Raw genomic sequence first — 136,847 nt, 5'->3', positions numbered from 1 at the left:
CTTCAACCAGGATGGCACGTAGAAAATAATATCCTATGAATTTCTTTGCTATGAAATGTGCAACTAACACACGCACATATATGTTATATAAAAATGTTTGTTGTTTTATAGTGATAGTTATAAAATAGAAGTAAATAAAAAATAATAATAGTTATAAAATAAATTTAAGTTTTAAATGTCATTTTGATTGGATCATAAACTTTTATTTTTACTAATACTGGTTTCTAAGCTTTCAACTATGACTTATAAATTTCTTTATAATTTTTGTTGGGTTTCTTTCCGTCGTTAAGTGAGCATAGCGATAGTTGGCATATATCTCTAATTAAAAGATTGTGAGTCCGATCTTCCACCCGTTATACTATAAGAAAAAAAAGGAAAAAAAAAAGAGTCAAATCAAGTCGGAATGTTGGTTCACGCATGTGTTTTAATGTTGTTTTAGTTTTCGTTTTTATTGTATCATTAAATTAACCAAAAAAAAACCTTTAGACTTAAAAGTATTTTGTTTTACATCCTTTGATATTTACATTTGATATTTACATGTAAGTAAGCATTTGATATTTACATTCTCTTCAAAAATGAAAATTTACAAGTAAGTTTGAAGCTATCGCCAGTGTTATCATCTTTTAATAAACAACAAAACTACATGTTCAACCATAAAATCAAGCAACGATTGATTTATGATGAAATCCAATACGATCATATTCAACTTCCTTTTGCAAAAGAAAATTTCACTAGATTTTGCAATGGACAAATTTGGATCTATCTTTAGATAGAATTACAAGAAAGCCACCACCTATTGTTTTCCTTCTTTCACTCTCAATCCAAGCTCCACAAGCAATGTCAAAATTGCCTCGCACATCTCAGAAGCATCAGGATCACCTGAATTCTTCCTCCGGGAAGAGTAAACCATCCACGCGTGATCGAGCTTCTGTTTCGGTCTCACGACGACTGAGCCAGGAACTTCAGCATCCCGGCATGTCACCAGACCATCGCTCTTCTCTCCATACCGAAGCTGCAAATGCAGAGCACACAATGCCATGACAGCAGAAATGGGAATCACCACTGGAACATGCCGCCCACCCTCCACCACCGTATCGGATTCTGTCCAAGATCTTGGAAGAGGTAGCCATGGTAGCTCGGCGTGAGCTATTTGAGTCATTGTAGCAAGAACTCCCGGTGCCACTCGTACTTCCGAGTGGAAGGAGAGTATTGGTATGTTCTCTGGGAGCTTGTGACTCGTAACGAACTCCTTTCGCTTCTCATACGTCAGATCCTCCAATGCCCGAATGTCACCCTACAGAAGATAAATCAGAATCCATAGAAAAAACAACACTGCATTTCTGAAGCTGCAAATAAGTTCATATCTATCACAAGTTTCAAACATGTATAGCCAAGTAAAAAAGTACCCAAACTCCTCTGCCATGCTATTCTCTGTCTCATCGTTATCCCGAATACAGAAACAATGGAAACGGACCGATATAGTTATCCCGAATAAAGAAACAATGGAAACAGACCGATATAGTTATCCCGAATAAAGAAACAATGGAAAATGTCAGGAAAAAATAATATATGTCGCAACCTTGATAATCTTGCACATTACGAGCTCCATGATCCTCCTCATCTCTTTGTCAGCAACCTGCCCGTTGCGAAGGATATCTGAAGCCAAAGGGGTTCCGCCGTAAGGACTTTGTACCAGAGCCAAGCCAGCAACTTTGCCTTTCAACTCATTGCAGTAGATTGATAATGCAGCAGCAGCATCAACCCCGCCCTTGCTATGCCCGAGCAGCATCACTCGCTTGCCCGAGCCCCAGTAGAGCTCCTCGACGTATTCTTTTAACTCCCAGGCATTATGTTCTACTGATACCTTCAAGAACGAAAAAGGAGTTCAAACAAAACTATATTTGGAGTAAGAAACTGGTATAACTTTGCTGAGTCCTACCCTCAATCATCCTGGGAAAAGGAACGGGAAAAGACGATGAAAGAGCGAGGATGCGACTGTTTTTCATTGCAGGAGATGATCTATTACCTCACTATGAATTTTTGCAATATGGCAAGTAAGACCCATCTTTGAAAAGAATTTCTTGGTGCCCACAAAATACAAGGGACCATGATTGCTAAAGAGACCTAAGGAAGTCAAAATTTCCATTACAATGTTGTGGCTAAACAATCCCAAGATGAACAGAAAATGGTGAAAGGAATACTTCAAAATGACCAAAACAAATGAGATATTTCCTATACCTGGGACTAATAAATAAACAAATGAGTTGGGTAGTTTGTGCTCTCCGTTCCTGAATTATCGAAATCAGTGGAGTCGGTAGTAAGACACAGATCGATGAAATAAACATTCGAAATTGAAAAATCTTGAAAACGGAAAGAGATCAAACTACGATATGACCATAACTTGTTAATCATTGCTACTAAATATAAACGGCTACAACTTACATGTTTATAACCAATAATCCCAACAACTAACAAGATAATTAGAGAATTTATCAACCAAACTAAGTGGATCATAACCTTATTTCCGAGAGCAATTCCAAGAATCTTGCTGTTCCATCAACCACAGGAGGCATGCCGGGAGTACTTTGCAGCCATCCGATATCGTTCGCTGAACCGAGCAAGGTTTTTATTATTCTAGATATAATACTGTAGCGGATAAAAAATCAGTCAGTTTTTAAAATGGGAAGATCAATGAGAGTACAGAGGCAACCTTTTCTTACTTGTGGAGGCGGAACTCGATGCATTGAATGCAGGAGAAACAATGCCTCAAGGAACATAATGCTAATTCTTGGATAAACTGTAAACTGTATATTGGGAGCATCAACCTACACCAAGAAAAAATAGATAAGAAACAGTGCAGAAAAACGTGGCGGGAAAATAAATATTCTTCATCTCGTGCCAACTAATGCTTTAGAGGATTCGGGTTCGAACATGTCTGAACAAGAAGTTCAAAGAAATGAACAGATATACTAAAGAAGTTGGTTCCACAAAATGACAGGACGCAGAAGAGGACCAATATGATGTCAATCAAGACTTTATAACTTCTAAGATTGAGTTTGACAACAATAGCTAATTAAAACAATAGCTTCACTTCGATTTGGCTTTCGGGACATTCTTGCTCAGTATAACCAATCAAGAACTACAGGAAGAATATGTTAATTACCCTTGAAAAATGGGAGATGCAACCTGGTAACTGTAAATGGTCTCTACATCTGATCTCCTATCTACAAACACACCGTTGTTCGAATCTGAGGCACCGGGGATGTCGGGTATGGACAACGACGAACCTTCCGAAACAGACCTCTGTCCACTTTGACCAGAAGAACTCAAACAAAGTCCCAATGGAATGACCACAGAGTCGATAAGAAATTTGTTGACATCTCTGGCTACGAGATCCTCTGCCACAAGCATCAACCGCAAGCCGCAAACAGTTAGTATATCCTCAATATATGGATATCATATCAGATGATCCAAAAACTTAAATGATAAAAGCATAACATCTGAAATGTAATCCACCTTTACCAAAACGATTATGAGAAGTACGCTAAAAAACCTCACCGATAAATTGGACAAATCCGCGAGTTATGTAACTAGTCAATGCCAAGAGATGGGTAAGAATCTCATCAATTGGTGATATGATACCGAAGATTTGAAGAGTATCATCATGTGCCTGAGATGCATAGCAATATGTGATCTGGAAGGCCAAGCTTCTTCATGGAATTGAGATGCTATAATAATCATTTGCTAATCGAGAAGAATGCGCGTGCTACAAACTCGGAACTGAAATGCAAAATAACACTAACCGTGGAAGCAATCTCATACAATTCGTTCTGGGTTCGTACATTTCCCATCCAATCTTCAGTTTCTGAGGTTATGTACCATAAAGATGAGAGTTAGAATTATATATTTCAGACGTCCATATTTCCATAAAGTGAAGGGTTCTATATCGACACCACGGATTGATCAATAATCAATATATTCATCTCCATTATATCTTAGAAGTATGGATGAACTATAGAACATATCAGCAAGATACCGCTGATGTGAACATAAATGCCAATAATAAGAATTTTTAAGTAGAAGTCTATTGACAACGACATTTTCCATAAATTTGAGAACTCTAAATTTATTTGAACATTGAGACTAAGTAACTGGTGAATAAAGAGACTACCAAATTCATAGAAAAACTTCAGCTCAGACATCAATCCCGTTCTAGAAGGTAAACGTAAACCAAATGGAAAACAATAGCAGGCACAACACTGTCCAGAACTGAAGATCCTTCGTGAAAACAAGAACATCGAAGTGCAAAGAAAAAGTAAAAAATCTGGAAAAAAAAAAACATTCAAAACTCAAAAGCCAACAAAAAATTTCGGGTGCGTACAAACAAACCAATCAAAAGATTCAAAACCTCAGAGCTTCACTTGCGTATTTGAGAATCAGAAACAAAAACACAAGGATTGAGAAGGCCAGCGACTTACATAATAAGCGATTCTGGAGGACGATCAAACAGAGAATGAAATCAGATCATTCTTCGGAAGCGAAACCGATTCCAAGTTCCAACACTTAAAAAGAGAGAGGGAGAGACCTGCATTTCGGCGAATGAACAGAAATCGAAAGCACACGCAAAGGGTAAAGAAAAAAAAGAGCATTGGGACTGAAAAAAGTGAAGAAAATCGAAAACTAACCGATTAGAAATGGAGGAGTCATGTGGAAGTAATGAAGCAATAAGCATTTTGGATGATCTTTATCCGGTAGCTTTAATTTCGAATCATCGTTGGCCCCACAAAACGTCGCATCGAAGGCAAGGCGCGCCAATGGCTCGTGGGCATGTGCAATTCGCATAATTTTCCAAATCTTTTGGACGAAACTGCAAATTACAGAGATGGGTGTGCTTGATTTTCAGTAATTGAAAATCCCAGATTTTTGTTTTGATTGATCCGAACAGAACAGAAATGTTCAAGAATCGAGAGTGGTGCGGTGTCTTGTTGCGGTGCTTCAGTGTGGCGAGCCGTGTGGGGGCTACATGTGGAGATATTCGACTCAGAGAAGATGGCTTATGCAGCTGATTTTGTGGGAGTGTGTAGCATTATCGTATTCATAGCTTCTGGTCAAATCCAAAATCCAACTACTTTGGTTATTCAAAAAACAACAAAATTTAAACGCACATTTTTGGCTTAATTACTTTTTTCTTTTTTGTGTTTTATTTTTATGTACAGTTTTTGCAATAATTCTGTAACTATACTTTAAATATATATATATATATATATATATATATATATATATATAACCCACTCAAAAAAAAAAGTTGTATATATATATAACAATTCTTGAAAAAATAAAAGAGAAATATATAATATTGTAATTATGGAGTGAATATTGGAACATTATACTTATAATTAAGAGGAAAATTTTTGGTTTGTGGTTTTCTAAAATCACTGGCATGTTATTGTAAAATATTAATATTTTAAAATAAAAGTGATTTTTACATTGACAAAAATTGTTTGGATCAATAAAAAAACAGTTTTAAATATATCACAAATCATTTTAGAAAATGAAAATTTTGATTTTGGATGCACCAAAATTAATCCAAATATGATAATAATGGAACATGCATGCTGACGATGCTGACGAATGTTAGTATAATACATCAAACAAATGACATGATAATTAAATAATATGAGAAAATATAGTGGGGCAACTTAGAAGATAGATTTGATGCATTATGATTTTATTATGTTTGTCACACCTACCTAAAATCAATTAATATTTATTTCAAAATTTAAAGATATTTTAAATTGTTTAAATTAAATTTACAATTTAACCTTATAAAATATTCAACTGTGTTGACTATATGTTTGACAATTAAAAAAGATAAATGTAAATCAAATTTCTCCCACATCGAGTCAAACTCGTGATTCTGTTTAATTAATGGAGTTTTATTTTCTAAAAAAATAAAAATAAAGAAAAATGAAAAAATAAATAAGTTTTAAAAGATAATAAGCTATTAAACATTTATTGCATTGATGGTTTTTTTTCCCCCAAAATTTATTAGAACGAGCTCAATTACCAACCTTTGCAAAATAATAATAATAATAATAAATCCAATAACCCCATTCATAATAACATTGAAAATATACTAAAAAAAAACAAACATTGAAAATGGGAGAAGTACGTGGGTTTAGCGACGTCGTTTTAGCTAGCTTGCGTTGATCTCTTGCCGGGAAACGTAGCAGAGCTTCAGCCCCGCGCTCACCTTCACTTCATTTCCAGCTATGGCGCTCAAATTGCCCTTCCCCTTCCCCGTCTTCGCTCCCCAATTCAACCCTAATCCAGCTCCGTCTCACCGTTCCTCTCCTACCGAAATTCGATTTTCCCGCTGGAACAATGCCAACGCCGAGAGATTCGAGCAGCGCCGACGGTCTCAGCAGGAAATCGAGGATCAAATCCGCCGTGAACGCCGCTTCGATTCCGCCACAAGAATCGCCAACCTACACGATTCCGACTCGTCCACCTCCGCAATAGGCGGGACTGAAACGTTCAGGTCAGTCGGCACTCCCTCGTCTCCATCGAGTCCTTCAATTCCTGGTCGGAAATCCAAGTACTCCAAAAACCCTAATTCCAGTTCATCCCCTCCGTTTCGTCAAGTTTCCAAGACCAAAAAGACCTTGAACACCCCCAAAGACAGACCTATAGGCGTAGAAGCCAATGTTAGCGTAAGTGAAGATGGAGTTTCCTACGTAATCGATGGAGCTCCATTCGAGTTCAAGTATAGCTACACAGAAACGCCGAAGTTGAAGCCAATAAAGCTGCGTGAGCCGCCGTATGCGCCATTTGGTCCGACGACGATGCCACGACCGTGGACGGGGCGTGCTCCGTTGCCGCCGAGCAAGAAGAAATTGCCGGAATTCGACTCGTTTCAGCTGCCGCCGAAAAATAAGAAGGGAGTTAAGACAGTGCAGGCGCCTGGACCATTCTTATCAGGATCGGGGCCGAAGTATGTGATGTCGCGGGAAGAAATATTGGGCGAACCGCTGACAGAGGAGGAGATCAAGATGCTGGTCCGTGGGTGCATCAAAACCAACAGGCAATTGAATATTGGTATTATTACTCATGAAAAATCTCTCTTAATTCAACAACAAAGAGATTTCCTGTTTAGTGTGCATTTTCTAGCCATCTTTTGCAGTATTTCAGAAATTTATTTTGGTTATGATTGAAAATTGCCACTATGAAGCATTTAGATTAGTGCAGAAGGAGTTTGTTAAGATCATAGTTTAAATACTGATCTGATCCTTGAATTTTCATTGATCTTTCTTACCTATTTCAAATTGGTTCCTGAACTTTTAATCATTCTAATTTTAGTCCCTATAACTTTACCTAAAAAAACAGTTTAGTGGCCATTAATTCTTTAACCAATTGCTATAGGCATGTATTTTTTACATTTACTTAATCAATAGATATCTACCTGAACAAATTAGGTGTTGAATTTCCTACCAAATTAAAATGTTTTTAGGTAGAGATGGATTAACGCACTGAAACTGTTCCTTTCAAATGATTTTAGGTAGAGATGGATTAACGCACAATATGTTGGATAACATACATGCTCATTGGAAACGGCGTAGAGTGTGCAAGATAAAATGCAAAGGAGTGTGTACAGTTGATATGGACAATGTCAAACAGCAATTGGAGGTTGATTCCTCTTCATACGTTGCGGGACGTATTACTACTTACTGTCATTTCATTACACTACACCAAAAGTTTGAGTACAAATATAAATCAGATTAAGTTATCATTTTTGTTTCTGTGACTTGTGTTTGGTTTAAATTTAGTCCTTATAGTTTGGTTAAATCTCTTATAATGTCTCTGTCATTAGATGTTAGCAATTTTCTTATGTGATACATTATTGGGTGTGTAGAGAGAATTAGTCCTCTCCGTCCTAAAGAATGTTCAGCTACAAGAACTTGATTTTTAATAAAAAATATACCATATTAGAAGATTGTTATCATCTAGTAATGGCAAAGATGTTTACAGAGATCTAACCATCAAATTGAAACTTTTAAAACCATGTTAACCTAAATATAGGGACTAAAATGGTAGCTTAACCTGTAAATTATTAGTACTGTTGTGCTTATGAGTCTTTTAAGCTTCTGGGGTTACAATATCTTTCGTCTTGCTTTTGGCCAATTGCTCATAGTCTCGCTCCTTTTTGAGTTAAAGTTAGAGCCTAATCCTCCTATCTGCTACTGTAAATCCTTGCCTTTGTTCTATTACGATATATGTCTCGTACTTCTTTGTTTTTGTCAAATATGCCATCAGCTTTCAGAAAATTGTGATTGTTGCATCTAGATTGTTGTTCTAGTAACAAAACGATGAGCTATTACTTCTATTGGAAATATATATATGGCATGTGATGAAGGTGTAGCTACCTCGACACAATAGTTCGTATATGGTTTGTCTCATGTTTACTGGATCAGTGAATGTCTTCTCAACTATAATTACTGTATGATCAAATAACTCGTCCCGGATTATTGTTCTTCTAAGTTTCCACATGATTATTGTGATTTCTTGGCAGAAGTTGCTTTCTGAACATTGGATTTTGATTTTTTAATATTTGCATCTTTTGCTTTATATTGAATGTTTTGAAACAATGCATAATTGACCTTGCAGACATGTGCATGCATCACTTTATGCTTCTCATTAGTTATGGACATGAAAATGTAGCATTGCTTTTATGCTTCTAACTTGTTTTCTTGTTACATAATTTCAATAGGAAAGAACTGGAGGGAAAATCATCTATAGTAGAGGTGGGACGTTGTACCTTTATCGAGGTAGAAATTACAACTACAAGACCCGTCCTCGCTTCCCTCTCATGCTATGGAAACCTGCTGCACCTGTGTATCCCAGGCTAATTAAGCAGGCCCCTGATGGCCTAACACTGGAGGAAGCAACCGAAATGCGTAAGAAGGGACGGAAACTAATACCGATATGCAAGCTAGGTACCGAATTTTTCGTTGTTCTTCGATCATCATGTGTAAAAATACATTAGCTCACTGACCTTTCTGTTTCTTTTGTAACATGTTACAGGGAAAAATGGTGTGTACTCTAACCTTGTAAAACACGTCAAAGAGGCGTTCGAGGAGTGCGAACTTGTCAGGATTAATTGTCAAGAGATGAACGGGAGCGACTTCAGAAAAATTGGTGCTAAATTAAAGGTCCTCTTATATTTTCTTCATTTGATCAAAATAACAATAATAATAACTCTCTTCCCCAGTCTACTGAGTCATTCCCTTTTTAACTATAGGATCTTGTCCCTTGTGTTCTTATTTCTTTCGAAAGTGAGCACATTCTTATGTGGAGAGGACGAGATTGGAAATCGTCCCTTCCGTCAATAGGAAGTAATCTGGAGGGAGCGGAGGCACCTAGAGTTGCCCTGTCCGTTGAAGAACAAGAAGCGTCGGTTAAGGATGATGGTCTGAGCCACCTTGATTCAACATCTTGTGGTTCTGCATTCCTCCCAACAGGAGGAAATGAGGAGCTAGATCCTATGCATGCTAAGAAATTGGTTACTTCTGATGTTGATTCATTTACAACGATGATCAGCAAAAATGATTCGATGTCGATAGCCAAAGACTCTGCAGAGGACAATGTGGAAGCTACAGAGGAGGATGATCAAAGACTATCCACAACTAACACATGCGGTGAAGATTTTGAATCTTGGTGCACAACGTCTGGAGGTGAGAGTGAGACTGAATTAGGATACTCGGATTTCGACGAAGCAGAACCGATGGAACAATCAAGAAACGATGCCATATCTGTTGCTGGGAACTCTGAAACTATGGTGTATGCTTCAGAAGCCTCACAAACTCTCAATAAGGAACCAAGTAACGTCACGGATGGAGTTCTTCGATTACTGAAGCAAGCAATAGAAACTGGCAGTGCCATTGTTTTAGACGATCGTTCGTTGGATGCCGATATCGTTTATCATCAGACAATTGCTTTTTCTCAGTCTGCTCCTCCGGCACCCGTGTTTAGGCACCAACCAAGGAAGAAGGTAGCAGTCGATGAGAGGGAGGAGGAGCAAACAAGCAAGGAATTGGTAGTCAAAGAAGAGGCTGCAGTTTCAGTGGAGGGACGAAACGAGAAGAAAAATGATTCTAAAACAAAAAGGAAGAAAAATTTTGGTGAATATAATTTCAGCTCACCACAAGGAAGCTTAGGAGTGGATGAACTTGCGAAATTGTTGGCATGAAATGTACAGGTACACGTGGCACAACTTCATTAGTCAATTAATTAATTTTTCTGAACGTGCTTGGCTTCAATTTCAAATTAGATTTTTTTAATGAAAATGTTTTGGTTTTTAAAACAATTTTATTAAAAACAATAGAATTTTGAATTTTTTTTTGTTTTTATTTTCTACTTAATTAAATATTTTAATTTTTATCTTTATAAAAAATAAAAAAAAAATCACGAAACAACTTATATAATTCAATTTCAACCAACAAAATATTCAATCCAAGTACAATAATATTCAGCTACCGAAATGTACCACAAATAATTTCACTGCTAATTGAAGTTTAAAGTTGAAAGTAATATGCTAAACCAAGTTAGGAAAACGATTTTTTCTATATATTTACCTTGAACAAAAATTTACTAGTAAATAAATTTAGGCTTTATTTGAGGATTTTGTTTTTAGTTTCTATTTCTGAAAATGATGTTTGTTTGCTTATAATTGCTTTAGACTTTTTTTTCCCTCCCTCTTTTCGATAAAGATCATAATTTCCTTAGTTTGTTTTTATAAAAATACACACATTTGCATTTCTAACCAAATTTCAAAAACAAACAAAAACAAGCTTTTGAAAATGATTGTTATTATTATTATTTTAAATTTAGCTTAGATTTTTCCAATAAGTAGATAGCAAACAAAGAAGTGGTCGGGTGAAAGCAGTATTTATACAAATTTATTATTAAAAAACAAAATATAAAAAAGAACTTTTATACACAAAAATTGAAAAGATAATCACATGCATCGCTTATAGTCAACATAAGCATAGCTTAACAATAATTGACACCTACTTTCTTGAGATCGGGGGTTAAATTCTATATCCTCAATTTGGTCCTTAACTCTTAAAAAATGATTCTAAATAGTCTCTAAGCTTATTTTATTATTATTTGACTACCTCACATATATATTTAGGTATATACCATTTAAGTGTCAAACAATAATAGAATTACTCATTTTAATTTTTACTATGCCGCCGTTCTAAACATGGTGAGCATCATAACTTGACCAAAGGTTGAAATCCTTGACTTAGATAACTCTAAAAAATAAATCCATGCATTAAAGGGGAAAACAAAATTTAACAACAATAAATTAAAAAGCTTCCTAAAAGTGGAAAAAAAACAAAACAAATAAAAAGAATCCTTCTGTCTAAATAAGATGAGAAAACAGCGTTGTTCTAAACTTGAACGTCACTCGCCTCCTCCTTGGGCCGCTCTTCTTCTCCATCTTCTCTAACAATATTTTTCCAGAACGGATGATTTTCGAACAGAAAATGGATCTCTTCAATCGGAACTTGCTTCGTCTCCGGCAACAGAAAGTAGATGAAGCAACTCATGATGAAGATCAATCCAGCAAACAGAATGAAGATTCCGTACCGGAGATGGCACATCGATGCAAGAAAACACTGCGCGATCAGAGCTGTGAAGAACATATTCACGCAGACCACGATGCTTTGCCCCGCCGATCTCGTCTCCAATGGAAACAGCTCGCTCGGAACCAGCCATCCCAATGGCCCCCAAGACCTTCCATAAGCCAACACGAACAAGCAAATCATGCACACCAGGAACACGCTCACTCCCTTGGACAGCTCCTTTCCTTGTCCGAAATTGTATTTCAGCGTGATAGCGACTGCGATCTGTGGAATTTCAGAGTGTGTTAAGACGAGATTCGAAGAAAAGAATCGAAATCGGAGAGTGTTGGGAAGGGGATTTAGGAATTTTTACCATGCAGACGAACATTTCGAAGCCGGCTTCGAGGAAGAATTTCCTCCTCCCGAACTTATCGACGAAGAACATTGAAATTAACGCCGCGACAACGAGAGCCGCGCCTGTGAAGGAAGAGGAATAGAGAGACGCCCCCGAACCAAACCCTAAGCTCTGGAGAATGACGGGAGCGTAGAAGAGAATGGAGTTGTTTCCTGTAAGCTGCTGGAACGCCGGGATTCCGAGTGCGCCGATTACAAGCTGCGGACGGTTTTTTCGCCGGAAGAGATTCCTGAAAGGATGTTTCACGGCTCGAGCGGCATTGCTTGCATCGACGAGATCGTCGAATTCGGCTTCGATCTTCGACGTTCCTCTAATCTTCACGAGAACTTCTCTTGCTTCCTCTAATCTGCCCTGCTCGACGAGGCTATTCGGCGTCTCTGGAAGAAACAGGCCGCCGACGAACATTATAGTCGCCGGCGCCATGGCCAATCCCAGAGACAGCCTCCAGCCCCATGGATGAATCTGCTCTGTTCCATAGTTGATGAAATTCGCTATCAGAATCCCTAAGCAAGTGGTCAACTGGAACAATTGGTTGACTCTGCCTCGGATTTTGGCCGGCGCTATTTCAGAAAGGTAGAGCGGCACTGCCTGGTTGCCAAATCCGATGCCGATTCCGAGGAAAATTCGGCCGACGATGAGCATGGGGATGTTGACTGCAAATGCATTGATGAATCCGCCGAAGAAGAAGGAGACGGAGCCGACGAGAATGCTGGCTCTTCTGCCTTTCTTTCTTGTGATAGGAGAAGCGGCGAATGTGGAAAGAAGACCGGCGAAGTAGAGAGAGGAAGTGAAGAGGGTGAGAATCTGGTCGTCGTATTTGCAGTAATCTGTTTCTTTCAGGTGAAGTTGCTTCCTTCTGTAAACTTTTGGGAAGAACTCCTTCAGAAAGTCATCCATGGAAGTTACTCCACCTGGAAATGGAATCAGCCATTCACAGATCAACTTTTAGCTTCAAAATTTCACATCACTTTTGAGGAGGAAAGGAAAAAAAGAAAGAAAATACTTAGTAGATTGATGAGGAACTTAGTAGAAAATGGTTTGACAGATAGACGCTATCTAAGTATTCTTATAATATATTTTAATTGGTTTAAATAATTCCATCAAAGTTCAAACCCTATGAAAGTTTTAAATTTTTTAACGAGTTCAAATCATCCTCCAAAAATCATCTCTAATTCTTACCATTTTGAAAGGATATATATATAAATAAGTAAAATAAATTTAGGGACAAAACTGGATCAAGTCGTAAAAGAATGAGGAGATATCATTTAAGTTCAACTCATATTTAATATTTATAGTAAGTATTTAATTTTGTTTCTTTTACTAATGTATGTCTTTTTTTTTAAAGACTTTATAACATCATCTCCATCATCTCCACAAATTGTTATTACATTAATTGTTTAGTCTAAATTTCTAACCTTTTGACCGACAACATTAATTTTTATAAGTCATCTAAATTTGAGTAGCATAAAATATATATATATATATAACTTAACAAATAATTTTATGCTACTCAAATTTAGATGACTTATAAAAATTAATTATATATATATATATTTTTTAGTTCTAAGTTGGAATGAGGATTTGAAGCTATGCCTTGGACTAGGTTAAGAAAACATTAGTTTCTTACTGCTTTATCTAAAGAAATGTACAATTTAGAATATATAACACTCTTTTTACCAGTTATCTAATGTATGCTACTATTATCAAAGAGGAAAATAAGTATACTGTCTTTTTAAATCTAAAGTCCATAAAAAGTCCATTGATATTTTTAAACTTTGATCTCACCAATTCAGTGGTAGTAAAATAATAAAATTTAAGAAAGAAAGAAATTTTTAGATTTTTCAAATCACATAGAAGTACTGAGAACAAAAATTTGAAAACAGAATATCAAAATATAAGCAAAATCACAACTATATTATTCATAATCATCCTTAAAAAGAGGAAAAAGAGGAAGAAGAACAAAAAAAAGAATGACCTGAAACTCCGAGATCATAGCCAAAGAGAGAGCCTCCAAGTGCAGCAACAATGCAAGCGTTGAAGAAGTACCACGTGAATTCATACTCATAAAGATGAGCCCTCTTCATTGGCCCCCCATCTGTAAATCCTCCTCCTGCCATTCTTCCTCCTCTAATTTCTCTCACTTTTGCCAAAATTCAAATTCAAATTCAAACACAAAAAAAAAAAAAAATATCAAATATAACAATTCTAATTTGTATCATAGTAATATGATCCGACAATTAAATAATGAAATGTGATTTAAAAGAAGTTGGAAAACATATCAAATGAATTATTTTTTCAAAAATAGAAAATAAAAAACGAAATATCATTGACGGTAGATATTTTCAAAATAAGAACGTAATAATCTATGAACAGTACCGAGATTTCTTGTGAAACGCAGGCAGTCACCGGTGCTGAAATTGTTTTCCAAAGAAACGGAGGGACAGAGGAGAGTACATATTGTAGCGTAAAATAGTGAGGAAGAAGTGATGATATATGTGAGAAATTTCCGAATCTATCGGGAAATTATTGGAGTCAAAACAAACTACAATAAGTATTTAGAATTTATATCGGCGTGCAGATTTACGGATCTACATCCAACAGGACAGCCACATTTAGAGGCCTTCTTCAATAATTTGTCCTCGACTCCTCGCTTACTCAAATACTCCCCCTTTATCTCAACTTCCTCTTCTGCTTCTGAAAATAATAATAATAATAATAAAAATCTTCCCAAATTATAGTTTCTTTTTTTTTTTTCTTTCTTCTTTTATCTTTTTATCTTTTGCTTTTATATTGATATGCAAGTCATTACTAGGCTAATATATTAATGATTAAAATACTATATTTTGGATACGTAGTTTCCCTTTTTGTTTAATTTTGGTCCGTTTAAAACGTTCATTTTGATTCATATACTTTGAATCAGGCTTCATTTTATTTAATATACTTTCAAAATATTCGTCGGTCTTTGTACTATTTAAAAATGGTTATTTTAGTTCTTTAATTTTATTGGATCACAATTTCAATCTGATACTAAAGGGTTTTAATTATATCTAAGTTTGGTATTCAAATTTTGCAAATAAGGACCAAAATGCTCATTTAAATTAGAGGGACCAAAACAACATTTTAAAAGTACTAAAATAAGTTAAAGTTGAAAATACAAAGATCCGATCGGGATCAAAATGCTATTTTAACCTATATTAATTGTCCCACAAACTTTCTAATGGTATGAGGAAATGATAATAATATCCTTAGTGTCAAGTCTTGAAACAAGTACAATCGGATATAGATGGTCCATTGACATTTTAAAAAAGCTTAGTATAAAATGACAATAGAAAAACAATATATGAAAAAATTGCAGTCATTTAGTCGCAGTTCTATTTTCGTTACTTTTTCTACGGTTATGGTTATTGAATAAATTATTTAATTTCGTTTGCTAGACGATTTTACTAAAGAGTGTCTTATTTTTAATTATAAAATTATGAATATAGTCATTCAACTTTGATAGATGAATGCAATAAAAAAGAAAAAAAAACTTTGATGGATGAATCAACAACGTGTAACATGTTAAATATGAATCAATTCTAATAAGTGGAAGATTCAATTCTTTATCCCTAATTTTTTACTTAAAAAATGATTAAACTTGTAATGGAACAATAGTGAAATTGCAACAATCACCCTCAAACTTTCAATTTATTCATTCAAACTCTTTAAGCTTACAAATTATTATAATTAAACCCTTCAATATTGTAAAGTGTACAAATCACCCTCAAACCATGAGGACTATTACGATCCTTGTTACCATTTACTCTAAAATTTTATTAAATTCTACAAAAATTTAAAACTTCAACATTAATCTTGTAATATTTTGATTATATTATGAACCAATATTTTAATTAAAAAATAAAATTTAATGTAAAAGTATGGATTTGATTGTAACAGTACTAATAATTTAGGAGTAGATTATGTATCTTGCAATAATTAAATATTTAATTGGAACAATTTAATAAGTTTAGAAGCGATTGATCAGATTGAAACTTGTGATGATTATAACGAGTTCTATAATTCAAGAGTAGTACAGCGTAAGTGATAATATACCTATTTTTAGGTTGATAATTAAATTCCAACCTCTAATTAGTAGAAAAAAAGTATTAAGAAAAGGTATTAAAATATATAATATACTAAAGCATAAACCGGAGAAAAGTTAAGAAAGAGACAAGCAATGGTCACGTGCTGAAAAGAAGGGACCAAACGAAATCAAAGGAGAAAAAAAAAAAACCGAAAAAAAGGAGAGAGAGAAAAAAGGACGAAACGTTTCTCACAGCTGCAGATTGCCGAAATTTCCCACGAGTGCTCCGCTGTGCAAGACGCCATGGCTCAAGCCTTAGGGTTTCCATTTCAGGTTTTCCTCTGGTCTCTGTGTTTTCTTCTAGCGTCAACCTTTTCGGAAGGTGTTTCTGGTTTGGCACTTAGAATTTCACTTGTTCTCTTTAAAGATTTCGTGTATTTTCGTAGTTTATTTCGGTTTAGGTCGTGTTCAGGTCAATGATTTAAACCAGGATCGTGTTTAGATACAATTGAATTCTGCTTGCTATTCTCCTTGTTGTCTGGATTTTTATAATTTTAATCTGTATAGATTCTCCCCCTGTAATATTGGATTTTGATGTATTTTATGAAATTCTGGGTCGTCTTGCTTATCTTGGCGAGGGGAATTGAAGAATTGTTATTATGAGAAAGAACTGCATCAAATTGATGCTTCCATTGAGCATAAAGATATAGGATTTTCTGTTTCAATTTTTCTCTATTTGGATAACTGGGGTATCGTGCCAATCCTTCCTTGCATTATGCTCATGGCATCCTCTACCAATCCCGTGGAAATTTTGCCCATCCTAAGGCCAGCTCTGTTTAGATAACTAGAAATTATGGTATTAAGTTTTTAAACTTGGCCTTCACTTTAGGAATTATTAGGACTTCGGAGGATATCTCCAAACATTTCAAGCTCTTACCGCTGGACAGCCTTGGAAATATGGGAATATTTGTAGGAGAATGTGTCATGAGCTTGATATGACTTTTAGAATGGAAACCAAACATGCTTTTGAAAGTTCTAAAAACGCTTGGAAACATGCTTTTAGAAGAAGCGTTTGGTTAGTGTTTTTCTTCCCAAAAGTTCTTATACAGAAAATATCTCTCTTAAAAGCACCGTTCTCAGAATTCAACTCAAAACTCAATCTAATATTATGATAGTCTAACTTTGTGAGCTGACTTTAGCAGTATCATAAGAGGTACCTTTATTTAGATGTTATATAATAACTATATTATTAAATAATCATGCCCTTGTCTTTGTTTTGTCTACATTTGCCTCAATGAAAAGTTCGGCTTCTTATAAAAATATATATATATATATATATATATATATATTATTAAATAATCAGACATCCGTAGTCCGCTAGTTGGAAGTTCTTTAATCTATAATTTGTTTTCTGTTATTCTTTGGGTTGGCTTTCTTTGGTAATTTTATTTCTGAGGTAGACTTGAATCTCATGAATTTAATTGTTGTTGCTATATGTTGCAGGTAATTGCATGTGATCACCTTCTGTGCTGGCTATCTTGATGGCTCATGAGTGATTTTTTCCATTTTGTTATTTTGTGTATCATTACATGCGATAAGATTTAATTCTCCTTGGTTCGTAGTTCCGTGAGTGTCTAGAGAGCAACACTTGAACAGAAAACCAGGATTGAGAATGTATGTCCTACCCATGTCAACAAAGTTTCAGTGAGAAAGATGGAGAATGAGGATGGGCTTGAGCTTAGCTTGGGTCTGTCCCTCGGTGGAGCGTCCATCAAGTCTAAAGGTAAAATCACTAACTCCTCAGGTACAAATGCTGCGGAAAGCGATAGAGGCAATAAATTGGTTGATGATTTTAAGAATTTTCTTCATGGAGATAATCAGAGGCAAGAATCAGACACTGGATCTTTCCAGAGTAATTCAATTCCATCAAATGATAATTTCTTCAATGACCTGTCCAAGTCCGGTATAGATGGAGACCCTTCTACTGATTTGAAGAGGAAAGGAACCTGGATTGAAAGTAGTAACCAGTATGCAGAAGCTGAGGATGAAAATCTGGCGGAGATTGGCAATAAGCGCAAGTTGTTGTTCGTCGAAATGAACAGTCAAAAGAAGCAGGAGAGGGAATCTCATATTGTTGATTTACATGAAAAGGCAAGGGCATCGCACATTTCCTCTACCGAAGATGGCTCAACTGCCGAAAAGGGAGATGTGGTAGAGTCTGGAGTTGAAGGTCCAACATCAAGGGCAGCATCAAAACATGACGACGGCTCCAAACAATGTATAGGAGATACCAGTTTGCCCAAAGTTTCAAAGGAGGTCTATGGGTTTTCTGATTCAGGTGCTGTAGACTTAAGTAGGCAGAAAAGGTTTAACAGTTCACCAGCTGGTGCTCCAAACTCTGTACAAACCATGAATATGAATAATTTGCCCTTTTCATTATCGGTCAAGGATGCTAACACTTTCGATACACCTAGCACATCTGGCCACTTGCAACTTGGAATCCAGCACATGCTTCCCACTGCAAATGGCGATTGTTCAGGGGCTGAACGTGTACACCCCAGAAACTTGCCTCTCATGGGTGGCGTTTCGCCACTCCACATTTCAGCAACAGACAAGGATAAGGCATGGGGTTTGGTTTCTCATCCCCAAATCATCCATCATCCCTATGTTGGTGGGGGCTCATCGACTAACTCAGGTGGACATTATTTCAGACCTAAATAACTCAGTTTTGTTTGCACATTTTTCTTTCAACCAATTTTATGAACAAGTTACTGCTTTTACAAATATTCCCTGTTGGTATGTCTTTTTCTGAAAAGTATGTTTATTGCTCTTATAAATTTCAGTAGTCCTAAGGGTTTTTCTTAGGTCACCATCATAAATTTTGAGCTAGATTTCTTCACCTACAAAGCTTCTAGACGATTACTTATGCTGTCTGTATGTTTTTACATGTAGCTGCTGTGCAAGCAATTGGACATTTTACATCCGAGGGTTTGTTGTACGCTGGGCAGGCAACTGAACACGCCAAAGGCGACAGCAGACATCCTGCCATGGAAGAGGGCTCCTCTTCTCGAGCAGAACATGTGAAAGGAAGCAGCATCAACAATAACGCAAAAGACGTGTTAGAACGATCGAAAGCAGCAGGCGTCTCCCTTGATTTTCCAGCTATAAAGCCGGGCATTGCTGCAGAAATTGAATTTGGGGGATGTGGTTCATACCCAAATCTTCCTTGGGTTTCCACCACTGGCCCTTCAGGTAAGACAATCTCTGGTGTAACGTATAGATTCAATGCAAACCAGATAAAGATTGTTTGTGCTTGCCATGGTATTCACATGTCTCCTGAAGAGTTCATTCGACATGCCAGTAGCGAGAATTTTAATGCACAGAATGACAATGCCCCCGGGACGATTCCAAATAAAAGTTCTGCTGCCTCAGCACAAAGCTGATCTCGATAGCATCTGTGTGATTTGTTTAGAATGAAAATGTCGGAGTCACGGAGGGGGAAGAGAAGAGACTGGCAGACATGATTTTGCAGGCACCTGTTTCGTTATTTACTTCCTTGTAAGATAAGGTGAGCTGATGGTGTTCAAATATTTCTGATGTATCATAATTCTCATCGTTAAATAGTCTTTATTAAGTTAATTTTCACAATTCTAACGTTCTGGGAGCGTTCTGAAAAATAGTTTTCTGTTTATTTAAATCTGAATTCAAGAAAAATACGTTAAAATAACTGTTTTTTTTTCTTATAAATATCATAGAACGACTATGTACTTGATTTATGAATAGTGATCTCATTCTTTGTAAATTATCCGAGAGTTGCTGTTGAATACAGTTCGAGAATAGTAGCAGAAATTTATTTCTCAGAATAGTTTCTAAACGGTTTAATGATTCAGATTGGTTGAGTTTGTGATGGCTAAAAAGTTGCTTATACTTCCTTTTGATTGGATGAATGAATGGCTGAAAGTTGGAGGCTGATGTGAAAGTATAAAGAGCACAATTACAAAAGCATGCATATGGTGATTTTTCTTTTTCCAACGAAAGTTAAAAGGTAGGTGTTTTAATCAGTTAACTATGTTTAAATTGGTCATACATTAAATAATGGAATCTTGTGTATCGTGAACGATGAGATAAAGAAAATTTGTTATTCATCCGTCACAAAAAATGAAAAGAAAAGAAAATGAATAAATATTTATTGGATCGACTTAAGAAATTGATGTGTGATCATTAGAAATCAAAACTCTTAAAAAAAAAAGATCGAATCGATTGCGAGCAACGAATTTAACAAACAATCGTTCAAAACCAATTGAAATTAGTTAAGTATTTTTACCTCTAAACTAATCTCATAGAATGATCATATGTCTTTATAAACTAAAAGACTATATTATATTGTTATATGATAAAAGCCAATACTTAATTTTGATAAGATTTTTCAAGCTACATACTAACATTTAGATGTTGACTAAATCATTAAAAATTAAAGTTAATGAATTAAATCAAAAAAATACAAATAAGAATAACTAACTAAATTAAAAGTGGCCAACATAAGCTCAGTGGTGATTGACGTTCTCTAATCAAACAATCATAAGTTAGAATTCCCGTCCTCCTTTTTTACTAAAAAAAAAAACTAAATTAAAAAGTTGATATATATTTGTATTGGAAATAAGAAATGAACTATACCGTTTCCTTGTGAATGGGAAAATTAAATCATACACAGCCGGGGCTCCCCATTGGCCATCTGGCAATCTTTATTTTATTATTATTATTTTTTAGAAAAAACATTTTATTTATTTTTGGGTCTCTCTCGCATCGTCTGACATTGGTTATTCTTATTGGCTCACTGGGAACCAGCGGCGCAGATAGAGAACTACGCGGACACAACTGAGAGAGAGAGTGAAGAATGGTGAGGATAACTCCAATGGCGTCCTCCTCTCTTCGTCCTTCTTTGTCGGCGTTTAGGTCCGCCGGATTTTCTCGCTCTGGCCTCTCTCTCTCTTCCTTCAACACTTCTCGCAGGATCGCTTTGTTGCACCTCGGCAGTGGTATGTATTTCTCTGCTTCCTACTCTCTGTTTACGAACCTCGTTTGTGTTCGTTGTTGATTCTTGATTCCTTGATTAGCACTCTTTCTTTGCCGGTTTTCATTTCGATTGAGGTATTTCAGATGCATTTTTTTGTTTGTTTTTTATCCTTCCTGGATATGCTTGTTTGGAGTGTACTTTTGTTCTGCACTGGTCGATGCCGATTCAGTTGAAATCGTACGTTGTTTTGTTCTGTCAGTACCTTATTCGTTGGTAGAAAATGAATTTTGTGGCTCGATGCTTTGGGAAATAAACTATTCGTGCTGTAAATCGAATTTGGACCGTGATTGTAACAGTTTTAATCTCATATTTGTGGTTTCATATGTGGATTTACTGATTCGTTTGCGGAAAATGTTCAATTGAATAATCTTTTTTATTTTATTTCTGTTTCTCCAATTTCCTTGAAGTTTTGATATGACTGTCTCTCCATCAATCTATGTTTTTCTGTTCATGAATGCTCTTAATCAGTTAAGAGGTGCTCCATCATAAGAATAATGTGAATGATATATATTCTACCATCGTTCGCTAACGATTTTATCCATATTTTGATTTCGTCTGTGGATTTCCTGAGTTGTGTTGGAAGTGATATGGTATAACAATTAGATGTATGGGAAAGTTAAAGTGAATAACCTGTTCCATTTTGTATCTATTTTTTCAAGTGGCCTTGATACTTGGATATGAATATTTCTCTACTTTTCCGTCATATATCGGTTCCTGGATTGTGGATTCTATAGTCTGTTCCACTTCCAACCAGTGCTTTGCTACGAGCATAGCGATAATGGTGTTTGTTTGACAAATTCTCCTCCCCCTCCCTCCTCAAAGGATATTGAGAGGGAATTTGCATCTACATCTCATGCTTCAGCGATGGTACTTCCTTTTTTTGTATTCTTTGTAAAGTATTGTGCATGCTATCTTCACGGTGTTTATGCCTTGAACATCTGGTGAAAGTGAAAGTTCAGTCCTCAACGCTGAATATGGATTTTACGCACTAGTGGGTGGAGGAAAAGGATTTATTCATGATAACTGATATCAGTCAACTGGATGATCTCAAATTGTTTTACAGCTGTTCCACAGTTTCAAAACTTTGGTCTGAAAGCTTCTGAACTGTTAAGGGGAGAAGGCATCAATATCGAGATGACTGCAGCTGGAAATGCAGCCCAAGCAAGCACTAGTGCTTCGTCTGAAAATATCTTAGACTGGGTGAAACAGGACAAGAGAAGATTGCTTCATGTTGTCTATCGTGTTGGAGACTTGGACAAGACCATAAAGTATGTTTATTTGAGACATTATTACTTTTCTTCAATTTATAATTGAACTAAGATAAGATCGGGAAGGAAAAAGAAAACGAAATGCAAATGTTGGTTGCTCAGATTCTATACAGAGTGTCTCGGAATGAAGCTGCTGCGAAAACGTGACATACCAGAGGAGAAATACACAAATGCCTTTCTTGGGTTTGGTCCGGAGGATTCACACTTCGTGATCGAACTCACTTATAGTAAGCTATGAGCCAGCTGCTTGTATAATTTCAAAATTTTTAGCTTCTGGATCTGGACCTTGTCCAAAAAGAAAAAAAGATTTCTTCTGGACCTTTCTGAAAAAATAGTATTCCATAGACAATTTTTCTTCAAAGAAATATGGGATGGTGCCATGTATGACATAATTATGCTCTCTAGTACGTCTAACTATTATTTGGTTGGTTATTGTTCCAGATTATGGAGTTGACAAGTATGATATTGGCACTGGGTTTGGCCATTTTGGTATTGCGGTTGAAGATGTAAGAACCTCTTGAAATCTGCATTTCATTAGTATTTGCACGTATCCAGAGTTGTCCTTGCATGCAAACCATTTTTTTATTTTTAATAATCATGCGTTTTTGCATATGCAATATTTTATCATACTAGGTTTAGTAATGATTATATGATCAAGGTAAAACAATATCTTTTTTGTTTTTTATATTCTGATTGTTGTTTCAAAGTCATAAGCATAAAAGAGATTTTCCAGATTTTAGTGGACAAACGAGTTCTCTGCTATTATATCAAATGTCTTACCTATTTGTTTTCTAGTTAACCGTGAATTTTGAAGTGTTTTTCCCCAATTTTGGTGCTGTTTAAATTCTTCACTTGCAAATAATAAGCTATAAATAGTTTCACATATCTCATATCTGATTTTCTAATAAATACTATGACATTATATTGGATTATAAACTTGGGTTTATTTTTAATAATTAAAAAACTTGAATTTGTTTTTTAATTTTAATAACTACTTGTTTTTTTTTTTTAATTTTCACTATTTTGTCTCGGGAAATGCAATTCTTTAGCTATGCCTTAAGCTTGCATGTTTTTTTCATCCGGATGTTCCCGGTGACGAAGTTCTTTTCTTTCTTTTCCTTTACCCTTATTTTCTCACATGGCCCTTTCATATCAGTTTTTGCACTACTGGCCACATATGTAAATGTGTCATGTGGGACACTATTTGATAAAAAAAGGATACTAATGTTTTATTATTTCTTATAAAAAATTGGTTCTTCTCAGGTTTACAAAACCGTAGAACTCATAAAAGCTAAGGGCGGGAAAGTGACCCGAGAAGCTGGCCCTGTGAAAGGGGGCAGTACCGTTATTGCTTTTATTGAAGATCCGGATGGTTATAAGTTTGAACTTATAGAAAGGGGACCTACTCCTGAGCCTTTATGTCAAGTAATGCTTCGTGTGGGTGATCTTGATCGCTCAATCGAGTTCTACAAGAAGGTAAGGTTTTGTAGTTGGCATTGTTCCAATTATAGTTGACAGTGATCTTTTTTTTTTTTTTTCGCTTTTCCTTAACTTTCCTGAATATCAATTTCTTGAGTAGTCTATACTATTATTTTACTATCTTGTTTAAAAAAAATTACTGTTGGCTTTCTCTGTGTTTTCTATATAGGCTTATGGAATGGAGCTTCTACGTACACGAGATAATCCAGATTACAAGGTAGCAATCTTATAATTGATACGTAGTATTTAAAATATACGTATTAAACTTTCTTTGTTCATGATGGCATCGTTAGATTTAGATTGGATCATTTTCACTAAATTGAATATTTTCTTTTTGAAGAAGAATTCAAACTTACAGATTCTTGTAGAGAAGTGAAAGCGACTTTTTCTCAAAGCATCCAGTTAGGTTAATATTTAAGCAGCTCTCAGCAGAAATGGTAGCAAGCAATCATGGGTTCTGAATTATAAAATATTTAATGGCCTAACGCATTGCACAATATTTTGTTCGTATGACTACCATACTGGACATTTTCTACAATGAAGAACAGAGTATATTTTTGCTTAATATTTTTCATGTCTGGTAATTTGTGAGGAGAATGACTGGGTTAATTGGTTATTATTTTGCCATATTGTCTTATTTTAAGCTTGTCTGTTTTTACTGCAGCCTTTGAATGTGGTTAAAACATGTTCCATTCAATGTCATACTTGGTTTATTGTTAGCTTCACGTGCATCCATTAACTTAATGATGTTACGGTTGCTCTTACAGTATACTATAGCAATGATGGGTTATGGTCCAGAAGACAAAAATGCTGTTATGGAGTTGACATATAATTATGGTATCACTGATTACGAAAAAGGGAATGCTTATGCTCAGGTACAATATTTTTCCAATTTGCACCACGTTATTTTTGTTCTCCAATCTACTGGGAAGTTCATCTTGGTTCAGAAACATGAATAGTAATATATTTTAAAATTTCTCAGGCCTGATAATCATTTTTTTAAAATTTTTTTGTTTTATTTTTAAAAATTAAGCTAGTATTTCTGTTTATCTGTTCCTTTGTTATGTTAACAACTTCTTTTAAAATGTTTTCAAAATTAAAGCCTTGAAAAAAAAAAATTAAAGCCTTGAAAAAAAAAAGATAATTTCCAAAAACAAGTTTTTGTTTTTGAAATTTGACTATGAAAGGAGAAAAATAAATTTAGAAATTTCAAGGAAGAAGCCAAACATAAAATTTAAAACGAACTTGTTATCGAACGAGGCCCTAATTAGTTACTGTCATTGTGATTTCATGAAATCAATAAATGATATATCCCTAATCGTCAAAACGAGCATAGCTTAGTGGTAATTGACATATATTTCCAACCAAGGATTCGATCTCCCACCCCATATGTTGTACAAAAAACAAACTATCCCTGATATCTCCTTCTTTCTTTACGAAAAGATTGCTATAGGTACAGATGATGTTTATAGAACTGCAGAAGCAGTGAAACTTAGTGGGGGAAAGATCACCCGAGAACCCGGACCGTTGCCTGGTATTAACACCAAGATTACAGCTTGCTTGGATCCTGATGGCTGGAAGACGGTAAGCTTCTCCTGATATTCTAATTTCTGTGCTTTGCCCTTGCTGACTTCTTTTTTACACCTGATTAAAGACCTGATTAAAGCAAGTAATATTTTTCTATCTGTCATAACTAAAGTTAAAAGTAAACAAAGCTTTAATTGATTAGTGAAAAATTACAATAGTAACGATAACCATCCATAACAAACCAACAAATGACCAACGGACCACCAGCCTAAACCACCTAAACAACCAAACTTCAAATGGATTACAAAGAAAAGAACTCCTATATGACTTATTGGATAATTACGAATGTCCTTAACCATTACCATACCATTGAAGCCCAAAAAAAACATGAAATCTAACAGAGATCAAACCTTATTCCAAGATCTCTCCACCCTCTAAAATTTCCAGTGTTTCTCTCCATCCACAAACTCCATAAAATAGCCATAAAATAGCACTGACCTCACCAAGCCAAAGAAAAAACCCCCCCCTTATCATGAAAGTGCGAAAAAGTGAGCAACTCCTCCAGTAGCGCACTACCATCTCTAGGACGACCGAGGCTGAAACCAAACTCAACGAAATTTTTTTTCCAAATCAAGTAGTCAAAATGACATCTCTGATCGATATCCTCCTCCGCCCCCTACAAAGGATACGACGCTACAGCTCTATTAATGAAGACTGACTCCCTCAAAATCCAATTTTAAGTATTAACTCTACTGTGAAGGACCTGCCACTAAAAAAAAAGGAAAAGGAAAAAAACCTTACTTGAAACTTTAACCTTCCATGCTAGTTAATAGAGTCAAATCTCTCTTTGCAGGTTAAGCCTTTTCCTTAAAAAATGCTTGATTTTATTTCTAGCCAAATGTTCCAAATCAAGGCCTCAACAGAATTTGGGAGGGGGACCGACCCCCTCTTCCCATGCCCTTAGGCTTTTTCTTCCTTGTGTTCTCAATATATTTCTCAAGTTTCTTATCAAAAAAATATATATAAAAAAAAGGGCCTCAACAGAATTTAATCCACAAGGCCTTCACATGCCTATGCACAACTGAATCTCAAAATCCAAAACGTGCATCTCTTCTCTTGAAGCCTATTCGCGGCATTGAACCAAATTAAACCGTACATTTTCACCTTCCACCAAGCTTCACAGACTCTTTTGAACAAAGTAGAAGAACCACACACTTTTCTTAATAAAAGATTGAAGTAAAAAACATCAAGTTTACGTAGATCCCACCTCATATGATCATCCCTGTTAGATAGTCTCAATTCTCCCAATAATTTCAGCAGACTACAGAACTCAGCCACCTCCTATTCCTTCAAATTTCTTCAAGCAGTAACCAATCATGAATTAGAACCCCAAGCCTCCATCATCTTTAAATCTTTTCCAATCTTTAAATCTTTTCCATCCTAATGGTTGATTTTATTCCCACACTTAGCCTTGAAGAGGTCTTGCACTATTGTCAATATTAACCTAAAAACCATTTTTGAATGAGAATTTGAATTTTAAGATAACATTTCACATTTTTTTCCTTCTTTTTCTTTTGTGAACAACCCATCATTCTCCCGCCATACTTCAGCTAATACGCCCCTAATGACATTCCCTGCTAATACTCCACTCCCAATACATAACACAACTTTTTCTTTAAAATGTAGGCTAATTAATAGAGCTCCCCGATTAATATCTTTGCTCATAATTTTTTTTAATAGAAAAAAAAAACAATTCCGTCTAGATAGCCTTCAGCAACGCACCCTTTTCCCCTAGTATCAGCCTCAATCGAGTTCGCTCCCTTTTCCCCTAGTATCAGCCTCAATCGAGTTCGCTATGATTTATTGTGAGCATGGAGTTCAACGATTATTATATACATTCAGTGGCTTGATTATTCGCCGGATGATCATATGTCAGTGAGAATTGTAACAAAAATCAAGCTTCCAACTAATATAGCTCTGTTTAATAACCGTTTTTATTTAAGTTCAAACACTACTATGGTTTTCAGAAACTTTTATAAAAAATTGAAGAGAATTTTATATAAAAATTTTGTTAACAAAAATTTGAAAGCAGTTTCAAAAGGCAAATGTAGAACAAATATAACTTGCATGGGTGAAAGTAGAGTTTATAAGTTTAATCTTCAAAAATATAAAACTAAAAAAATGGTTATTAATTTTCTATTTTTGGTTTTTTGTTTTTAAAAAGTGTACATATAAACTAAAGATGTACATTTTTTATAACTATTGATTCTATATTTTTTACGAAAGTTAGGGAGAGTGAAAAAGGAGAAAAAAAAAAAAGAATTTTAAAGAGGAAAATAGGCTTCAATAGAAGTTATGGAAACAGAAAATATGAAAATTGAATTAGAAAGAAAGATGTTAGGGAGAGAATTTAGAAAGAGAAGTTAGAAATCGGGAAGAAAGAGAAAAGTTAGCAAAGGGTGATGTCAAATAGAAAAAAATATTGTGAAAAATTTTGGAATTCTATTTCTAAGGAAATAGACAAAAGTGACTTTTTGACTGTCATTTAAAAAGAAAAAACATATTATTCGTGTTTTCATGATTATTAGGACAAATTTTGATCAGTGAAAACTTATAGAAAATATTAGGAGGGATAAATTAAAGTGACAGAAAATTTATTTTTAACTGCAACTTAATCATTTCTGTTCTTCATTCTGCAGGTTTTTGTAGACAACATTGATTTTCTCAAGGAGCTGGAATGACCAATGAGACACTCTACTACCAAGCTCGCCCTCGGCGCATCCCAACATGAAAGCCATTTTGACATCAAATTTGTTGGCCCCCTTTTTCTCTTATTTTATATTTTATCATTACTTGAGGAGCTTCTGGAATTTACGTAGAAAGACCTTTCTGCCCCTGAGCAATAATGCACTCAAGGATTTGTAATCATATTACCCTCATAGAAGATCTGATCTGTTTTTCCATATATTACCTGAACCTGTCGCAAAACTGATCCATCCTTCAAAATAAACTGGGGCCTTCGCATTCGTCACAGATAAAATTCACTTCAAGAGTATGGTACCATAATATGACCTTGAAAGATACCACTTCTGTTGGCAAAGGCGGTCTAATGCTTAATAGCTTCCAAGGAAATGCATGCAATTCTCTAAGTAATTGTCGGATTTAACCTTCAATAAAATGGCAGCACAGTTGGATTCTCACCTCAATAACCAGATGTTAGCAACGTCCAAAGGGTTCTTTTGTCTTTGTAATGCCTAAAACGGATTCCACGACAACCTAATTTTCGACAATTCAAATCCATATGATAAAGAAACTAAGCATATAAATTACCAGGTTCACAATTTTCGACAGTAAAATTTTGCAGTCGAACAATAGCATAGATGATCACTTTCTCAACAGAGCTATGGTTGCCGAGATAGATGGTTCAGATCAATCAGATCAATGCTTGCAGCTTTGCTTGCTAGTAAAATGCAGATTTCGAGAGCTGTAAGCCAAAAGTTGCACGAACATTTTGTCCAAAACCTGTCATTCAATAGCTGCCACATACTATCCCTTCCCTGCCATAATCTTCTTATTCGACAAATCTGAAGGGAAAATATCCTGCATATCACATCTATAAACTGATAACAAAGCAGGTTATTTAAAAGAATTTCCAAGTATTATCAATCAAATCTAGCACAAGTGGATGGTCTAAATGGAGATTCATCTTTAAGAAATGATCCCTGTATAAAGAAGCACTTTGTGGCACAGCACATCATTACTCAGATGTAACTCTTGGAAGTCAGAAACAGATTAAACAGCAGGAAGAGTGCATTCAGTGAAAATGTGCTGAATGTAACGGCATGATAGACTGTTTATGAACCGATTAAAGGAAACTAAAACATGTGGCAATATCGGCGGTAAATAAGGTCCTAGTGAAATGGACCAAGCATTGAGTTATATTAGCACCAAAAGTAGAACGGTGGAAGAAAGACAACTGATGAAAGCGGGAAAATAATAAGCAAAAGGTTCAGGTCTTCATTGTAAGTAAAAGGCTTGTTTGAAGAATGGAAAACAAATAGGGAAGAAATCGAAATAAACCAAGGTAAAAGTCCATTTTCGTAGCTGTTCAGATAACTGCTCCAAATCCCCAACTAACATCTTCAGCCCTGCAAAGCAGCAGAAGCAAACATTTTTTCCAAGGTAGTCCTGACACAATGCAACAAACTGCCTGTTTAAAGTACCCACGTCTGTAAGCCCTAAAATTCCCTATTCTTGAATATCTGAACCATGTTCACTAAAGCCAGTCAGTTCAGTAAATTTATATTTTGGCCGAAAAGTTAGTTTATGTGCCACCAGAACCTATAGAGTAATTGTCAAAGCTAATACTTGGATTGTATTTAGAGTTGTTCCAAATATTCAGAACACAATTTAGGATTATTAGAAGAATCAAAAGTACTAGCAGAGAAAGTATTTCATTTAAAAAAATTACTTCATAAAGCACTCCTAACTCAGCCTTATTCAATTTAAAGTCCATTACAAAAGCCACACTAGTATGCTTCATGCGTGTTTAAGATCAAATTAGTTTCATGCTCATGTCTAAAGGATGCAGGATGCAGAAGAGTTTAAGATTGCACTCACAACAATAAAAGAGGTATTATTGGGCAATATGAATAAGTAATATCATCCATATTGCCTTACAAAAGGAATCTTAAAGTATAGTAACAAAAATTGGTTAAAAGCACGACATTCTTTCACACCAGTAATGTTATATAGAACCATAGGTACAAGATTGCTGTGATTCACTTCTATTTACACAGCAGAAGCCATGCTCCAGAAAGTTGGTATTCTATAACCACCAAAGCATTTTAGTCACCTTTGCAAAAAAAAAATAATAATAACGTGAGCTTGCAATAGTTCAGGGACTAACACAGTCATTAAACGGGCAAGCGTGTTGCAGCTTCTGCCAATAAATCACCAGAATCTCTTCGATTACATTGCAGAAAGATAACAACAAATCATCACAATTTGCAGCTTCATATAGATGTAGTTTAAGAATAGTCCTGACTGGATCTGTTTCTAAAGTCACGATGTAGTAAATGGTTAGGGAACAACCAAACACATTAGAGCCAACACAAAAGGAAAATCCAAACAGCACCAAGTAAATGTACTGTGGACTTACCATTTTAATTACTTGGCAGATGAAATTCTCTGCAATGATGAAATCCAGCTACTTGAAGGACCAATCCTGTGACCATTTCCATGAACGGGGTTTGGAGATTCGGTGGACTGCAAAGGTTTAGAAGAATTTCCTCTTGAGCTACCAGCTGGTGTAAATGATGAAGTGGCCATGCGGGCATCATTTAGAATCTACATTATTAATATAGACTGCCAATTAAGCCATGATAACGATAAAATGTACAAGGGCAAATGCAAAACATAGGTAAGGTGTAATCAATGTTATTATTTGAAAACAAGATTGCTTTAAAGAGGCCATAAAGAAGATCACTAACATTCATATCAAGAGCATTATCAGAACTTAAATTCTTTGGAGTTGGTTGTTTAAAATGCAGTCGCACGGCAGGACTTGAAACATTGTCAGATCTAACACGATCTGTAACCTCAGCTGAATAAGAATTAAACGTGCCTGAAAAATAAATAACAGGTCACATCATTTTCATTTACACAGTGCAATAGTAAATTTGACATTGAACACACATCAAAAAGAAACCCAACCTTGACGATTTTCCACTTCTGTAGGCATTTCGTGATTATGTGTACCACCAAGAACCGGCTGAATTAAGAGGCAAAATAACATAATTAGAATCAAAAGTCTGCATTCCAATTTCGACAAATAAAACAATTGCATAACGACACACGCTAACCAGGCCAAGATACTTACAGCTACTCGTGGCTGAGTTCTGTTCTTCTGTGACTGCTGGTACTTAATGATTGTCCAATCAAAAACGTAATCAAACTCATATTCTGCACATAAATAAATAATAAGGCATCATGACAGAACACAGGTCTCACTCAAATAGGAATTCATTGAACAAGTTATACACAGGAACATATGTTATCACTACCTTCACGTGCAAATAAGTCACGGAACAATCGCTTTAAGAACCCATAATCAGGTCGCTGATCAAATGTCAGAGAGTGGCAGTAATGGAAGTATGAAGCAAACTCCACCGGATGAGATTTGCATAAAACCTTCAAGAATGATAATACAAATAGATGTATAAGCTCAAGAATATATATAATTAGTCATGACCAGATTTGGTTATTGCATACCTCAATAGGGGTAGATAACTTCTTTTCGCATATTTTATCATATTTTTGTTTCTTCGTGGCAGCTTTTAATCCTTGCCATGGAAGGCTATAAAGAGAAATTTTAGTCATTAATAGAAAATGGAAAAATTAAAATAACAGGAAGTTCGTTCCCATCCCAATCAACGCATGGGTGAAGATATGCAGATAAGATGTGCTTGAATTGGGATGAATGAATACTGGAATAGAATCCCATATGAATGCCACAACTTTCACCAGAATGAAGATGACACTACTGTGCATAATTAATTAATAGGAATAAAAACAGAGAGGACAATGATGTACCTTCCTCTCAAAAAGTATAGAAGCACATATCCAAGAGACTCCAAATCATCCCGCCGACTTTGCTCTACGAAGAAGACAGCAAGGAGGGTACATGAGGTCCGAGTCAAATTCAATGCGAAATTTGCAAGTAGTAAACTCACGTGTCTAACTTACCGATTCCAAGATGAGTATTGCAACTAGCATAACGAGCTGTCCCTGTTAGGTTTTTGTTTTCCCTGTTAAGGTGAATTATAAACAAATGAAAGTTACATCCCAATATCACATCTGAATTGAATATTTAAAGCACGAGTAAGAAATTGAAAAGTAACTGAAGAGATACCTGTAGGGGATATGTCGGTTGGTGGTTGCATCTCGATATCTTTTGGCCAATCCAAAATCTATAATGTAAACCTGATAAGGCAATGGAGGTAAGAATGTATGCACAACCAAAAAATAAGAATAAACATTTAATTTATTTATTTATTATAAAAGAAGAACTATCACCTGATTTGCTTTACGTCCAAGGCCCATGAGGAAGTTATCAGGTTTTATGTCTCTGTGCAGAAATCCTTTGGAATGCACGTACTCTATTCTTGTGATCTTTAACAGGAAAAGGAAGATGAATGAGACAAGAAACCACTAGTCACGGGAGAGAAGAGATCTCAAAGCATTTAATAATTGCAGAAACAGACATGCAAATCAAAGGCGAGAGAAACCACTGCAGGAAGTGATGTTTACCATTTGATCAGCCAACATCAAGACTGTCTTCAGCGAGAACTTCCTCCCACAATATACAAAGAGATCTTCGAGACTTGGTCCCAGTAAATCAAGGACAAGCACATTCTCCTCCCCGTCTATACCAGACCATTTGGTAGCAGGAATACCGCCTGGATTAAGACGAAAACAATTAACCGACAGCAACTTAAACAATGATAATCATCCACTAAGAGAAGTTCTCTCAGCGCTCAACACAAGCATTTAACTATACACAATATGAAAATTACAACATAATCGCTTACGTACTTCCTCCCTGAAGAATATTATATAATTTTGCCTCATAAAGCAGTTGCGGATGCTTCGTTTTATTGTTTTCCTGCAAAGAAAGCCAAACATATCAGAAAGCCGTCCCAAAACTCGAAGCTCAAGAGCACGACCAAATAATTTCATGCAGCTCTAATTTCCGTTTCACCGACCAAATTTCCACGCACGGAAACTAGAACTAAGATATATCGGAGAAAGTATTCCACAAAACAGAGAAACAATTGAACAAAATAACAAGTAAAAAATCGCCAACCACAGAAAATTACAGAAGTCAATCAGATGATCAGAACTTACAATTTTGACGGCGACGATTTCGAAGGTCTCAATATGAGTAGCTGAAACAATAAACAGAGAAAAAATCACGATAAATCTTAGTCGTAAATCAAAAACTTCATCGGAAACTATAAGCTGAAAATTCAAGCAATACTAGAAGAGCGAAACTCACCGAGGTAGATTTCGCCGAACGATCCGCTGCCGATCTTGCGGCCAAGCTTGTACTTGCCGCCGATTACGCGCTCCATGTCGAAAGATCAAGTGGATCGAATTTGCGGAGATCGGTCAGAGCATGAACAAGCGAGGGTTTCGTTGGAATATTTGGAAGATCAAATCCGGAAACGAAATTCAAAAAAAGGTATACAGAGGAGAATATTTGAGATATTTATAGAGAGAAGAAAATATATACGAAAAAATAACAATCCAGTGTGGAAAGAAAGATGAGAAACGGAAGCCACAAAACGAAGACGAGGACCAGCAAGCGAGCGAGGGACAGCGTTGCGTTTCGTTCTTCTAATTCTACCTTGGACTCCAAGGGATAAACGCGGAACCTGTGGGGGTATTTTTGGAATTTCGTCCTACGTGGATTTGTTGACCTGTTGACTATTTGGTTTTCGGTCACTGATGTTGATTTAGGCGGATAGCTTTCAAGTTATTTATTATTAATTTATTTTGAGGGTTTGGTGGAATTATTGCGACTTGGGCCTGGACCAATCAGGAAGAGGCCCATCTCATCTTCTTTTTTTTCCCTTTCATATCACAATATTTATGTCGTTTTTTTTATAACGCATTCTATTCTGGCTGCGCTGTTCGATTTCCGGCTTGTTTCGTACGTCCCACTCTCATTTGTTTATTACATCGGGCTGAATGTTAAAGTTGCCTTTATTTTATCAACATAGTTTTTTTTTTCTTTTCGTATTTCATAAATTCAAGCTAGAATAAAATATCTATTACCCTCTCCAAATTCCATTATTATTAAACTAAAACACTATATATTTCTAATCTTGCCCTCATTTTGATAGTGTCTATTTAAAAAAAAAAAATCGTGTAGGTTACTTGAGCTTATATTTAGGTTGTGTTTGAGAGTAATTTTCACATCATTATAATAAGCTTTGTTATTATCGAACTCACCTCTTTTTTAAAGGGTAATAAAGGATAACGTTTGTGAAATTAAAAAATTAATTTTAGAAAATTTTAAAATTATTTAAAATTGATATTTCAGCTACTAATTGGGGGTGGTTTTTTTTGTCAAAGATATTTTAAAGGATAAATTTTATTAAAAGAAGATATTTTTAAGTGTTTGTCAATCCTTTAACGGATAAGCAAATACCGGTAGTGAGGGGGCTTAAGACACGAAACCATTGAGCCAAAGAGTTATTAATTAATTATAAAATTCAAAGGGGTTCGAGCCCCCTCGAGCCTGCATTGGATTTGATTTTGTTAAAAGCAGACAAATATAAAGCAATTATAGTAGAAAGGAAGTAATCTCGAAGGTAAGATTATGCTTGAGAGTGGAGTCAAATTCTCACTAAAAAAATTGTGTGGGTGAAACTTGAATTACCTCGATTGGGGCTGCTCTCTCTTTATTATATAGGGAGAGAGTATGAGTTCGTAAGTTTGAGGCGGAAACTAGGGGTAGCATGTCGTGTTTTGCTTGCGGGGACCACCAACATTCTTCTTTCTCCTGTGTGCTGTAGTTAGGGAACGTGGATGAACAATCTTGATCTAAGACATATCACGATTTAGGTATCAAGTATCAACATCCTACCTACTGGTTGCCTTTCATACAGATCGTTTTAGTGCGCTTGGTCCTGGGAGTCGGTATGCTCGAGATTGAGCTTGATGCGCTTGGCCTCTTCCCAATCTCCATTCACCTAGTCCACGTGGTAGAGTGCAGCCACAATGCATGGTATCTTGGATTTGTTCGATAACATTAGATATCTTCCTTGAAGCAAAAAATTCAATTAAAATTGAATAGTTAACAATTTATAAATTAAAACAAAGTAATATTTTATTTGAAAAATATAGGTTAAAATTAATATTCCGAATTTTAACCTTGTACTGAAAAGAAAAAAGTTTCAACCACGCTGAGAGAGAGAGAGAGAGCAAAGGGACAGCCTACAACTAAAAGCAAGAGAGGTCGGTCGCCGTACCGACTTCATCAATGTCTGTTTTTTTCCACCGCCACTAGGATCATCCCATGTCATCACCTGCCCGTGACTTGGAAGACAAACGAATGGTTTACAATTTTCTTAATTTAAGAAATAGCAATGAGTTTTTTATTAGTGGTACCTATTTTTATGATGACTACTAACTAAAAATTGGCTAGCTTTTTAAGCCTTAAAAAAAAAAAAAATATATATATATATATATATATTCAAGTTAAAATCCATTTTTTATCCCTGAAATTAATTATGTTATAATTTTATTTGGTCCCTAGGTTAAAATCTAACATTTTCAAAATATTCATAAATAGTCCTCTCGAAGTTAAATTATTGTTAATTTTTTAATGTAAATTATTAAAATTATATTTTCCCTGCCTTTTTATCTATGGTAGAAAAGTTAATGATGGTTAGTAAAAGATTGATGCTGATCAAGTATTGTTATTTAGAAAAAAAATGTTTAAAAATATTAAAAGAGAGGTTCTCCGAAAGCTATTGTAAAAGAAAAAAAATGAACTTCCCGTCATAAACTATCTCTATTTAGGTCACCATTAACAAATTGACAACTTAAAAATCATTTTCTTCTTTTTAGTTATCCAATATTCAACGGTAATTAAAACAAGATAAATGCCTAGTAAGGGCCACTAATTATTTTCTATTGTAACATCCAAGAGAAACCTTATAAAATTACCTTCCACCCCCTCCCAAAAACGGTATTGCTTGTTTTATTCTTCTTATTATTTTTTGCAGAGTATTTTTAATCAATTTATTAGAACATATATTTTATTGTGGTAAACTTCAAAATTGCACAATTTTCGTTGTCAGGATTTAGGTACCATCAGATAACTACATTTTGAATTATTTTAATCACGTCATAGCTTTATCCTGAAATTTAATTTGTAAAATAAAATAAGTTTTATGAACTAAAAGATTGTTTAGTATTTTTTAATTAAAAAGGTTAGGTTAAGATTCACTGACTGGGTTTAGGATGGCCCAATCAACCAAACGAGTTAGTTTTCACGTAGATCTTGCACACTAGAGCACTTTTATTATTATCAATTAACATACAAAAAAAATCTAAAATTTTCAAAATAAATAAAATTTAAGACTATAGAAGGTTTTAATTATGAGTATTGAAAGAACAATAAACAAAATATGCTCTCTCAATTTGAGTATTTAACCTAAAGAAAAACAAATAAAGATCAATAACCTTTTCAATTAAAAAAATTATTAAAAGCTTTCGTTGTGAGATGTGATAGGATTGTCACTCCCAAACAGTGCATGCATGGTTTATAAATTCTTTAAATCTATCTTAAAAGAAATGGTTTAAACTATATCTTGATAATTTCACTTTCAAAATTATTATATTTTAATCATTTAACTTTTAGTCCATGTAACTTTCAAACCATAATGCTATTTTTTACCTAACACTTTTGAAATAACCCATTTTGGTATTTATTTATACATTACTTTTAACTCATGAACAATATAACTTCAAACTGGTGTGTTAACGTGCTAAGAGAAGACATGTATTGAAGTCATATAAGTTGAAGTACTGAATAATCAACAAAAAGAAACATTTTGGAAGTTGCATAATGATTATTTTTTCCAAAATATAATGGATTTGATAATATTTAGTGTTCGGACTCATTCTTAAGATATAAGGTAGTTATCATCGGGTTTGAACACATAGATATATTTTTTAATTTTTCACATTGACACAAATATCAAATTTATATTATGGATTATTGATTATCGAACAATTTAAAGTTATAATCGGAGGAAAAGAAAAAGAGAGATAGAGATAGTTAATCGGTGATCCACCACCAAACTTTCTTTCTTCAAAATGGAGCCGAATTATAATCTCAGCCGAGAAAAGAAATAAAATAAAATAAAGCAACAATAACAAACAACATTGATTCAAATTTAAATAATAAAATTAAATCACTGAATGGTAACCCAGACTCCGACGCTCGGAACCCCGCGATACACCACGAAGGCAAGGTAGTACCCCGGCGGCGCAATGATTGCAGACGGCGGCGTCGCCACCGTAACTTTGTAAATCCTCGGCCCGGTTGCTTCCAGTCCCTTTATGGCCAAAACCAGAAGCCTCTGGTTCATGGAGTAGCCGTGCGTCGTGAACGGCGGCGGATACATCGTAACCCTAATGTCGTTATCGGGATCCACTCCCTCCCTGACGTTCAAATGGAAAAGGATACTCCAGTCCTTGCCGTAGCCCAGCTTCGTCTCCAATCCATTCAAATTAAACGCCGGACGGAATTCGGTAAGCGCCGGATCCAAGTACGGCGGCCAGAATTTCTCCACCCTCAGCTCCGTCGGGTACTTGACGTTCACAAATAGGTATCCGGAGTTGGTGTTGCTGCCGGCGACGAGGATTGTGCCGTCGGGGAGGACTGCTGACGAGGAGTGGTACATTCTTGGGATGGTGGTGGGGGCTAAGGCTCTGAACCGTGCGCCCGCGGGCTTCTCGGGAGTGTAGAGAAGGGGAGTAAAATTTGGGCCTTCTGCGAAATTCCACGCCGACGTGCCGGAAGTCGCGCCGTTGATCAGCAAAAGATCGCCGGTCGGGAGAATCAACATGTCGCCCATCACTCTTGGCGACGGCATCATTTCTTTCTTCCATACCGCGTTCGGCTTCGTGATCTCGAGACGAGCACAGTCCTGTAATGCCGGCATGAAGTTCCCCTTCTCCGCTGCTCGGTACGCTTCCGGTCTCGCCCCACCGCACACGATCACCTGAATCAAACGTTGAGTCAGACAAAATTTCAAATTCAATAATAATTTAATTCATCAGAAACAGTTTGACTCTACGATATTTAGTTTGGAGAAATATTTAGACGTACTCACCTAGAATTTAATGGTAGTTTAATTTACAGAATGAAATCATTAGGTCATATATTTGAACTCTTATCTTTAGGGTTTAGTGGTAGTTTAACGTATATACCTCGGCCGGAATTTTTTCGGCATTGTCGAGGCAAAGCTTGAGAGGGAGAAGAGCGGACATTCCAGAAGCGGGGTAGTTTCGGGAACCGCCGTCCAAAATGGGATACTCATGGAGGATGGTGTGAGCCTTAGGGTCAAATAGAACGGAGCGGCTGTTGGCGAAGATGAAGACATTGCCGTCGGTGGAAAGATGAACGAAGGGATACAGATTGTTTTCGTCTAAATCAGTGGTCTCATCCAAGAAAGGCATTTTGATAGCCCTAGCATTAGAAGCTCCTTCCGCCGGAACAAATTCAACACTGAAAGATCTCCGCCCGCCGACTAAGAAGAAACCGCCGTCCGGCATCGTGATCTGAGTCGCATACCACCGTGGACGAGCCAGTGCCGTTGGATACTCTTTCCAGTCACAGTTCTCGCATGTACCGATATATCGGACGGCTCTCGTTCCGTCCTTCCATCCGCCGGTGTTAACCACTCTACCGTTTATGTCAAGTCCTCCCGACGAGCACCATGGATCCGAAGACATCTATTAGATATCCAATATATAAATTAAATTTATCCACTTATTACGAATAAATATATATAACTGGATTGAGTGATGTTATTACTGACCGTGAGAGGTCTTAGGTTTCCGGATGCGATATCGTACTCGACGCCATGAGCCCAACAATCTTGGAGTACTGCACCCTGGTCAGTGGTGAAAGGGAAACATTTTCCACCGGGCAACTTGATTTGTGAGATATGAAATGCAGATGCATCAAATATGATCATCTTATTGTTTGGCATCAAAATCATGTGCATAGCCGAGACAAAGGAGTTCTGAACAACCAATTTCCACATCCCTCCATAATTCGTCTTGAAATCCCGCTTGTTCGATTCGTCGACCACCTCCGGGCCGGCTTCGAACGTTATCCCGGGCAGGTTGGTCTCGACCGGTACGGCCGGGTTCGTGTCGGTGGCATCTCGCTTACCAGCGTCGTTCGTCCCGGTCGAAGGATCAGCCAGGATCTCCTTCAAGGTGTTGTCGAGGGGGTTGGAGCCAGTGCCATAGTTCCCGCCGACGGTGTCGAACTGGGCGAGGGCGGAGACGAAGAGGAGAGGGAAGAGGAGGAGGAGAAAGGGAGCTGCCTTGAGAAAGGCCGCCATTGAAGAAATGAAAGGTAGTTCTTCAATGGCAGCAAATTTTGTGTCTATATAAACACTAGGCCTTCTTCCTTTTGTGTGTCCCTCAGCTTTTGTCTCTCCATCTGATCCATTTTTATGGCTCAAAGTTGGCGGTTAAAGGATCCCCAAACTAGGCCACAGTTTGTTCCTTCTTTGAAGGCTAAACCTCAACTTATTTGCTATTTCGAGGCAAGTCAGATTAAAAGTAAATCAATGAGATTATTGGAAGGCCATAAGGAGTTTTCGGGAACGAAAATTAAGAACTAAACTTTTTACCCTCAACTTGGTAAGGAAATCAAATTTCACCCTAAAATTTTCATTTCAACAAAACGCAAATAATTAATCTTTAGATAAGTTATTGCAAATCTTTACCTTAAATTAAATTTACTAAGTAGTGTTCCAATTTTTACATTTTTTTTTTGACATATGTCTGGTACAACATTGAAGGTTGCTACAAATAACAATTCTATTTTATAGCAGTACACTAAAGATTTGAAGAAAAAATACACATACAGGCAGTTAAAGGTAAGAGGTTAATATTTTGAAGGATTGCAGGCTAAAGATTAGAAAGCTAAAAGCTGATTGATTTCCCATTTTTGCACCATCAGGTTTTTTCTGATATTGAAGAATATATCAGATAAGACATTAATATTCCAGCCAAGACTTTCGAAATGCAGTAATTAATTATGAGCATTGAAGTCTCTAAATATTTGTTACAACCAACAACTCCAATTGACTCATGATTTGCAAGCTATTTGTTCTATGGGATCTTCATCTTTGCCTTTCTCTTCTTTACTAACTTTAACAAACTCGCCAAATTAAATTTCGAGTTCTTCAGTTTGTAACGAATGTAATCTGTTGTTTTTTTATGGTGTTTCTATTTTTTGTTTTCAATTTTGATCAAGAAATTTTTTTTGTTTATTTAAATATTTATGTTTCTCCTTTTTCATTTTAGAAATATTATTTTAAAAATTGTATAGAAAGTTTGAGAATAACAAAACTCAAAAGCAAGTGTCAGCCATTTTCAATTTGTTTAAAAAACATATAAATTAAAATATTATTTTATTATTCTTGAATTCATGGTGTTGCGATATGCAATTTTATTTTTCTTTATTAAAAAGATAAATAGAAACAAGAAATGAGTCCTTACTAAATTTTAAATATATAAACAAATATACACTTTTATTCTAAATATTCAGGGATATACTGTTTTTTGGAATATTTTTAATTTGTATATGAATCACGTTAAAATTTCTAAACATACTCTCATAGATATTACATTGACAACATATATATTAGAAATTATTGTCATGCAATTTCTTTGTTATGTTTATTACTTTTATTAATAATACATTTGAGTACTAACTAAATTTTAAATATATAAACAATATTTAAAAAAAAATTCCTTAGATTTTAATTTTTTTTGTAAAATAAATGAAATACAAAGTGAATTAAGATTGAAAATAGAAATTTCAATTGTTATTTCAATTTAATCCATAAAGTTTAGAACGTCCATTTTAATCCTAGCTAAACTTTCAAAAGATAAACATAGTGCTGATCTTCTTGTTATATATTCTGCCATCAATTTCCATTACACTCTAAGTCAAAACTCCTCAATCAAGCTATATGATTCTAATATTTTGCAGCACAAAAATCAGTTAATAAATACATAAAAATAACTCTAGAAACTAACATAATTGCCTTTTAAAAGTAATTTAGGTACTAAAATGGCTAGAATTTAAGAAATATGTATATGTAAAACTCCCCAACCTAATTATTATTGTTGTAATTACGATATACCTTCCATTTCTCTTAACCGAAGTACTTTATCTAACCTCCTTTTATTGTATGTTTCTAACATACTTTAATGGAATAGTTCCGATATCTTTTCGGAAAAAAAAATCTAATTATTATTATTATTTTTTTCATGAAAGATACTGGAACACCTATTGATAAAGATATGTGAGAGACATACGATGAAGGTAAAACAAAATTCTTCCGTTAGGAGAAAGGATGAAGATATATATCATAATTACAAAATAAGCGAAGATGAAGATAAGGATTGGTCCCTCCCTCTAAAAACACAACTTATAAATAGTTGGTCTCTCTCTAGAAGCACACAAATTATAAAATTATATAGTAGGGCTTTTACCTCAATGCCTCCCATAGATGGAGCCTGAAACAAACCTTAATGTCAAATCACTTTCCCCACTAATACAAAAACAGTGGCATATTGGGCAAATGCAAATCACCTTGGTGCATGCACGCCCTTTTTCCAATCACTTGACATGAATTTTTCTATTTCCATACAAAGCATCTTCATAATCACTTCTTTTCACTCTTATTCTCATTTCACTAATATTTCACATTCATTGATACCCTCTTTCTTTTTCTATTATCATCACTTATTCATTAAAAGTCGTGACTAAAGTCTAGTACATATCGATATAAAAGTCGAGAGAAGGTCATAGGTTTACAATGAGAGACTATATCGGTTGGTACAAGACTTTTTCTATAGATTTCAATTGAAAGCAAATATATATAGGCTTAGATCTTAAATCATTCAGTCGACCAAAAAAGTTAGGTTAATAGGTTACGGTAAATTTGTGGGTTTAGAAATTTGCACTTAGACCCAGCAATCGGTAATTACCTCATACAATCAGCATTTCAAACACATGATCTTCTATCCTGGTTCTGTGATAAATCACCAATCAACCTAAACACTTGAGTTGATGAGTTAGGTCAATTTAATCTTTTATGGATACCTTAAAATATTTAAAGATTGGCAATATCATGCCAATGTACAAAAGCATGAAACGTCTCTCTCTTATGTCTACTTTGTTCGTTGTATAAATGGGACATTTTTCGAGACTTTTGCTCGATGTCGGGTGAAAGGATTTTTTCTGTAAATAAAATATTAGGGTTTGCCCTAATTGCTACCCAAGGATGGGGAAAAGCATTAAAAATATGAAAGGCCAACATCAACACACGAGATTCCCTTAAACTAGCAATCAATATGCTTAGTGTGAAACAAACATGGCATGCACAAAAGAAGTCTTTTTTCCCCTCCCTTTTCTTTATTGTCTATTCAACAAAACCATTAATACCCTCTTCCTTCCTAAATATGATATATCTATGCAAAAATAAATAAATAAATAAATTTAAATCGACTACATCTATCAATTTAAATATTTTAATTCAGTAGTGATTATATTCAGAACATGTTACACTACAAGACAAAAGGGCATCAGCAACGAAATTCATTTTCGTCGATTATATTCAAAATATGTTACACTACAAGTAATTACTAGATCAAACGATAATTTACATTTTATCAAAACATAATATTGGTAGCTGGAATAGCTCAGTTGGTTAGAGCGTGTGGCTGTTAACGTCAAGGTTGGAGGTTCAACCCCTCCTTATAGCGCTTTCCTTTTCCTAAAAAATAAAAATAAACGATATTTTTTGACGTGGGATCTATAAAAAGTTTAAACTCCTTAAAGATATATATTGAAAAAAGTTTAAACTCCAAAGAAAAGTATTAAAGATATATATTGAAAAGATTAAATTTAATCTAACCATTTTTTGCTTCCAATCAAACTGTCCATAGAACAAGTGATTAGAACCTAAAACTGATTTTAATATACATCTTTCATTCAATATAACGTTTTAAATCTTGATTTTTCTTTCCTTTTTTCTTTTAATAAAGTTTCAAACTGTTGAACAACAGAGGATCCAAAAAAAAGATTGATCAAAGCCAATGAATCAGATAAAGTTTTTGGTCTTTCTTCTTCTTTCTTTTTCCCCATTAATTTCTCTATCAATTAAGAGAAGGGAAAAAATCAAAACAGTGCTACTGTTTGATTGCTATCTGTGTAGACCTCAAAGGAAGCAATAAATTAGTCTTTTTCTTCACTTTCATAATTTATGAAGAAGAGAAGAAATATATATATATATATTAAACAGTATTTTCTCTAAAAAAACGAAAAGAAAAAAAGAAGAAGAAGAAGAAGAAGCAAAAAGAAAGTCAATCTACCCTTTGATTACAAAATGACAGTACTTTTCAGCTGAACTTAGCTTTCTTTCAATATTGCATCCCCATAATGCAATTTTGGAAATGAACTTGGAAAAGAAATGTATTGGACTTGTGCATGCATGCAATATTTATAATATAGAAATAATTACAAATCACACCCTATAGTTTGCCCATTTTACAAACCACACCCCTATATTTTTCAAAATAGTCTCCAACATCTCAAAAAGATCAAAATTTATATATGATCTAAATGTGGCTTAATAATATTTTCCTAGTGCCACATGTATCAGTTTTATAGGGGCATGGTTCATAAAATAAGGGTAAATTATACGAGTTCAATCTATAATAGAAAATATTTGGCTCATTCCTAATAAGAACTAAATCTTGTACTCACTACCATTAAATGTTTGACAAATTAACAATTTTTGTATTTATTTTTCTGAGTTGTCGAACATTTTTAATGGATGGTTAAAAGACAAGATAAGTCCTCATTGATTGAGAAATCAAGTATTTTCCGTTCATAATTATCACTTCATAGAATGATAGGGAAGTTGATTGATTGGAACCCACTTTGTTAGATTGACAATCTCAGCTCCAAATCTAGCTCTTGAGTGTCACTTGATTCAGAATTTTGACTGCTTGAGCCAATTGAATCGCTCCCATATTTTGAATTTATGTTCTTGTGCATTGAATCCTGCATTTTCCCCACATTTCATGTAAAAATAATAATAATAAAAATCTCACATTTCTATTAATTTAAACTTTTTAATCATATTATAATGATGGATATCGACTAATTAATAATATAAGTCGCGACAAATATATCAAATCAGTATCAGAATCGTATCAAATAAAACTATAAAATTTGCAGTCCTCGAAGAATGTTATTTTTTTGTTTGGTTACATACAAATCATGTAAAATCACATTAAAATTAAGTTAATTAAAGAGAGATTATTAACTAACCTGTACATGGGGATTGAAATGGTTCCCAGTCATATTTGGTTGCCCAAAATGTTGGGTCTCCAGGAATGTGTTATTTGGGTCCCATCTAAAATTAAACAAATCAAAAATTTAAAATTTAACACACCAATTAAAAAATTAAAAAAATATCTGAATTTACTTTTTAATTTTACCTTATAGAAGCTGTTGTTGGCTGAGACTCACCGTATCTGAAACTTCCTCTCTCATATTCTCCCATTCCAGTCTGTAGGATATATCAATTTTAATTTCTTTAAAACAAATTATTGTTAATAGATATAATTCAAAAAAATAAAATAAAATCTCTAATTTATCCTACAAACTATCATCTTTTTTGTGATTAATATTAATGGTGTTTTGAGAAGAAAACTTTGGCTTTTTCCCTTAATTTTGGCACATGTTTCATAACCATTTCATTTTTCGTTTTCTGTTTTATAAAATTTGATATCAAAGAGAATGGAAAGAGACCTGAAAATTTGGGTGGAAGCCATAGTTAGAAGAGGAAGAAGATGAAGATGGAGCTGTGGAGTAATTAGAAAAAGACGAAGCTGCGGCTGTTTGCATTCTCATATCATCGCCCTACACAAAATCAAAATTAAACCAAAATTCATCAACTTCCCATCAAATCCGCCATGAAAATGTATAGCGAAGAAAGATCAAAGGGAGTATGGTAGTGTCTTAAATAAGAAAAAAGTTGTATAAAATGTTCAACATTTTTTAAATTTGTCTCTAATTTGGTCTCCCAAATTTTAGGAAATAAAATGATTATATATATAAAATGTTATAACGTAAAAAGATTCTTTCCCCTGTAAAAGATTTCCCAAATCTATCTAGCGTAAAAGAGATGTAAAAGAAAGGGAAGGAGGACAAATTAAAAATAAAATAAAAAACCAATCTTCATATCATCAAAGGACGAGACGCCAAAAGAGGGAAACGAGAAAAATTGAAAAAATTTATACAAAATGAGTTCAAATCATTCCGATAAAAAAAATCTAGAATCTTTGGTGGAATTGACAAAAATTTTCACTGAAACCTTAAAAAATATATACAAAATGAGTTCAAATCATCCCAGTGGGATATCAAAATAAAATAAATAAAAAAAAGAAAAAAAAAGTCTGGAATCTTTGAAGGAATTGACAAAATTTTACACTGAAGCCTTTTATATATATATATATATATATATAAATATGTGTGTGTAACCTTATGGTTTAGAGAGGAACAAATTAAAGAGAAAATTTGAAGTTTTAATTTCTTTTTTTATAAAATTTTTTTAAAGTAAGGCAGAATTAGGAGGGACAACTTTCCTCCGCCCTGCAAAACCCCATGAAAATCATCAGAGAGAGAGAGAGAGAGAGAGAGAGTTACGGCGGAGAGATTTGGATAGAAGTGGTAAGAAGCGCAGCCCATTTCGCCATGCAATCTGATCTTCTCCAACTGAGCAACCCCCAGCCCTCTCTGCGGCTGCTTCGGCTTCTCTCCGCCGCCCTTCCTCCCTCTCCTCGCCGCCGCCGCCGACCCACCACCACTCCTCCTCTGATCATTCCCCATATTCACCTCCCCAAAATAACCACTCCCCATCTAAATTTTAGTTCTCCCTCTTCCCCCAAACACACGCACAGATCAGAGAGAAAAACCAAAAATAAATTTAAAAAAAGAAACTAGAGAGAGAAAGTGGAGGCAGTCTGAGAAACAAGAGAGATCTCCAAAGCCCTCTTTTTAAGCTCTTTTTCACACTCCCAACAATTATTGCATCGCTGGATCAGATTGTCTCTACGATTTTAATCTTATTTATACTTACATTTTATGCTTTTCTTTCTAACCCTCCTTTTTTTCTTCTCTCTCTCTTCATTTTTTGACAACTTCCATAAACTTTTTTTTTAATTCATTATAATATTAACAATATTTTTCTTTTTTCTCTCTTTTAACCACTCCATTTGATAGTGACTGTCTCTGATTTATAAGTATTTTTTTAGTGATGATCTATTTTATTTTAATGGTGGCACTCCATAAATGTTTATCTTTATTAAATATATAGACTTTTGGGCATTTCGTTTTTGCGTTTTATTCTTGTTGATTATTTATGTCAATATCCTATTATTGTCTCATTTATTAGTAGTGTGTATATATTATTTTTATTTGTCCTTTTTCTGATTGGAATTTGAATAAAATTGTATTGAAAGAGTTGAATTGTTGTTCATAAGAGTTTGTTTGAATCTAATAATGTCACTGAAATATGAGGAGGAAATTATAACTTATAAATTTGTTCAATATTTTGATGCTTAAATACACCTTTTATTTTCATTATTGACGTTGAATAAGAAGATATATGAAAATATCTTTGACTATCAAAGCTTTTTCTTTGAAAAAATTAACTTTCATCCAATTATATTAAATGTAAGAATTTTTTTTAGTATAGGGTACTAAGATTTAATTCATTGAGAAGATTATAAATATGTTCATAAAAATAATTACAAAGGCACATATATTAAGAAAGTAAATCGATTTTTTTTTACCTCTGGGTTCTCTTTCTCTTTATCCCATCTCTTATACCGCGGTAAATTAAATGATCCGATAACTCCTCCTCAGGATCAAAGGTCGAAAATTAGCCTTAATGCACTTTCATAAATGTATAGAAAGAGGGAAGCAAATTTTTTTTTTCTTTTTTACTATTAAATCTTATAAATATAAAATTTTTAACTATAATTTGAAATTATGACCCTTATAGTTAATAAACTAATGGAAGCTTACATTAAGTAAAGTTCCGTTTGCTCTTTCTCTAGAGGTCGAGGGATCCATCCTCCATTTTCATATTTGATGTAAAAAAAACTAATGGAATGATTAATTGATTAACTTGTAAGATGAAAAAAAATGGGGGAATCATCAATTTATTCGAAGCAAACATATTTAATATTGTTTTGTATTAAAAAAAAGGTTAATTAGCTGAAAGGAGATCATCATATCCTTGTATTTGATCATGGATTAGGTCAATCAAATCAGATTTGGGAATTAATCATGCACGTAGGATTGAACCTTCAAGAGTGGGGTCCACCAATTGAATTTTGTTTCCCAATATTAAAAAGTAGTCTTAACCAATAATGCCCGTAATGAAGAAACACCAGCTGTCAAATTCTGTAAGTAATTTACCTAAGAAAAATAAATTTCATTTTTAATGTCAAGAAAAGGTATAGATTTGATTTAATTACATTTAACATTACATGTAGGTTCTAGAAATTCTTTTTTAGTACCATTTTCTAGGGTAATGGGGAGACAATTTATAGGGTTTGTCCAAAAACAATATTTTCATAATTCTTTTTAATTTAAATCATATTTTGTTTCATAAATTTTTATGTTTTTTAATCCTTAAAATTTGTATAAAAAGGTACGTTAATCATTTTTATTACTTTATAGTAAAATAGTAAGTCAAAATACAATAAAAACAATTCGTTTTAAGTATTTAGGTTTTGTAAATTATGAATAAGTAGCTTTTTTTTTTTAATGTGGAAATTGAAAATTACGAAAACAAGTGAATTATGTTTTAAAAAAAAAGAGGCTCCCATATTTTTGGGATTTTAAGGTGGTTTGCTCAAGTAGCTGAGTGAACCACTATGTTCTTCTTATGGCAATATATGAGCGGAAGATTTTACCGTTGTGTGTGTTGCACCAGTTCTAAGACTTCTGTAATGAAGTTGTTGATTTCAGTGATATCTTCGTCTATATTATTGAGGAGTTAGATGACTTTAATGGAGTCTGATTCTAGAAGAGATAAGCGTTGAATTTAATTTGGTAGTAATTCAAGGCTTCCACGATAGCAATAGTTTCTACAAGTTTGGCTTGATTAGCACCAGTCTCCTACGATCATTTGTGTTGTGTTTCTAGCCTTGATAATTTAATTTTGGATAATGAATATGTATCTTTTGTTTGGTTTTAAGTACACCATACTTTTATCGTTGTTGAAAGATTAAGAAAAAAAATCATGTGATCTATTCTTATTTTGATTAGTGGTGAAATTTAGAATGACGAGATAATGTATAGAGAGACCAAGTGTAAAAGTTTTTTTTAGATTGTTACATTTTCAAACGGGGAGGTAAGATATGAATTACTCCCAACAAAATTATTCATGTCTTTTTTTTTTTGTAAAATCTACTAATATCTTTTTTATAAAAAAAAAGACTACTATTTAGAGAATGAGAAACTATAAATATGGCTTTTATTTGAACAAATAAATGATAATAATGGTAAATTTAGAAGGATATATTTAAATTTGTAGGATGTTAAATTAATGAATTGATTAGGGACCAAATCTGATTGAGTTGTTTGGAGCATGATCTGTGGGGGTCATATTATATCAATTAATTTAGAAAAGAGAGAGAAAGTAGAGAGGGTTTAGGAAGGACAAAATCGTCTTATTACTTCAACCAACACGTGAGCTCGTTTACTTTGTTTCCCAAATCCACATTAATCCCTCTCATTAGCTGCTTCTTTCGAGATCTTGAAAATCCTAAAGTATATCTAATAAATTTCGTTTTTTCTTCTTTTTTTTGTTATCCTATGAAATATACATGATTTCGAATCGTAAAAATAAAAAATAAAAAAAAAATCTACATGAAACCGATCCTAATATTTCATGGAATTTTAAGGTAAATTATTGATTTAATAGTATCATATTTTAATTTTCGTCAATAAATTAAAACTAAAAGCATATATTAGTAAATTCATTATTATTTCTTGTTGGGATGTAAAAAAATATAATCATATTTATTTCAAATCTTTATCGTTACATAACAAGATAAATAATTCAATATTGTCTTTTGTATATATTTTTAATACACCAATATGTGAGGTGGGGATTCGAACCTATAGTCAGAATATATATTTCTTAATTATATGCTTATATTAATTTTCTAATTTATCTTAAATCATATATTTTAAAATTATTTATTGTACTCTATAGGTTAATTGTTAAAAGTCTCTCCATGGTTATAAAATTAAAGTTTACTTACAAGCTAATTTAAATTGTGGAGGAAAAGAGATAACTTCAATGCTTTTAAATAATAAATATTTTGAAACCATATAAATAAATTTATGAATAATGTCATTTTATGCCGCCACAACATATTATTAATTAACTATCTATATGTTTTAAGAAATTTTTACATGATCTCTAAGAGACAGATTAACTAAAAAAAGATTAGTTGGTGTAATAAATCTCATTATAAATTCAAATCGTGATACCTTACAAAATAAAAACAAAACAAGTCAATTTTAACCATAAAAATCAATATATGTAAAACACAATCATTTATATATAATTAATTAAGTATGCTTCAGATTATAGATAAATATATATGTTGAGACGTCTCCAAAAAAAAATATATATGTTGAGAAAGCAATTAAAGAAATATTAATTTGAAAAAATCTCCAACTATTTTTTTTAAATAAAATGGTAAAATTCATTATCCATATCAAATAGTATTATTTGACATTTTCAGTCAACTTTCTCTTTTTCACACTTCTTTGTCATGTATAAAGTGAGAAAAACTACAATAAATGTTGGAGAAATTATAACATTTTTAAAATTTTATAAGCTATAACAATTTTTTAAATTTCTAAAATTTTCATGTGTTAATATTGATATCCATTATAGAAATTTTAATTAATAGTTTTTACTTATAAAATAATATAATTTAAAATTTTAATTATTATTTTATATATATATAGCTTCGTGTTTCTTTCTTCTTGCGTGGTTAACTTTCCATCCAAAGTCTGAACTCAACTTTCAACGCAAGAAAAATTACATTAAATAATAATTCAAACAAAATTTTATAACATTAAATCGTGAATCATATGACTTTTCTTAAAAAAATAAATGGAAAATTCAAATAATCTTCGAATATATTATAATATTTAATATTAAACAATATGATTGGCCATGAAGACCAAAGTTTATTCACATGCCACGCGCGCAGCGATTGCGTGTCCAAGTCTCGCTTTGACTTGTGCAAAATTTGGAAATTGCATTTGAATTTTCTATAGCTAGAAACCTAAAATTATGGTTTCTTGGAGTTCTCAATTATGAAATAAATAAATAAAATTGTTAAAAGTATATTATTAGTTTTCTATTTGTGTAACATTCATTTCATAACTTTTTCATTTTTGTTATATTTTTAAAATTATACTTGATTTTTCGTATTATTTTTCTATATTTTTAACCTTTTTGAGAAATACATTTGAATCTTTGGTTGAGTTTCACAGACAAAAATAACATTTTAAAAGCTTTTCTAGTTTTCTAATTTTGGTTTAGAATTTGAAAACATTTTTAAAAAGTAGATGACAAAACAATATTGAAATACAAGGCCAAAGTAGTATTTATAGTCTTAATTTTTAAAAATATAAAATAAAGCTTATCAAATATAGTAATTTTAATTTAGTTATTATACTTTTGAATAATAAAATTCTTAGAGTTAAAATTTTCGTCCAAAATCTAATAAAAAATAATGAAATATGTGGCTAAATTATTTGGAATACAACAAGATTTTAATATCAATAATTTAATTGGCGTTTCAGCAAATAAATTTAATTGGAAAGTTTTTAAAAGTAATTAGACTCCATTAGTTTTTTTTTTTGGCCTAGACAAGATGGAATCATTAGTCATTATAAGAATATGTATATGAATTAAAATATTGTAAGATTACATCGTACATGTACTAAGTTTGTGTTTAAACCATTTATATTACCCATATCTCCTATCTTACATTAAATTTTAGGGAAAAAAATATATATTTAAAACAAACCAAATCATCTTGATTTTTTAACCTCTTGATAACTATTCTCTTTTATATATATAACATCAAATATACATAGTTAAAAAAACTAATTTTTTAAAATCGAAAGGGTTATTATTGGACCCATAATTATTTAATATGAAAGTTTTCAAACCCTTAAACAAAAATCCAAACGATAACAATTAAAATAAACGTTTACCAACTTGATTTATAAGCTTTTTTTTTAAATATAGAATGATGATCTAATTTAAAGATTTGTTTTTCACATTAACAAAAAGAAAAAATAAAAAAAAAGCCAGAAGATATTGTATTTTGACTCAATTGTTTACTCCAACACATCACACTCCAAAGGCATAGAAAAAATGGAAGAAAAAAAAAATTTGTTATTATTTTATAAAAATGAAAGAATAATATACGTCCATGTTTTGCTTTTTCATTAATTTCATACATAAATATACATATATAAAACCCGTCATTAATTAAAATGAAATTGAACTTACGTTTGCTCAAACCCTAATTAAGATTAAGAGTCTATTTTTCTTTTTCTAGATTCAAAAGGAAGAAAAATCGAGACCAAAATTTTCAATGTCGAACCAAAACGTTGTTCAATGAGGAGCAATAGAAAAGAAAAACCCGACAAAATCAACCATAAAACTGATCAAATCCAAATTAATTAAATTACTTTTAATTTTGATATGAAATCGAACCCAACCGAACCGGGATTATAAATGTTTGTAAATTAAAGGAAAAGACAAGGAGAAGTGGAGAGAGATGCAGAGAATATATGAAATATCCACCGTAGATTTGAGAGCACGTGCAAACATATAACACCACACGTTTGGCAAAGTAAAATACTCCGATCCCTTGAAAACCGCTGTGTTTTTGCTTTTCAAAACCAAGAAAATAATAATAATATTAATAATAATAATAATAAAATAAAGTGATTTGCCAAACAGTTCCCAATCCATAAAGATGAAAGATCAAACCCCAATCCCATATAATATAAAGATTCTCTTCCAATTAAAAGTATAGGTGTAGGTTACTTGAACCACAACCTCCTTTTTTGTAATTAATGGTTAATATTGGGAGACATTGGAATTTCCTCTTATTATATGCCAGAAAACTATGAATTATAAAGTATAATTTAATTGTTGGGGTGTTCTTTACAATATTTTAAAGGGAATTAAACAAAGAGAGGATCTCAAGATTCTTGGAGAAGATTGAGTCCAATAATTAAATATATAGTTCACTTGTATTTAATAAGAAATTAAAAACCATGATTTTTATCTTTTCCCCTCTCCATTTCCCTTCTTATCTTTATCGATCGATCGAAAATTTTCGTGAGAAAACGTGTATTTATGATCTGTTTATAATATTATAATACATTGAATGAATCAAATTTCATCAATCAATAATGCTTCTACGTGATCATTGAGATAAGATGACTAGGTTTCGTTTATATAACATATAAAATTAGGTCGATTTAGAATTCTGTTACGAGTCTTTGAATTTTTACACAATTCTATTTTTATGGTTATATTTTCAAATGTTTTATCTTTCTATAACATCATGTTCAAAGGTGTGTATTTAGGTCTATTTTTGAGCTTGAAAAGTAATGGTCTAACATCCACATTAAAATTCAATTTCAAAGATCAAAACAGATCAATTATTTTTAACCAGTTAAATTTTGCTAGCCGACATATATCAATATAACTTATTGGTTAAGGCATCTGCTTGTTCCTTCTATAGAGGTCCAAGGTTCGGAAAAAAAAAAAAAACTGAAAATAATTTATAGGAAATCTTTATAACTAATTCATGTCCAACTTATACAAATTATTTTTTTTTTCTCTCTAATCTATCTTCTTCTTTGCTTCATAACAAATTTATAAGAAAAGATTTTCAGGAAAATTGGAGAAGAAGCATAATATGGAATATAAGTTTCCTCAAAGATAGATACTGCAATTTTGCATTCTTTAATTAATATATGGGTGAGCATGATTAGTGTGGAATGGCAAGCAACTAATTAATTTTATACGTTTTTTCCCCCTTAAAAGGACCATTCTTTTTCATTGTGTTTGTTTGTGGTTTGGTGAATCATGTGGCTATAATGAACTCAACATTTTAATACCAAACCAACATGGATATTTGTCATAATCTCCCTTTCCCTCTCTCTCTCTCTTTTTAATTATTATTAACAATTTATTTCTTCATGTATATATCCACGATAATATAATTTCATACTAGAAAAACTTTATTGATTTGTATATATATATATATATATATATATATATATTTAAAAAATATTTGTAAACATATAATTTTGTAAAAATAATTACAAACATAACAATGTTTTATAAATATAAGCAGTGTACCCCTTGAGTATGGCACAGTGTGGTAAGAGCCTTTAGCCTTATGCTGTCACAGGTCTTAAGTATTTAAGTCATGTATTATTATATGCATGGTTGCTTGTTTTTTGTTTTTTAAAGATTAAACAAAAGAAACATTACTTTCACCTATGTATATTTAATATTGCTTTGTTTTATTATATATAGTTACATTTTTAATAACATATTTTAAATTTAGACTTTATTTTTGTTTTAAAATTTGGCTAAAAACTAACTAATGAAATTGTGCATAAACAAACATAATTTTTAAAAACCACCTCTGAGCTTAATTTATTGTTGGCAATAGTGAAAATGTTATTATTCTTATTTAGAGAGATATAAGATTATATTGATCTTTCCAACTTCTAACCGATACAAGAGTAGGTTCATGTCTAGACTAAAGAGATACCTAGGATCATCTCTAATTTTGGACGTCAAAGACTATTATTTTAGAAAGAGAGAATTAGGATTAGGGTTAGGATTTGGTGTGGGTGTGGGGAATATTTTCTCATATCTTAAAAAAATAATATAAAACTGCAAGAAAGGCTCCCTTATGAGGGAATCAAGTGTTTACAACATTAAAAAAGAATTAATTTTTTTTAAAAAAAATTAGGGTTTTGGTACAACTGTGTAATGGGACCATCTTGGGTGCTTACACATGCCAAATTGCCTATTTCTTCCCCCTTTTTACATATTCAAATGTCTTGGAAGAAACCCTAATTTCTTCAAAATATATATATATATATATATATATATATATATATATAGCCCTCACCAATTTAATGAGTTGGAAAGATGACTTTTACAACTAACATGCTTAAAAAGAAAATAGAGAGATCTTATGGTTTTTTAGTACACATAGAGAGATCTTATGTTTGTATAATAATTTTAGAGCGTGGAGTACCATTTTTGTTTCTTTGGAACATGTTAAAGTAATATCTTGGTAATGTTTCTGTTTTTGTTTTTTGTTTTCAATTTTTTTATAAATATGGGCGTTTTAAACTGGAAATATGTAACTAAACATGTTTCCATTTCATTTTCCAATAAAAAAAACAATTACCAAATTCATTTCTTATTTTTACATTTTGTTTTCTAACTTCTCTAACAAAGAAAAACTTGAAAGATATATTAAATAAGTTTTTATTTCGTTTTGCAAACAATACCTAATGATAGGTGGAACTAATTAAATTTGTCGTTTTCCATCAACTTTACCTAGCCATTAGTGATGGTACTAAAATTTGTCGTATTTCATCAACTTTTCCTAGCCACCATTAGTAGTGGCTCAATAACTCTCATAAATACAAGAACAATACTACTTCGTTGAACACTTTGTTCGGATTACCAACAAAAATTTGACAACTTTTCTATTTAAAAATAAATAAATCCCTTTTCTACAATATTTCTCTCTTACCCATCAAAATTTTTCTAAATATGACTATCATGGTCATTGGACCAAAGGAGTTGGAGTTAATCAAAAGAGAATGAGTTTCTATGTGTTTCTCGCCACCAAATGATGTACGACCCTGATATTCACGGATATAAAAAAATCATTTTTCTAAAAATAATTTATTTGTCATTCTCTCCCTCACCAATCCAATATTCAAGGAGCACAGTGGACCAATTAATATTGCTCATATCAGTTAGGCTCTCACAATTCTCTGTTCAACTCTAAATGCAATGTGGCCCTCTTTTCATAAATTCAAACTCCAAAGTCTATCTTCAAAATTTAGCTATTATTTGATAAAAATAATAATCAGTGGATATGAACTCTCAAACCAACTAAATATTCAATGCATCGGATAAGGGTTTTCTAAATAACGTTCTTCCTGTCTCCTATATGCACTCTCACAATTATCAGTATAATTATTTTCTCCAGAATGATTTTTAAAATAGTGTTTTGGATGAAATACGTTTTCGATTAACACGTATTTTCTTATTAAGAGTGTGACTGAAATTACTTTTGAACCGACAAAAAGTATTTTTAACTGATTAAATATTTTTTATTAATCGAAAAATACCTTTAGTTACGATGCTGAACTAATTAATAATAGCCCTAAAAATCACAAGAAACTTAGAAAGCATTTTTAGTTAGTCAAAAATATGTTTAAAATAATCTAAAGCATGCAAATATTTTCTTCTTACAGTAGTTTAATATTTTTGGCTTACTGATTTGATGCAATCACTAAAAGAGAAACTATCTTTATGGCATTTTTATTTTTGGTATAACAAATAAAAAGACGAGGGATTAAACCTCCGACTTAAAAAAACGAAGTAAATTGCTTTATCTGTTAAGTTAAGCTATGTTGGATAATAATGTATTCATAAAAATACTAAAATATTGTAAATATTATACCAAATTAGATCAAATTCAAGTGTAAAAAAAAATCATAAAGATATGAAAGATAAAAATGAAATAGAAATGGACTCGAAATCGAAACGAACAGAATCTTTTTTTTTCTTTTTGGAATAAACAAGAAAGAAAATAGGATCTGCCTCACTGCCTGTAAAGTCATCTTTCGCACAGCTTTAAAAAGCTAATTTGGTAATGAAACGCAACTGTAAGAGAGAATGACATCACGTTCTTCAATTATGAAATAATTATTTTATAGTTTTCAATCATAATTGAACTCTTAATTTATTGCTTTAAAGTTTGAATGAATCCATTGAACTTTGCTTCTGCCACCCAACAAACTTGAAGTCTTTTTGGAAATTCTAAATTAATTTGTTCATATGTATTTTGTTCTTTTTTTATGATTGTGTTTTTTATATGTTTCTTGGACAATTCAAATGTTGCTTTCTTGTTTTTATTTTCATTTTCCTCTTTTTCTATAATTAAAAAGAGAAATCTTTCTATTAACAAACTAAACTAATGTTTATATTACATTCTTCATCTTTATAAATTTAACTTTGATACAGATTATACCAAAATTTGGTCTTTATACAACGTTCCAATTAAAGGTTACTATTTTTTTTTTTTTGCCACTACTGAGAGTATTCCAGAATCTCTCGCACCAAATTAATTGTAAATGTGACCAATAAATTTTATGGTGGAACATTTTATTTTAATGATCGAGAAGTCTTACAAGTCACCTATTAGTCAACTTGAACCTAGCTCAATTATTTGATGTATATATTTTCAGATAAATCGTCAAAAATTCAAATCCCCAATCAAGTCACCCACTAAAATTAAACATGAACTTAAGTCAAATTTCAGGACATTAATTTAATTGGAGGGAAAAGACCTAGTTGGAGTGCCTAGTAAGACTTATTTTACTTCCTTTTTATTAAAAAGATCAACCACATGACTTCTCCTTGGTTACTCTTCTCCCTTATACCAGGTACCTGTACCCACACCCGCCTCAAGACCCAAACCTAAGAGACGTCAAGAGTTTTTTGTATTAAGTTCATCTCATTGAAAGGTTCAAACTTGAACCCTGTAAGCTAGTACGACAAAGAAATCCTAAGCCCTTGACAACCAAGCTGTCGTCAAGGACATTTTTGACATTTTTTACTAATGACAGGGACTTGGTACTATTTACCTAAAAAAATAGGGACAATAATCGAACTTTCAAATGATGAACGGGTGATAGATGTCAGCTTCTTCACCAAGTTTATTGTTACTGTTCTAATAATTACAACTATAATTCATAAGAAGAGTTACCAAGAAAGTTCTACCTCCATTAACAGAAAGCACTTGAAATACCAGGAAAATTAATAATTAAAAAAAAATAAGTGGAGTGTTGTTTTTTTCACTGAAGCATGAATTTCCAAGAGCTTAGAACTAAATTTCACAACTTTTTAGCAGATTTCTAAGAAATATATGAACATTCTAATACAGAAAAAATACCGTAGGAGTTGTTTGATGCTTCTCACCCCATTGATCGTGACTGCGGTGTGATCAGAGTATACAAGTCTGAGAAAGGACATGAACTTCATGTAGGTCGATTTTCAATGGTATTTTCTCGGTTGCTTCTTGGCACGAAACGCCAAAGATCCACAGCAATGTCAACCTCTTTTCTCTTGTGAAATTTGTAAAGTTGGGGCACGTCATATCGAAGCTAAGAGGAAAAAAAACGGATCAAGGAAACGAACATATGACTTGATTAGAACTAGAGGTTGATTTGTGTTATTACTGAATCATAATAAGAACACGAATAGCCTGCTGCAAAAAGATCGTATTTGAACTTTGGACATCGACATGCATATGCACCTTCAGATGCAGAAAAATGGACATGAAGATGGTAACATGATCATGGTGTAGGCTTCATATAGAGAACAAACAGTTACCCACCTCACATAAAACCTCGGCACTTTGAGCACCGTAATCCCGCAGAGCTGCCCGTTTTATATGCTGTAGAAATGAAATAAAATAGACTTCTAAGAACTACAAAGAGCAGCAATAGATACAGGGGTGGTGTATGTATTTCTACTCTTATTTGGAGACAAGAAAATGCTGCTTTCAAGGGAAAAGACGGTATCATAACTAAGCCACATCTGGCAATCTGTTTACAAATTACAAGTCTACACTTCCTATCCAATTCCTACAGCCTACAAAATAGTAACACGCAAATAGAGAGAGGACTCCAAGAATAGGAGAAATGGAAACATAAGATTTTATATAAAGTGAGCTCTACGACTAGGTTATTTTAAGTTAAAGCAGTGGTTAATAGTCATTTCACTTTATTTATCCAACAACATTAGGAACCATGAAGTGGTTAATAATACAAACTCCAATCAAGTGGCAGTTTACAGAGTTCTTATTTAAATCAGAATCATTAAAGGTGAGGAAAAGAAGTTTGAACTAATGAACTTACATCTCTTGTTGAGGTCTTGTGCAAAGAATAAACTGCTTTGGAAGCATGCTGGAAAGAGGACATGAAGGATACAGAGAACACAAATCAATGGAAAAATGTTGTAAACAGGTAGTTGAGCATCTTAGTCAGATATCAGAACTGTAATTACCTTCAAAGCTACAGAAAGGAATTCCATATCTGCACCCTTTCTTCGTGTTCCAAATGGAGGGTTCATTACAATTGTATCAACGACCTGACCTGACCAAATGGATACAGAAAAGAAGCTCAGATAAATGTCCAGAATTGGAAATAATGTACTTGGATCAAATAAAATAATGCCCGATGAAACTATGTAACAATGAAAACTGAATCTAAACACTCACTTTATCACCATACATCTAAAGACGTAAACATCCGAAGATGCTAATGACTCACGCAAAATAACAGATAAGACTGCAATACCCTGAATTCGGTAAACCTTTAACGTAAATAATACCAATCAATTCTCAAAGTGGCCATGATCTAATAATAAGATCGTGAACTGAAACAGACAACAAACTGTATACTTCTCTCCATTACAATCATGTCTCATTAGTATGAAATAACCACTATCCCATAGTAAAAGTATACTACCACAGAAAAAGTTCATTCAAAGAGAAGTGAAGAATACACAACACACGAGGCACCGATAGCCATCATAAATTTCTCGTGCGAAATAGTGATGCTGTTCAGTTCAATCAAACTAAGCCAAAGCAATTTTCTCACACACACACATTGTTTAACTATTACAGGGACAGGATAAAATTTTCATTGAACCATACTTTTCCAAAAAACTACACACTACATATTCTATTTTAAAGGTTAGGCACATGCACACTGAAAACGAGAAATGTTGAAAGCAGCAAGGTGTTTGTTACCTCTCCATCCCAAGTTCTTCACGTCACACTGAACCAAGTCCATTTCCAACTGCAATTTTCAACAGATCAAATAAAATAACAAATAAAGCATAAGTTGACCCCAAAATAATCTCCCCGCCACCATTTTCAAGTTGGGAGAGATAGAGAGCACGATATAGCTTCTATATAAAGTTTCTATATGATCGACTAATCAAATGCAATGAAGACAATAGATTGTTTTCCAATCCCAATATAAAACCAACATATGGTAGTCAAGTCAAAACACAACCTCAAGATCCTCTGCATTTGAAGATGCTATTTCAAGAGACTCGGGATCAATGTCAATTCCTGTAACATGTCTGGGCAAGAAATTGTAAGACTCAAAGCATTACGTATGTTTAAAATTAAATATATGATGAATAAAAACATTTTATCTGCTTCCCTTATAGTCCAGTAACGGATTGATAACTTTCGATCTTGGAACTTATAATGTGATTAGGGTCAACCATTAGTGAACCAAAAGGAAATGAAGAACGGGAACAGGGAAAAGATGCTACTCACTCTGCACCCAACAGTGCAGCTGCAGCTCCTAATGTACCACAACCACAACCCAAATCCGCCACCACCTTGCCACTCACATCTCCAAATGAATTCTCTGCCTGATAAGGTTTAAAACGAGAAACCAATGTTGCAAATTATGATTACATAAAATTGAATAAATCTAAAACCTAGTTTTATCACTATAACTGACGCAATATGCTTTCAACTCCTCGTAAAGCAGATAGAAGCTCAGAAGTTAAATACGATTAATAGAAAGAAAATCAAAGAAGTCCTGACATCTGAAATCCACAAATGTGTAAGTTAGGACATTAACATGGTTATAATTAATCATCATGAACGACCGATTTTAAATCCGATAACTCAGTAATCGGACCACACAGCACTCTCGATAGACAAAGCAATAGTTCCTTTAAGGAGAAGGTGAAAAATAAAGGGACAAAAACAGAGGTTGAAGCAAAAGGAGAAGGTGAACGAGAGAGAGAGAGATACAGTGTACAACATGCGAGAAGCAATGTGAGGTCCAGTTGGGTATTGCTCCAGCTCCACCTGCAGCAGAAACAGAGTAGTAATTGCTCAGGCAGTTGATTCAACGTAAGCCAAAACTTCGAACGACATGAAGAAACGAGCAATAATTGCAGAAGAAATCATACCTTTGGATTTGAGAACTGTTGAATTTCACCGAGTAGGGATTCTAATTGCTTGAGCTTCATGCTTCTGTGAGAGAATCCTTGAATTCAAACAGAAGATTCAAATGGACTTTGCTGAATCCTTTTTGGTAACCCTAATTTAGCCGATTAACCTTTCAGAATATTCCGTTCCGTGCCAGTCGACGAGTGACGACATGTCATCTTTGATTCTTTGATGGTAAAGAGTGTCGTTCCTTTTCGCCCAATAAAGATAATTGAGAATTTAAAGGTGAAATTCTTCTTTCTTTTCCTTTTTTTTTTTAATAAAAGGTGAAATAATAAAATGATGAATTCAAGTTTACCTTTTTAACTTTTTAATTAGATTTTCCTTTTCTGGTATGAACTCACAACCTCTGGATTCTCCTGCTCACTTTGATAATTTGATTTTTCTTTTATTTAAAAAAAATCATTATTTAAATATAATTATTTCAAAACTAATTTTTTTAATATTTTAATTTTAAAAATTTCAAATATAACATCTCCCACACTAGCAACAAGTAAGACTTTCCCTTCCAAAAAAAAAAAGAAGTAAGACTTTGTTAAACAAATCTAAATCTAATTTAAACTAAATTTATAGACTAATTATTTAATTAATCTATAGATGTTTAAATATTATTTAGTTTAATCCAATTTTAAACTAAATTTAATTAACTAGTTAAAAAATTCAAATCTAATATAAAAATTAGTTTTGAAATAATTACATTTAAATACTTAGTTTTTTCTGCCATATTAAAAAAAAGTCCATTTTTAATTGGTTATAAATAAAACCTTTTGTAACCAAATTTCATTATAATTTGAACTTAGGGTAAAACTAAACAAGTTATGTATGTTAAGGACAAATTTTAGACCAAACAAATTATGCAAAATATGCCAGGCAGATAGTTTCTAGATTTCAATTTTTTTATGAAGTTTTGGAAGTTTAAATTTTACTTCAAAAATTAAAACTTCATTAGGTATTTTATATAAAAATTGCTAACAATATATGTTTTGGAATCAAATTTAAAATATTGTGACCAAAGCTAAAACTTTTGAACATTGGTGGAAAAGTAAAAACAAACTATGATTTAGCCCAATCTAACAGATTAAATATTGGGTTTAAATTCAATTTTAGTTCTAAGTCTTCGTATATTATTTTGTTTTGTTTTACAAGCTTTTGAAAGGTATATATTGGTATTTTACTTTTATAAAACAGAAATTATTCTTACCGAATATTTTGTTGTCAAATATTGTCTATTACAATACCCACTTTAGTTAATTTGTGTGACTCTAATACATGTTTATATAATATGAGTACAACTCAACTAGTTAAAAAGGTGTGGACGTTCAACTCCACATCCCTGCATGTTATACTAAAAAATACAAAATAAATACATGTTCATATCATCATGTTAATCAACGTCACCCATCCCTTAATAGATGATGGCAAAAATAACTATATTGATCAAATGCATATGTATTTTAAAAATTTCATCACTAACCGAAAATATGTTAAAATGTGAGGAACAGACTTATTCATGATAATTTCTATTTTTGATTAATTAATATGTGAAGTATTCACCGCATCCGATTCAAATAAATGTATTTAACGCCCATATCACCACTAAGGAAGACACTGATAACCTATCTAAAAGTTTGAGATTCAAATTCTAATCACTCATTGCATTACCAAAAGAATGAGGTACGTAGGAACATAGTTTGATATATATATTTTTTAGTTTAATATTTGCATAACAAGGATTGAACTTTCAACTTTTATAATAGTATTAAGGTGTTTTATCAACATGCATTGTGTTTGGATGAATCACAGAGGATCATTGAAAACTTATTTTAATGAAACTAAATTTTTAAGATTAAATGTTGTTCATTTAATTATATAACTTCAAAAGAGCGAGATTTTCCTAATTTTTTTAAAAATGTTCTTAATTCTTATATTCAAAATGACGACATAAGATTTAGTCATTTTATGTTGTTTTGTGGTGCTTTTTCAAAAATCATCAATGAACCATGCCCTTAGGAAACTCTTGTTAAATAATTTTTCATATGTCACATCAAATAAAAACAAGATCTGTATTTAAAATGGTTTGTTCATGAATCACCTGGAGCATTTAAAATAAGCTAGACATGTCGGCCAATTTACCCAACGGTCACATTTATTCGAACACTCAAAGGAAGATAATTAATTGACGGTGTCACCAACCTCAAAAAATATTGTCTAATAATCTTAGAAATTCAAACTTTTAATTTTATTATCATGTTGTCAATTTGAATATAAATCAATGTATGAAATATGAATTGATTATTTAAATTGAAATGCTGAATACTCACACCATGATAAAAATAGTAAGAATTCGAATTCACGACTTTTTAATAGGAGATAAATATTTTAGCTAGTTGAGTCATGCTTAGTTTGACAATAAAAAAATTAGATAAGATGGTAAAAATATTACATGATTTCTTTTGATTTTGATATTTTTTTTTAAGATTTGAAAAATTATTATGGTAACATAGAGGACTCATCAAATTGGATTAAAAATAACTAATTGTTGCCATTTTACAACCTTATGCTCTAAAGGAAGTGAAGATAAATTATTAAATGTTTTCTTAGGCAATCTTCCATCCATACCAATGAAGCACAATTATATATTATACAAGCAATTAGCTAGAGAATGCGATTGGAACCTCAAACCCTTCATTGTCTTAACCAATTAAATTATAACGCTATCTTAACCAATTTAGTTATGTTTGAGTTGATAAATAAAGTCGTTTCAAATTAATATACAAACCTTTAATCTTCTTTTGTCTGCCTTATTTCTCTAATTTTTCTTTTGTGATATAAGTGGGTATAAAATTATGTCAAGATGCATGGGTTTAACTAGTAATAATTGATATTTATCTATGACCTTATGATGAAGAGGTCATGAGCGACGTGTTTCTACTCCTCCTTCTAACAACAAAAGCTCGTATTTATCGTAAAAAATGAGAAGTGTAACAACTTATTGGAAAAAAAAACCCCAAATTGCTGGAAAAAAAATCATACTTTAAAGTTTCAAATTATTCGTCTCTTACACATTTTCTTCTTCTAATAGATTATAGATTAAAATCCTTATGTTAACCAAACAACGAAAAAAGGTTCAAATCTTTTTCTAGAAGCAAACTAAAAAGAGCCAACTTTCAGTCCATGCCATAGTCCAGTATATATTTTTGATAAATATGTCAGACGGGTTGGAATATCCACCCTTACATTAAACTAAGGAAAAAGGGAAAGGCGAATCACATGTATAATATAGATTATTTTGAATTTTTGACTTTGGTTTATTTTGATCTCTATATTTTAAATTATTCATTATGGTTCCCGTACTTTAAACTTTCGTTCGTTTTAGTCCCTATACTTTTAAAGAATTGATTTTGGTCCCATACTTTCAAACAGTAATAATTTTAATCATTATTTGTATAATTTTTACGTAAGTTATATACGTATTCGATATGAAGTCATCTTAAGAAATATATTGAATATATTGTTAGGTTGAAATTGTGATAGAAAAATAAAATTAAAAAAATTAGAAAATCAAATAAAAGGGTCGCTTTTTAAAATACAAGAAACAAACCGGTATTTTGAAAACACATACAATAAAAATAAATTGAAAGTGAAAGTGGACTAAAATAAACGGAAAGTGGAACGGACGATACAATAGAGGAAAAAAAAAGGAATTTTAACCTATAATATATATATATATATATATATTTTTTTTGAAACAAACCTATAATATATTATACCAGTATTACCACATACTTTTTTTCAAAATAAAGTTCAAACATTAATATTTTAATAAAAATGTTATGCAATTAGACAATATTTTACAGAGCCCAAGGCCAATGGCACACAGAGGAAGGAGAGTGAGAGTGCAAAGCGATAAAATCTACCATTCAAGAGCTCGAATTGTACGGTTGGAGGCCATTAATGGCAGCAGCGACAGGAACCAGAGGGACCCATCCCAGCCATCTCAGGTACCATTCCAGAGAGAAAAAGGAGAGAGAGAGAGAGAGAGAGAGTCTCGTTTTGTGCATTTCGAAACTTTTGTCTCTGAGATTTGAAAGGTATCGAGAGGGACGAGATGAAGAAAGTTCAGTGAAGAGTAAAAGCCCCTTTTGACTACAAACCAAAAACGTTTTCCATTTCCGCCATTGCTGCTAATTTCCCCTCTTCGATTCCTCTGGCCGCCATTAGGGCATCGAAACGCTGCTTCTGATTCTTCTTCCACGTTTGATTCTCTTTACTTTACCCAATCTGTACTTGTAAAGAGGAATTTGGGGGGTATCCTTTTGGGCATTTTGAGGATGAGCGCTTCGAAGTTCATTAAATGCGTCACTGTTGGAGATGGAGCTGTTGGGAAGACCTGCATGCTCATATGCTACACCAGCAACAAGTTCCCCACTGTGAGTGAGGCCTCTTTCGAAGTTGTTCTTTATGTTTCATTTTGGGTTCTTTCATGGTTAATCTGTCAGACTTTGAGTTTGTTCCCTGGATTCTAAGATTGGTTAATACCCCTTTTCATGGAGTTTTTTCCTTCCATTTTGTTAAAATTCTGACTTTTGAGCTGCAGCCTGCAAATGCATAACACTAAGGTTGAGCAGTTGAAAATGGAGTTCTCTATCTCTCTTAGCATTAGTGTTTCTTTTTCCATCTTGTTTACTTTAAAACATGGGATGGAGTTACGTAAACACTAAGCTTGACAGTTGAAAATGGATCTCTCTCTCTCTCTCTCTCTCTCAAGTCTCAACACTGGTAATTTTCTCCCATTTTCTTTAAATGTGAGCTGCAAGAACTTAAACACACAGCTTGAGAAGTTGAAATTGAAAATAGAGCTCTCTCTCTCTCTCTCTCTCTCTCTCTCTCTCTCTCTCTCTCTCAATATTGGAGATTTTCTCCCATTTTCTCTTATCTTCTTTAAATACGAGTTGGAAGTACATAAACACTAAGTTCTCTCTCTCTAAACAAGTGGTTCTTTCCGATTTTGTTTTCTTTTCTTTGAATATGAGCTACCATAACACAAGCACTAAGCTTGAGCAGGTGAAAATCAAGCTCTTTTTAGATAAAGAAGTGAAAATCAAGCTCTCTCTCTCTATCAACATTATTTATTTTCTCTCAAATTTTCTTTATATATGAGCTGCAATACATAAACACTAAGCTCGAGCAGTTGAAAATGGAGCGCTCTCTCTCTCTCTCTCTTCGCATTAGTTATTTTTGCCCATTTTATGTTTTTTTTTAAATAATTATGAGCTGCAAATACAAAAAACTAAGCTCAAACAGTTGAAAATGGAGATCTCTCTCAACATTGGTGGTTTGTCTGGCAGGATTATGTTCCCACAGTGTTTGACAATTTCAGTGCCAATGTAGCTGTGGATGGGAACATTGTCAATTTGGGATTATGGGACACTGCAGGTATATTTGGTCTCCTTCAATAAGAGGGGCTTTCTTTCTGATTTCATTGATGAATTAGCATCAGAATCAGGCTTTTATCAATCCGACTGAGTTCCATTGATTATTTGTCCTCTGTTTTGCAGGCCAGGAAGATTATAGCAGGCTGAGGCCTTTGAGTTACAGAGGTGCAGATGTCTTTGTACTAGCTTTCTCATTAATTAGTAGAGCCAGCTATGAAAATATCCTTAAGAAGGTACTGATTTGAGAATAAAGTAGGAACCTTCGTATTAGGGTCGGTTTAGCTTAGTTTTTGACCAAATTTAGTGATCTATTGGTTTAAGAAAATTTGAAATCTGACACTAAAACCAACTTGAGAAACAGACCCACCCACAACCCAACTTGAGAAACAAAGAACTGTATTCCTTTGTTTGATTCTAGTGTAATTTTTAACCATACTGCATTCGTTTCACTTCTCAGTGGATGCCCGAACTGCGTAGATTTGCACCCAATGTTCCAATCATTCTAGTTGGAACGAAGCTCGGTAGGTAACTACAGAAGTTTATCAATCATTTGATGTTGCATTTCATTATACTAATGCCCATTTGAGTAAATCAACGAACAATGTGAAGGAAGTTCATCTCCATTTGTTTTAGATCTCCGTGAGGACCGACGATATGCAAATGAACAGATGGGATATGATATCATTACATCTTCTCAGGTTTGCTTCTGCGATCCTTGCATATTCTTTTGCAATGTGAACTGTCTGTGATGTAATGCGCACAAGCAGGGTGAGGAGCTGAGAAAACAAATTGGTGCTTCAGCTTACATTGAGTGCAGTTCTAAGACACAGCAGGTAGCAGAACATCATATAAAGTTGTTTTCAACTTTTTTGGTGATTTTTAGTGCTATTTTGAAGCTAATTTTCAGTGGTTCTCTTGTGGTTGATTTCTCAGAATGTCAAAGCTGTATTTGATACTGCCATTAAGGTTGTTCTGCAACCTCCAAGGAGAAGAGAGGTCACAAGAAAGAAAAGGCGCCGAGGATCTGCCTGCTCGTTTGCGTAAGTAACCCCCTGCTTCCTACTTTACCCCCTGCTTCCTACTCTCACCATTACAAAGTTATATAATCTTGTTACTAATATGTATAAAACTATAGCAGGAGCATCATTTGTGGAGGCTGTGCTGCCTAGCAGTCTAGAACATGTCGCGGTGCAAGCTTGGAGTGAGAGTAATCCGATTTGTGGAGGCTGTGCTCCGTGACGGGTAAAGCTGCTGTCTCCCCAACAGCCAAACACACCTCTCTATGTATGTGTTAATCTGTTTTGTGCCTACATTAGCTTAAATTGTAGTGATAGAGGGAGGAGGGTATCTGAATCTCCACATTTTAACCACAACTTGAAAATTGGAGGGAACTGTTCATTCTCTCGAGAACTGAGGCAGGGTATATATATTGTAGCATTTTGTTATTAAGTTCTCGATCTGTTTTCATTCATTTCTATAATGGCACGTCGATTATGATACGAAAACATCGGTAGTTAAGATGATGAATCTTGTCTGATAGCTCGATCATAAGGCTACGTAATACAGAAACTCAACCTATATGGAGACTGCCATGACTAACATTCAGTGGATGGTTGTTTTTTTTCGTGGTCGAGTTGGTCCTTGATATACCTTCCATGGATTCCTTTGCCATTGGAAGATTTTGCTTTTCTTTTTTACAGTTGGAGGTTAATTACATCAATGAGTGAGCAACTTCAACTCCCAAAATCCAAAAATGGGTCATGTTTGGTTCAACTGGTTTGAATGCAGAGGGTCCCTCTGTTGTACTGTAAAATCATGAAAAGTGGATCTCAACAGTTTGTGCTGCAGGTTTTATCCCATCTTCCTGGTTTCTGATTTCTGATTCCTGTAAGGGTGTGTAAAGGCAGTAGGAACTGTTTGGGAGTCAATGTTTCAACTATGAGTTGTTTTGTAGTTCTCAATTTCACTTTATAAATAACTATTTTGATTATTACTTTTATTTTTCAAATATTCGCTTATTTAATATACACATGATAGTTTATAGGATTCTCATACATGCTCTGCTTGAAGCAACGAAAGCATTTGTTAAAATCAAAACTATATATATATATATATATATTACGTCCATTAACCAAAAATGAATTTTTTTTTTTGAAAATTTGGGAACTGAAATTAATTCAAACTTTTTATGTCTCAATCCCTCGTGGGGAGTAATTTACACTTTAAGTACAACATTACACTATAAATTTTGAATTTTGAGTAAAATACTTTTTTGTCATTAGTTTAGTTTCTATTTGATCCATATTGTACGTTTCAAAATATTAAACTTTCACTCTTGAGTTTTGAGATTAATTTCTATTTTGTCTCTAAGTTTCAAAATGTTTATATTTTTATCTTTGGTTCTTAGAGATAATTGAGTATATGCCAGGTAATTTATATTACTTATGTGTTTATGTAATAAAAATATTATATTTACATGTTACTTTTAAAAGGTAATGTAGCCAAAAAAAAATATTTTAGTCAAAATTTCATTAGTAGGATCAGCTAGAGAGACGGTTTCTTCCCTATCACTTTAAGGATTTTGTAATTTTACATTTCATAAGTAAGAAAGTAGGATTTAAACCTAAATAAAAGATCCTAACTAGATTTGTAATTTTAAATAATTTGTACTGTTAAAAAAAAAAAAAAACTATCAAAGCTTTCAATTTATAAAAATATCCGGAAAATGAATATATTATTCACGGCGCCATTCTGATGCGGCTTGGGTTGTTCACCGGCCGGCGATCCTCCTTTTTCACCTCCGGGCAAAATTAACTGTAACTGTGAGGAATTTTGATAACCCCTATCTACAAAACCCTAGAACACAGACCCCAAATTGTTCGCAAATGGACTCTCCTCCGGCCAAGTGTTGGAGCATCCACACCCGCCCGGAGATCATCCAGAAGTACCAGATCCTCGAGCGGGTCGGATCCGGCGCATATTCGGATGTCCACCGTGCGCGGCGGCTCTCCGACGGGGTCATCGTTGCGTTGAAGGAGATCCACGATTATCAGTCCGCCTTCCGCGAAATTGAGGCGCTACAAATTTTACAAGGTTTGCCGAATATCGTCGTTTTGCATGAGTACTTTTGGCGCGAGGATGAGGACGCCGTGCTTGTTCTCGAGTTTCTGAAAACGGATTTGGCCACGGTTATAGCGGAGGCGAAGAAGCGAGGATCGGGCGGGGTAGATTCCGGGCGTGGGCTCGCGGCTGGGGAGGTGAAGCGTTGGATGATCCAGATTTTAAGTGGTCTTGATGCTTGTCATGGGAATATGTTCGTCCACAGGGATTTGAAGCCTAGCAATTTGTTGATCTCCGACGATGGCGTGCTCAAGCTTGCCGATTTTGGACAGGTGATTCTCTTTTACGTTTCTTTTTGAATAAGATCCGCGAGCAATGAGCTTCGTGCATATAATTACAGTCGTGCATGTTTCATCAATCTGTTTAGATGACGAGAAGTCGGAAGTAATGGGAAGAAAATCGAATGTGGAGTTTCTTGATACTCTGTTCCTCTAATTTAGCTGGTTTTTGTGGGGAACTTCAGAGAACATTCCATAAAACTCATTTGTTGCAGGATGGACCTTTCTAACTTTATGTTTGTCACTTTGTTTGAATGTTCATTACAGAATTTTGAGAGGTAATCTGAAATTTTGATTAAATGTAGCAAGCATCAGTTTTCTTTTCAACATTGGAAAGTTCATGTCGAAGGTTTTTGATAGTACCAAATTATAGCTGAAGGTTTTATTCATGATCCTGAATGGTACTTGACATTGTAGATTTCTGGACATTGACACTTCTCATTTCCTTTATACTTTGATTTCCAAGGAGTTGAGTTTGATATTGGTTTCAGGCAAGAATACTCATGGAGCCTGGATATGTTGAATCCAATGAGATCCCGGAACCATCTGAGGTGAACTCTTCAGATCAAGTACCTGCTTCTCAGCCATCTGCAATTTTTCCCGGAACAGAAATCTCGGTTCGAGGAGATAACAGAACTGGGGAGCAAGAACCAGTTAGCAAAGAGGAGTATTTTAGAGTATTAGACGAGGTGAAAGTGAAAAATTTAGCAAATGAATTTGATAAGGAAACATATACTTATGATGGAGATACATCTTGCTTAGCAACATGCACCACGAGTGACCTAGAAGATGATCCATTTAAAGGTTCATCATATTCTTATGAAATGGATGGGGAAGTTCCAGCTGATGATGGTCAGGGTTCTCTCACGTCTTGTGTTGGGACTCGCTGGTTTAGGGCCCCCGAATTACTCTATGGATCTACGAACTACGGCTTGGAGATTGACTTATGGTCATTGGGCTGCATTTTTGCAGAGCTTCTTACATTGGAACCCCTTTTCCCAGGAACAGCTGACATTGATCAACTAAGCAAAATTTTCAGTGTTCTAGGCAACTTGACTGAAGATTCCTGGCCAGGTTGTTCCGAACTACCTGATTTTCAAATTATATCATTCAACAAAATAGAGCAGCCAATCGGTCTAGAAGCATGTCTTCCCAACTGTTCTCCCGACGAGATTTCTATCGTTAAAAGACTTCTTTGTTACGACCCGGCTAATCGAGCAACTGCTATGGAATTGCTTCAGGACAAGTATTTCACTGAGGAGCCACTTCCTATTCCCTTGTCTGAGCTTCATGTTCCTTCAACCAGAAGTGTACAGGATGAGCATTCTCCTGCGGGATGGTACGACTATGACGAGTCGGATTCTGATATGGATGATCTTGAACCCATGAATGTTACCACCAGCGCCACCGGTTACTCCATACGATTCCATTGAACTATGGGGATTGAGGTACTCTTATATGTTTGAAACTATACTTTGTTTCAATTTAGTCATTACTTATTACTTACAAGGAAAAGTTTCCTTGATACATCTTGAATCCTGATCAGGCCATGTCTTATCCTAGAATACCATTATCACCCCTCATACTTGAAATGCCAAAAGCTTGGAGAATTTAGATGCCGAAACAATCATATATTTCAATACCATTCTTGAAGGACGTCGTGTCTGAATCCTTGTCAGGTTATTTATTGTCCTACGATACTGTTATCGCTGCTTGTACTTAAAACACCAAAAGTTTGGAGAACTCTGATGTCGGAATGATCATTCTACAAAGAATGTTGTGTCTGTTACTGTAATTTATGTAAATTTGCACAATCAAAGATGTGAGTTTCCCTCCCCTTCATCTTTTTTTCCAAGGACCTCAAGTCTTGCTTTTGTGTCTGCCAAATCGGCCATGGCTGTGGTTCCTTGTCTTGCTTTTATGCTTTGATTTTGCTTGGGAGTGGATTTACATTTTCAAGTATATGCTACTACATTGTCAGATTACTTTCTGATGCTGGCAGGGTAAGATATCAGTGTAGTGGGAGCTGCTTAGAAGTTGGAACATTTTCAGTTCCCGTTTCTCATTTTTCGTTTTCAAATTTTTAGAATTGTAAGTGTTTGGTAACCATTTATGTAATATAGAATTACCAAACATACCCTAATTGTCTAAGTATCTCGTATCATTAACTAGGGATTATTTGACTTACATGTTGAACTTGTATAAATTGGGATCGAGAACCGAGCCTATATTTAATGAAATTGGTCAAACTTAGGATTCTATGATATACGTTTTTGTGAAGGAAATAAGTGTATTTTTTTTATACAGAAAATATATGTTATATGCACTCAAAGCGCTAGACTTACTAAAATTGATTTAAAAAATAGTTTTGTGAACTAGTTTTTAAAAATTATTTTTCTATTGTTTCTAATAATAAAGATTGTTTGTAAATGTATTTTTTTTTATTCACATGTAGATAGTTGACCAAAAAATCAAACATATGCAACACTAAAATATTATTTTTGTTTCTCATTTGTTTTGACAGTTATTAAGGAATTTGATTTGATTTTTTGACAAAACAGAGAAATTAATTTTTATTTTTAAACACTACTTTCAAAGAATCCACTTGTTCAATTAATCAATTACTTTCGAAAGTTTTTTTTTTATACAACATGGGGGTGAGGTTCAAACTCATGATCTCTTGGTTAGAGATAGGTGTCTTAACCACTTGAGTTATGCTCGGTTTGGCCATTACTTTCAAAGTTGAACTTTGTTTTTACATTAAATTTGTTTCACTTACCATAAGGTTGAATCAAATAGATTAAGGAGATGATTTATTTAAGTAATCCTAATATATTAAAAATATGAGTAAAAACTAAATGCACAATACGAGTCTTAGTATTTTTCATCAAATTAGTAAAGAAAAATATTTAAAAACAAAATAAAAATTACTTAATCTCATCTTAATATATATATATTTTTTTAGAACAAGTAAAGGTGTGGGATTTGAATTCATAACTTAATTGTCAGGGACAGGTTAAAATTATGTTCGCAATCTCATCTTAATATTTATTCAAAATTCATGTTCAAATATAAGGAAACATATCCTTTACCCACTAAAATGCAATTTTGATGATAAAAATAGCATTTTATGGATTTATTTTGTTTTTTTGTTTTTTTTTGGTAAGGAACCATTTGGTAATTTTATTGTTGAAAATAAAAGATCGTGAATTTATTAATTTTTCTAATTTAACAGATTGGAGATTAAGATTCGATCATTAACCTAACTAATTGAACATATTGAATCATTAAGATGGAAAAAAGTTTAAATTTTGAAATGATTAATTAATAAAATTATTAGAGTGTCCAACAACTTCTGATAGTCTATTTAGCGCCAATTTTGTTTTATTTCATTTCTTTATTGAATGGAATCTTGGACTAATTCCCTCCTTTTTCCACACACTTTCCCACCTGATTTAGCCAATAATTTACGACCACGTGTCTGTCGAGTTCTATCCTGTGGGGTACTTTATACGTGGCGAAATACTATGGGCTCTTGTATTTGGATGTGGAAATACCGGATCCTTGGCCTCGACAATTTTGTTGAAAATCTACAGCCTTCGGAATCCGACGGGCAAAGATCTACACGACACTCGCTTCTATGAATTCTCGCCGTTGGATCATATCGTATTGTTTTCACCGTTAGATTTAACCACAGGCCTTAATCGCACCGTTCAATATTTACAAAATTGAAATTTCAAAATCTCGGAAGAGAGAGGGAGGAAAGAAGAACAACAAAAGGCCTTTTTCGCTCCTATCCTTCCTCTTTCATTCGAAGCTATCTTCAATTCACAGTTCGAAAACCCTAAATAATTTATTTTTTTGCTGTCGTTTTTGCTTCCTCTGTGATTGTTTTAGGCGTGGGCGAATGTCTTTCTGATTTCGGTTTCCGGTTGCTGAGTTTCGGTGTAATATTTGAGCTACAAAAGTATTTTTTTTTAATTTGGTATTGGAATTTTATTTGGCGGTATTTCGATTGATATTTGGATCCGGAAGCTGGACGATTTCAAGTTCGCTTCGAAAATTTCGTTTTCGATAGAGGAGGTGTTTGATTTTTTCTTTTCGGAAAATCTGGAATAGTGGCTAAATTATTGAAATTTGGGATTTGAATTTGATGGGGGAAGAAGATACCGCGGGTGCGCCTCAGAAGAAGGCTCAATCAGATGGTGCGGCGTTGAGTAACTCATCGTCATCGGATATTCCGTCTAAGAAGCTCGCTCGGCAGCTCGATTTCACCGGCTTTGGAGGGGCGTCGCATCCTCAATCTCATACAAACTCGCATTCACAGTCACCGGCTTCATTAGTTGCTCAGAGTCTTCCGCAAGCTCAGCCGAAGCTACAGGCGCAGATGGCGGCGGCGTCGATCGCACCTCTGGCGCCTAATTCGTCAGTAAGAGCTGTGTAAGTCTACGCAATCTTGTTTGCTTAATTTAATGTTCAATCTTACAATAGAATAAGAATCTTTAAGCCATCGGAGCTGTTGCCATGGAAGGTTTGGTCTAAAGAGAACTCATCAAAACACTTTTCGTGTTTTGAGCATCCTGAGATATTGCATAATTCGCTTCAGTCCATGTGAAATCTCTCTACTGGAGGCTTTAGCTTGTGAATTCACTGAAAGATGTACGGTTTTATCTGAGATATTGATTTGAAATGTGAAGTTGTTGTATGTAGAGAGATTTGTGGGTCTTAACGTTGCTGTTCCTCATCTCTTAAATTTTTATACACGCTATTAAAAATTGTTCAGTTGATACTTTCAGCCATCTTGTTGATATTGACGGTACATTTTTCTTAAATAGGAAACCAGAATCACCAATGTCAAGAGCAAGACCTGCTGCCGAAGCTAAAGATAGTACTCCTAAGAAGCAAAAACAGTGTAACTGTAAACATTCGCGATGTCTAAAATTGTAAGTTCACGGTATTTTGAGCTTCTTTGACATTATTTACATTCTTCTGCTCTACTGTGGAATTTATGTGCACATTTTCATGGTAGAAAAAGCTATTAGGTGCTTGAAAACGTTCTCTTTCATTTAGCCATCTTATATCAATTTATTTCTTTAAATAAGTTGGTGTTTTGAATTTTGTTTCTCTGTACTATGATTCTTGGTTTGGTTATAGGTTTCAGTCCTCGACAATACTATTTGTCTTTATATCATATATGCAACTTTTGGAGGTTTCAGGGCAAACTAACTTTCTCAGTTTTGGTCAAGCATACCATTTCGGATATTATAAATTCTCTCCAGCTTCATCCACATGTTCTTTTTGTTCGCGAAGCATCCCCTGGTGTCCTTGTTTATAAATCATTTTGAATCTATTGCTGTCAAATATCTTTATTTAAGTAACTTGCCCACCGCTTTGCAAAAGAAGTTAACTATCCCACCAACTTGAGCAGGTATTGTGAATGCTTTGCTTCTGGAATATACTGTGATGGTTGCAACTGCATAAATTGTTATAACAATGTTGAAAATGATGCTGCTCGAAGAGAAGCAGTTGAAGCCACATTAGAGCGTAATCCAAATGCATTTCGACCAAAAATTGCAAGCAGTCCCCATGGGATGCGGGACAATAGGGTATGACATTCTTTTAAATAACAAGGGTTATACCTTTTGTTCTGGCTTGTATTACAGGTTGCTGTTGATTATTTAATTTTCTGAAGCAGTAATTTTGCCTTTACTTGAGTTGTTAGCTATGAGAATTATTATGCAATCCCATGGGTTTTGACTACTTAATATCTTTTATGCATCCACTATAGGAAAGAAAAAAAACATATATGAGATGGCATGGTATCATTTGCTTGCACAACCCCTGCAGTTTTTACCACTTAAAATCTTTTGTACTTCTGGTTATATACGATAGATTAGATGATGTGGTATTGGATTGAGTATGTACACATGGTTATGGATGAAGATGGCATAACATCAAATATGTATACATATGTGCTGTGGAACTTGTCGATGATATGCTTGATGGATTGTTTTGAGTTCATGTAGGAGGAAGCGGGGGAGTTGCTGATGTTGGGTAAGCACAACAAGGGATGCCACTGCAAGAAATCGGGTTGTCTAAAAAAATATTGTGAGTGTTTCCAGGCCAACATTCTCTGCTCGGAAAATTGTAAATGCATGGACTGCAAGAATTTCGAGGGAAGTGAAGAGAGACAAGCTCTTTTCCATGGAGACCATGGTAACAACATGGCATTCATTCAACAGGCAGCTAATGCTGCCATAACTGGGGCAATTGGGTCCTCTGGCTATGCTTCACCTCCAGTATCCAAAAAAAGAAAAGGTCAAGAACTCTACTTTGGACCGACAGCCAAGGATCTATCCACTCATAGACCAGTGCCATTTCAACAGGTGGACCTGATTCTTTACTATAATATACGATAATTAATTTTATGCAGGAATATGCTAAGAATATAAGGCAAAGAAAAGATAACATTATAATGTTTTTCCTCAATAAACTCTGTGTTAACTGGACTACTCTTGCACTAATCATAATGCTGTAAACTGTACTTAGCAGGCAAATCATATCAGAACCTCTGCTCCTTCGCTATCGTCTTTCCCTGTTCCTGGTGTTGGAACCCCATCATTGTTGGGTCCTTCAAAGTTTACATATAGGTATATCACTTCGATTCAATGTAATGTTGGTCATATGCTTGGACTTGGGACTGATATGTGTGTAATTGTTGAAGGTCTTTAATGGCAGACATCATTCAATCGCAAGATTTGAAGGATCTTTGCTCTGTTTTGGTTGTGCTGTCAAGTGAAGCTGCCAAGACATTTCAAGGTAATATGATTTTATCCTCTAATCTTATTTATTTCTTTTTCACTCAATTCGTAGATCTTTGGTTCGGTCTTTTAAGAAGTTTTGCAGAAGCTTGATAAATGGACCTTTCGAAAACTTTTTTTCCCCCACTATTCAGATCAAAGAAATGCTACAGAAAAGCAAGCTGACTGTCAGACGGAAGCTTCTGTTGCTTCATCCACTCAAGATAGGTTGCAGAAAAAAAATGTATCCGATGAGAAAGCTGCAGCTGATGATCGTTCGAGTGCAAACCAGGCCGATAAAACCACTCCTGATGACTCCAATTCAGATGGTGGAGATGTGTCGAAAGCTGCACCCATGTCTCCTGGAACTTTAGCTTTGATGTGTGACGAGCAAGATACAATATTAATGGCTGCTGCTTCCCCCAATAGATTAATGGGTCCAGGCTGCAGCACTTCTTCACAACTGCCTCACAGACAAGACATGTCAGAGGTCTATGCAGAGCAGGAGAGGATCATCCTTACGAAGTTTCGGGATTGTCTTAATCGACTCATCACTTTGGGAGAAATAAAAGGTAAGTTTGAATGTATGTTTCTCCTTTAATCTTGATAACCAGTAAGCATGGTTAAAGGTTTGAAATTCTCACTGTGGAGAAAACTCCTAGAAAATGAAATATTGAAGAACTACTTGCAATACGTTTTCTGTTTATCTTAACTAAATTCACTAAAATTTATTTGATTTTGCTTCCTGAATAATTGATTCGTCGAGTCTGATGACAATGAACCCCCCAATCTCAAGACAGATAGATTGTCTATAGTCTGATAACAATCACTTTTGGCCTAAGTGATTGTTAGGGAAGCACTTAAAAAGGATCAAACATCAAACTTATTTATCATTATGCATCTTTTACATGTCATGGGTGTAATATGAAGGTTGAATTCGCTATTTTACTCCGTAATCCGCCATGATTTTTCAGATATAGAAGAATAATAACAGTTGCATTGCACTGTAATCAGATCAGATGTTCATTTTCTGGTACAATAGAATGCAAATATTTCCTTGTTTTTTTACCCTTAAAACTGCTGATGCCTGCTATTTCCTTGTGCATGACAGAGACACAGTGTTCATCTTTAGCCAGAAATGAAGTAGGTAATCAAGAACAACAATTCAACAATGGCACTACGGCTTCTAGAACTGAGACTCAAACTCATCTGGGCCAACTCAACAATAAAGTTGCGAAATCTTCGATCCCACCGTCGGTGAAGACATCCCAGGCAATGGTAACTTCAGCAGTCATGACCCTTAGTAACGATCAGCGACAAAAAGTTTTGCCTCTGTCTTGAAACTGGTAACATCAATGAAAGCAAAGACTGACAAAGAGTTGGTAAACGAAAATGTAGCCTTTATGTTATCCATCATGTAATGTTTACTGACCCGACCTGCATTCCGGGTTCTCAACACCGTGCCGATGCTGACCCTTCAGAGTTGGAAGCTATATATTTCGATGAAACCGTTCCACGGATTTCTACGTAATTGATGTAAGTTAATTTTTGATGTTTTCACTTCCATTCTTGGTCACAGAATGCTGTGAGATGCAAAGCCCAGGTTGCCCACATTGTCATTTAGATTTTATATTCAGTTTCCCATCTTAGCTTTGTAATTTTAGTTATTTTATCTCCTCTTTTTGGGAGGTGGAAGGGAGGGATTGTTCTTTTCATATTTCTAGATGAAAAGAAAGATGGAAATCCTTGCATTAATAACTTATTTCTAATGTGCTCAATTTTAGCCAAAATCTATTTTGCCTAGTTTCCCTTTTGGGATTTTGATCATCCTAAAAGTATCATTTTACAGGTATTAAATTTTTCGTTGATACGTCGGTTGTCTAAAAAAAGAAAAAAATTTCATCCATACGTAGGTATTTCAATATATTACATCGATATGAAGAGTGAATCAATATTTTCTCAAAAAAATTTTTTGACGAAATATAAAAAATATCAACATAATATTAATATTAATAATTTTTAACTTATTTAAGAAGTGTGAATTATTTAAATATTTGTTATGAACTTTTTATTTTTATAAACTTTTAGAAATATCGATCGAAATTGATATTTTATTGATATTTTTATTGTCATTTCTATAAAATCGACATCAACATTTAAAACATCGGTTAAGAATATTGAATAACAACATCTTCATACATTTATGTTATGCATATTACATTATCATGTCAAGATTAGAATTTTATTTTGTTGGGTTTCCTGAATTTTGGCTCATATTTTGTTTTGAGTTTCCAAACTTTTTATCATTGTTTGCCTTGATAACCTACTATTTTGAAAATTAAAGGGTTTTTATTTTATTTTAAAGTAAATGAATAAAGGTGGCAAGATTTCAACGATACTAAATTTTAAATCAACTATATTTCGTCAATTGAATAAGAATTGACGATATAAAAAAAAATAATAATAAGAATTGACAAAATACAAAGCCTTTAATGTATCAAGAGATTAAAAAGTATGATATGTAGTATTCTCTCTCTCTCTCTCTTTTTTTTCTTTTTGACATAATGATATGTAGTATTGTTTATTAATCGGTCAACGTTTTTTTTCAACGTTAGAAATTAAGCATTCAATTAACCAAAATCATTTGAACAGTTGAATCTCAACTACCAAGTCAAGATTAAGTAATGATTCTTTAATGTTTACTATAATCATTTTTTATTTTTGATTTTGTTAAATTATATATGTATTTCGCATTTTTTAATATTTTGCTCCATATACTTCTATTTATTTTATTTTTGTCACAATACTTAAATAAAAAACAATAATTTTATCTCACATTAGGAGAACATCTACTTTCAATTACTAATGATTAAATATAAGAACTAAAAATTTTAAGTTGCAAAATTTAAAGAATAAGTTATTAATATAATTAAAAAAGGGTTTAAAAAAATAGAATTAAAAAAATTGTATTTGGTTGGTTTAACTTTAGATACAATAAACTGAAATGTCAACTCATAAATAAATATTTTGGTTTAAATACTAATTTCAACCTTCATTTTGGTCCTACCTTCAATTTGATTTTACTTCCTACAGTTTTAAAATATTCATTTTGATCTTCGTACTTTATTCAAATCACTATTTTTTCTATTTTTCTTTTTATCTAATTTATTTTGATCAAAAACACTTTGCTATAAATTTATATTATTTGTATTAAAATTTTACAAATAAAAGACCAAAATGATTAAGTATAGAGTCCCAAATGATCAAGTACGGAACCTTTTAACATTTTAAAACTAAGGGACTGAATTAGATATTTTAAAAATATAGGAATAAAAATAAACAAATGTACAATAATCAAAATAATATTTAAACCAAATATTTTTGCCTAACAGAACAACTTAATCACTTTTTTAAGTTGGAAGTTCAAATTCAGACTTAGAAGCTGAAGGAAATTTTATGGGACAATGGAAAAGAAATATTATTCCAAACTAAAGTTGAAGGATCATCCATAACTATAAATGGCAGCAGCCTATATCAGCTGCAATTTTTACAGATTGATTCTTCCATTTCTAACCTAAGATTACATTTGGAAACACTAAAGCAAAGCAAACCATTCCAACGCCTTTATTGGTACTCTTGCAAATAGGAGATTTCTGAGGTCTAAGAGAGGGAAGCTGATACTGCCACGCCAATATTTATTTTGCAGAACTATTTGCTTAGAGACGGGATCTCGACGCTGCGTTTTCCGAAACGGGTTTACTCTGCAAGAAAATGAAAATGTTCATGTTTCTATTCATGAGAGAGAGAGAGAGAGAGAGAGAGAGAGAGAGAGAGAGAGAGAGAGAGAGAGAGAGAGAGAGAGAGAGAGAGAGAGAGAGAGAGAGAGAGAGAGAGAGAGAGAGAGAGAGAGAGAGAGAGAGAGAGAGAGAGGGAGAGGGAGAGGGAGAGGGAGAGAGAGAGGGAGAGGGAGAGAGAGAGAGAGAGGCGTCATCCATACACAGCCAATGATGTGAATGAGATTGAGAGAAGAAAATACAAAATATTGATCTTACCAGAGGAATGCCTTTTGCTGCTCTTTCTTGTAAATATTTGGAGGGTTTGAAGAAATCACCATATTGTTCTGACCATTTCTTGAGACTTGCATATACATGTTTAGGCCCAACCAAGTCTGCCCAAAAGAGGAGACCGCCACTGCAAAAGAAATCGGGGCAACAACCGTTAGCATAATAAATATAGTCTATCTTCGTTAACCGCGTAACTCGATTGATTATATATAACTAACTGGTAAGGACTCGGGATATTTGAAAATACCCACCAAAATTATAGTGTCATGCATTATGTAGGTACAGCTTAGGCCCTGTTTGATAACCATTTTATTTTTAGTTTTCTGTTTCTACAAATTAAGCTTGCTCCTTCCAACCGTGTATTCCTTTGTCCTGTAATCAACTTTTTTAAAAACATTTTCAAAATCTAAGCCAAATTTTGAAAAAAAAAATTTAAAAAGCAAGATTTCAGAAACTTAGTCTTTGTTTTTAAAATTTGTCTAAGAATTCACAAATACATTTTTATGAAGAAATGTGAAAAATATACTAAAGAAATAGTGAGAAACAAGCCTAATTTTTAAAAACATAAAACTAAAAATGAAATGGTTATCAAACGGATCTTAAAACTATTGTTTTCTCCCGAAAGTAGCAAAATGGGGGTGGGCATTTCCAGGAAACTATAATTAGTGGCAATAGGAGTTTTTTCCTGTGAAGGTCGTGATATGTGCACAATTCAAGTTGCTCGACTTAAAAAGTGTGTGTATGTACTAAACTCTACTTTCTTCAAGAGAGTGATGAATATGGAAAACCAGTATATTCTCATATTACCGGTAGGAAGGAAAGCTCATTCCAAGAACAGCCGCAACATTGAGGTCTGACGGCCTAATGACGACTCCTTCATCCACCACACGACATCCCTCATTTACCACAGGAAAGAGTACCATTTCCAAAATTTGCTGATCAGTAATCGCTATAGGCTGCCGGAAGCAAACAAGAAGATTTGGTAAACCGCATTGAAAGACAGAAGTGATTAGTCAGATACCATTTCATACAAATAGTTTCTGTTATCGTGTTTACAAGTTACCTTTCCACTCGGAATAAGGTTGACAATGCGCCTAGACTCCTCAACAATCGGTAAAATCGAAGGGTCGGGCTTTGGTCTGCTTCCTTTCTCATAAGTGTAGAAACCACGACCGTTGTTTTTACCTGCACGACAAGCCTTTCACATTTTTAAACATGAATCATTTTAGAGAATCGCACACACACAAGCATACAAGCAAGGTGTTATTCTCAAGAATTTCAGTAAAATGCTTCTGTTACCATCGCGTCCATTTTTCCTAAGTAAGTCAATCAATGGTGAGAGGAAAACTCGATCAGGAAAGGAACTGGAGAATTCTTTCCGTACTGCAGTTGCTACTCCATATCCACTTAAATCCTGAAGCCTGTATGCAGAAGAAGCAATCAAGATGGCGCTGATAGAAGATTTAGCATTAAACAAAGCTTCGGGTAGTAGAGGACTCATGGTCTAATGTGATGTATTACATTATTATAGCTTTTGCATATAAAATATGTGCATCAAGGACTGCCTTAATAATTCTTGATGAAACATGTTTTTTTAGCAAAATTTGCTAACAAGAGATATAACCATCATATCATCAGAATAGAATTGGTAACTTAGTGAATAGTTTCGAGACACAAAATTGACTCATTCTCCAGTATTCGGGCAATAAACTGGCCCCAAAATTTCCCTTCTAAATGTCTAACAAAATTGTATTATCTAATGACAAAACTTGATAAAATAGATTCATTTTACTTGAGAGAGAAAGTAAAGAAGTAGAGAACTACCATTTGATTGTGAAATTAAGATACCACTAAATACTTGCGAAAAAAGAAAGAAAGATACTAGTAAATATGGAGTGAAACCAGATATGGAAAAAGATTTCTCATGTAAAAGATATACGAGCAACATTTAGTCGTTGGTTTCTATTGCAGTTGAAGAAGCACTAGCCAAGCAGGCATAACTCGTTAATAATTAGAGATAACAAGAAAATAAATTCTAGTACTAAGGAATTGACTTACTGGAAAGGGCCCAAGGGGAGGCCAAAACTGGTGATCACCCGGTCAATTCTGAATGGGTCTACACCTAAGTGGACCAAAAGATGTGCAGCCTGAGCATATGGAAAAAATGCACGATTGACTGCAAATCCAGTGCAGTTGCCCACAACAACAGGAACCTTCTTTATGAGTTTTCCAACGGTCATAAGATCAAGAATCACTTGTGGAGAAGTCATTTCCGTCCGTACAATCTCTAGAAGTGGCATTATGTGAGCAGGGCTGTCCATTGTAGAGAGGTGCGAAGAAAAAGTGCTCATAGTTAGTCATTGAATCAAGAGGAAGAAATTATTTAAAAGAGTCTTCAAACTACAAAAGTTTAAGTTAAAGAAATCACACAAACCCATGCCTTGGAAATCTTAATAATGCAGGTATAGAGTCAGAAAAAAGATAACAATTTTTTGAGGTCAAATAAGGTCTCCACTGTTCGTTCTTCAACGAGTGACAGTTATTAAAATGAATCCAATGTTACTCTGTATATCATGCTTATGCTTATCCTCCAAAATATAATATGCATCTCAACTTCTAGAGTGCACTCTGCCAAAAACTCTATTTCTCTATGCGAAATATTTACAGGCTGCTGGTCATGTTAGTTATGCTTCTGCACGACTCCAGGAACAGATAGAAATTGTAAAAGACAACTATCACAATAAAAGCTCCACCATAAACTCAAACGTTGCTTTAGACCCTACAGATTTTATTTTAAGAAGAAAAGAACTATTAGTGCCCCTTCCCCTGTAGATTGAGTACCAAAATGGCTTTACCGTACACATTTCCATCCAAGTTCATGTGCAAAACCTAATCAATAATGATGCTTATTACCTATGGTCATATGTACTCAAAGAAACTGCTATATCCCCTGCACATATTATCCTAGATTCTAGAACATTAGTTAACTAGTGCAAATTATACAGCATCGAGAGGGAAAAAAGAAAAAGAAAAAATTCCCCTCTACTCTATCTTTTTTCTGAGCAGAAACTGGAAAGCAACATGCTTCACATAGTCGTTGATGGAACTTTAGAGATTCAATTCTGGTGGATTTGGACTTGCACAGGGTTTGACAAGAAAGAACATGCACTGAAAAAAAAAAATGGAATATAACCTGAAAAAATGTGCTCCAATGATTCGATCCAGGGAGCTGGTTTTCTCTCCAACTAGATTGAGGTCGATAGTAGAGGTATTTGTGGCTAATATGCAGTGGGGAGGGCATACTTTTTCGAGTTCACTAAATATTTTTTGTTTAAGGGGGACATTCTCAATGACAGCCTGCAAAAATGAGTTTCATCTTTGTCATCAGTACTATATTAAAATTAAAAAGGAAAAATATGAATTTTATTTTGGAAGTGAGAAAAATATTGATGTCAGAACAATTGTCATAAAACAATAGTAATCTGATGCCACCACAACAAAATACATGTCATTGTAATTTTCGTAACATTGATGTGAAAAAAGAAAATTTGTATCGTCACTCCTGAAATCTTGAACCTATTTCTCCTTACTGATCGACTGTAGCAGAGATTAAGAATTCACCTCAATCACCATATCCACATCTTTGAAGTCTGAATAATCCAATGCACCTTTAAGAATCAAAAGAGCTTTGTCTGCCTTATCTTGTGACAGCTTGCCTTTCGCTACTAAGCCTCGAATATTTCCTGTCAAATAAATAGTTGAACTAATTCAAAGGACAATCAAGTTAAATGAAGCATAATAGTAATGCTTCTATTAAAACGTAAAATAAAAATGAGAACAGCTGAAATACATTGTGATTTTGGTTTAAAGTTTTACATAAAATAATTGTCAGCTTACAAGATGGACAATGTGAAACCTCAATCCCAACTTTTGTTTGAATGTCTAGGACTTGCACATTTCAAAACCTTAGTTGCATTATCTATAACTGTCGGTAGCACTACTTTTGCAAGGAACTTTCCTACTGGCATTAGATTGTCAATAAATAGATCTTCTACTGACTGATATTATAAACCACAAATATGTATACATACCTACTTACAAACATACATATATAGTCCTTTAGATAAGAATCATGATTTCGTAAAATAAGGTGCTTACGAGTTAAGAAGGAAAAGACGTCTGACTTAAATGCAAAATAACCAGTTACATACAATGAGAATCCACAGCTTGCAAAGTTAAAACAATGGAATATCTTTGAGAAGTTTGGTCACTGAAGCGGAAGCCAAACTCAAAGCTCAAATGATACTCAAGACCGTAATTATACTTAAAAAGCCAAAACACATTACATAATAATTGGCAAGCATTCCTTTTATAATGTTAGTAAACATGAACTAATATAGTGAAGAAAGTCAATGTATCAAACTGTTATATACCCAACTACTTTGCAATATATAATCAATACCATTAAATAATGTATACAAAAGTTGGACCTAATTCAACTCAATATTTTGTTATGACAAAGAAAGCATTTATAAATGAGATTATAACAACTGAGAGGGAAAGTACTACAGTGATAGTATCTTCTACAAAAACAAAATAATATGCAACAATGCTAATCTCCCAAAAAGTTAAAAAACAATACTATTAACATAAAAAATCCCACCTTCAATCATTTTTATTCCCTTTTGAAGATATTCAGCATTGATTTCTTTGAGAACAACGTCAATGTTGCTTAAAATAAGAGCTGTTGCTATGCCAGAACCCATTAAACCACCCCCGATAACAGCAACTTTCTTCACTTGTCTTGGTTTAAGGCCACGATCTGTTACATTTGGTACCTGAGGAAGTTCAGAGGTACAGTAATCGGAGACACAAAGTCAGCACTGAATCATCTGAAAACCATAATAAAACTAGAGATAGACATGCTATAATGTAGGTAGGTGGTACATATCATGGGAAAGAAATAGTGATTTCCTTTCCTTGGACAGGTCAGGAGAGAGAGGATGTTGAATAATTCCTGGCATAAATGATACCTTTGATATTGCACGCTGGGCAAAAAAGACGTGAACAAGACCCTTTGAAGTGTCCGTTACTACAAGTTCCTTGAATACTTTTGCCTCCTGCAACAATCATTGTTTAAGTTATTGACCTAACCACCAGCAAGTAACAAGCCAGATGTCTCAACTAAAAAATAGGTGCCATGAAAGCAAGTTGATACTTGCACACAGGAATATACACCTTAAGACAACATATGCAGAATCTAATACAAAAGTACCTTTAGAACTCCACTATATCCTCCATTAATTATTCCTTCTTCAATAACATCAATACAAGCAAGGTGCTGTGGCATGTTAGGAGCTATCCTTTTTGCTTGCTGTCTGGCAGATTTTAATACCACCCGAGCTTCAGCCAGGGACCCAATTTTGTCTGTCCTGTGAAGGGAACGGATCCATGGTCTGCGTCTCTCAGCAATTTCTAAAGCCCACTTTCGAGATACTTTCAGCAACTCATTTGGACTAACAATGGCATCAATAAGACCTAGCTTCTTTCCTTCTTCAGATGTGATTGATTTAGATAACTGCATAAAATGCAAAATTAAAGAGATCAATCCCACTGCATGCTGTAACAAGCAGTTGGAAAACAAGTTTAAGCCCAAGTCCTAACAAAGTATAGGGGCCAAAATTGATTTTTCAGATAGAAAAAATAAAAGGTATGGGTATCTTCAATTTAATAGACACATTAAGATAATCAAGACACCAATCATATCATTATATATTTTCTTATTTCCCTTGAAAAGCAGATGTTCAACTTTCCTTCTAATCTTCATCCAAGACTAGATGGCAAACTTGCGTCTGCTAAGAATATAATTTTTTAATGGAAAAATATTATTAGAACCAATCCTAATAAACAGTAGCAATAATCCAAATTCCTCAGCTTGTCTATCTCAACCCACTAAAGAATACCGTGTCATGAAAACCAGGATAAAAAATAAAGTATTTAGCATACCAGCATCATTTCAACAGCTTTTGACAGACCTACAAGTCTGGGAAGTCGTTGAGTGCCTGATAAATCAACCAGTACTCCAGAAACTCAGTCACTATTTAAAAGAAAAACATGGAGTGCTACATTCCCCATAGTTGAGATTTAAGAATGTGTTCAAAAGAAACCTTACCTCCAAACCCTGGAATTACTCCAAGTGTCAACTCAGGTAAACCAAGTTGAGCTTTGGGTGCAGCAATACGTGCATGGCTTCCCTGCATGAAGATTAACGATGTATTGGGAAAAGTCCAAAAAATGAGGGGGGAAATAAAAAGAATGGGACAACGCTGAACTTAAAGCACGAACCAAAGCCAATTCTAACCCTCCCCCCAAAGCAAGTCCTTGGATGGCAGCAACAATTGGCTTCTTGCCATCTGCACTTATGGCAAAATAACACTAAAATAGTATCATTTTTCATCGATAAACAAGTCCAGTTGAAAAATGAAATTAGTTAGACAAGTAGGATAATACTATAAAAATGACATGGGAAGAACCTTCCATTGTGTTGACTACAAGCTCAACAGAGACATCGGGCATGGCAGATAAGTCCCCTGGAATTTTAAACCATTTGAAAAAGTGAGTTGTCAAACAAAATTCTCCAGCTTTAAATGTTCAGCTTGAATTAACATAAACGCACCAGTCTTGTGAATCTTTTCAAAAACGTTGATGTCAAATCCACCGGAGAACCTTCCTCCTTTGCCTTCAGTAAATTAAATTCACGTTTCAAATAAGAATGGAACACAAAAAACCAGGATGTTACTCAAAATTCAGCAATATTTGAATGCAGAACGTATATATAGAAAATACTAGTTGGAAATTTTTCTACAAGAAGTAGTCATAACATTATCATGGAAATTTTTCTTGGATATTTTTTTTATATATTTTTAATTTGACGATGGGGCCATTGCAATATCAAAAATTTATAACTAAATTATCAGTTATTGGGGGCTATGGTCCCACTTCTTTGCGTAACTTTCACGTTTTTTCTTGTCCCGATTATAGAAAGGGTCCAAAGAGAATGTCATTCAAGAAAACTGTGAAATAGAAGATCTTAACACGCAATTCAGGTTTGGCAATGAATTGCTTTTCTGCGTCTCCATCGTTCTGTTTTTTTTTTTTTTTTTTTGGGAATAATCTATGGATTACGTTTTGAATCAAAACTGGATGTAATATGGGAAACGCGATGCTTCATTGCTTCGAGCGTGTTTGTCTGATGTTTGGTTAATTTAACACATCAGCTCATACTTCTATTAGCATAAGCAATTGGAACATAAAGCACTGATTCGTCAGCAGGAAACTACTTGATCGAGTAAAACCAATCGGAAATCACAAAATTCTACAATAAATTTCCAACCAATTCTAATAACCAGCCTACGGTCCGAGCAGTAAGGTGGAGACTGGAACTTACCAGTCAAAACGATAGCTCGCACATCATTTCTCCCCATCGCTTCGTCAAATCTCACCTTCAAGTCGGCAATTACTGCATGTCCAGAAACAAAAATTCAAAATCCAAACATAAAAGAAAAGAAAAATAAAACCCAAAAGGCGAAAGGTATCAGACTCACTGGTAACGGCTAGAGCGTTTACAGGAGGATTCGACATAGTGATCACAGCAACGCCATCATTTCCGACCTCCATGGTGACTGTAGGCTTCGCCATGATCGAGTAGCTTTTGCTAAGCAGACTCGTCTTCCTTCTCTCTCTGGTTATCAGCAAAGAAGCGGAAATCAAAACGAAATTGAAGCGAATGAGGCCGTCTTCTGTTTGAGAGCGATTGAACGGAAGATTTATACGGCCAGTCAGCAATCACGATAGACGATTTCGCGGATATGAACGATGAATTTCCCGGAAAATTTTTCTCTCTTTTTGCAAAAATAATTTAATTTTCCCTCCTTTGCAAAAAAAAAACAAAATAATAACAATACTTTACCCTGTAAATATCTCCGAAATTACGTTTCACGTGTTTTGTTTGTGCAAGTTACTTTCCGATCCCGGCTACGCTTGTTGGCTCTTTCCAGATGGCTCGATCCCATTGGCTGGACTGCTGGCCTAGTCAGACCCACGTGGATGAGTATCTCTATCGTATTTTGTGGGCCGTTGATCGTCTGTTACCGACCACGATCCGGTGCGAGTGGAAGCGGGTGAGTTTTGCTCATTTTGGGAACACATTAAATTGCTTAAGCAAGTACAACGAAATTCAGTTGAATTTGCTTTTTATTTCTTTTGTCTGATATACTGTGTAATAAAGTAGATTGAGTGAAACTAAACATATAAATAATATCTATCATTAAGATAATTTTTTCATTTTCATAAAACTATCAATATAATCGACTTTTTAATTTCTTCATTTCGTTAGACCTCCCTTCTTTTTTCCTATATTTATAAATTAGAAATAGTAGTTGTTATATTTACGATTAACAAATATTTTATGTTTTTTTTTTAACATCGTAAGAATGTAACTTATTTGTTGTTGTTTTTTTAATACAACTGGGAGAAAGGGAATTAGAACACACAACCTCTCAATTGAATATATATGTTTATTACCGTTGAACTATACTTACTTTGGCGTTCGAATTGACAAGTTGTTAACATTTATTAGAGTTAAAATATTCATAATTAAACATTGTTACATAAATATATGTTTAAGGGGGCATGGTCAAGACTCAGGGTACTCTTGCCAAAAAGAAAAAAAAAATTGTTTTAAAAGCAGTCAATCACGCTCTCGTTTTTTATGGAATTTACGGTAAAATGCTAAAATATTTTAGGTTAGATAAAAAAAAACGACATTTGCCATTTATTTTAAAAATATCCAATTACTTCACAATATTTAATGTTTTTTTTTTTGTTTTTTACCTTTTCAACCTGCCATCTAATTTGTTTTAGACAATTTTATAAGATTTTCTTTTTTACAATTAAGATTTGAGATATACGTCAATTATCATTGAGTTGTATTCGATTTAACGACAAATAATTCACGGTTTCTCAATGATAGATATATGTCAATTATTACTGAACTATATTCATTTTGACACAAATTTATACTACATTCATTATCACATTATTCAATGGACTACTTTAAAGTTTTGTCACCTTCTTTAAAATATTAGCGCGGTTTAAAATTATATTGTTTAAATGTTTATAAAAGTTAAAGAATAGTATCAAAACAAATGACAGCTGACGACGTTTATTATTATTATTGTAATTCAGTCAATAATTTATAGTGCAAAATTCACCGATGACAAAACTTTTAAAATTTGATGGACTAACATAAAATATTTCAGAATTTCATAAATAATAATATAATAGCGACGAGTGCCGAGGGATGAAAGTTATATGTAAATATTAAAGTTTACATGGACACACAAGCTCACGAAAATTCTCTACCAGATCAAAACGACGACGTTAAAGAGTCCAATAAAACCCTCCTAAATATTGGAAGCATTTTACAGTTCAAGCTTAGTCGAAGGAAGTCTTCAATGGCGTCCTTAAAGGCAGTCTCCCGGTTATCATCTCGATTGCACTCTCTCGCTCCCAAACTCAAGAAAAAGTTTCCGTCTTCCGAGCCATCTCCATTGAAATCAAGTTGTCAATCTAAGCCCTCCGCAGCTTCTACATCGCGTATTTCTTGTACTTCGCGGTGAGACTCGTTTATTCTCTCCATTTCCATTCCCATTCGTTGTTTCAGCAAATTATCATTAGGTCACATAAAGAAATGTGGTTCAATTCTTCACGGTGGAATAGATTTTTTCATTAGGTTACCACTGGAGTTGAGTAGCCAGGGGTCACTGATGCCGTTGCACAGCGCCATAGCTGCGGCAAGATTGATTTCGAGCCTGACCATTGAATCTCGAGGATGGGGTTTGGTTCCTCAGGGTATGTTTTGCATAAGTTTATGCTTCTTGCACTTGGTTTTTGTGAATGCTGATGATTCTTTATTATTGTATTTGCTCGTGGAATGTTGCTAGCTGAGAATGGAATGGAGGATGAATATCCGTTTGTCTGTTCACAGTTAACAGATATTATTTTTCAAAAAACTGTCAAGAGTTTTTATGACTTTTACAATTTGGTCATAGTTCGGATCAGGCTCTGTACATGTGTTTTACGAAATTCCACTACGATTGAATTGGTCAACATATTGATATTTGGATAGATGGCAATGTTGCTGCTTGCCTGTACTACTAGAACTGCCACCTTTGAATTGTGATCAGAATGATATAGGTGAAAATGATAGAAGAAAGACATCAGTCTGACTGATACACGAAGGAAATAAGCTGAATGATCAACCAACTTAGTATTCGAACTGAAGTTATGAACTGGCCATAATCTGGTTTAGCAGAATTTTAGCATTAATCTAGTTTTTCAACAACATTACTTAACTGCGGTAGCTTATTTTTCCGTATTGACTCTTCTAATTTATCACCAAGCTTCAAAGTTTTCTTAACTGATGCAAGAATATTTTTCTGATTTTGAATTTATATGAAGTGTCAAGAAACCTTCAAAATCATTTATCGATTGTAATGTCATTGCATCATTTTTTTTTTCTATCTATTATCATCACAATGGTTGAACTTTCGAGTACCTTTTCTTCACTTTGCAAGAGGCATTTGATGGAACCATTTTTTTGGTTCCAAGAGTTTCTGTAATTATTATTCTTTTTGTATATAGGTTAACAGGAAAGTTTTAATTTTTCAAACTTTTGGCTAATCGAGAGGATTTCTTCATCCCCTTTTTATGTAAACTTTCTCTTGAATAAATACTTTCTTTTATTTATTTTCTTTAAGGAAAAAAAGAAACGTGGTCACATCTCATAGTGACAAACAATAAAGCTACCTGAAGAAAGTAACCTATCTGATAGATTTTGTTCATTGTAAAAGAGTAGTCATGACTAACTTCTGACGTTTAGAAGTTGGTTGCATCGTTCTTCATTGCCCCTCTTGCACCTGAGCTCTCATAATGTATGTTTTGTTTGGTTGGCTAGGATGATAATGGCCACTCATTCATTCTCTGCTAGTTCACAGGGAAAATCAGGGATTGATGTTCAGTTTTTCTAATTTAAGTTATTTAACTTGGGTAACACTTCCAAAAGCCGAGGGTTTTGTACTTCTGATGCTGCTAGGTTTGAATTTCAGAAACAAGGCTAAATCAATGTGGGCTGATGCTATATTGCCAATCTTTGTAAGGCGGTGTAGAGTGATTACTTTTTCCTCAATGAGATGATTACATGATAAGTAGTTATAAATGTGTTCTGACATTAACTTTTGTTAATTTCATTTATAGGAGAAAAGTTATAAATGGAAGTTGATAGTTATGCACGGCAATCTATTTACTAGAGAATAATCTCTGATGCTGTTTTGTCTATACTGCAGGTATTTCGATGCCTTTATGACGGTTTTGCATTGCAGTAAGTTGTTCTCAACAGTTCTCTGGTTACTGAAAAATTGGGGTTTCCTTTTACTTTTAGCTTCAGACAAGAATATAAACCTCAATTATTGCCTTTAATTTCTTTTGTCCTGAAAGCTGGATTAGGTTTTAAGTTAAATTTCAGCTTGTAACGATAAATGTGTTTTATGATAAACATTTTGCTCCGAAACATTCATTAAGTGAATCCAATAGATATTTTCTGGCATCTTTAACTAACATATATAATAGGTTTGTGTCGCTAGAGATTGACCAACCACTATGATGATTGTTGGAGTTGTTATTGTTTGAAAGGGCATGCTGACATACTGAATTTTATAATTAGATGATTTCCCATGCATGCCTCGAATTTTATAATTCTCCCAGACAAGCTCTATTGAAGTTGTAGCAAACTCTTGAAATAGTGGAAACTAACTTGAGCAAAGCTCAGAGTAAGAATTCAACTGCATAAAAACACCAATGAATTGCAGCAGAAATGCAGTGATATATATGGAGCCAATTTAAGGGTTTTTATCAGGAGTTCATAAAGTGTCAAGTACCAAATCCCTACGAGATTATATCATTATGTTCATTTTTCAATATTTTTTTTATCAAGAGTTTATATATTTTTTTTAATAAGAAACTTGTACATAAGACAAAATAAGGGCTAGGGAAGAGGGAACCCCACCCAAAAGACCTATACAAAGGCTTTCCAGTTGTTCAAAAATATGGAGGGGTTGTAGTTACAAAAGAATTTACTATTGGAATATTGGAAAACAAATTAAGGTGAGAACTGAGAATATACCCGATTGCTAGGAAAAAGGGCCACAGATAAGAAACTGATAGAAATGATGATGTTAGATTAGCTTGGTGTTAATACAGCTATAAAAATGTACATTGCAAATGTTTCAAACCCCAAGGTTGAAAAAACTTCTCTTTCCTTTGCAGGAAGGAAGCCCTACAAAAGAATAGGTTACTCAACAGAATCCTACATGGGTCTGAATATTTACATTGGATGAAAGTTCAAAATCTCACGCTATGTTCCTCTATAGCCTTTCCATTTCCTTCTTACGTTCTTCTTTCTGATCCCCCTATCTCTCTCCTGTAGATACACTACCTTTTGATTAATGGCGAGCTGTGGGACTTCTTAAAGCACTTAAACTCTCAAGCTTCTCTAAGTAAGAAAATCTCTTTGCTGTCACAAAGCTAGCAGGTTTGCTCATAAGTTTGTCGTCTTCTTCTTTATTGTAGTTCTCCTTCGTGACCAATGACCTGATATAGAAACTTCCTCTGTTAATATTCCAACCCATGAAATCCAAGAGTGTCTTTGAAGCTGCAGAGTCATTCTCATTAGAACCTGTTTTATCCACAAAATTCTCATCAGAACTCAATTTGTCTGTATCAGAAAGGTTCTCAAAGGACTCTTCCATCTTTGATTCTCGAACCATGGTGTCTGCATAAAGGACATCCTCAATCCTAGACATCATATTAAAAGCCAAGCTTTCTATTACCCTTGAATAACTCTCTAGGATTGCTTGTCCCACATCCTGTGAACAATTAGAACAGATGAAGATTAATGGATTGCTAATGTATCAGACATTTTAGGTATCTGGATGTTGTCTTGTTATAAAAAGCTAAAACTATTGAGAAATCAGTGCAATTATTTCAATATTTTTAAAATTTTGAATGTAGTAATTAGTCAACTCAATTTTATCTTAACCATCTAGAATGAGTGAATGGTTTGATTAGCTGATACTTGATCCTTTCTCAATCTATGAGGCATAAGATAGCGAAGACAAACTTAGCAAAGTCTTGCTCTTACCTTGTTATGTTGGATTTTGGATACATCAAGAGCAGATTGAGAAATCCCTGGGAAATATTGTTTCAGTAAAAACAAGATGCTCTCTACCCTCTCCTCAAAAAGCTCTCTTTTCTCAAAGCTCACTGCCGAACCCCATGAGGACTTTCCATCCTTTTGATGCATCTTCCTCTTCCATATCACAATTGAGGCCTCAATCCTGTTTTTCAGATCAAGCACTTTGTGCTCTGTGGACAAGTCCATTGATTTTAGGAATTGCTCAGTGTTAAAATAATCATCTGTTATGCTCCTGTAGATTGAATCACCCAAGCTTGTTTTTCCATTCTACAAGAGAGAGATTGAAAATCAGCTCAAGTTTCAACATTCATACAACCAATCATCAGAAGTTTTTCCATACCTTAGGGAGAGATTCAATGTAGCTTTCAGGTACTTCCATTTCTGTCAACACTTGAGCATTTATAGCCATGGCTGCTTTTAAAATTTGGTTCACAGAGTCCCTCTGGAACAGCAGCCATTTTCGAGTACCATCTGATAGCCCATTTGGTGGTACCTTAACTGCTGGTAGCCACCATTTATCACCATTCCTCTGTGTATCGCTTTTAGCTGATTCGTCATCTCGTGATACGTACCAGAATTCAGCTTGTTTACTAAATTGATCCAGGTAGCCCTGTAGTCAGGAACTCAAGGTAAGGATAATAAATCTCTCTCTATGTCCTTGGAAAAATGTGGACCTTCTTGATGTTACAACTGAAAACTGGTGAAGATACTACTTACAATTAACATGGTATCCAGTTTTTTAAGTGCTGGAATGTTCATGAGCAAATCTTTCCTTTGTAAGGTCACCATGATCTGTAGATAGAAAGACAAGCAATTCTTTAGATCACACAGAGAGGGAGGGGGGGGGGGGGGGGGGGGGGGGGGGGGGGAGGTTAGGGAGAGGAGGAGGACCTCCATGTCTATTCCATCCTTTTTCTGTTTTGAAGGGACAAATTCGACAATGTGATCGGTTATGGATAAAAACCATTCTATTTCTCTTCTCCATCTCGTTTTCTTCCCTGCAGACAATGCCTCCAGCTTGTGATCCGCAAAAGTAGAAGCTGCAACGTTTTCTCTGATCAATATGAATCAAAATAGGCATATAAGAGTAGAGATTATCAGGACATGGGAAAAAAGTCACCTGCTAGGTTTGTTATGGCATTGGACAAAGCCAGAGCAGAAGAAACACCCTTTCCACCTCCTGACATATCCTCACCCAAAAGCAATTTAGCGAACTTTGCCTTCATCAATTCCAAATCTGAACACCAGAAACCATATATTTGTCAAGAATCATCGGGATTAAATTCCATCTGGGTAACCCAAAATGGTATGAGAAGATAGGGAAAACTTTTCCTGCCAGCCAATTAGATGAACAAGGCAGAGGAATGTTGTGATTTTACCTGAGTTAGGTTGGCTTCGGGCACCTCTTGCTCGGATTCCAGCTCCATCCAAGCACGAGACGGGACCTTGGTCATCATTCAACGCCCATCCAATTCGTTGGGGTTCCAAAGAATCTGTCGAACCATGCCCATCTTGCCCACTCTCCAAAATCAAACTATGTGTTTGTCTCCCAGGAAGCTCTACCGTCCTTTTGAGCTGGAATGATCTCGACTGCTGCACATTCGGTTGCTGGATAAGTGCTCGAACCATCGTGAATAGAATACAACCTTTGCTTACTGATTATGCTTCTGATAACAACAAGATGTCTTGATGAATTGAAGCAAACCAAGAGATGGAGAGTTATTCCTTTTTTCCTCTGAATTAGAAGGCTATTGTGTTCTGGCTCTGTGATGCTTAATCTGAAGGGAAGAGTGAAAGAGAGAAGCAGAGAGAGAATAAATTTTTGGTTTTGTTTTGTTCCTTCAAAATTTTGTGTTATTTGGTGCAATAGATCATGGGGTGCATGTCTTAGAAAGGAATAGTTTAAAGGTTGGGAGTAGAAAAGTGTATGAAATAAAGGCTGCTAATTTTGTTGAGCTTTTCTTTTTTAATTTAATGGTTGGGAGATCAAAGCTGGAAACAAACCAGGGAGAGACATTCAAGCACAACTACCACATTCCCTTTTTCTCTCTCCTTCTCTCTCTAAAGAACAAAGTATAACTGTTGACCTTCTTTATTTTCAGTGGCTGCTTTTTTCTTGTATATAGAAAAATTTCCTTTTTCCAGTAGTCCCCTTTACTATTTTTGTTATTGATTCTCAAAACAGTCAATTTTTTTTTACCTTGGTTTTCAAAACGGTCAACTTCTTCCCTTCAACAATACCATAAAGCCCACCAAACAACTAAATAAAGTAAATAGAGAGCCTGCATGGTTAAATATTTGTCTCCTGGGTAGGTTTTGGGATTAATATATGTGTATTATTGTCAATAAATGCTTTATTTTCATAGGAATATGTTTTATATGAATTAAGTACATTAACTTCAATCCCTTGACACAACACAAAATAATAAAGGTTATCTATTAATGCGATTATAAACTTACGACAATTATCACTTTTTGAGATAGGTATGGTATATCTCTTGAAGGCTATAAGGTATTATCATATTTTCATTTTTATCGACATTTTTAAGACTTAATTGCTCAATAGAATCAAATCTAGAAAGACTTTATAAAGTCCAAAACAGACTGTTCTTGGCTGACCCAGCTGGCCATGCCCATTCCCAATGAGAGAAGCCATTTATATATATATATATATATTTTACTTTCACTAAAAAAATGATTTAAAATTTCAAGTTATATAGAAGGCAAAACTGCAGCATATGTTGTTTGGAACAGTTATAGGGAGCATGAGAGATTAGGGAATATTTAAGGGATGTTTCAAAGTTGTTTTAAGAAGAAAAAAATCGGTGAATATAGGTTTGGCGAATAACTTAACAAATTATTTTCATTTATATAGTTATGGGAATAACTAAACTTATTCAATTTATTTTGAAAACTATTTTGTAGAATAAGTTGCCAAATAACTTCCAAGTTCCAAGTGTCAAGAGTGAGAATGAATAATAGTATGAAAATATAATGCCTGAAATTTGAACGGCTTGAAATGATAATCGATTTAAGTTGCTTTTAATTAATTGGTTTGTAAGCATGAGATTTGAAATATGTATTTAAAGTTTTTACATTGTTTACAAATAAACAATCATACTAAGTTTAATATGCTAAATGTCTTTTTTTTTTTTTATGAAGTGTATAATCATGCTAGATGTTGAACATGGAAATAAAGTTTTTTTTTTCCTTTCTCCATTTATTACCGTCAACCAAAATCAAACGTGTACTTCCACTCATTTGCACGTCTGTGTTATGTGTAAAAGCAAGACCAAAGAGAACAAGCGTTTATCTCTCATTTGACTAATTTTATAATTCTAAAAAATTAAAGGTAAATTGTAAATATGCTTGTTAAAAAAAATTGTAAATATGCTTATTTAAAAAATAAAAATTAATTTCTTAAAATTACGAAAATAATAAAAACCACTAAAGAATTCTTCATAATTTGTTTAACTGTACTTGATATAATGATTTCAATAATTACTAAATAGAATGAACAATCATTCATGATTCAAATATAGTAATAATATGTAAAGCAAATTAACCACTTATGTTAGATTTAGTGAAATAAATGTTTTTTCTAAAGTATTATTACACGACTTAATTTTTTGGTTTAAAAAAATAAATTTTGGTTTGAATACATTCCCAAACAAGAATATCTTATAAAAAAATCCAGAAGTGCCCTTCCACCTCCATTAATTTGAACTTTCTCAAGATTAAGAAGCCCAAATTCGTACATTCACCTCCATTAATTGGGCCGTATTCTTTGGTCCATCTTTTAAGAAACGGCTTGCCCATTATGAAGCCCAATTTTGTGTATTCCAATACGAGGTAAAAGATGGATCCTAAAAATATCGCCCAAATATGTACATTCAAGCCCGAGGAAATAGATGAAAGAAAAGAATAGTGGCCCAAACTTGGATTATCTTAAAAGAAAAGGCCAGCCCAATTATGAAGCTCAAATTCATACATTCAAGCGCAATGAATGAAGCCCGACTATAAGAAAAGGTTGGCCCAAGTATGGAGCCCAATTTTGAAGGGTCCATCTTATAGGAAAATGTCGGCCCAAGTATGAAGTCCAAATGTGTCCCAAGCTGTTGATGACCAAACCAAATATGAAGCCCAGGCCCAAAGTGAAAGATGAACCGAAAGAATAGGGCCCAAGTTGGGATTATTGTACAGGAAAAGGCATGCCTAAGTATGATACATTCAAGCCCGAAGTGAAAGCTGGACCAAAAAGACGGGGATCAATCTATGGATGATGGGAAAGGTTCGGCCCAATAACGAACCCCAAATTTGTACATTAAATCATGAGGTGGAAGTTGGACGGACAAAATATGGCCCAAGCTGGGATTATCTTATAGGAAAAGGCTGACCCAATTATTAAGCCCAGAATTATACATATTATGGCCCAAATGTGTTCATTCAAACCTGAGGTAAATCCCAGGTTGGGATATTATCTTATAGGAAAAGGCCGGCCCAAGTATGGAGTCAATTTTTTGCATTCAAACTCGAGGTAAAAAGATGGACCGAGAATAGGAGAAGGCCGGCCCAAGGAGGAAGCCCAATTTTATACTCAAGCCTGAAGTGAAAGATGGACCAAAAACCTGTGGCCGAAGTAAAAATGCAGCCCCATGTTGGGGGGCCCATGGTGATAATTTATCTTGGTACAGTTTCCTTTTTATTTAGAGAAGAGACACGATAATTATTTATTCCAAATTATAATTTTTGTTGAGGAAAAAAACGAAGATTCAAACCACTTTTCTTTTATTGTTTCCATATTTATTAAAATTCACTTATTATTTGGGAATAATAGAGATGAAACATGTGATCAAATTATTTTTAAAATTAAAATTAAAAAACATTACTTGGGATTTAATATATCGAATTTAGATGAGGGTTAAAAAATAATTGGTGCCAAATAAATATTGTAAAAATACGAAATGATAGTATTATTTAAACACAAGATCTCAGATATATAAATATAGCCAATTTGAAATTTTGAAATAATGTAAAATAAATATAATTTATTTTTAGTACAACAAAATATATATTTTAATAACTATATTCAAGTTGAAAAAAAGAAAGAAAAACCATTATATTTGTAATGATTCCGTATTATCATTATTTTTTTTATTGATGCTATAAATATAGAGTTTGGCTTAATGATAATTAGAATGGAAATCTCAAGTTTTAAGACTAACTTTAAATTTAAATTGAATGTCGTCTAAAGGCCAAGAGAAAAAGCGGTGAAAATTTAAATTCATTTATGAGAGGCAACAAAAGCAATATAAAAAACACCACTTCGCTATGCCATGCCATACCTTGCAAGAATCATGTGAATGCATTTAAACATGGAGCTCGTTCAATTAATTACAGACAATAAATTAATGGTTAAAAATTATTTTTCAATTCTTTTTTTTCATTTGAAGTAACAATTTAATCTCTATACTTAAATGATAACAATTTAGTTTAGGTACTTTTAGATTTGTAACAATTTAGTCTCAAATTTATAATCAGTCTCTAAATTTAGCATGTACCAATTTAGTCCCTATAGTTTACCATATAGGTGATCTCAACAAAAAAATAAACTTTTAAGTGTTGATTTTTATTATATAGTAATTTAATATTTATAATTTAAAAACATTTGATTCCCACATTTATTTACCCTTTTAGATTTTAAATTACAAAAACTAAACTGTTACCAATTTAAAAATAAAATGATTAAGTCGTTACAAACTAAAACTCAATCACTAAATTGTTCATGAAAGTATATGGACCAAAAATGTTTTTAAATCTAAATTAATTTTAAAAAGTAATTATTGTGTTTAATATCACTTATCAACTGAAATCAAATCCATAAAATCAACCGTTTATTTGGAGTTTAGATTTAAAAATAGACCCTTTAAGATCAGAGATGGAATGATTCCCTTTATTTAATATGCACATGAATCATTAATTGTGAAAGGAATTGAATTCTTGATTTACAATTTTTCTCTTCTGGTAAGAGAAGAGAAACCCATGAAATTATTGGTTTTCTATTTTGAGTTTCTAAAATAGTTGTTGGCTAAAAATGGCCCAAACATTCTCAAACAGATTTATAAGAAATGGTGATGTAATGAATAAATCCAACCAACATGACTTGAAGCCAGTTTCCCTTCTGTGAAGCTTCAGCTTTTTCTTGCTTTTACTGATCATAACAGGTTTTGCTTCAACAGTACTCTTGAAAATGGCTACCACCCAACAAATCAAGAGCTGCCATTAATGGCAGTTTCATTTTTCCCTAAGAATCTTTTTGGTTCCATAGAATCCTCAGGAAACTAATTGAAACAAACCTCACTCTTTCTCTGTTCACAAGTCTAAGCCAGCAACTGCTCTGCTCTGCTCCGGGCACTTCGTTTCGTGTCCTCTCACTTCCTTTGCAGGTAACATCTCTCTCAAACTTCTTTTAGACGATTCGACTACTCTGTTTCCTCTTGATTTCGGTCTTGGACGAGTGATGGAGATGAGAAAATGACCATTAATTTTCCTGGATTTTTCCTTTGTACAGAGCCAAACAGGTCCAAGCTTTCTCTTGAGAGCCTGAAATTATTGTATGACATCCAAAACCATGCAAGAGTTATGTAGGAATTATTGGAAACTTGGAAATGGTTTGTGGAACATCACTAGCATTAGCATTTGATTATGCTCTGCCAATGTATATAAGATCTCAATCAATAAGATATGCATCAGGACAGTCTAAGATCGAGAATTTACAAATCATTTCTTACTTGTAACGATCCGAAAGGCATAGTTGATAAGAGCACAGTCAGGAAAAAGAACGTTCATCCATCGGAAATGGAGAAACGGATCAAAGGCCGAACAGCTAGGAAGAATTTTTACGAATTTTCGGACTGTAAGTTACGGAGAGAGGGAACAGCCATCAAAGAGGTCGTAGGTGAGTTTGATACTTCATCGTCTTCTCAACTCATGGAAGTGTCCAGAGGAGCTCAGAAGCTGAATCGGACAATCGATTTGTGGTCGAACGGGATGAAATATGATAGACAGTCTGAACAAATTGCAAGAGATTTGTTTGAAGGAGCTCTTGATTTGCAGCAGTCCTTGGTCATTCTAGGAAAATTGCAGGAAGCTTCAAGGTATATGAATCAGGTGAAGAAAAATGAACGAATAGAGAGAAGAGCAACTGGAAATATGGGCATGGAGAGATCATCATTTGACCGAAATGAATTTCAAAAACCTCGGCTTTCAGCTGATTATTCTTATGGAGATGGTGCTGAGGAACTCAAGACGATGATCCGAGATCGACTTGCAAGACAACTCCACTTTCCCAATACAACAGACATTGCTGAAAGAATCAGTTTTCCTGAAAGCAGTACAAACTCGGCTTCAGATTTTGTATCCACGAGCTCTAGCCAATCTTCAATTATTTATAACGCAGCTGAAAACACACCAAAGAAGGGAAATGGCAAAAATCTGATCGCAAAGCTAATGGGTCTAGAATTTCAATCAAAGCAAATGCATGAAACTCTACTGGGTGAGAAGATTTCAGATCACTGGAGGCCTGAGTTCAGCATGGAGACGGCTGAGACAAAGAAGCCGAAGTCTGTTACACACAAGATAGCAAACAGAACCTCAGAGTCAAATCTCGATACCCAGCAATTCAAAGGCGTTCTTAAACATTCTGCAAAGGAAGTGAACGGCTATTTCAACTATTCCAGCTACACCCGTTCAAGAGAAGAGTCAACTCACACTGCCCCACCAATTGTACTTCTAAAACCACGGCGTGTTTCACAGGTTGAGCTGGAGGAATGCCAAGCACGGGTATTTGAGGAAGATGAAGCTTTGAACAAGAAGAAGTTCACGAAACTGAAAATGAAAGAAAGGCATCATCAGCAAAAGAATGACAATAAAGTAGACACTTTGAGCTCCAAAAAAGTGCTTGGATCAATAGGGGCAGAACAGACTGCAATCTCAATGATCAATCACAGAAAAGAAGCTCAGAACCCAAAAGAATATCATTGGAAACCAAAAGAATGTATTAGTGTTATTAAGTCCAAAAAAAGGAAAGAAGCAATTGATAAGAAAGTTCTTGAACCACAGAAAGAGATTGTAGCCAGGAAAAATCAACTTTCGCAAGCTAAGATTGTGCCAAAATTTCCAGATCAAGGACAGGGATCCCCTAGCAAGTTTCAATTCGTACCAAATGCCATGGAGGAACATATCCCTCAGGACTCTACTCCTACATCAGACACTACCTCTGGCTGCAGCCGATTCAGCACGAATCAAGCAATTACAGAAAAGGTCATCAATGAGGTTGCAGTAGAGACATCAGAGGTAAGTCCGTGCAATTACATCATGAACACTTCCTAACTTTCTTATCTTCCCATGCTGTCATATGCCATTTTCTTATTCCTGTTCTTATTATCTGGGAAGAAGATACTGAGGCATGCATGCTGAAATTTATTAGTTACTAGCTCGGAAAATTTGATCAGAGACGAGGAAGAGAACTGTGGCATGTGAAAATAGCCAAAAATTAATGAGGATTTCTTTCTGCAGGCCACTACCCATGGGGGCAAAAGCGATATTAAGAAGCCTTTTCAAACATATTGCCCAGCCTCTTCACTTGACATGAAGGAGAAATCTGGTAGCTCCAGACCTCAGACATGTGGTAAATCTCCTAACTGAATTAACTAGAACAGAAGTAGCAGAAGACTGAAAATTTTGCCACGATTACTAGTGCAAGTCGAACTAAGATCTGAACTAAAATCTCATGAGTCATGATATTTTATTATATGAACCTAAAAAACTTAGATATATATATTTTTTTATTTTAAAATGGTCTGAAAGTATCTACAACTACAATAACAAAAAAATGTCAAAAGTTGAAAATTCGCAGGGAGGAAACTCAATAAGATTATTGATGGAAAGTGGACAAACTAAAACTAGCATAAATATTGTAAAGTAAAAAATGAACATCATATTCGAACAAAATTTTCATCCCATGTCACCAGAATAAATTCTAATAATTGATACAACTTGCAATCTTTATTATTTTCGTGCATAATAGAGTGGGATAAGTTCATCATTGATGAAGAGGAGTAAAATTACAAATAATGATGTCGATGACACAGCAATTTTATTCATCCCCATTTTCAGACAGCAGTATACAATTGATGATTCAAATTTAAATAAAGAAGGATCAAGTTCCTTTAGTTTTATGTGGACATTTTTAATAGCTGATGTTCATCTGCCCATTCTCAGTGTCTGAGAAGTGAATTAATTTTATTTGCATGCTTTCGTTGAGATCGAGATGTTCATGAGTTCTTTGTTCCACATTACAGACTACTGTAGCGAGAGCCAGAGTTCTCCCATTCACTCATGGCGCGCACTAGAAAACTCGAAGTACATAGACCATGAAATATCAGTTACCGAACCTGGAACTGGCCCGACAGCTCCGATTCCCAGCAATCCGCCGACAGCCGATCGCGCGGAGGAGCTCTTCCATCTGAATGCGAATGGTACAAACATTCTGCATCAATTTTGCAACCATAAACTTACTTACATTAGTTTCATTTCATCTAATCAACCAATTTTTAAAGATCAATCGGTCATTTGCTAACATCAAACGCAGGGAGTTCAAGAACATGGATCTCGCCAGAGGAATCGCCGCCGAATGCCTGTGACGGCATGGAATCTTTGAGAAATTACAGAACAATGAATGAATGGAACCATGGAATTTTCGCTTTTAGCTGGTGGTGGCGGGTTCGAGAATCGAGGAAGGAAGCAGAGGAAGTCGTGGAAGATCTGGAAGAGAGAATATTGGTAGCATTGATTCAAGAGGTCTTCGCCTAAGCCTTTGCTCCTCTTCATCGTCTTCCACTTATTTTCAATTTTGAGATATTATATCAAATTGTATAATAAAATAGGTTTATACTTTTTTTCTTAATTTTCCTTTTAATTTTTTCATCAAGACCAAGACCCAAACTGACTACCTTCTAGTCGAATAAAAAATTTCCATCAATATTTGTTTATCGTTAGATTGTCGTATGGTTCGTCATAAAAACTACAACCTATTTTGAATATCAATTTCAATACAATTCAATTATGAATTCACTCGATAAATATTTTTACCTCTTATTGTCGTAGAAATTTTGAAGGGTATGATAAAATTTTTTTTTTATACTCAACAATAAGTGGAGATAGAAATTCAAACCTCCAACTTTTTTATTGATAATATATGGAATGAGAATATATACTGAGAGGGAAAAAAAACATATATATGGCTTAATATAGAATTCACTCGAATCTTTTTTCTTTTTTATCTAAACTTGTGACTACAATTTCCTTAACTATATATATAGCAAAAACATCAAACTATAGTTATATGTTTGGACTCCTACTCTCGTATTAATTAAATTTTATTATTGAAATTATAATTTATTTTTCACTTCAAGTTATTTTTACATCTATTCCAGCATAGGTATTAATATTAATAATTTATTTTTAAAAATATATATTGAATTTTTGAGACGCGGTTTAATAACAATTTCGTTTTTTGTTTTATATTTTAGAAAATTAAGTCTAGAAGTAAAAATATTGTTTTTGTTTTGTTATAGTTTTTAAAAATCAAAATAAAAACTTAAAAAAAAGAAAAACAATAATAACTTTGGGTGGGTCTCTAAGATATTGAATAAGGATTTTTCACGATGCTCAGCTTGCGAGAGGATGTGATTTTATAGGTCCAATTGTCCAAATGGGGCATCACAGTGACAGTGCCTCTCCATTTTTTTTTTTTTTTTTTAAGGTGATAACTTTGTAGAAGCTGCATCCCCGAGTATGGAGATGGATGACATGTTTATTTGCACTTCGGTGACATTGGAGTTGTTTTCTGTTTGAAGTATTTGGGACGCCCTTCGTCCGAGGAGTGCCTAGGTGCCTTAACATAATGTGATTTTGTTCGTTGGTTGTATCCTTAAACATCATTTCTTGAGTCGGTTGACAATTAGCGATTGTCTGTCTGACTTGTGATCATATTAATTATTGGTCTCCTTCTAGTCCATACACATGTTTCATTTATTTTGATGGAATTGAGATCGGGATTACACATTATTTAATTGTATGTTTAGTAATTTTGTACGAGGTGGTATGATTGCCTTGGCAGACGTTTCACATCGTATTTATCTATAGAGTACACATAATTGGTGAATATATATCTGTCATATTAGTAAAGGTCGGTCACTCATATATAGATTATGGAGGCTTGCATAGACCGCATCTATATCTCATATTCAAAGATAATGTAATTCCATAATACATGGTGGTGTCATCGTCCTACTTTGGTTTGAGAACGTCTATTTGGAAGTTATTTTACAGGCTACAATATACTTAATTTTATAAAAATAAATAAAGAAAACAAATATCACAAGAAAAAGGAATTTTTTTGTTCTATTTATTTTTTCACCAAAAGGAGAGAAAACTAGTGACAGCTCACATACTACTTCTTGACAGCAGAATTCTGTCTCCAAACATCAACAACTGAGCAAATTACCAATCCAACAATGCCAATCCATGCCTCCATCCATAATTTTCCACTGTTCATTTCCATTTGATTTAATTCCTCAATCCCACTTTCCACTTCAACTTCTCAACCTCACAGAAATTCAAGAATTGCAAAATCCGAAGTTTGGAATCCGAAAAGCTACAACCAATATTGTGGAAGAAGATCTCGAAAAGTTATTGTCTATCTGTAAATTTCTTCCCTGTAGCTTCTTCTCTGACTCCCACACTGTTCGTAGCGCTTTCTGGAGGGGTTAGGGTTAGGGTTTCTGAAAAGGGTACTGCTCTGCTAGTGTTGTGGCCATGGGCGATGAGAAATCGGCTATTGCAATGGCGAGCAGAGACAGAGAGAGAGATCGAGAGCTTCTTATCCCGGTTGCGGAGTCGCCCACTGACGAGGCATCCTCCAAACCTTCGTCGTCCTCCTCGTCGTCTCATCACCCTGGTAGAGAGGTATTATTTAGTTTGGCTTTGGTTCAACTGGTGCTTTGATTCGCCGATAAAATTGAAAGTCAAGCATTCTGTAAATTTTTTTTTGTGGATTTCCTTTTATCAGTCAAAGCAAATGGATGCTTTATACACAACTGGCCTGGGTTTACTAATTCTTGACCAATTCAATTCAGAATCTAGTATATTTCTCTTTGCCTCAGAACTTGGTGTTGCGAAATTGATTGATTTTGGTTCTGTTTCCTTTCCTAGCAGAAATCGAATATTTCGAATCAACTTTCAGCATGTTCTAGAAACCACATAATTGGAATACTCGCAAAGGCCGATTTAAGTTGATTTAGACTTATGCTTTCCTCGTGCCTATGGATTTTTCTTTCTTGTAATCTGCCTAACCAGTCTATTTAATATTGCTTTTAGACATTCTACAAGGTTGTTAGAAGCTGGGCCTCAAAGAAGTTTATGACTGGATGGTGAGCTCTTTGTCTTCATTCAATTTCCATCATTCCATGTTGTATAAGCATGTTGGGTATCATGAAATCTATTGAAGAGGATCATCACATTGATTATACATTGCGCCAGTCTCTTAGAATCCTAGATATCCCTGAAACATCTGGTTTTCTGCACAAGTCATTTCATTGTTTTGGTTCCTCTGTCAAAGAGATGGCAGTATCATGGCATGCAACCCCGTTCTCTGTTGTTGAGAGTAACTTTCCAAGTACCTGAATTGGTTTTTTAAGTGGTTTTAACCTGACTCATATTTCTATTATTTGCCTGTTGCTTGATACTTTAAAAGAATTCACACTATGGAAATTGAATTTAGTACTTTCTGGTTTTTGTGGTTCAATTTACTGGTCACAAGCTATAATGTACGGTGTCTTTGAATTTGTCCAAGTGTATTGGTACTTCTTGGGAACGACTGATTGCATAGGTTATGTAGGCTGAAGAAGGAGGACCTCTGTGTTTTTGGACGTCTTGATATCCTTAAGGGGTTTAACCTGTTTGTAAAGTAAATCTTTCCTTTTAGTAGATTGCTGTTTAATGACTAAATCTTGTCTATAGGCATTCAATGGATGGTTAGTTCTTCTATTATTCATTCCTTAGAACAAAATTTGTGGCAAACTATTGTTCTTGATGATATAATGGATATGAACGATCACCCATAGTTCTGCTTTGTTTCCTAGTTATTGTTTTTTGTAATTCCAACTAATCATGCCTAGTTCGTTCCACTTTCTGTCTTACCTAGGGTATTCTGTACTTTAAACGTTGTTGTACCTTACTGTGTATTTCTGCATTAAATATGACAAAATTCTTTCTGCAGTGTCATTCTCTTCCCCATAGCAATTACATTCTATATAACGTGGTGGTTTATTCGTTTTGTGGATGGATTCTTCTCTCCAATCTATGCACATCTTGGAATTAATATCTTTGGTGAGCCATTATCTCATCTGTTCTTCTCCTGATTTCCCCTGATATTTATTTGACACGTGGGGGGTGGCACTCCTTGTTTGGGGATTTGCCACTTTCCTTGCACAGCATATAAGATCATTTATGCAGTTCATTTGTTACATTGTGGTTGAAATATTGAACACTTTGCTCGCAGATTGACAATGATTATTTTATTGCACCTGCAAATTTTCCCTATATTTAACTAGTAACTAGTATTCTTGAGATCTAATATCCTTTCATCCACATTTTTCATAACATGTAAGACTTAAGAGGTACTACTATGTTCAACCCCCAGGCCGTAAGGGTAGCATTGGTGGTAAGGACTTGAGATGTTCTTAGGTATTTTGACTTCCAACATATGGAAAGCTCAATAATTTAAAACCTTCTATGTCTGTTAGAGTTGGTATTTCGTGTGGAGAAAGCTTCTCTGGAGCTTAGTGGGGTGGGTCGTGCTCAGGAGTGGACCATGATCCTTTACCCTTTTTGTTTATGGCATATAACAATTTGCCATAATACTTTGAGCAGGATTGACGGATTCTTGCACATGTGAATTCATAACTTTCCGAGTCTCTCCTAATCATAATACACTAATTCTTGATATCATTGAGATGTGCTTCATAGTATTATATGTTACTTCTGATTCAAGTTGGTATTTATTGTGTTTTTCATTTTCGCATCTTCAATAGGTCTTGGATTTGTAACTTCCATTACATTCATCTTCCTGGTTGGTGTGTTCATGTCATCTTGGTTGGGAGCATCCGTCCTTGGCCTCGGGGAGTGGTTTATCAAGAGAATGCCATTCGTTCGCCATATCTACAATGCCTCTAAGCAAATTAGTTCTGCAATCTCATCAGGTAGGTCGTGATTTTTTGTCACTGCCATTATTTGGTTGATTTGAGTTCAGTTAGCTCATTATTTTATTTTTACTATCAGACCAAAACTCACAGGCCTTCAAGGAAGTAGCCATCATAAGTCATCCCCGTGTTGGTGAATATGCATTCGGGTTCATCACTTCCTCTGTAATTCTCCAGGTAAACTGAGAGAAAATGAAATCTGATATTTTATATTTTTCTTGAAAAAAAAAAACCCTTCAAGAGCTTCTTGAGTGACATTGATTGAATTTCAGTAGCTGCATTTGCTCTCCTCTCCTCCCACAGAAGTATATTACTTGATTATCTCACCCAGTCTTTTTTTAGTGCAGAACTATTCTGGGGAGGAGGAGCTATGCTGTGTTTATGTCCCTACAAATCATCTCTATATTGGCGATATTTTCCTGGTTCATACCAAGGATGTTATTAGACCGAATTTATCAGTTCGAGAAGGAATCGGTGAGGTTTCTCTTGTGTTTGCTCACTTGTTGCATAAAGTTGTCCAATTAGAAATGCTATCAATGCCTAGCATGGTAACTGAACTGTCACTTCCAAGACTTAGACTTGGAATTCTCAATTACCATAGTTCAATGTTGTCATGTGGCCTGAGCAAGTTCTTAAGTCATAGATGCTAATAGGTTAAAGATGCAAATGTACACCAGATTCTGACTCGATTTCAAAATTCAAATATTGATGGGAAAAAGGTTGAAATATACATATGATGAACCATATTCCTACTCGAGATTGATCATATATTTGTTGTATTTTGTGATTTTGATTGCAGAAATCGTTGTCTCTGGAGGAATGTCAATGCCCCAGATACTTTCAACTATGAATTCCGAAATTATGTCCATGGACAGAAGTAGGCTTGAGAGAAGTTAAGAATGGGGGATACCGGTTATTAGGTTACTATTAGCAGCATTCTCATATCTTCAGCTTCTTCGGATTGGAGAACCAACCACACTGCAACTGTCGTCTGGGTAAGTCCAAGGTCGAGATCGATGCATCCTGGTAGTTGATTATGATAGCGTTTGTGATTTGTGAACTGAGTTTGCCTTGTTAATTTCTATCGTTATGATAGTTCAGTACAGGTTAGTTTACAATGTGGTCTTGGGGACTTTTGGATAGTTGGATGGATCTCCGTATCCTCGGCGCTACAGTTTTTTACTAAAATCAGGTCATTTATATTCATTCATGAAATAGTTGTACATGTTCATGTGAAATATTCATAAAAAATCTCTTTTAACACCAAATTTTGTTGATTTTGTGTGTTGAGATTTACATGTTTTTCAAACTATTATCCGGGTCTGTGTTGGTTGGGTGGGAACTAAAATTGGAATTTGAATTTACATCCCAATTTTTATTTGTTATTACTCAAATTTTACATAAAATATGCAATGGAATTCCACGGTTGAATTGCGAAATTTTGGCCAAGAAGAAAAAAAAGACGGTTCTAAAAAATAGTTGGGGGGCAACCTGGAGGATCCAACTCATTGGGTTGGGTGCAAAAAAGGAAAAAAAAATGGTTTGGTTTGGTTTGGATTGGATTTTTGCAGAATTGAAAAATTGGTTCAGTTTGCTGGTTGGGAGAATTTTTAGTCGGTTCAACTCAAACCGAACTAACCTATATAATAACAAGAAATTCTGACCTAGGTTTTCTCATGCTATATTTAACTGATAGGTTTTTTTCATAAATATTTAAGAAAATTCCTAAAAAATCTCTCTAATTCAACTGATCCCAGCCCGTACACACTCCTAAAAAGAGTAATTCAAATTCATTTTTACCAAATTATTATTCTAAAAATTCTGAAAACTGTTTTTAAGAGGAACTCAAGAATGTTAAATAAAAGGTCTAAATCCTATTGTTATTTTGGGTTTTTTTTTTTAGTATTCTGCTTTGATTTTTTAATAGGTACTGATTTCTAAAGTTCGGATAAAATTCAATTATAAATAGGTGGTCTAAACAGCTTAGAATAAATAAAAGAATACGACTATTATTGGTTATCAAATATGTTTCATTTTCTGTTTTTTTTTTCTTTTTTTTTTAAACAAACAAAATTTATCAAACTTATATGATTTTTACTTTTAGAAGCAGAAAATAAAAAAACTAAAAACTAAAAGTAGAAATCATGTTCAAATAGTCACTAAATATCATGTTTTGATTTTCAAAAGCTATAAAATTCTACTCAAGTGTATGTGGTCTACTATTTTTGTTAAAGTTAATATCGTAGTTAATTACACACCCAATCACTATTTATAAAAAAAAGGACCTAAAAAAAGAAATCAAACCCTAAGTACATGTCCTTTTCTTAGAAATAGTCAGTCATCGTATATGAAGAATTTTTTTGGGAAATTAGTTGGCCATTGATAATGATTTTTAAGAAAATTTCCAATTTTCTTTTATCTACTCCAAAGCACTTATAAAAAAATCACGAACACAAATAAAATATTTATTTAGATCATCAAACATATTTCAACTAGTGAAATCATATATCATCGACTAAAAAGTTAAAGGTTTGAACTTTTAGTCTCACATATGGTTCAACTATAATAACAGTAATAATAATAATTAAAAATAATTATAATAATTTATTCAAGATGATATGATGATCCTCTTTTCTTAAAAAGAAAAATAAATATATGTATTAGTCATTGACGTTGTGGTGTTTTCTCAATTTAGTCCTTATTGTTTAAAAAGTTTTAATTTAATCTTTTTATGTTTTAATTTTTTTCAATTTAAACACTCGTTATTGATGAATGTTAAAATTGACTAATGATAAACTTACACAGATATAATAGTTTGTGACGACGTGAATTTAGTGGAGAAAAAAATTATCAAGAGAAAGAAAGTTAGAAAGCTCTACCATTTTCTTAGATGGGAGAAGAATTAGTAACTTTTCTCTCAGATCATTTTTCTTCTCTTTTAAAATTCGACCAATACATTAAACATTTGCATGATGCCATCTAGGTTCATTATCAACTAAATTTAACATTTACTATCAATAAAAGACTAAATTCAGGGGGTAAAATTGAAATTTTTTATAATATAGATTAAATTGAAAAAACACTTCTAACAATAAGAATCAATAAACATAGATTAGGTCGAGACATATATCATCAATCAAATATTAGAAATTTTACGTAAAACACATGTAATAAATATTCGATTAACAATATAGGTCTTTACTGCATGTATGGTTGAAATAAAAAATATACCTATCTAGCCAGCTTATATAAGAAAGAAAATAACTTGAATGTGTCTGTCTCGTTCGTGAGTTCGAATTCGTCGTAATAATTTTAATACAATATGTGAAGGTGGAAGATCAAAATTGAGATAGGAGATCCACTGCGTTAAAAAAAAAAAAAAAAAGAAACGCAAGAATCACCTTAAAAGATGAAGAAACCGGGGGGAGGATTTGACTGCGAAGAACTGGATGGCGTCAAAGCGGAAGTGAAATTGCGAGACATGGCGTCTCATCTCCTCTCGCTCTCTCTTCATTCCCTTTTTTGTATTCTGCAGTTCACCCACCTCTCCCCTTCTCTCCCTCTTCAATTTCATTTTCTTCCCTTAATTCTCTTTCTCCCATCTCTGTGAATCCCTTCTCTTCTGCCATGTTCAGGCTCTGGAAATGGTACCAGAACTGCCTCACCTTCCATCCAGTCAAGACCCAGGTCATCAGCTCCGGCTTTCTATGGGGCACCGGCGACATTGCCGCCCAATACATTACTCACTCCGCCGCCAAAAACCGTCTTCAAACTTCTGTGAGTATCCATCCCCTCCTTTCTCTATCCATTTTTACTCTAATTTAATGGCCTTATCTTTATCGATTGCTTCTCCCAGCTGATGGGTCTCTTTTTTCTTTTCTTGAATTGATCGAAATTTTCTTGTTGACTTCGATTTCTTGTTCTCTGATTTGGGTTGGAGCGATGAACTATTTCGTCATCTTGTTTTGCTCTCAGAAGATGGGCATGTGCTATCTTCGTCATTTGATTTTTAGTCGAAGAAACATCGAGGGGTTTTTAAAATTTTTTTTTATCAAGATTCCGCTTCTATTGATTACGAAATTGCCTTCGGTTTCGGTGATCTTCGCTTTGTAGAATCAAGCAACCCAAAGTAGAAGGGTTTCGTGCATGTCTATGTTGATTCAGTATTTTGATTGCTTCTTCAGGTCAATGGTTTTCTGTTACCTTCACTGCATTCTGAAGTCTTCTGATTAAACGGGACTTCGACTTTGCGATATCATTTTGTGCCTAAATGCATCTGCAAGATATCAGTTGATTCTTTCGGTATTATAGATTTCTTTAAAGTGTGTTTTAAATTGGTTCCAATCTTTTGGTGACTATACCTTATGTTAGAAATCCTAGTCATGTGGTTGAATTAACTGTGTTTCTAAGACTTGGATTGGATGTCATTGTATTCTCCTCCCCACCGAAGCCCGTTTGCTCTTGCAAATGGTGGAACCTCTGTGAGCTTAAGTTTTTGTGCATCCGTCAAATAACAGTTTCTGAATTATCAAATTATTTCACAACCTACTTATCTGCTCCTAGTTTAAGTTTGGCATCATTATCAATTAACTCTCAGATTATAGATATCACTATATGTAAGGGAAACCCGATATGATCCTTTTTCTGTTCATCCAGTGGTGGTGTTATTTGAAGTGTTGAGTTATTTTGTTCGGTTATTCCAGTCCATTTTTTCTAGCACAAGATTGCAGTTAGCAGCTCTAGATTTATAGTTAGGTTTTGTTAATCAGTGAGATCACTTGATGGATCCTAAGCTGGTCTCTGTTTTTGGTTTCATTTTTTACATTTTGCTTTTGCTCCTTTATTTCACATTGATCTTCTTTTGTTTTTCTTTGAAGTATTTTCTATGAGGTATTCTTCAATCTTCCTTCACTTGTTATTATAAAGCACTTCTTGAACTGACATTAGGTGTGTTTTATAAATGAACTGATTCCTACAATCATTTTTTTTAATGTAGCCAGATACTGAAGAAGAGTTCAAAATAAACTGGAAACGTGTAGGTATCACCAGTATGTTTGGATTTGGCTTTGTTGGACCTGTCGGCCACATGTGGTTCGTTTTCTTAACTTTTGGTTTTCAACAGTATTGCTTGAATAGAGATTTTTCTTGAGAGCAAAAATAGAATTGCTGGATCTAGTGCCGTACCTATTTATATGTATGAGTTACTGTTATTCTGTACTTCAAATTTGGTCTGGATATGCCTCTATCTTGTAACATATGGATGGATGTTTGGAATCAGGTTTGAAGGCCATGTGGATATTTAGTTGAACTATATACTCCTTTCCACAGATGCTCCCTTATTCTTAGGATGACAATTACTTGTTCTGATTTTTTGCTTGTTATCTTTGATTCTCGTATTTTGTGATTTGTGAATGCTACATTATGCCAATTCTCAGAAGAAGACTTGAACTAAGCTTGCCGTTATGAACTGGTTCCTGGTGATCTAATCTTCGTTGTTCTTTCTACAAGAAAAGCTCAAACGAGTCAATGTTCACTGGTTAAATCCATTAATAGCATGAAGGTGATAAAGTACTTTAGATTCTTAGCTCGAGCACAACAATGGAGGGAAACGAGTTTCTTTTTCACCTCTTGTTTACTCATTTGAACCCTATAGTGATGTTTTAGCTCATGGCTTATACGAAGCTTGAGGTTGGATAGTCTAAGGTGATAATGTTTTAGCTCATGGAATAGGTTATATAGACGGAATGTGTATAACTTGTGTTTAGTTTGTGTGTATTTATGATTTGTAAAGGTTAATAGGTAATATAAAAAATGGCTTTAGCTTGAGTTGATAACAACTTGGATTTTTTATTTTATTTTTTGATAAGACGTTAGATCTGTATAGATAAATAGAAAAAGGAACAGCTTAAAGGCTGGAGGATGACAACTTGGATTTATGTAACTCGTGGGATTGGGTTTTCCCTCTTCGTCTCCATGTAACTTGTGGGATTACTAAACTCTTAGTCCAAGATAAACAAATCCAAATACTAAACATAAGTTCAGCTTGTGAATGCTGGTTATATATACCTAACTCGTAAGCTAAACATCTCTAAAGGAAGTACTATTTTTTTGGGATGATCGAAATTAAATGCTTATTTTGAACTTGTACATCTTTTGTACACAAATTTTGAAGAAATCAGTTGTTTGGCAGGTATGAAGGCTTGGACAGATTCATAAGGCTAAAGCTTCAGCTACAGCCAAAATCAGCAAAGTTCGTTGGAGCAAAGCTGGCAATGGACGGTCTAATCTTTGGACCGATCGACTTATGCGTCTTCTTCAGTTATATGGGATTTGCCAACGGCAAAGATGTGTCCGAGGTGAAAGCAGACTTGAAGAGAGACGTCCTCCCAGCGCTCGTTCTGTCGGGTACGGTGTGGCCTATCATCCAGGTTGCAAACTTTCGATACGTGCCAGTGAGGTACCAACTCCTATATGTTAACTTGTTCTGCTTGTTGGACAGTGCTTTTTTGTCATGGGTTGAGCAACAAAATGATGCTCCTTGGAAGCAATGGTTTACTTCTTTTAATCCTTTTAGAGAAAGATAAAAAGATTTAGAGAGCTTTCTTCTCAATATTGTAGCCTTCTTTTTCTTTTATTCATCACATTGGACAGGGGAAAGCTAATGTGCTCCTTTATAGACTCTGAATTTCTGTGTGTTTCAATGAATCTTCATGATACCCTGTTTTAATGAAATATAGCCCACAGATTTGCCTGTGCATTCCCAACTTTGACTCTGTATTTCTCAAGGGAAGTAGCATCGTTTGATGTTATTTTTCCTTATTTTATTTTTTTAGTTCAACAACGTGTGGATTCCTTTTATCAGTATATATCTTAGCTATTCCTTCGATCAGTATATATCTTAGCTAGCTAAACTAAGATTCTTTTGATGTCTCGAAAGGAGGAAAGTTTGTTGGTGTCGGATATTGTGGAGCTGGTTAGAAGTTTCAATGGACTTCAATTTATTCATATTAGTCGTAGTCAGAATATCCAGGTTGATATTTTGGCCAAACGAGCTTCTCATTTTGGCATTTCTATCCTTTTAGACAGGTGTTTTCTCACTTGACTTTTACATTCGACCTATAAAGGTCCTATTTCAAATGTAACCTGTCGCGGTGTGGTTTCTTGTTAATAAAGTCTTTCGCTAAAAAATAATAATAATAATAAAGTCTTTATTTTTTTTAATTTTAATTTTAGTTCCTATTTTCATATTTAGCATATATAATGGAGAAAAAACGTGGGACCCGCTTACCCCACTATTCTGAGACTTTGCACATCCCAAGGCCTGTTCTAGTAGAAGCCAAACTTTTTATTTATTTACTAAACTTGGTATTAAATTTTTTCTCTCGATTTTTATGACATTTAAACATTTTTATGGGTTCAAAGCCTACTGAATCCGTGAATCGACATTCATTGTATGGTAAAAATATTGATAAAATATAAAATAAACATCAATAATATCATTAATATAGATATAATATTAATGTTATTTTTTTAAAAAAATATCTATTGATATCAATATTATATTGATATTTTTATCAAATATTTTCATGTCGACATCTAAAACCTTATTCCAGAGGCTTGAAACCTCAAGCTCTCTAGCTACTTCGTGAGAGCAATGCTTTTAAACTAGGCAGTAATTGATGGATGAAAATATGGAAAATATCTTTTCATTTTTCTCAACTTTTAAGTGAAACTTCTCTTTTTTCATTACTTGTATGACATTTTGCCTTCTTTGCTTCAAAGTACCCTCTTTTTCTCCAATTCTTGTGACAGTTACATTTGATCTCCATTCTAAGAGAATGAATAGAACTAAGATGTTGAGTTTTGAAAAAGATACAAAAAGGAAAATGAAGTGTGAAGCTAAACATAGTTAAATTGGTTGAGGTTTATGTCTTCAATCAAAATCTCCGCTCCTACGAAAAATAAAAGTTAGTTTAGTTATTACTATCAACTTCTTAATTAATTTTTTAACAAACCATTCGAACTTTTTTAAGCCATCTTTTATGTATGATTTCAATATATATATATATTATTGAGTTCGAATTTGAACATTTAACTCTTAGGGAGGTATGAGCTATGTTCGTATCGATAAATATTTTTCAACTAAATAGGAACGGAAGACATATCCTCTATATAAGATTATGTGAATAATATTTTAAACAAAATTGATAGATTTAAACATAATATTAAAAAATTTAAGGACTAAAATAAAAGAATACAAAAATCTAATAACCTAAATCGAATTTAGACAGAATTTTTTTCAAACATAACTGAGCATTAATTGTGAGAAGGAAGAAGTCATATGCAAGTTGGAGGATATGCCCAAGACAAAGGAAGAATTCTGAAAAATAAATAAATAAATAACAATGAAGTTGCCATGTTACTCGTATTATAAGCAAATAATATTTAATAATAATAATACAATTTGAAACTAAGATGGCGAAAGGAAGAAAAAAAAAGGGGTTAAAAATCAATAAGAAAATGAAAATGATGCTCTATTTCTGTAACAAATTAACAATCAAAGTCAAAATAAACAGCCTGGTTTTGCTTCTTTACACAGAAAAGAAAGGCAAAGCTTGGTGTTTCAAGAGCTTCCACTAAACCCTCCACTCTCTTTCTTCACTGTCCTCATCTCCATTTCTCTGGTGGTTTGCCCTTCGCTGCTCGACCCCGAAGGGTATAGCCCGTACTCGCTCGTCGGTCCGCTGTACTCGCTGCTTGCTCCATACTCCGTGCTCCCCAGTGCCATCTTCCTGAACTTCCTCAAGTCCTCGTTGTACTGGTTCGTGTCGTAGTCTGAGCTTCCATGAGAACTGTATACCATGCTCTGCCCTGGTCTGACTCCTTCGTTGAGATCTGATAGTGATGCGTCTCCTTCAAGCGCTCGTACTACCTGCTTGATTCACAGTTGAAGTGGTTCAGTATATGCGCACTGAGCACGTTATTGCAGGATTCTAACTAATTACCTGGCTCATTCGGGGTCGGCGCCTTGCAGAATGTCGCACACAGGCAGCAGCGCAGGCAACCATACGAGCCATCTCATTGTGGTTGTAGTTGTTTTGCATCCTTGGATCGACCAAAGTATCGAAGTTTCCATCTTCTAAAGCTCGGTTCAGTAATGGCCTAGCCTGTAATGAGGAAAAGAGATTCCATCGTTCATAATGTTTGTGATTTGCTCCGTATACCGAATGCAACCAAAACGAACAAAACATGAAAGCTATCTCGCTATTAATGCCAAGTGGGGTGGACTATGTGAGAACTTACCCAGTCTACGAGACTATCTTCCATGAAAGTGTTACTCGTATCAACTGGTCGACGACCCGTGATCAACTCCAAAAGCATAACCCCAAAGGAGAAAACATCTGATTTCTCAGTAAGTTTACCACTTGAGGCATACTCTGGTGCAAGATACCTGAGTGTAGAACGGGAAAGATTCAGAAGAAAATAATGAAAGATCCAGTCAATGTCTCATCGACATCACAACCACACAGATTAAGACAATATGATGCAGCTGAGAATCAAGTTAGTTCTTTAGGAATCTAACATGCTGTGCACTGCGTATCAAAATGCTGCTTGTGCACGAGCTTTAAGATGAACTCGGATGATTTTAATGGAAAGCAAGAAATCCACAATGAAAAGCCCGAAGATGGCGCTAAAAGTTATCCTCATAAGGAGAAAGAAATTATAGAAAAATTAATTCATTCAGGAACACAATAAGCAGTATAAAACAATCTTCTCGAACTACATTTGAAAACAACAGGAGTTGAAAAAGGTCGTACCCAAAAGTACCCATCACTCGAGTCGATACATGGGTATTGACATCGGAAGAAAACTTTGCGAGACCAAAATCAGCAACCTGGTAGAAGAAATGATCTGCCTCAACATCAGAACAAGAAGAATATAACACATCCTCTCGGTTGTCCAAGAAATTAAAACCACTCAAATGGAGTTTGTCTACATTCGATATCGGGGCGGCTATGTCGTCGAGGAATACGGCCAAACCAATCAGGGCAGTAGAATGAATGACAAATGCAGATTCAATAAAAAAAAGAATCGCATCTCAATGAATAAAACTAAACTTCAATACCTTTGCTTCAAACTTGAAATCCAACAATATGTTGGCTGCTTTAATGTCGCGATGAATGATTTTCGGGTGACCTAATTATGACAAAAGTTAAAACCGAATTCCTTAAACAACATATCCATATTGTTGATTCTGTCAATCTACCATAAAACAGCAACATCAGATAACTTACAATCCTCATGAAGATAAGCCAGTCCTTTTGCAGATCCTAGAGCCAATTTAAGTCTTGTGTGCCAATCCATGGTCGGTCGCCCTTTCCCTATAACAGAGAAGATCTACGGTCATAACTATCGATCGGTACATAAAACTTTAGTATAACTAACTTTTCAAGCCAAGAGCAAGAAGATTTCATAGTAAAAGAGGAGCAACAATTGTAACTATGGCTTTGGCTTTACCATGTAAATGGAACTCCAAAGTGTTGTTTGGAACAAATTCATAAACAAGCAATCTTTGGGAACCAGTTATACAATATCCAACCAAAGAAACAAGATGTTTATGATGAACTCGGCTAATAATCTCGACTTCAGCCTGAAATTCCCGTTCGCCCTGCCCGCTCCCAGCTTTCAACTGCTTGACCGCAACTTCCTTTCCATTAGGAAGAACCCCTCTATGCACGTATCCGAATCCACCTTGCCCGAGGAGATTTGCATCCGAGAATCCATCGGTCGCCATTGCCAACTCCTCATATGTAAAAGTACTCTTTGAGAAACCAAAAGCCATGGCAGGTTGAGGCGGAGGCGGTGGAGGGAGCGGATTCTCAGACCCGGAATACATAGAGCCTGAACCTCCACTGCTACTCATGTAGTGCTGAGGCGGTGGAGGTGGAGGGCGAATGCCAGGGGGAGAGTGTGGGGGACGGGGTCCAACTGGGGGCGGCGGAGGTGGCTTGGGCATCATCCCGATAAGAGGACCGGGCGGTGGAGGAGTATTGTGCTGCCATTGCTGCGGCGGAGCACCGTAATGGTCAACTGATATCAACAAGAAAGACACGAGCAATGATGTCATCTAAAATGGTGGGTGAAATCAAACTGATCGTCTGAAGAAAGGCCTAGCAGACCATAATCAACACATACAATTTGACAGTACAAGGGAAAAATTTTAGCATTCTAACTTCATACATATAATCTCACAATCTTCGAAATTAGGTTGGACAAATTAGAAATTCTTTTTTTTTTTTAATCTTAACATTTCAATATAATATTTTTAATCTAACACGAATTGGTAGGCAATTGCCCGAATTCAATGGAAGAAAAAGTATCAATGTAGCATTTGGAAATTTGATAAGTTTTCAAACCCTAAAAAATTTAGAGTACTGTGAAATCGTCAAGTCGCCGGAGATTGCTTTACCTTTTGGTCCAGGTGGCGGAGGATGCGGATAAAATCCATCTTCATCGTGTCGTCTCCTCCGCTTCTTTTGGCAGCAAACACATAATATACTAAATAGAAGAACAATTACCACTCCGCCAATTGCGATTCCGACGACAAGTCCAGTTGAAATACCGGATGACGAGGAGGACGACGACGTTGCCGGAGGCGGAGGACTTCTTGACGGAGTGGACGGCGTACGAGAAGTCGGAGGGGAAGGAGTGCGGCCCGCCGGAGGAGACGGAGGAGGCGGAGAAGTCGAGGGAGTAGATGGCCTAGACGGCGGAGGTGTGGAGGTCGGCGGCGAGGGAGAGGCAGTGGGCGGGGTGGGCTGGGGAGTTGACGGCGGCGGCGGCGACGGGGTCGCCGGAGGTGGGGCGGAGGTGGGCGGAGGTCGAGAAGGGGCGGGCGGTGTTGCAGCGGAAGGCGGAGGCTGCGACGGAGTGGTTGTTGGTGGTGGTGTAGAGGAAGGCGGCGGCTGCGACGGAGTTGACGGTGGTGGAGCACTTGGGGTGGCCGGCGGTGGAGATGTCGTGTTGGTCGCCGGCGGAGACGTCGGCGCCGGACTAGGGGTTGACATTGAAAAGGAGAAAACCAGTAATCCAAAATCCAAAATCCAAAATCCAATACCCAACAAAAAAAATCTGATGATGAACTTGAAAAATGATTATGGTGGCTTCAAAATTAAAATCCAAAAGCCATAGATTGGTGATAAATCAGAATTCTCCCACTTTCTCTCTCTAGATAAAGAGAGAATAATGGTCCAATTCTCTAGAGAGAGAAAGAGAGAGTGGAGAATGTTGAAGAGAACCGGCTGGCACAGACACGGCCAAACAAGGCGTTCGCCGTTCTTTAATTTTTAATTTTTAATTTATTATTTTCCTTATAATTTTGTTTTATTTTTTGAGAAATCTTTTCCTTATTAAGTTATAACACTTTTTCGGGATTCGGCAGTTCAAGGGATTTAATTTTTAGGCTAAATTAATATTTTAGCCTTTCTAATTTCATATTTGTTCCCAATTTAGTCTCCTACAAATTATAATTTTAAAAGTTTTTTTTTATTTACTAGATGTGTACAAATTTCTAGCATCCATGTGACGGATTTCTTACATGCTCTTTGCTATGGCTTTAACTCAAATTAAAAAAAAAAAAATCATTTGACTCTTTTGTCCCTTTATTTTATTTATTTACTTCTTTTTATAATTGAAAATTGGAGTATTGCTCCACTATATCCAGAGGCGCCCTCACCTGTCCCAGAGTTCGAATCCAAGATATCAAAGAATATTTTTTTTTGTTAAACTTACAAAAATATCCAAACTTGAGACCTCGATCAAGAGATCTCAAGTCCTTACTAACTAGACTACGGATATTTTGTCTCTTTATTTTATATAAAACTATTTTTAATTTTTATAGTTAAACTAATATAGTTGAGATCAAAACTTCAATTTTGAATAAAGTATTATGCAATCAGAAATATTCAAAATCACCCTTCTGAATCAAATTCACTCTATTCAATTTAAAGTGACTATTTCTGACATGTTTGAAAAGTGTCACATAAAGAGGTTTTATGACAATAATACATACATTTTTAAAGATTTAACTAAATTATAAAAATAAAATAATCGTATACAAAAAAAGGACTAAAATTGTAATCTAATTTTACTTTTTTTTTTCAATTATATGTATTTTTTATAGAGAGTCACATGGAGTGAAGGGATTGTCGTAGGTGAGCTGTCCAGCTCGGACAACGGGCCTGCAAGGTGGGGCCTACACGGCTGGCCCGCGATATTCTCTCTTCATTCTACACGCTCGTCTCGTTTTGAATTTTTACCCTTACTTGAAATGAATAATTTATTCATTAATTTTAAAAACGTCAACTGATTTATTTCTTTTATTAAAATTCTATATCAATTGATTTAAAAATAAATCAATATTTGACCATGCTCTAATAGGGATGCAAACAATTTATTACAAGTAAAACTAAGTCGACCATCATAACTCCAACGAGAAAAAATTATATATTTTTTTCACTTAGATATATTCATATTATCAAGTAAATTCAAGGTGTCATGCGTTCTGACTGAATTAAGTAACATGGACTAGGTCAGGAAAAAACGGATAAAGGTCAAACACACCAAACCCCAATTTCAGGCACATCAATGCAAGGGATTGAGCACACCAAGTCAATCCGTATAAGGGACAGCTAGGAGCCGAGTGTTGACACCTTGTATCCAAACTGCACACACTCATAGATGACTGCTCAGACGTCGTGCCAGTAGTCCCCACGACTCCCTGGCGAGACATGTCATCCCCTGTGTCCACTACACACTTGATCCACCTTTCTCATCCACCTTCCACATATAAAGAAAAGAGTAACCCTAATGAAGATAAATCGACTTTCCCTACATAATTCCTTATGAAAAATTCGACCCACATCCTCAAGTAGACTCTCACTCTCAGGATTGTTATCTTTCTACTCTACTTATGTCATACTCATTTGCGTTTAACTTGAATTTTAGCTTTAACATTGGAGTGCATTCAGCTGAGCACCACATCGATGTTAGATTTATGTGTGTAAATAATCTAGAGTTTGGGAACGAAGACCTACATGGTACTTCCGTGACAGGTTCCGAAAATAAACATCAACAACTCATATGTTTTTTTTTTTTTAATTTTATTATTTTTCTTAACATATTGATTGGCCGAACAGTCCCAAAACATATCTTCCGATTTGCTTATTTTGGCTTTGGGCTACAAATTAAAGTGGGTGTGATTTGGTGGGAAGTCCCCCACCAAACTTATCATAGTCTCACGTGGGGCCCAGAGATTGTGTGCCGTATGATCTTTGGTTATGTCCCAAGGCTGTCAACCATGTGATCTTTTTCCGTCTGACACTACACCGCATGATTATTCCATAATAATCACACGCCCAATTTTATCAAAAATTACAATTCTTCTTCTTTTCCTTGAAAAATAATAATAATAATAATAATAAATATTTATATTTTTTTAGACAACCTTTCTTGAACATTTTTTTTTACCTCCGGACGTGGGAGCGCTTGAACCTGGATCTTGGGTGACACCCAAGTCTCTTGCTACTGTACCGTACCAACACTCAGAAATTACATTTTTCTTAGACTTGGTATTCAATCTCTTCCCCACGCAAGATTTTCCAAAAAGTCTAAATTATAGTTTGATATAAATAAACTCATGTATCCATGAGTCAAGATAGTATTTATCTTCAAAAGATTCAAAATTTGAATCTCTTTTAATAAAATTTTAAAAAAAATAAAAAAAGTGAAATCTAATGAATCATTATTTTAATTTTAGTCAATTCGATTGGTGTCTATTCCGCTTTTGAAATTTTGATTTTGACGTTGATTTTTAAATTTTCTCACGTTAATAGGTCGATTTGCTTGAGTTATATTAAAAAACTTCATTACATTAACCAAGGAAATATAATATATCATGATACAATTCTTTCGTTTTCATTTGAGAGGTTAAAAAAAGTCCTTAAAAGTAATTATGTCATATGATATAAATAAAGATACAAGTCTTCCATTTTCATTTGAGAGATTAAAAAAGTTGTTAAAAGTAAATAGTTTTAGTTAGAAAATAGACTTAAAGAAACAAAACCAAAGATAAAAGTGACGAATCGAATACCGAAATGTGTAAAATATCTAATAGACGCAGAGTTGAGAGATATTTTGTTGATCAAGATTTTTTTTTAATTAAAGAGAAAAGAAAAAGGAAATTCTGTTTTTCACTTTTGTTAAACTGGTCTTTTCTTAGTTTTTGAAGAAATAAAACTAATTTTATTTTCTTGATATTATATTTCTATTGGATAATTTTCAGTATTTGTCCCAAGTTCCCAACGCTATTACGCCTTTATCACACTTAATATAGACAACGGTTTTGTTATTATTATTTTTTTGAGTACACCTAAAATTATATTTAGTGCGAAAGAAAAAAGAAACAATAATAAAATTAAATATAAAAAATTTCAAGATTATAAAATTTGCATCAAAATATATTGATCAGTTATTTTTTAATTAGTTTCTACAAATTTAGTTCAATTTTCGACAAATCAATCTGATTTCTTTTTTAAGAAATGATTTCATACCTACTAAAATGGAGATGAAGCAAAATTAAAAAAATCTCTGATTATTTCTATAAATAATTTTATGCAAAATTATTTCTAATTATTTGAAAGGATAAAATCAACCTACACATAGCATGACGAAGAAAGATGATCACTGCACGTGACCTTTCCGTAACTATTTTGAAAATATGTAGAGGCCGAGCTATTAAGCTTGATTAAAGTAACCACGAATAGCTTAGGAGACCATCGAGCCTAGATAAAAGTTGACGCCTGAGTATTCTGCATAATCGTCCTAACCGATTCCGGAAACAACCTAATAGATCAGAGTCGTAGAACCCAGTATCTCTCTCTCCTATAAATAGGTATTCTGATTCATTTTTCCTTTGCAAGTATGCAATTCTACATTGCAAGTATGCAATGTCGGATTTTTACTTACTTTGAGCATTAGAGTATTTTCTTTGGTCTTCCCTCACATACCTCTCTCCAAAAAATTCGGTTCGGTCGACCTCACACGTGTTCCGAAGAAGGTGAGATTTAGGTATAAACGGTATAAATTAAAATTGTTACATATAGTTTCAAATACTTTTTAATATTACTGAAAAAAACTTGTTAATAATTTAATCTTCAATAAAATGAAGTGATATCAAATAATAAATAGGTAAGATTGAATTCATGAAAAGTTCAAGTTTGTGTTTTGCATCCAATTTTCATGACAAAAATCCAAGTCAATGTATGGGGATGTTTTCTTTGCAGCCAAACGGTCCATTTCAACAAATGGCTAGCAATTTTAATTGGATTCTCCCTCTCAAATGGAGGAGAGATAGTCCCACGAGGCTGCGTTTTGGACAATTAAAATCAAACCTTTCAATTTCTTAATTTTATTGTCGAACTCAAGCATAACATCACCGAATTTTTTTTAATAATATAGAGTCACCCATGAAATTATTTAGGCCGGTTTGAAAATCATTTTGTTTTTTGTTTTTAGTTTTTCAAAAACAAGGTTGTTTGATAATCAATTCAATTTTCTGTTTTTTTTTTTCAAAAACCATTTTGAAATTCTATGTAAATTTCAAAAAAAAAAGTAGTTTTCAAAAACAGGTCTTTGTTTTTCAAAATCTGATTTTTTCTTTTAATATTTAATTTCTTTTTCTCATATTTATCCCTAAAAAATTATTTCTAACTCTACAATTTTTTTATTTCTAAATTTCTTTTTACCAACCTTATTTTTCTCACTCTGAAAATTTAATATTTTCCTAACATTTTTCTATCTAAAATATATTATAAATTTTATAACTTTTTAAAAATAAAAAACTAAAATGGTTACCAAACATGTTTTGGTTTTTTGTTTTTTAAAAATAAAAAACAAAAAACAAAAAACCAAAAACCAAAAACAAAGAAAAACCAAAAACTAAAATGACTATCAAACGGGCCAACGTTTGTTTTGTAGATATCCACCTTTGTTTTGTAGGAAAATTTATAAGGATATCTATGAATATTTTTTAGAACCACGTTTGTTTTGCAGGATTTATTCATGGAATATTGTAAATTTATGTAATGTTCCAAAATTGCCCTTAGTGGTCGTCATATGATTTATATGTTAAATTCAATATTATTTGAATTCATATAAAAATTGTACTTTTTTTTTAATTTAATATTATATTTTTATGTCAATTTTAGTTTATGTTTGGTGACTATTGGAAGAATAAAATAAACGAAAGATTGCACCTTGATTTAAATTAAAAACAAACTAAGATATTATATTATTGATTAATATTTATTTTATATCTAAATGTAGCATATAAATAAAATTATATTTAGACATTTATCAATGAATTAGTGCACACATTTATTTTTAAACTAAGAGAAAATAAATGAGAAATAAATATTATTGATGAAAAATATTATAGAACACAAACGATGAGGGACAAAATTGTCAAAAGAAGATGCCCTCAACACGGAAATTTTAGAAATCCATGTTGAGGGCATCTAAAATTGCTCAGATACCTTACGTATAGGCATCCTAGGATGTCCGTGCATCTAAGAATGTCCAGGAATCCAACATTCCTATCAAACAAACACGGGCATCTAGATGACCCCTTAATGTGTTGTTGCTATTTTAGCTAAACTAAGAAATTCGCTAATTATGTTAATTTTTAGTATAGGAGAGTAATTATAAATTAACCATAAGTAATATATATAAATATCGTAAATTAATTTCTAATTTAACTAGAGGTCAAAACTAAAAATAATAGAAAGCTTGTAATCCACTAATGATTTCTGATCACTTACAAAGTGGTTATGGTCCCCAAATGTCATACAGGATATATTCAAGAATGTTCCTCTCATCCGACAACTTTTTTCTATGTACAGAGGAGAACTTAGGAAATTTAAACAAAATCGTGATCTTGATTTGGAAGATCAAACTCCATAAATGAACTGTTGTAAAAAGGATTGGAATCGAATAGAGTAAGACGCATCTAAAATAGATTGAGAAGAAGAAAATTACATAGTAATTTTACGTGAAAAACTCCTAAATAAATAACTTTATTTCTTATGAAGAACAAAATCTCTCCCAAGAAGAAACTCTCTCTTATCTTTATCTCACCAAACCTCACAGTCACACCTTAGCTCTCTTGGAATTGGAGAATTTTTTGGGATGATTTGTCAAGCATGGATGCCCTCCTATTTATAGCTCATCCATACTTGCTCATCAAGCAAAATTTTATGGCTATAATTATGTCACATACTAATTTTGGATAGATGATGATCTAGTGGCCACAATTTTGTCACATATTGTATTTTAGTAGCTTTTAATTTCTTCAATTATCCAACGAAGCTTCTTGATCAAACTTACTTATCCTAGTAGCTTCTAGAGATTTCTGTTTCCAAGAAAGACTTCTTGAGCAAAATTTGACAAATCTTAACCTAGAGGTTTCTTGAACATACTTGAGAAATGTTATTTAACATGAGCTTTCAATTATGGATTTAGGTAACATGGAAAATTGACATGTGGCTTTTAGTTTACAGGTTTTTATTTTTCTAATAATTAGACATACATCTTTGACCAAAAAAGTCAGTGGTAGATTTGAATTCCTACCCGCTTAGTGTAGCTAAAATTTTAAACCAAAAAACAATTTTATATGTACTAAAAAGATTGGATATTGTTTTGTCCCACCGATTATGAAAGCACAAGAAAGAAAGAGACAGATGCAACAACATAATGGAAGAAGAAAAGACCTCCCAGCAGAAAGCCAGCCAAAATGGAAGATTTCTTTTTTTTTTTTTTGTCTTTTTTTTTCCTTCATTGGTCATTGTATAAAGATTGTGTTATTTAAAAAGCAATTTGGGGTTCAAATTATTTTTTCTTAAAAGACCCATTCAAAATTATAATATTTGACCATAATAAATGAATAATATAAGGGCATTTTGGTTGTGTATTTAATTATTAGTTTGATTTTAATTTAAAAGCATTTCCTAATTGTTATAGGTAAAACCTGCTATATTACACATCCACGTTGCTATATTACACATGGATAGCTCCCACGACACCATGTGAAATTGAGCTTGAGTCTAAATTCCACGAGCTAAAGAGAGCAAGGTTATGTATCATGGGACGAGTAATTCGACTTGACCTATTTCTTGAGTAGAGTTCACCTAACGATATATCTGTTGACATTCGACATAAGTATGATTTTATGTGTCAAAATATCCTTAAAGTTGGTATTGAATTCTCATTCCGACAGATACAGCTCAGATCTATTGGGTTCGTCTCCCAAAATCACTATTATATATAATCGAGTCAAAATCTTCTCAAACTTTTGCAAATTGTTGCACCTAAACCTCTTGCTCTCAAATTTTGCTCTTTGGACCTGAGTTATAACTTAAGTTTCAAAGTGAATTTAGTAGAGCATTACATCGGTGTTAAGTTTAAGTACACATGTGACCTCATGCGAAGAAGAAAGTCACATCATTCAAACTCGATTTGACGAGACTCCTTGACCATATCAGTTCGTCACGTCAGCTCTTCCGGAATTCAACCTCAGCACCGACAAAGTTAAAAACACTCCTTTTAATTGGTAAGTGGTTTTTTTAATTGCTTTTCTTACCAACTTTATATATACATATATTTTCTTTTATTTATTCTTGTCTACTCTCTCTTGCTAGTTTATCTCTTAACACAATTTATCCCATTAACTTCTCTACATACAAATGCTCTCTCATTTGTCTATTTGTCTCTCTTTAATTTTTCTCTTACTAACTTTTCTTCATGTCACTCCCCACTTAATTTTTTTCTTGAAACCAAATTATTTCTCTCTCATGCACTAATCATAAGAATCTAGACGTGCTTTTCTTTAAAAACAAGTCTAAATTAGAATTTCAAATATCCTAATTTATTTTCAAATATTTTTAATCAATGCAAATAGAAGCCACTCAAGTTGAGTGGCTAAGTGATTGATTTGATAAAAATTATGCTTTGAATCCATTATTTATCTTTCTTCTTTTTGTTGTAAAACAGAGCTTGCTTTCTAAGCAATATATGAATATATACTTCCTAGTTGAATTATTGAATAATTCCAATTACTTTGGGTCTCTCATAAACTAATAGTTATGATTTATTTTTTGAAAAAAATTCCTAGCACGACACGTGTTTTCTTTTAAATAAATATTGAGTAGAAAAATAGTACGCGACGTTGAACAAATTTCATTCATTTGAAAAATAGCAAATAGATAAGAAGAAGATTTCTCCTCACAATTGATACCCCAACTTCAAAATGTAGATTCGTTTGCCCGATCTTTGGTGCGATATAAAAGTACATTCCTCGCTCCATCTTACTCTATACTCTAGTATGCTCATGTTCGTGCAATAGTTTCGATAATTATGAACATTGAGATTACAACAAGATTTAGATACTATTTTGATTAAGGTACTTTTCGCTTTGATTTAGTTTGATCCCTTTATTTTCTAAACATCAATTTTGGTTTATATACTTTTAAAACTTGATTATTTTGGTCCCTTCATTTTCATTTTCATTATAATTTTAGCATTATTGTACTTTACTAACTAAATTTTTTGAAATATAACTATAAATTTGTATTGAATGGTTCCATTATGTATAAACTTTGTGTTAACATTTTGCAAATACTTTTTTTAGGAGTACACAAACCAAATCAGATGCTCTAAAGGTAATGATTGAGATGAATAAAATTTAAAACTACACCGACCAAAATGAACTAAAAATAGTATTTTAGGAAAACAACTTTAATTAAATAAATTTATTTTATAAATTAAAAATGGGTTTAAAGATGATTAAGTCAAAGATTTGGTAACCCACTTCATATAATTTTTTTTTAATTAAAAATTTTGAGCTATTTAAATGAAGTGATCGAGCTGTGGCTGTTACTCCAAGTAAAAGGCAAACCAGCTGGATGCCAAACCAAAACAACAAGATGTGGACAATTTCGTTTCTGCCCTTTCAGATTTTGACAATATAAATATATTTATTTCCAAACTATTATGAGTGTCAATTCGTTTTACATATGGAAAACTGAATGTTTAGACTAATTAAAAAACAATATAATGTTAAAAAAAAAGTCAAACCTAATTTTAGTATAATTTCATAAGTAAGACAAAGGATAAAACATTTAATATAATTCCAAAGCTCAGAAATCTACATTTAAACTTCTCTAAAAATATATATATATAGTTTTAAAAAATTGTTTTTTTCAATTTGACTAAAAATTTAAATATATTTTGAAGAGTGGTGAAAAAATAGGTGACCAAATTGTACAATAACATAATTTTTAAAATCGAGAATTTAAACATTCAAATAAAAATGATAAAAATCGTAATTATTTTTTAGTACAACAAATGGGATGGGTGATTGAACCTCCATTCTCAAGAGAATTAGTAAAATGTTTTATTAACCGCTAAACATAAAATCTTATTTAATTATGCCTTTGGTATAATGGTAATATCGGGAAAAGACATGAATGCTCCACATAATGATCCAATAGGTCGTTTGACTATAGTTTTCAATAAATATTAAACCCGAAAAAAAGGAGGAAATTTGAGAAGACAGATGTGATCATGAGAGAGAGAGAGAAGGGGAAGACAGATAGGATCATTAGAGGGTAAGGGAGAGAGAAATTTCGTACTTGTTTAGAATCCAAAGCTTAGGTTGGAAGTTATGAAAATTTCACTTTCAATAATAATGTTAATAATATAATTTAAATTTCAAAGCGAGCATAGCTACTTCAGCGGTAATTGATATATATCTCAAATCTTTTTTTTCCTTTAGTACAATCAGTAGGGTGAGAGACCTGAATTCATTACCTCTTTCTCAGAGATAGATATTAATTACCGCTTAACTAAATTCATATTAACTGTAATATTTTATTGTGAAAATATTTTTCACTGTGGGCATAATTATATTACCTCAATCAAATAAAAGTTGATATATAGTTCTTTTATTTTGAAATAAAATACTTTAAAAAATTATAATGACAATTTTAATTCTACCTTCATTTCACCAATATCATCCAATATTCCACAAAGGAAAATAAATGTTTTTTTCATAGAAAACTGTGTTGCTACTTTTATAGAACTTGAGGGAAAAATTGAAAATAAAAATATGTCATCTACAATAAATTTTAAAAGCAAGCTTTTTAAAGCTAATGTGGAAAAAATTGGGAGAGGAGAGCTAAGTGGGGAAGTCCCTACCCATTTTCTCCCTAAAAGAATCAGTGTGTTGGTTTTGGTTGAGACTTGTGAGTGGAGTATCAAGTGGAGAGAATCATTACTGAGGATATGTGAAATTCTTTCTAGAAAAATCTAAATATTGTCTATTTATTTATTGAATATGATATAATTAAATAAATAACAACTAAATAAGAAGATAAGAAAAAGTTATATAGCTTGGCTAAACATTATCCACCCGTCCTAAAAATTAGAGAATTTAATCCATAAAATAAATATGTATTTTCAAATAAAATACAGAATTTTAAAAAGTATAAAAATAGCATAATTCAATTAGAATAGTATATCAAGAAAAGTTAAAATTATGCTATATTTAAAAAAAACAGTCACCTTTTAAAAAATACTGATTTTTTTTAAAGTTCAATAATACGTGGAGATGGAATTTGAACGTATAACTTTTTGGTTAATGTTCTACCTAATTGAGCATAGCTAAAGTCGGCCGCACTCGCATATTATTAAACTAAAAAAGAATAATAGTAAATCTTGACAGGAAAAGTTTTTAGACCTGAGCAAATTAAAAGGAGTCCATAAAATTTAGATGAGTAGAAAAAATTGATTCACCGCCCTTTTTTTGTTTTTTTTTCTTTTTTTTGGAAAAGAGTTTAATAGACTTGAGAGTAAGATCTAGCAAAATTTAGAGAGCGGAGATATTCAAGAAAAATGAAGATGGTAATTTTTTAGTCAAAGTCAAAATCGTTTTCAATAATGTTAGAAAAATGGGAAATTGTTCTGTTTTTTTAATGTTGGTTTTAAAAATGAAAATATGATCCTTTTCTTTCTAACATTGATGCTACACAACTAATGAGATTTTAAATATCAAGTCAAATCAATAGAATACCTAATCTTTTCATGAATAACCATTTTTTTAGGTACATGCAATTAAATAACATATTCTTTTTTTTTTTTCCGAAAGACACATATCCTTTAATTTGCATGAATTGTTACAGGTGAATCAACGTTGTGCCACATGGAAGCAACCAATGGATTTCGAAAGGCCATGAGTCATACTCAATAGAAAAATAATTGAACTCGAGGAAAGATTGAGCGACCTTGCAGGCATGATTGCTAATGGTCAGAATCTCAAAAAGGGATGTAGGACTAAACGATGGCAATATTAGGAAAATGATTTAATGTTGCAGATGACTTGTGGGACTCCTAGTTTACACCTGGCCAATGGTATGATCGGAATTTGAGAAAATACGATACTTTCCTACTACAAGGGAAGAAGGAGAACTACTCAGGGAGTGAGCTAATTAATGGCACTTAATACTCTTGTTATTTTGAAAGAAAAATTCTAATCGAAGCATTGACTTAAGCATCAGAAGGTGTTACGAAAGTCACCACATCCATGTTGAGTTTGGTTGGTTGTAGGTACTGCATTAGGTGGGAGCGTCGTCGACATATCAGATTTCGCCACCTCAGCTCGACTATTTTTCGACATCAACATCAATCTAATTTTATATTAATCAAATTGTTTTAAATGAAATAAAAATGATTCTGATTTGACTATATTCTTTTTCATTCTTATCCACCCACCAATCATATTGCCAATTGCAAATGTTCCTCCAACTTGCTAAAAAGAAATATTGATCTTGTATCCCAATGTTGTTAAATTAATTGTTTTCCCATTTAGATGAAAGCTTATAAGAACTCAATTTCAATTTGTTTAATTCTCGTAATTCCAAAATAACCAACCAATTATGATAAAAGGCGATTCAATTCAAAGTGAGGAGATGATTTTAGCTCCATTCTTGACTTGACCTAATTTCTCCAATGAGTTTTTTAGCCACATTTCTCATATTATTCCGGCTTCAGCTTATCGGGATAGAGGTAGGCAAAAAAGAAATTTTCGACATTTGTGGATCGCTCGAATAAATGCAGTAATTCGATATAATAAGGTATACTACAGTTATAGTAGATTCATACACAATATGTACAAGGGTCAGTTGCTTCTTAATCGTAAAATACTTGCCCAAATCGCTAAGTATTTACTTAGTGTGAAGAATATCATTTGAGTTATTAATATTAGTTTATTGATTTATATAATATGAAGTATATCAATATTAGTGTATTGATCATCTAGTATCTAGTATGAAGTATATCACATGATGTACCTTGATATATTTTGATGTACTAATTAATTTACTTAAATGTAATTCATACTAGATAGGTCAATTATTGATATACTTTGATGTATTACAATTAATACTAGGTAGGTCAGTTATAGTTGATATACTTTGATGTATTACAACTAAGGTATATTAATCAGATGATTTATCTTTAAATATACTTTATATTTAAATCAGATATAAGTGATAAGTAATATACTCTATTGTATTTTTTTTTCCGTGATGTACTGTACACTATTTATATTAGCTAAATAACTAATATATATTGATGAATTGTGAGATATATACTAATTAACTAACCTAACTTAATTTATTACATACTAGATATATCAATTAACTTATATATCTAATATAAATACGATATATCAATTAACTGATATAGCTTATCTATCAATTAACTTATATATCTAATATAAGTAGATATATCAATTAACTGATATATCTAATATAAAGCTGATATATCCGAATAACTTTAAATTATAACATATATATATAATATTATGTATATCTGTTATAATTGATTTATTATATATCCATAATAAACAAATTTTAGCAAAAGTAGCAATTCTATTATTGATAATATATATTCATAATAAGTCAATTTTTACACTTGACATACTAGTAATATTAGGATCGACATTAGAAGTATATTGATTTTTCCCCAATAACCGAATACTTTTGTCTGTAAATACTGCATATTTGATTCCATCCATAAATTTTCTTCCCTATGAGTTCGAGTCTCAATAAGAATGCTGAACTTTTGTATTTGAAAAAAGTTTCAGGAGTGATGATCTCTGAAGTAGATGATGGTTGATAGAGTAATCCTTGATCGTAATTTCCAGTATGAGTACTTGGGCCAACATTAAATTTGTGGTTGGTAGTAAAACACCGATTCTCCTCTTGAGACTTAATTCTATCTTCATAGATTTCTCGAGATATTTTCTTACGAAGTTTTGTTATAGCATCTATAACAGCCTCGGGTTTAGGTGGACAACCCGGCAAATACACATCGACAGGAATTAATTTATCCACTCCCCGAACAGTACTATAAGAATCGGTACTGAACATCCCTCCTGTAATTGTACATGCTCCTAATTAGAAAAATATTAATAAACCTATGTGTTTAGGAGAATATTTATCTGACTTTGACTTTTTTCTATTGGCCTTCTCATTTGTTAATTATACCAATGAAGTTAAAAGGCTTATTAGTCTAAAAAGACTATGGTGAATTGGAACCGAATGAATTCAAACTTTAAAATAAAGTTTTTTAGATTTTTAATTCTTAGAACAATATTGTTAATTCTTCCGATTTTGAATTCGAAACTTTAAAATACAATATTACATTAAAAAAAATAAAACCTTTGATAAATATATTGTTCCATATTATAAATTCATTCCATTTTTGTTAAAATTAAAAGGGGTAAAACATAATATATTATGAATTATATAATATTGTAAAATAATAATTATACAAAATTCATAACATATATATTAATAAATAAATTATTAATATTTTAGATTGAACAAAATATTTCAAAAATAAATATATTAATATTAAACAATTTTTTAAATTGAGATTCAATTTACAAATTTTCTACTAAACATATATTCAGAAATACCGAGATACCGAGAGTAAGAATACTTAACTCTATTTTTTATTAAATTTCTTATTTATAGATCACTCGCTAAAACCCACCTGAAAAAATAATTCAATCTAATGAGTATTAATATATATTTTTCTTACTAATTCAAAAAAAATAATATATATATATATATATATATTTTTTCTCACTTCCTTTTTTTTCTCTTTTTTTTTTCATTAGAGCTGAGTGGAAAGAATTGGGTATATGATTTTCTACTCCAACTCTAAAGTCAAATCCTCATGTGGGTGGAAAGTGACAAGTTTAGCTTAGGGTATAAATTTGAATCCTCAATCTTGGGCGTGGTTACCGGCCGGCCCTTTGGCTGTGACATTTGGGAGCAAAAATAGCCTAATTTTCAATTTTTCTTTTGCAACTTTTTTTGGTTGACATGTTTCTTGCGCAAGTCTTACCCCTAAAAAGCATGTACTTTAATTTTGATTTTTGTAATTTTTTAAATTTTTATTCATTTTAGGTGTCTACTTTTAAAATATTTGTTTTGATCTCTGCCTCTTTTAAAAGTGACTAATATGTTGTTTTTTTTTAATTTAATACATTATAAATTCCTTAATATAAATTTATGGCTACATTTTATGAAATTTGGTAATCATGATATAAAAATCAAAACGAAAAAATCAAAATGGTCAATGTTTTATAGTATGGAGACCAAAATGAACGTTTTGAAAATATATAGACCAAAATGAACCAGAATCGAAGGTAAAGTGAGTATTTAAATCATTAATTTTGTTGCCTAACATGATTCATTAGATACTCATGTCGAACACCATATTCACTTATTTATATAATATAATTTTCTTTAAAAACAACTAACAAATTGTCCTCTACAGGTAGTAGGTTTGAACTTCCCTCAGTTTTAAAAAAAATAAAACTTCCATAATTGTTGAACTATAAAAATAAAATAACTAACAAACTTATAACTCCAAAAATTTAAATTGTGCATGTTTATGCAAAGATGTGCACAACAGTGTGTTCCTGATTGTAGCTCAAACTCGGCCTCCGGACCGACATGAACACTCGGGCGGACCTGCACAAAAAGGTGAGCACTCCGACGATCAAGTCAGTATAGGTCGGATTCCAAGTTTAGTTCGAAGCCGGAAATCATCGTACCTGATCGGGGAGTGAGGTCCTCTACTTATGGGTGGTGGTCCCGCTAATCTAGCGACGGTTACATTCGGCAATCTCGGGACCGTCGGTTACACCCGGTAATCTCGGGACAGACGGTTACGCCCGATAATCACGCCGCAGACAGTTGCTCATCTCAGCCCCTACCGAGCTCCCCGGTAGGTCAGACCTGGGCCAGGTTCACCTCGGCCCTCATACTTAGCAGTTGTCGGCGTTGGTGGCGGCCATCTCGGCTATCCGAGCTGGGCATGACTCATGAGCCATCTTGGAGCACCAATAGGGGTCCTCCACGTGTCCAGGGTATTCCCTTCCCCAAACATTGGCCCCTCTCTGTCTGGTCCGATCTCGACCTGGCAGAGAAGTTCATTCGACTTGGTTTGGACACGTGGCGACTTCCTATTCGTGGGAAAATACAACCGTCACGGAAGATTTATCGTCGGAATATTCAAATATTCCGACGCTTCGGATCTCAGAGAGGATCCTAGCCGCTCGTTGATTACACGTGTACGGTGGGGAAATTCCTCCGACGGGCTATAAATGCCCCCAATCCTTCAGATCATACCTTACGTTCCTTGAGTTCTTGGAGTTCGATCTGAAGGCAGCTCGAACCCTTGGTAGGTCGGTCTCTTCCCTCTCTCTTTCGAACGTAATTGCCATGTCGTCCTCTATTAGCAGCAACCTAGGATCCGATTTAGCTCGTAGGTTAGAGTCCGAGCTCGAGGAGATAGAAAACTTTAGAATCTCCGATGACGGGGAGGATAGTGACGCCTCCACCTCAGGTCAGGGTTTGGAATACCCTTCTAGGATACCTGAGCACTACCTCGGATCCCTTCGTAGGGGGTTCGCTATCCCTGAGAACATCCTCCTCAGGCTTCCGGAGGAGGGGGAGAGAGCTGACAATCCTCCAGAGGGATGGGTCACTCTCTACTTCAAAATGTTTGAGTACGGCCTCAGACTTCCCCTTCACCCTTTTGTCCAAGAATTTCTCTTCCGGACGGGGTTGGCTCCGGCTCAAGTGGCCCCCAATGGGTGGGGTGTCATTTTCGCTTTCGCCATCCTCTTTTGGCTACGAGCTCGGGATAGTGAGGAGGCCGAGCTGTTGGACGTAGACCAGCTCCTCGCGTGCTTCGAGGCGAAGAGGATAGCTAAGAAGTCTGGTCGGTTCTATATGTGCGCAAGGAAAGGCGCAGGCGGTATAGTTAAGGGGCCGACCTCCATCAAGGGATGGGTGAGGAAGTGGTTCTACGCTTCCGGGGAATGGCTCGCAAAGGACGAGTCAGGTCGTTCCTTCTTTGACGTCCCCACTAGGTTTGGGAACCTAGGTACGGAATAGTTTTTTACTTTTCGTAATTTTCTTCTGTCATTCAGGTCTAACTCGGATTTTGTCTTCGTGCAGTTTCAATCCGACCAGTCCCCGAGCTTACGCAAGCCTCCTTCGACACGCTGAAACACTACAAGGAGCGCTTTCCGAGGGGTAGGAAGGTCGGAACCCTGGTGACTGACG

At 34.0% G+C, this 136,847-nt stretch overlaps 19 protein-coding genes and 2 long non-coding RNA genes across 37 annotated transcripts; 10 read left to right on the top strand and 11 right to left on the bottom strand.

The window, feature by feature from the left end:
• Positions 1–646: 646 nt before the first annotated feature.
• LOC111024214 (uncharacterized) lies at positions 647–5,007 on the bottom strand. Of its 4 annotated transcripts, none has more exons than XM_088127070.1 (11): positions 4,686–5,007; positions 4,479–4,585; positions 3,804–3,865; positions 3,559–3,710; positions 3,164–3,398; positions 2,721–2,825; positions 2,518–2,646; positions 2,239–2,288; positions 2,027–2,124; positions 1,580–1,864; positions 647–1,294 (listed from the first exon to the last, which is right to left on the bottom strand). In XM_088127070.1, the coding sequence occupies exons 3-11, from the start codon at positions 3,842–3,844 to the stop codon at positions 794–796; spliced, it is 1,596 nt and encodes a 531-aa protein (XP_087983196.1). In that variant the 5' UTR covers positions 3,845–3,865; positions 4,479–4,585; positions 4,686–5,007; the 3' UTR covers positions 647–793. The 4 variants fall into 4 exon arrangements, with proteins under 4 accessions (XP_087983196.1, XP_022157548.1, XP_087983195.1 ...); XM_022301856.2 differs by having other exon boundaries at positions 3,559–3,670; positions 4,686–5,004; XM_088127069.1 differs by having other exon boundaries at positions 4,479–5,007.
• A 1,175-nt stretch (positions 5,008–6,182) lies between these two features.
• On the top strand, positions 6,183–12,984 carry CAF1 (RNA-binding CRS1 / YhbY (CRM) domain-containing protein). Of its 3 annotated transcripts, none has more exons than XM_088127702.1 (6): positions 6,183–7,098; positions 7,559–7,686; positions 8,768–8,993; positions 9,082–9,209; positions 9,299–10,255; positions 11,547–12,984. In XM_088127702.1, the coding sequence occupies exons 1-5, from the start codon at positions 6,273–6,275 to the stop codon at positions 10,244–10,246; spliced, it is 2,256 nt and encodes a 751-aa protein (XP_087983828.1). In that variant the 5' UTR covers positions 6,183–6,272; the 3' UTR covers positions 10,247–10,255; positions 11,547–12,984. The 3 variants fall into 3 exon arrangements, with proteins under 3 accessions (XP_087983828.1, XP_022157570.1, XP_022157569.1); XM_022301878.2 differs by having other exon boundaries at positions 11,527–12,984; XM_022301877.2 differs by lacking the exon at positions 11,547–12,984 and having other exon boundaries at positions 9,299–10,301.
• LOC111024232 (sugar transport protein 14) lies at positions 11,178–14,493 on the bottom strand. Its single transcript, XM_022301879.2, has 4 exons — positions 14,419–14,493; positions 14,018–14,182; positions 12,001–12,953; positions 11,178–11,912 (listed from the first exon to the last, which is right to left on the bottom strand). The coding sequence occupies exons 2-4, from the start codon at positions 14,157–14,159 to the stop codon at positions 11,454–11,456; spliced, it is 1,554 nt and encodes a 517-aa protein (XP_022157571.1). The 5' UTR covers positions 14,160–14,182; positions 14,419–14,493; the 3' UTR covers positions 11,178–11,453.
• Positions 14,494–16,281: 1,788 nt separating this feature from the next.
• On the top strand, positions 16,282–19,852 carry NINJA (Putative interactor of JAZ). Of its 2 annotated transcripts, none has more exons than XM_022301886.2 (3): positions 16,282–16,438; positions 17,609–18,800; positions 19,058–19,852. In XM_022301886.2, the coding sequence occupies exons 2-3, from the start codon at positions 17,819–17,821 to the stop codon at positions 19,546–19,548; spliced, it is 1,473 nt and encodes a 490-aa protein (XP_022157578.1). In that variant the 5' UTR covers positions 16,282–16,438; positions 17,609–17,818; the 3' UTR covers positions 19,549–19,852. The 2 variants fall into 2 exon arrangements, with proteins under 2 accessions (XP_022157578.1, XP_022157580.1); XM_022301888.2 differs by having other exon boundaries at positions 16,285–16,438; positions 17,728–18,800.
• Positions 19,853–20,914: 1,062 nt separating this feature from the next.
• On the top strand, positions 20,915–28,418 carry LOC111024242 (putative lactoylglutathione lyase, chloroplastic). Its single transcript, XM_022301897.2, has 9 exons — positions 20,915–21,141; positions 22,243–22,447; positions 22,550–22,674; positions 22,889–22,953; positions 23,711–23,923; positions 24,096–24,143; positions 24,694–24,801; positions 25,370–25,510; positions 28,153–28,418. The coding sequence occupies exons 1-9, from the start codon at positions 21,000–21,002 to the stop codon at positions 28,192–28,194; spliced, it is 1,089 nt and encodes a 362-aa protein (XP_022157589.1). The 5' UTR covers positions 20,915–20,999; the 3' UTR covers positions 28,195–28,418.
• A 337-nt stretch (positions 28,419–28,755) lies between these two features.
• On the bottom strand, positions 28,756–33,850 carry LOC111024241 (casein kinase 1-like protein 3). 5 transcript variants are annotated; one of them, XR_002603293.2, is made up of 16 exons: positions 33,513–33,850; positions 33,362–33,402; positions 33,050–33,119; positions 32,765–32,913; positions 32,531–32,626; positions 32,367–32,437; positions 32,201–32,262; positions 32,048–32,111; positions 31,727–31,811; positions 31,519–31,645; positions 31,335–31,417; positions 31,169–31,226; positions 30,946–31,079; positions 30,615–30,802; positions 30,363–30,511; positions 28,756–29,053 (listed from the first exon to the last, which is right to left on the bottom strand). XR_002603293.2 is itself a non-coding variant. In XM_022301894.2 (15 exons), exons 1-14 carry the CDS (start codon positions 33,586–33,588, stop codon positions 30,623–30,625), a joined length of 1,296 nt encoding a protein of 431 aa, XP_022157586.1. In that variant the 5' UTR covers positions 33,589–33,850; the 3' UTR covers positions 30,064–30,511; positions 30,615–30,622. The 5 variants fall into 5 exon arrangements, 2 of the variants coding, with proteins under 2 accessions (XP_022157586.1, XP_022157588.1); XR_002603292.2 differs by having other exon boundaries at positions 28,756–29,037; XR_002603294.2 differs by lacking the exon at positions 28,756–29,053 and adding an exon at positions 29,353–29,601.
• A 3,457-nt stretch (positions 33,851–37,307) lies between these two features.
• LOC111024223 (aldehyde oxidase GLOX1) lies at positions 37,308–39,704 on the bottom strand. The gene is made up of 3 exons (XM_022301866.2): positions 39,079–39,704; positions 38,468–38,992; positions 37,308–38,259 (listed from the first exon to the last, which is right to left on the bottom strand). The coding sequence occupies exons 1-3, from the start codon at positions 39,610–39,612 to the stop codon at positions 37,447–37,449; spliced, it is 1,872 nt and encodes a 623-aa protein (XP_022157558.1). The 5' UTR covers positions 39,613–39,704; the 3' UTR covers positions 37,308–37,446.
• A 4,044-nt stretch (positions 39,705–43,748) lies between these two features.
• On the bottom strand, positions 43,749–46,418 carry LOC111024234 (protein SPEAR3). Its single transcript, XM_022301881.2, has 5 exons — positions 46,011–46,418; positions 45,114–45,224; positions 44,801–44,871; positions 44,631–44,715; positions 43,749–44,360 (listed from the first exon to the last, which is right to left on the bottom strand). The coding sequence occupies exons 1-5, from the start codon at positions 46,221–46,223 to the stop codon at positions 44,241–44,243; spliced, it is 600 nt and encodes a 199-aa protein (XP_022157573.2). The 5' UTR covers positions 46,224–46,418; the 3' UTR covers positions 43,749–44,240.
• An 11,050-nt stretch (positions 46,419–57,468) lies between these two features.
• On the bottom strand, positions 57,469–60,943 carry LOC111024243 (S-adenosyl-L-methionine-dependent methyltransferases superfamily protein). The gene is made up of 9 exons (XM_022301898.2): positions 60,712–60,943; positions 60,551–60,607; positions 60,062–60,159; positions 59,790–59,859; positions 59,522–59,570; positions 58,774–58,862; positions 58,626–58,673; positions 58,103–58,162; positions 57,469–57,869 (listed from the first exon to the last, which is right to left on the bottom strand). Exons 1-9 carry the CDS (start codon positions 60,769–60,771, stop codon positions 57,744–57,746), a joined length of 657 nt encoding a protein of 218 aa, XP_022157590.1. The 5' UTR covers positions 60,772–60,943; the 3' UTR covers positions 57,469–57,743.
• Positions 60,944–64,595: 3,652 nt separating this feature from the next.
• ROP9 (RHO-related protein from plants 9) lies at positions 64,596–67,657 on the top strand. Of its 4 annotated transcripts, none has more exons than XM_088127401.1 (8): positions 64,596–64,752; positions 66,100–66,187; positions 66,310–66,419; positions 66,644–66,707; positions 66,820–66,884; positions 66,954–67,019; positions 67,120–67,226; positions 67,325–67,657. In XM_088127401.1, exons 1-8 carry the CDS (start codon positions 64,621–64,623, stop codon positions 67,353–67,355), a joined length of 663 nt encoding a protein of 220 aa, XP_087983527.1. In that variant the 5' UTR covers positions 64,596–64,620; the 3' UTR covers positions 67,356–67,657. The 4 variants fall into 4 exon arrangements, with proteins under 4 accessions (XP_087983527.1, XP_087983526.1, XP_022157599.1 ...); XM_088127400.1 differs by having other exon boundaries at positions 67,322–67,657; XM_022301907.2 differs by lacking the exon at positions 64,596–64,752 and adding an exon at positions 64,771–65,181.
• A 1,228-nt stretch (positions 67,658–68,885) lies between these two features.
• On the top strand, positions 68,886–71,426 carry CAK1AT (CDK-activating kinase 1AT). Of its 2 annotated transcripts, none has more exons than XM_022301892.2 (3): positions 68,886–69,578; positions 70,076–71,032; positions 71,148–71,426. In XM_022301892.2, the coding sequence occupies exons 1-2, from the start codon at positions 69,072–69,074 to the stop codon at positions 71,015–71,017; spliced, it is 1,449 nt and encodes a 482-aa protein (XP_022157584.1). In that variant the 5' UTR covers positions 68,886–69,071; the 3' UTR covers positions 71,018–71,032; positions 71,148–71,426. The 2 variants fall into 2 exon arrangements, with proteins under 2 accessions (XP_022157584.1, XP_022157583.1); XM_022301891.2 differs by having other exon boundaries at positions 68,888–69,578; positions 71,131–71,426.
• Positions 71,427–73,326: 1,900 nt separating this feature from the next.
• On the top strand, positions 73,327–78,174 carry LOC111024247 (Tesmin/TSO1-like CXC domain-containing protein). Its single transcript, XM_022301899.2, has 8 exons — positions 73,327–74,024; positions 74,420–74,527; positions 75,013–75,190; positions 75,611–75,970; positions 76,137–76,234; positions 76,309–76,403; positions 76,540–76,956; positions 77,496–78,174. Exons 1-8 carry the CDS (start codon positions 73,738–73,740, stop codon positions 77,723–77,725), a joined length of 1,773 nt encoding a protein of 590 aa, XP_022157591.1. The 5' UTR covers positions 73,327–73,737; the 3' UTR covers positions 77,726–78,174.
• A 1,556-nt stretch (positions 78,175–79,730) lies between these two features.
• AIM1 (Enoyl-CoA hydratase/isomerase family) lies at positions 79,731–88,389 on the bottom strand. Its single transcript, XM_022301858.2, has 18 exons — positions 88,053–88,389; positions 87,896–87,967; positions 87,125–87,187; positions 86,982–87,038; positions 86,794–86,861; positions 86,621–86,702; positions 86,455–86,510; positions 85,724–86,026; positions 85,482–85,568; positions 85,112–85,286; positions 84,070–84,191; positions 83,642–83,805; positions 82,507–82,761; positions 81,748–81,869; positions 81,512–81,633; positions 81,256–81,404; positions 80,437–80,575; positions 79,731–80,145 (listed from the first exon to the last, which is right to left on the bottom strand). Exons 1-18 carry the CDS (start codon positions 88,144–88,146, stop codon positions 80,101–80,103), a joined length of 2,175 nt encoding a protein of 724 aa, XP_022157550.1. The 5' UTR covers positions 88,147–88,389; the 3' UTR covers positions 79,731–80,100.
• Positions 88,390–89,889: 1,500 nt separating this feature from the next.
• LOC111024217 (uncharacterized) lies at positions 89,890–92,113 on the top strand. Of its 2 annotated transcripts, XM_088127452.1 has the most exons (4): positions 89,890–90,124; positions 90,242–90,360; positions 91,617–91,662; positions 91,854–92,113. In XM_088127452.1, exons 1-4 carry the CDS (start codon positions 89,964–89,966, stop codon positions 91,984–91,986), a joined length of 459 nt encoding a protein of 152 aa, XP_087983578.1. In that variant the 5' UTR covers positions 89,890–89,963; the 3' UTR covers positions 91,987–92,113. The 2 variants fall into 2 exon arrangements, with proteins under 2 accessions (XP_087983578.1, XP_022157551.1); XM_022301859.2 differs by lacking the exon at positions 91,617–91,662 and having other exon boundaries at positions 89,917–90,124.
• An 895-nt stretch (positions 92,114–93,008) lies between these two features.
• LOC111024213 (rho guanine nucleotide exchange factor 8) lies at positions 93,009–95,389 on the bottom strand. The gene is made up of 7 exons (XM_088127451.1): positions 95,140–95,389; positions 94,881–94,997; positions 94,652–94,800; positions 94,478–94,552; positions 94,101–94,370; positions 93,707–94,027; positions 93,009–93,431 (listed from the first exon to the last, which is right to left on the bottom strand). Exons 1-7 carry the CDS (start codon positions 95,387–95,389, stop codon positions 93,009–93,011), a joined length of 1,605 nt encoding a protein of 534 aa, XP_087983577.1.
• Positions 95,390–99,692: 4,303 nt separating this feature from the next.
• Positions 99,693–101,646, bottom strand: LOC148209951 (uncharacterized). Its single transcript, XR_015792795.1, has 2 exons — positions 101,531–101,646; positions 99,693–101,384 (listed from the first exon to the last, which is right to left on the bottom strand). It is a non-coding gene; the product is annotated as an uncharacterized LOC148209951 (long non-coding RNA).
• LOC111024245 (uncharacterized) lies at positions 100,505–103,894 on the top strand. The gene is made up of 4 exons (XM_088127450.1): positions 100,505–102,115; positions 102,338–102,449; positions 103,123–103,299; positions 103,413–103,894. Exons 1-4 carry the CDS (start codon positions 100,505–100,507, stop codon positions 103,631–103,633), a joined length of 2,121 nt encoding a protein of 706 aa, XP_087983576.1. The 3' UTR covers positions 103,634–103,894.
• LOC148209950 (uncharacterized) lies at positions 102,901–103,630 on the bottom strand. The gene is made up of 2 exons (XR_015792796.1): positions 103,402–103,630; positions 102,901–103,310 (listed from the first exon to the last, which is right to left on the bottom strand). It is a non-coding gene; the product is annotated as an uncharacterized LOC148209950 (long non-coding RNA).
• A 1,367-nt stretch (positions 103,895–105,261) lies between the features above and the next one.
• Positions 105,262–109,361, top strand: LOC111024240 (protein CONTINUOUS VASCULAR RING 1). Its single transcript, XM_022301893.2, has 7 exons — positions 105,262–105,790; positions 106,202–106,254; positions 107,103–107,212; positions 107,917–108,084; positions 108,164–108,261; positions 108,432–108,558; positions 108,884–109,361. The coding sequence occupies exons 1-7, from the start codon at positions 105,641–105,643 to the stop codon at positions 108,979–108,981; spliced, it is 804 nt and encodes a 267-aa protein (XP_022157585.1). The 5' UTR covers positions 105,262–105,640; the 3' UTR covers positions 108,982–109,361.
• A 2,146-nt stretch (positions 109,362–111,507) lies between these two features.
• Positions 111,508–114,848, top strand: LOC111024221 (Peroxisomal membrane 22 kDa (Mpv17/PMP22) family protein). Of its 2 annotated transcripts, none has more exons than XM_022301863.2 (3): positions 111,508–111,861; positions 113,085–113,175; positions 114,275–114,848. In XM_022301863.2, the coding sequence occupies exons 1-3, from the start codon at positions 111,729–111,731 to the stop codon at positions 114,666–114,668; spliced, it is 618 nt and encodes a 205-aa protein (XP_022157555.1). In that variant the 5' UTR covers positions 111,508–111,728; the 3' UTR covers positions 114,669–114,848. The 2 variants fall into 2 exon arrangements, with proteins under 2 accessions (XP_022157555.1, XP_022157554.1); XM_022301862.2 differs by having other exon boundaries at positions 113,081–113,175.
• Positions 114,849–116,484: 1,636 nt separating this feature from the next.
• Positions 116,485–120,403, bottom strand: LOC111024220 (proline-rich receptor-like protein kinase PERK15). The gene is made up of 8 exons (XM_088127471.1): positions 119,555–120,403; positions 118,603–119,175; positions 118,380–118,466; positions 118,211–118,281; positions 117,903–117,979; positions 117,388–117,535; positions 117,090–117,251; positions 116,485–117,016 (listed from the first exon to the last, which is right to left on the bottom strand). Exons 1-8 carry the CDS (start codon positions 120,150–120,152, stop codon positions 116,708–116,710), a joined length of 2,025 nt encoding a protein of 674 aa, XP_087983597.1. The 5' UTR covers positions 120,153–120,403; the 3' UTR covers positions 116,485–116,707.
• Positions 120,404–136,847: the final 16,444 nt, after the last annotated feature.

The sequence above is a fragment of the Momordica charantia genome, assembly GCF_013281855.1.
Source record: "Momordica charantia cultivar OHB3-1 chromosome 8 unlocalized genomic scaffold, Mcharantia_2.0 BLBB01000008.1, whole genome shotgun sequence".
NCBI lineage: Eukaryota > Viridiplantae > Streptophyta > Magnoliopsida > Cucurbitales > Cucurbitaceae > Momordica > Momordica charantia.
Note: the sequence above shows the minus strand (reverse complement) of the source record. Positions and strands in the feature narration are given on the sequence as shown.

Excerpts from the sequence above, each read along its gene's own strand:
- LOC111024214 (XM_088127069.1), bottom strand. The coding sequence starts at position 3,844 with ATGTACGAACCCAGAACGAATTGTATGAGATTGCTTCCACG. Across the intron at positions 3,399-3,558 it reads CGGATTTGTCCAATTTATCG|AGGATCTCGTAGCCAGAGAT; the intron begins GTGAGGTTTTTT and ends TGCTTGTGGCAG. Across the intron at positions 1,295-1,579 it reads TAATGTGCAAGATTATCAAG|GGTGACATTCGGGCATTGGA; the intron begins GTTGCGACATAT and ends TATCTTCTGTAG.
- CAF1 (XM_088127702.1), top strand. The coding sequence starts at position 6,273 with ATGGCGCTCAAATTGCCCTTCCCCTTCCCCGTCTTCGCTCCCCAATTC. Across the intron at positions 7,687-8,767 it reads ATGTCAAACAGCAATTGGAG|GAAAGAACTGGAGGGAAAAT; the intron begins GTTGATTCCTCT and ends TAATTTCAATAG. Across the intron at positions 8,994-9,081 it reads AATACCGATATGCAAGCTAG|GGAAAAATGGTGTGTACTCT; the intron begins GTACCGAATTTT and ends AACATGTTACAG.
- LOC111024232 (XM_022301879.2), bottom strand. The coding sequence starts at position 14,159 with ATGGCAGGAGGAGGATTTACAGATGGGGGGCCAATGAAGAGGGCTCAT. Across the intron at positions 12,954-14,017 it reads CTATGATCTCGGAGTTTCAG|GTGGAGTAACTTCCATGGAT; the intron begins GTCATTCTTTTT and ends TTCCATTTCCAG. Across the intron at positions 11,913-12,000 it reads TCGAAATGTTCGTCTGCATG|ATCGCAGTCGCTATCACGCT; the intron begins GTAAAAATTCCT and ends GAAATTCCACAG.
- NINJA (XM_022301886.2), top strand. The coding sequence starts at position 17,819 with ATGGAGAATGAGGATGGGCTTGAGCTTAGCTTGGGTCTGTCCCTCGGT. Across the intron at positions 18,801-19,057 it reads GGGCTCATCGACTAACTCAG|CTGCTGTGCAAGCAATTGGA; the intron begins GTGGACATTATT and ends TTTTACATGTAG.
- LOC111024242 (XM_022301897.2), top strand. The coding sequence starts at position 21,000 with ATGGTGAGGATAACTCCAATGGCGTCCTCCTCTCTTCGTCCTTCTTTG. Across the intron at positions 24,144-24,693 it reads GAGATAATCCAGATTACAAG|TATACTATAGCAATGATGGG; the intron begins GTAGCAATCTTA and ends TTGCTCTTACAG. Across the intron at positions 25,511-28,152 it reads ATCCTGATGGCTGGAAGACG|GTTTTTGTAGACAACATTGA; the intron begins GTAAGCTTCTCC and ends TTCATTCTGCAG.
- LOC111024241 (XM_022301894.2), bottom strand. The coding sequence starts at position 33,588 with ATGGAGCGCGTAATCGGCGGCAAGTACAAGCTTGGCCGCAAGATCGGC. Across the intron at positions 32,627-32,764 it reads TGATGTTGGCTGATCAAATG|ATCACAAGAATAGAGTACGT; the intron begins GTAAACATCACT and ends TTCCTGTTAAAG. Across the intron at positions 30,803-30,945 it reads ATAATGCTCTTGATATGAAT|ATTCTAAATGATGCCCGCAT; the intron begins GTTAGTGATCTT and ends TTAATAATGTAG.
- LOC111024223 (XM_022301866.2), bottom strand. The coding sequence starts at position 39,612 with ATGGCGGCCTTTCTCAAGGCAGCTCCCTTTCTCCTCCTCCTCTTCCCT. Across the intron at positions 38,993-39,078 it reads GAAACCTAAGACCTCTCACG|ATGTCTTCGGATCCATGGTG; the intron begins GTCAGTAATAAC and ends GATATCTAATAG. Across the intron at positions 38,260-38,467 it reads CCGAAAAAATTCCGGCCGAG|GTGATCGTGTGCGGTGGGGC; the intron begins GTATATACGTTA and ends CGTTTGATTCAG.
- LOC111024234 (XM_022301881.2), bottom strand. The coding sequence starts at position 46,223 with ATGGGGAGTGGTTATTTTGGGGAGGTGAATATGGGGAATGATCAGAGG. Across the intron at positions 44,872-45,113 it reads GCTTCCACCCAAATTTTCAG|ACTGGAATGGGAGAATATGA; the intron begins GTCTCTTTCCAT and ends TATATCCTACAG. Across the intron at positions 44,716-44,800 it reads CCAACAACAGCTTCTATAAG|ATGGGACCCAAATAACACAT; the intron begins GTAAAATTAAAA and ends GTTTAATTTTAG.
- LOC111024243 (XM_022301898.2), bottom strand. The coding sequence starts at position 60,771 with ATGAAGCTCAAGCAATTAGAATCCCTACTCGGTGAAATTCAACAGTTC. Across the intron at positions 60,160-60,550 it reads CTTCTCGCATGTTGTACACT|GCAGAGAATTCATTTGGAGA; the intron begins GTATCTCTCTCT and ends AAACCTTATCAG. Across the intron at positions 59,571-59,789 it reads CAAATGCAGAGGATCTTGAG|TTGGAAATGGACTTGGTTCA; the intron begins GTTGTGTTTTGA and ends TGAAAATTGCAG.
- ROP9 (XM_088127400.1), top strand. The coding sequence starts at position 64,621 with ATGGCACACAGAGGAAGGAGAGTGAGAGTGCAAAGCGATAAAATCTAC. Across the intron at positions 67,020-67,119 it reads GCAGTTCTAAGACACAGCAG|AATGTCAAAGCTGTATTTGA; the intron begins GTAGCAGAACAT and ends TTGATTTCTCAG. Across the intron at positions 67,227-67,321 it reads GGATCTGCCTGCTCGTTTGC|CAGGAGCATCATTTGTGGAG; the intron begins GTAAGTAACCCC and ends ATAAAACTATAG.
- CAK1AT (XM_022301892.2), top strand. The coding sequence starts at position 69,072 with ATGGACTCTCCTCCGGCCAAGTGTTGGAGCATCCACACCCGCCCGGAG. Across the intron at positions 69,579-70,075 it reads AGCTTGCCGATTTTGGACAG|GCAAGAATACTCATGGAGCC; the intron begins GTGATTCTCTTT and ends TATTGGTTTCAG.
- LOC111024247 (XM_022301899.2), top strand. The coding sequence starts at position 73,738 with ATGGGGGAAGAAGATACCGCGGGTGCGCCTCAGAAGAAGGCTCAATCA. Across the intron at positions 74,528-75,012 it reads CATTCGCGATGTCTAAAATT|GTATTGTGAATGCTTTGCTT; the intron begins GTAAGTTCACGG and ends CAACTTGAGCAG. Across the intron at positions 75,971-76,136 it reads GACCAGTGCCATTTCAACAG|GCAAATCATATCAGAACCTC; the intron begins GTGGACCTGATT and ends TGTACTTAGCAG.
- AIM1 (XM_022301858.2), bottom strand. The coding sequence starts at position 88,146 with ATGGCGAAGCCTACAGTCACCATGGAGGTCGGAAATGATGGCGTTGCT. Across the intron at positions 85,569-85,723 it reads GATATAGTGGAGTTCTAAAG|GAGGCAAAAGTATTCAAGGA; the intron begins GTACTTTTGTAT and ends TGATTGTTGCAG. Across the intron at positions 84,192-85,111 it reads GGGAATAAAAATGATTGAAG|GAAATATTCGAGGCTTAGTA; the intron begins GTGGGATTTTTT and ends TTTATTTGACAG.
- LOC111024217 (XM_088127452.1), top strand. The coding sequence starts at position 89,964 with ATGGCGTCCTTAAAGGCAGTCTCCCGGTTATCATCTCGATTGCACTCT. Across the intron at positions 90,125-90,241 it reads CGTATTTCTTGTACTTCGCG|GTTACCACTGGAGTTGAGTA; the intron begins GTGAGACTCGTT and ends TTTTTTCATTAG. Across the intron at positions 90,361-91,616 it reads ATGGGGTTTGGTTCCTCAGG|AAACAAGGCTAAATCAATGT; the intron begins GTATGTTTTGCA and ends TTTGAATTTCAG.
- LOC111024213 (XM_088127451.1), bottom strand. The coding sequence starts at position 95,389 with ATGGTTCGAGCACTTATCCAGCAACCGAATGTGCAGCAGTCGAGATCA. Across the intron at positions 94,553-94,651 it reads AGGATGGAATAGACATGGAG|ATCATGGTGACCTTACAAAG; the intron begins GTCCTCCTCCTC and ends TTCTATCTACAG. Across the intron at positions 94,371-94,477 it reads AACTGGATACCATGTTAATT|GGCTACCTGGATCAATTTAG; the intron begins GTAAGTAGTATC and ends TCCTGACTACAG.
- LOC111024245 (XM_088127450.1), top strand. The coding sequence starts at position 100,505 with ATGCATCAGGACAGTCTAAGATCGAGAATTTACAAATCATTTCTTACT. Across the intron at positions 102,450-103,122 it reads CTCCAGACCTCAGACATGTG|ACTACTGTAGCGAGAGCCAG; the intron begins GTAAATCTCCTA and ends TCCACATTACAG. Across the intron at positions 103,300-103,412 it reads CTTCCATCTGAATGCGAATG|GGAGTTCAAGAACATGGATC; the intron begins GTACAAACATTC and ends CATCAAACGCAG.
- LOC111024240 (XM_022301893.2), top strand. The coding sequence starts at position 105,641 with ATGGGCGATGAGAAATCGGCTATTGCAATGGCGAGCAGAGACAGAGAG. Across the intron at positions 105,791-106,201 it reads CTCATCACCCTGGTAGAGAG|ACATTCTACAAGGTTGTTAG; the intron begins GTATTATTTAGT and ends TATTGCTTTTAG. Across the intron at positions 107,213-107,916 it reads TCTTGGAATTAATATCTTTG|GTCTTGGATTTGTAACTTCC; the intron begins GTGAGCCATTAT and ends CATCTTCAATAG.
- LOC111024221 (XM_022301862.2), top strand. The coding sequence starts at position 111,712 with ATGTTCAGGCTCTGGAAATGGTACCAGAACTGCCTCACCTTCCATCCA. Across the intron at positions 111,862-113,080 it reads AAAACCGTCTTCAAACTTCT|CCAGATACTGAAGAAGAGTT; the intron begins GTGAGTATCCAT and ends TTTTTAATGTAG. Across the intron at positions 113,176-114,274 it reads GGACCTGTCGGCCACATGTG|GTATGAAGGCTTGGACAGAT; the intron begins GTTCGTTTTCTT and ends GTTGTTTGGCAG.
- LOC111024220 (XM_088127471.1), bottom strand. The coding sequence starts at position 120,152 with ATGTCAACCCCTAGTCCGGCGCCGACGTCTCCGCCGGCGACCAACACG. Across the intron at positions 118,282-118,379 it reads GGCTTATCTTCATGAGGATT|GTCACCCGAAAATCATTCAT; the intron begins GTAAGTTATCTG and ends TGTCATAATTAG. Across the intron at positions 117,536-117,902 it reads CGAGTGATGGGTACTTTTGG|GTATCTTGCACCAGAGTATG; the intron begins GTACGACCTTTT and ends TTCTACACTCAG.